The sequence below is a fragment of the Marmota flaviventris genome, chromosome 4, assembly GCF_047511675.1.
Source record: "Marmota flaviventris isolate mMarFla1 chromosome 4, mMarFla1.hap1, whole genome shotgun sequence".
Taxonomy (NCBI): domain Eukaryota; kingdom Metazoa; phylum Chordata; class Mammalia; order Rodentia; family Sciuridae; genus Marmota; species Marmota flaviventris.
Window position 1 is genome coordinate 141,918,477 of NC_092501.1, and position 144,179 is coordinate 142,062,655.

Consider the following 144,179-nt stretch of genomic DNA (forward strand, 5'->3'; position numbering starts at 1 on the left):
GTAGACATGATAATGCTAGTGTCATCCCAAATTACTGGCCATTGGTGAGCATCCCAAGCTTCAGACCTCTTCCTTCCTAGAAGTCAAAGGTAGGGGAGGGAGGTTAAAAGTTCTGATCCCCAAGCCCAGTGTGGTGGTGCATGCTTATAATCCCAGTTGCTCAGGAGTCTGAGGCAGGAGGATTGAGAGTTCAAAACCAGCCTCAGCAACTTAGAGAGGCCCTAAGTAACTTAGTGAGACCTTGTCTCAAAATAAAAAATAAAAATGGGCTGGGATGTGGCTCAGTGGTTAAGCAGCCCTGGATTCAATCCATGGTACCCAAAACAAAAAAATTTCCAACCCTCTAATCAAAAGGTTGGTTCCCCTGGTTAGCCAGCTCCCATTGTGAGGCTAACTAGGAGCCCCCAATCGACCAGTCATCTCATTAGTGTATATAAAGACACATCACTTCAGGAAGAGTGCAGGAACTGTGTGCCAGGAAACAGGACAAAAACTGTTATTTCTCATCATAAATCACAATGCCACAATGTTGCTTTAATTTTTAAATTTTTTTAAGAAATGGATTCTGAGCCCTTAAGTTGATTTCAGATGCTCCAAAGGACGGGGATGCTGTTAGAGGAACAGTGCCAAAACAGATACACAGAGCATCCCTCCCCAACACATGATTCATTCCCTTTTTGAAAACGAAGGGCAGAGAGTATTAAAGAATGTTTTCATATTCTGTCCTGCGTTTCCTTAAATTTGCTCCCTGACTCTCATTGCTTTTACATCCTGATTTTTTTTTTCTGCCTTTGGGTAGAAGAGCTAATAGAAATGTATATGAAATCATGTCAATCCGCCCCTCACCCCCAGGCCTTCTCTCTTTATTCTGTTCTGCTTCCCCGCCTTTACCTGCCTTGCAGGGTCACAGTATGACACAGTGAGAATCAGGACAGTCATTGCAGCCGAGAGGGAGGTGCTATCTAATCACAAGCTGGCCTTTTATTTTACCCCTCCTCCTCCTGCTCCTGGGAGGAACCACTGCCGTGCAGACAGCAACTTAACTCATCTGTACTCCCTGCAGGCACAGAACAGCCTAATGGCAGTGCTGTCCTCCCCAGCTGGCCAGAGGGCAGTAGGTCTGCCCCACATTTGCCTAATAACTGACATTCCACTGGCACTGCCCACTTGCTGACCAATGAGTTCTCACGTCCCAGCGTGACAAGCAGCATAGTTTACCTAAAGGAAGACAGGGCAGAAAGGGCACGAGGTAGTTGCCCATGAAAACACTGGGATGGGAATTGCCAGGAAAGAGAAAGCAATTTATTTCAACTACTGGGAAAAGAAGCCAGAGGCAGGAGCTAGATGGTCTAGTGCCAAGCATTTTGGGTAAGAAACATTCAACCTGTGCTAAAAATCAGGATTGTTAGTAATAATTCATCTTGGTAATAATTCATCTTGAAAGAGCTCATTATAGGAAAAATAAGAAAATAGTTTCATAGTAATGCTAGTGTCATCCCATGAAAAAGGACAGATTATTGAAATGATTTATTTGAAAAGTTCATTACAAAAGCTTTATTCATGTCTGATGGAGATAAATTTAACCTTTAAAACAAAAAACTTCGTAAAGACTGAGAAGTTGAAAGATGTATTGTTAATAGTAATGCTAATGTGCTTTGAAAGTGAGAAAAACTAGATGGGAAAAGCAAGAGATACAGACAGGAGGCAATGGTTAAGGGGTACATAGTCTGAGCCCACTGGTTAGGGGGTAAGGGAGGAGAAGAGAAATTTAATGAATGTCTACAATTTGTAGATTCTGTGATGCACCTGATCTCATTTAATCCACGATACCCCTTTGAGATAGTGGCATTCTACCCACTGTATGGATAAATAAATTGAGGCATGTTTATTGCAGTGGACTGAATGTGACCCCACCCCCAACACATTCAAATATTGATATCCTAATCCCCAAAGTGATGGTATTAGGAAGTGGAGACTTTAGGAGGTGATAAAGTCACTAGGGTGGGGCTTTTCTGAATGGATCAGAGCCCTTATTAAAGAGGCCCCAGAAAGACCCTCTCCCCTCTTCTAGCAAAGACAGCTATCTATGAATAGAATAGAAGAGAATTCTTACAAGGTACAGAATTTGACAAGACCTTATTCTTGGACTTTCTAGTCTCCAGAACTGTGGAGAATAAATTTCTGTTGTTTATAAGCCTAGGATTTTGCTATAGAGCCTGAACTGACCGAGATATTCATATGGAAGACTGTGACCAAGTGACCCAGCTAATAAAAGTAACTATCTAATTGTGATGTTCATGCTCCTTCCACTCTCGAAGGTAAGTGACCCTCTCACCAAAATAGTCACAGTCTCCACCCTGACTCTTTATTTCCAACACTCTTTTCACAGATTACCAGGGGGCCTGGACCAAGGAAGTGGTAATTTACTAAAGAATAAGGCAAGCTCTGATATTTGGAAAACAAGAGCTAAACTTGTGTTGCTCAGGATACTCAAATGCATGTTATTCCAGCCATTCAGGCCAAAGAGGATTTCCTGAACCCCGGAAGTTCACTATACTCCCAAACATCCCAAGGGATTCTGGTTCCCCACAAAGAGAATTGAGAGTCCTGATCAAGGGTTCCTAGAGCATGGTATGAAGCATTCCCTATCCACTCAGAGGGTACCCCAGAAGGTAGAGTAAGTTCCTTTTCCAAGATTTCTCCCAGATTTCCAAACCAAATTGTGTCTCACAGAAACGTGAGGCCTTACACCTTTCAGTAGAATTTCCAAAGTAAACCAAGACTCAAAAATTCCTCCATTTTCCAGGATTCCCCAGCACATTCCTTTGGCACAGTCTTGACGACATTAACTTGTTTGATGATTTGGGATCCAGATTTTGATTCAGCTAACACTTATTAAGGCCTCTTAGGTGCTGAATGTACTCACATTGATTACTCATATCATCTTTGCAATAAACTTGGAAAAACCATTATCCTCATTTTGCAGAAGAGAAGTAAGGGAGGTGAAGTCATCTGTCTAATATGGTACCACGCCTAACGGGCAGCACCGGCACTGAAGTCTCTAGCCTCTAGCCATGTGTTCCAAGCCCATTCCATGCTATTGCTTGGCTTCACATGGATGGTGACCAGTTGAGAGAACTTCACTACCTAGTTATCATACTAACCTTAGCTGGCATTGAAAAGCTCATGACAGCACCATGCAGGAAGGATAAGATACACTCACCTCAATATGAATTCAAGCATGAATACAGATGGCAATGGCCACAGAGTGTAATCAGTGGGCACTCATTCTGTGCATGGTGCTCAGCCCACATAGTAAGCCTCTGATACAGTTATCAGAGATAACTGTTCAGCTTCATGATAAAAATACAGTGGTTATATACATAAAGTTCACCCCAGGTTACCCCTTAATCTTTTGATATCAGCCCAACAGAACCTGTAATATTAAAGGGTTATGTTAAGAATCACTTCATTCCTGGTGATTGTCATAGGGCTCCAAGAAACAACATCTTGAATAGTATCACAGTCCCCTAAATTGAAAGATGTTGTATTTTAATAAACTTCTGAACAGGGAGTCAGAAAAAAATACATATAAGTGTGTGTATATGCTTGATCCCTATCTGAGAAAGCTTTGTAAAATAATAAAACCCAAATTATTAAAGTATTAACTGAACTTCAGTGTTTTCATCTCAATTTTCTCTAGAGCATCCAGCAACCAGATGACACAATTTTCCAGTTTCAGTCAAGCATGTAGGAGGTAGATTATTAACCAGTTAACAAATTCAATCTGTGCCAGCAGCACTATTGTCCAGGTAGTGTGGTTAAGCTTGACCATCCCTGAAACACATTGAAATATGGTGAATGCCTCTTTTGTAAAACCTCATTGATTCCGACAGGACCTAAGTTATCATATTCAGGTCATTGGTGATCCTGAGATAGAATAATTAATGAAGTTTGATCTGGACACAGTGGCTCACATCTGTAATCCCCAAAATTTGGGAGGCTGAGGCAGGAGGATCACAAGTTCAAGGTCAGCCTCAGCAATTTAGTGAAATCCTATCTCAAAATAAAAAATAAAATATAAATGGCTGGGGATGTAGCTCAGTGGTAAAGCACCCCTTGGTTCAATTCCCAGTACCAAAAGGAAAAAAAATTAAATGATTAAATTTGGAGTAAATGCAAACATTATTCCTTCCTAGCCAACAAGTAATTATTTCAAAAGACTGAATAATAAACATTTCCTTCATCACACTGGAGGAGAAGTATTTAATGATTTTTCTACTTATATATACTTATGAATAGATAATAGATTAATTTTATTTCTAAACATGTATACTTAAATATACAAATTTTTATTACACATTGCATATATTAATATATTAACAACTTATTTTAAGAACAGCAATCCTTTAATGTGCACAATGAGTTACCATGGGACCTTCTAATAGCTTCGTTAAGATAAAACTCTTGGTCTATATATGGTAAGGTCTATTAATCCATGCAGAACCAATCAAAGTTAAGTAATATAAGGAAAACAAGCAAAAAAAAAGTTTAATATTTTCTCTTTAAAAATTCAATTAATAAAACTTAACATACAAAATGTTAGCAGTAGCTCTTAATGGTGTTTGCCATTTATATAGTAAGGATATTTTGGTTAAAATCCTTTAAGAGATACAGCCCCAAAAGCTGTCACCTTAGGGTGAAAGTTCTTGGTTTCCACCATTGGTTTGCTTAGATTTTCGATTACGTTGCTGATACTGCCCGTTCATAGTGACATTTGTGGCACACGTGGGGAGTGAGGAGAGAAGGAGGGTAACGAACTTGAACAAACAAGGCATCAGTGATAACTGTAGACCTTAGGAACATGTGTCCTTTGCCAAGAGAAGGGGAGCTATTAAACTGTGAACAGAAATCACATAGAGTGTTGAAAATGAACACGAAGTGGGGCAGCAATGCCACAATCAATGGGGACGCCAGGGCAGTTGCTAGGGCCTCCTGTGGCTACTAATGAGAACAGTGTGGCTACTAATGAGAACAGCGTGGCTCAGAGTCAGTGTGAGCAATATGCCATTAGCCAGGACCAAGGTCACAGTCACAGGCAGCCTTAGGCCCTCAAAGCAGAAAAAGAACAATGGCAAGATCTTCTGAAATCCATATTCAGCAGAGGATCAGAGCCTGATTTTGAAGAGCTGCTTCCATTACTCACGGGGCTTAGCAAAATCAGGAGCACCCTGCTCCGATCTAAACTCCTTTTTCATCAGTTCAGAAGGGAAACAAATGCCTCGCAATTCCCAACATTACCGAAGTGACATTGGCAAGAGGTGTGTTTGCAATTAATACTGCATCCCTTTCTTTTGACCTTCTCAAAGGTTCAGTGAAGCCTTTGCCTTTCAAGGATGGAAAAAGAGCTTCTCAAAAATTAAAGATTTTAAAAAATTCATGTGAAGGTGAAGGATGAAGTGAGATAAGGAAGTTCTTGGCAAATGTCACAGACTATGCCTACACAAGACAAACTAAATGGGGGGAAACAAATGAAGTCTTCCAGATGTATTATCTGCGTAACAGGGAAAACTTCTGTGCATTTTTCATTTTTGTTCACGTTTGATGTTTTAGACAAAGTCACAGACACAACAGTATGAGAAGAAAAGGAAAGGTGTGCAGAAATACATCATCAAAAATGCCTTTTGATGATAATAAAGTTCTCCTTTAATATTTTAGAGTTTTCTCCCAAGCAAGATCTGATGGGTTTCATGTTTATATAGGACATATATTAGCATGTCTTTGGCCTTTGGAAACAGCTGATCTCAATATTTAAAATCAAAAAGGAACAAGCTACAGACTGAATTTTGAAATGTCTTCATTATTAGAAAGCTTATTCCTGGTGGTTATTTTAGAAAATGAATAGTTAAACCAAAGTGAAAGCTAATGCAGAAAAACTGAGATTAAGGAGGAAAAATCATGAAGTCAGAGGAAATGCACATACCAGAGTAAACAGAAATGGAAACAGGAAACAGAAAAACACAAATACAGTAGTAGCCTTAAAAGGTCTTCTTATGGAGAAATGTGGATGCCAGGCTGGGGAATAAGTATTTATCTCATGAGACACTGAGAAGCTATTCAATATTCCTGTTGTTGTTGTTGTTGTTGTTATTTGCTAACAACAGAAATCACTCCACATGATTTAAAGAGAAAGAAATTTTATCAAATAATACCTTATAAAATCTTCAGCAAACAGCCAAGCTCTGAAGCTAGGTAACAAGAACTGCTGTCCTGAGAACACATACCACTAACACTGTTGATGTTCTAGAAACTTCCAACACCCCATACAATGGAAGAATGAACCCCTGCATATAGCCACCTCTTCACATTACTCACCATTGGTTCCTCATCTCTTGCAAGGATCTGAAGTTGCCTATGATTCACAGAACTGGAATCATATGTCTGAATTTTAGCTGCAAGGGAGTCTGGGAATATGAAACTTCTGCTTTAGGAAGGTATAACCCAAAATATGAGAGGATGTTCAATGATATTGGCAGCCACAGAGGACACATGTCTACTACAGAAATCATATGACTGTAATTGGGCTTTAGGAAAAGTCATTTGGCATGATTTATGTTGAAAGAATTGGGATGGGAAAAGGCCAGATGACAAAAAGTTAGGACTTTTCATAGTTGTCAAGGGAAGAGGTAAAAAAGATCTCATCTTGGAGGAGAATACAAGGGAGAAAGAAGATTCATAAAAGAAATAGAATGGCCACCTCTCATGATGATGATTGATGCTATTAGCAGAGATAGGGAAGTTTGGAGGAGGTATCAGACTAAAAGCTGAGTTTAGTCTGGGCCACATTCAGTTGGAGGGGACAGTCAGATACACAGGTGGACAAATCTAGCACACCATTGGAAAGGTAGATCTGTAGCTCCAGAGAGCAGTTTCTAGAACTGCAGGAATTAGAGTCACCTACAGAGAAATGAAAATTGAAAGAACAGGATGAGAAGTGGGAATCCCAAGTTTGATTTTTATTCTCTCAGAAAGATGGTTTCATTTTGTGTCGGTGTTCCCGATTACCAGCTACAGCGATTTAAGGAAAGCTTCATCCAGAACCTGTGTCTCCCCAGCCAAAATGGACCAGTTGAAGTTTTATTCTTGTCCAAGTAACACATTCTTTTCTGTTTTGAGTAACTTATCACCTGCTTTGAAATGACTCCCCTTTTCTTTTTATAACTATGTCTTGGGGGTTTGAAGATCTCATTGTTTGGTTTGGGTGAAGGGAAGAATCATAAATAAGGAAAGGCAAGCCTTGTTTTTATTGCAGTCATTTTTCACCTGGTCTGAGACGACACTAAAGAAACAGTTGGTGTGTCAAAAGAGTCTTCGTCACAATGGGGAAGTTTCTTCAGCCTCCCATCTGACAAATCTGTCCACAAAGAGAGGCTGGGGCTTTCTTCCAATTATTTAAGTGCCATAAAGCTTGGGGCATAGCTGTCCCCACTCCATCCCGTGTCAGTGTTCTCTAGTCCCCAGAGAAAGAGAATCAATCCCACCACCCACCACCCACCAGAAAGTGAATGGGAGGTTCATTGTCCACAAAGAGAAACCAAAGTTGGAATCAGCATTTTCTCTGACAACAACGGGCACTTTTGTTCTAAAGGACAAATCTACATCAGAGCAGCCCAAACTGTTCCATAGGGAAGGGGCCTAAGCTTTGTCCTGCCCTCTGATCAGGACGGCAGAATTCATGGGGACTGACCAGGGCGGTGGTCATCAATACCCCTGGGGGAATCCCCAAGCCAGCACCTCTCTGGAAAATGGAAGCAACAAGTTATTCCAGACCACTGATGTGAGCACGATGTCACCGGTGCCCTCCTTCCTTTGAGAACTCACTTCCTGAGTTCTTCTAAGAAGCCTCTTAGAAGATGCGAGAGAGATGGGTATGTACACACCAATGTGTGCAGGACTTAGTTCCTGCTACAGAACCAGCTCTCACCACACGTCACCTTTGTTTTTTGAAAAGTGAGAGTAGGGGTAGTTGTTCAGCAGAGAGGAAACCACCAACACCTGGTCACTGAGGCAGCCGGGACCTACTTCCCTACAGGAGCAACTAGCCCTGTCATGGGAAGTAGTAAAGTCCCAGAGAGCAACAGGAGAAGCAGGCATTATCTGTCATTTAATCTCCTGGAACACCACAGGCATGCTTTACTCTGAACCCTGACTGACATTGTTCCTGAGACAGAGAGTCCTTCACCCACCCCCAAAGACAACAGAAGAACTGGAGCAGGACAGGGCAGGGCAGAGATTAGGGTCTCCTTCAGGATATCAGATGACTCCTCTTAGGCTTCGGGGTCAGGACTGGCCTCTTGAAATTGGCTAATGTCTGGACACACCTGGACATAAATTCCTTAAATAGCAAAGCGCTTAAGTTGTTTTCTCAGAATCCACTCAAGGACGGTTGGAAACCGGCTTTTTAAGAACAGACATGTGCAGAGGCAGCAGAAGCCAGTACCTCCGGTCAATGACCTTTTGATGTCACAAGCTCAAAATCCCCCACGCAGAAATTGATATCTCCTGTCAAAAGAAAAAATAAATGAAATCTGTAAAGAGGTCTGATGGCTGTTTATACCCGAGCAAATGAACCCTCCAACCCTGCTTCTCCCTTCCAATGAACAGGTAGTATTGCCTCTCCTGTCCTCAAAACTCCCTTGCTACCAACCTATCAGGGCAGCAAATCTTATCTTAGCACTCCTGGCCTCCTTGCCAGTTTACCATGCAATAAAACTCTTTCTTTTTTGCAACGATTGATACCACACATAGTTTTGGCCTGTACAGCCATGGGGCAGTCAGACCTGGCTCAGTATCAGACTCTGCCTTGCTCAAAATCAAATTTTACACTTCCCTCAATAAGGGGGGCATTTTGCTATCAAAGGTTGTCATGGGTGGTTCTGGACGTGGCAACAGATTACGAAATGGAAAAGCAGCAGCTTGCTCCGCAGAGCTTATGCTTCTCAAGTGTTGGTCTGGGTTTTAGATTTTGCAACTGTAATTTCAGAGGATGGGGAGCATTTGCAGAATCTGTTTTGGAATAGCAGGAAGATGAAGACAGACACGCTGTGTACTGTCCTCAAGGCTGAAGACCAGTGGTCACAGAGTGCCAGAAACGTGGCAGAGCATGAGGAAGAAATCAGTGGTGTCAGAATCAGCATGGATTCTTTTCCTTCCAAACTGGGACATCTGTTCAGACCTTCCTGGGGTCCCCTAGGAGTCCTCAGCAGTGGCTGCAATTTACATGTAGGCCCTGACAGGGCACTTAGGGCTGATGTACACAGAACATCTGTCTGGGAATGCCATAGTAGGGAAAAAAATATGATATTTGCTGCAGACACCTGCAAACTCCCTAGGTAGCAGTAGTTATGTCCATAGTAAGCTTTTCTGTCCCCTAGGTACTAAGTGAGCCACAGGGACAATCTCATGGTCCTACAGATAATGAAATGAATCCCAAATATACCTGGCTGCATCCTCAGGGAAACTCAAGATTACAAAGGGGCTCTAGTTTTCAGAAGAGAGAAGTCTGAATTAACAGTTTGTTTTAGGATTGCCCAGGACCAAAAAAGCCAGCGGGAAATCTGGGGGTGGGAGTGGGGCACTGGCGAACAAGCTCCAGTGTGGTAAACACGTGCTGGGATTATACAAAGTTGTCATTTACACACCATCCACTAAGCAGACCTCTCTTCTTGTGTGGTCCATGACAGTCCCTAGGTGGAGGTGGAGAGAATAATACAAAGGACAGGATGACATAAGCCACTGACCTTTCACCTTACCATACATTTCAGGGTGGTCTGATTCTCACTGGGCTTCAGAAAAAACCTAGGTGGTCCAAGCATCTCAGCACTTCCCCCTCCTATGGTGTGTGTGTGGGGGGGGGGGGCTTCCTTCTCTAGGGGCCAGCTGCAAGCCTGGCCTTCACACCTGCCCTTCTTGCTCTGACAGGTGGTTGATAACAGCGTCCTCATAACAGGAGAGACTTTACAGACCACACAACACATACCTGTTAATCCTCACTAGTAATCATTGTTCTTGCTGTGGAACCTGAGGTCCAGAGAGGATAAGAGACTTGTCCAACATCATACTATCTATAGAAAAAAAGTAGTGGCGACTAACGTGATTTCAGTACTTACTACCCCCCAATGTAACATTTTATTTGGATTTATTAGTTCATCCTCACGACAACCCAATGTTACAGGTGATTTCTTTCCCCTGGTGTACAGAGGAGGAAGCTGAGAGTATGCATGCACCTTGCCCAGGGGCTTGGCATTTGTGGGAAATCAATAACATGCGAACCAGGCAGTCCAAATTCACGGCCTCCCTATTGGTCCCAGGGGTCTGTCTCTGCCACAGCTGGAAACAGATAAAGGCAGAATTTGAATGAAGGTCCAACAGCACTTTTCCCACCAGACTAGTGTCTGGTGTTTCTTGAACTTCAGTTTATACGTGAATCACCAAGGATCTTGATGAGATGCAGATATTCATCCCACAGGATGTGGTCCAAGGTTCTGCAGTGTGTGTGTGTGTGTGTGTGTGTGTGTGTGTGTGTGTGTTGTGGAATACAAGGCCATGCTCATGCTCAGCACCAACTCTATCCCTGAGCTATACCCACAGCTGGGTTCTGCGTTTTTTTAACAAGCTCCCAGATGACGCTGATGCAGACGGTCCACAGACCTCACTGTGAGTAATGATGTTCTATACCACGGCTTCTTTTGATTGTTACCTCTAACTGCCAAGATCATCCTCACCCACTTCCTATCTCTATATACATTGCTACTGTACCTACTCCTAAAGGTACCTTTCTCTTCAAACCTGACCTATTCCATGGTTGCATCCATTAAGGCAATGACCCTTTACCAGCAATGAATCTATTAATCATTTGGGGAGCTCTTTCAACACATCAACAACCTCACCTCAATTGCAGCAATTCTGATTCACTATTTTGGGAGCAGGTCTAAAAGATGGCACAGTGAGTCTCTGCCCTTTTTGCTATAAATCATTCCATCCTATCTATCATCCTTTCAATTCACCTATAACTGAACTGATCCGTATAACAAGACCCAAGAAATGGGCTAGCGAAATCAGAGTTCTTTTGGGTGAATACTTATCCTGAAATTTTTTTCCCCCATCATACCTGGTTAGGTTGACTTCTCTGTCAATCACAATGTGCATGCACGAAATTGGCTCTCTTGTTTCCACCCATCCCCAACTACACAACTTAAGGTCTTCTGCTGCCACATGAAGAAGTAGCCAATAGACATAAATCTGAGTCTTTCTAGGAAGAACTGAAATCATTTCTGATCTAACAAAAGTGAGTGAAGTAGCATAAATGTTTTTATGTCCCCAAGTCCTGAGCTCTGGTAATCTAGCGGTTCTGAGCCTTGGCTGAGAAATAATAATTCTTCAAGAAGCCTCCTTTTGCTTTAAGGATTTCCAAAGACCAGCTCCCTATATAGTTGCATTTTCCCCTGAGGCTTTTTTTTTTTTAATTCAAAAGACAGCCTCACATTGAGGAAAATTAGAAAGACATGATTCAGTGATGTCAAACGCTCACAGGATCCCTCCTTCCAAAGTCTTGGTTAATTGTACCCAAGTATCTATAGTGATAAATTTAAAGACACACGAAGCAGCGGGGTCCCAAAGACACTAGACTATTGTATGGTCCCATTAAGTTGGAACAATGAGCAGAGTCTTGAGCCTGTCTCCAGGGCAACAGAAAATGCCAGTCACAGTCAGGTGGGACTTTCTGATGAATTTTTTAAAATACAGTTTCACATGCTTTGTTACTTTACAGACGGGAAATTCAAATCAAAAGTATTCAGATAAAATTTTAAATCCTTTGGACTGAAAAAAATATATCTCTTTGACTTAATCACAAGTTTGTTGATTTCCACCCCCCCTTAGGCATTTTCATTAATTTCTGGAAAATAAATTTTCTCATATCAGAAAAGACCTCATGGAGAAAACAAAAACAATGTGCAGTCAGCCTTCCAGTATCTGTGGGTTCTACATCCATGAATTCAATGGACAGATTGAAAACAAAAATTTAATTGTGTCTGTATCAAATATATATGGACTTTTTTTTTCTAGTTCTTATTCCTGACACAATACAGTACTCAACTATTTACATATCATTTACATAGAATTAGGTACTAATTATGGAAACAGTACACCATTTTATATAAGGAACTTGAGCATCCACAGATTTTGGTAACCTTGGGGTTGGGGGGAAAAGGAAATTCTTGTAACTAATCTCCTGTGGATACCTAGGGACAACTATATTAGCAAAGAAAAATTATTTAAACATCGATTTTTAGTATTTAAATATCAACAGATCAGCTGACAACATAGTAGAACCTATTGAGCATTCTGACATGTGGTCATAAAATCTCTCTCATCCAACGACTTCATTTTGCTTTCTAAAGAGCTCGAGGCAATCAAATATAATGTCAGGAGCTCTTAAAGACAGAGCTGTAGGCAAAAGAAACTTCCAGTGTGTCCCATTGGGACTCTGCCAGTCACCTCTCTCTGACCCTACTGGTCTTCTACACTCTACTTTCAATCCTTGCAGTCACCCCCATGCATGACCATCTACCTTGGCTAATTTTTCATGGGTGACTTGGCATCCTCCTTTGGATAGGATTTTATGTGCTTGCTCTTCAGGTACATTTTTGATGACCCAAAACGTCTATTTCTAGAGCTATGCTCTCTGTATATAGTCACTAGCCACATATGATTATTTACATTATTTAAAATTCAACAAAATGAAAAATTCCAGTTCCTGGGTCATTGTAGCCATATTTCAAGTGCTAAATAGCCACACATAATGGACAGTACAGACATAGGACATTCCCTTCATTGAAAAAAGTTCTGTGGATCAACACTGATTTAAAGACACTCCGGATCCCACCCCCAAGGGGCTGACCATATTGATTTTAGCATCTTTACAAAATTCCTCCATTTCAAGTGATGTGAAACGGAAATCAATGACGTCTTTAGTAATCCTATTAGGATTCTTTGGAGATAATTCCAGCAGTGGTTCAAAATTCTTTCAGATGACTGGAGAATGCCTATAGTACCGCTCTGACTATCTAGATCTCCAAAACCAGAGAGGATAGATCATTAGTAAAGAAGATTTAGGTTCAGGAACTCAGTGACGCATGGAAAAGAGACCCTAGTGATACCAAGCAAGGGCTTCCCACCTGCTGCACAGAGAAGCCACTACAAAGGCACATGTGTGTTCAGAAAGGAAAAGCTTTGTTGCCTACGGTTGACCTGCGAAGGGCCCAGGAGCTAAAAGATCAGATCTGTCTACCCGATTGGATGGTAGCAGGGAGAATGTATAGGTGAGGAGAAGGGAGAAGCTGTTTGTCAATTGGATGGTGAGAAGGGGGGTTAGGGTTCTTCTGCACAAGCATAGCTGCCTCTGTGCTTCTTCACAGATTGCATATTTCTTTTGGGGAAAGATATCGTGTTCTGGGTGGGGGGTTTTGAGTTTAGGACGTCAAAGGATCGTTGACTGGACAAACTGGCTTCTGCTGCTTCTGAGCATGTTCATTCTTAAAAAGCTGGCTTCAAACTGTCCTTGAGTGAATCCTGGAAAAACAATTAAAGTCCTTTGTTATCTGAGGAATTTATGTCCAGGTATGTCTAGGCCTTAACTTGATTTTTGTAGGAGCAGTTGAATACCACCTGCATTCCAACACACTTAGGCAGAGCCAGACCACATTAGTTGGCTGCTTACGTGCCTCTTGATCAAAATGCCTAATATTCCACTATAAGAGATTCATTTCTTTGGGTTTTAGAGTATCCTCTTTATTCTCCACACTAGAAGAGGATACATGGACTATACCGGTTGGGACAGAGAGAAAGAAAGATAACTATTAGGTATGGAGGTGCATATTACCAGTTGACTTGCTGCCCCCCTCCCCAAATAGCACCATAGGAAAGACAGAGCAAGAAGAAATCTCAGCAGCCCCCAACCACACATACCATAAATGAGAAACAATTTTTAAATGTTACCCATTACATACCTAACATAGTGTTGTGTCCATAGGTGTCATCACGTGCCTAATGAATTAATTAGATATCCAGTTTTAAGCATGGTTTCAAAAATATTTTAGCATCAGAATTGGAATTTAATACATTCAAATCACTCTGAATTGTGTTCATCTATCATACACCTAAAATTAACTTTTGGACTGGGGATGTAGTTCAGTGGTAGAGCACTTGCCTGTTATGCATGAAGCCTGGGTCTCATCCCCAGCATCACATATAATGATACTAACAGTAACAATAATTTTGAAGGTACTCAAAGCAAATTTTCTCAAGCGTTTTTGGCTTAATAAACAAAAATAAATCATTCCATTCACACCCACCAGCCCGTCAACTTTTTTTTTTTGGATGAGGTCTCCCTCTATTGCCCAGCCTGGCCTCAAACTTTTGGGTTCCACTCTACCACTCTACTATCTCTCAGCCTCTGAATTTGCTAGGGCTATTGACACTCATCACTATGCCCAGCTAACTTCATTTTATTCACTCGGGTTTTGAAATTTCATTCAACAACAACTTTTATATACCTACTTAAGGATGGTCCAGTCTCTACAGAGGTTACAAAGTTGAATAATATCCCTTGGTCTAGAAACTTGACAGGTAACTATACAAAACCAATATAGTCCTGCAATTTCTAGAATAGAAGACTCCCGACCCTTGTGATCTCTGATTTGCCTGCACTATCTTCAGTTCCAGATCCCCAGCCTATCAGTTAGATTTCATCTTGGGGTTCTGCCACGATCTGGATGTCCCCTCTGAACTCATGTGGAAATGTAACTGCCTTTGAGACAGTATTTAGAGGTGGGACCTTTAAGAAGTGATCAGTTCAAGAGAGCTCATGAATGGATTAATGCCATTATCATGGAGTGGGTTAGTTATCACAAGTATGGACTCCTGATAAATGGATAAATTCATCCCCCACCTCCCTTCCCACATGTCCCCACCTCGTGTGCACAGGCATAACACTTGGGGGCTTAGCTTTGTTGTGATAAAGCATGAAGCCAGTGCCATGCTTGGACTTCCCAGCCTCCAGAACCATGAACCAAATAAATCTTTCTTCTTTACAAACTATCCAGCCCCAGGTATTCTTTTATAACAGCCGAAAAAGAGGTTAAGACAGTGCCTAATTTAGGAAAACCTAAAAATAGTGCCCTACACAGATAGAACTTCATTTCTCTCTCAGGAGAAGAAGACAATGTTGACCTCTAGACCAAATTTGGAGGCTACCTGTCCTCAGAAATCCAAGTTCTTTCAGTCTTGTTTTACCAGTCGTGGTACATCCCTTCAAAGATCTGCATTCTAGATGACGGAAAGAAGGAAAAGGAGAGAAGAGCATTCTCTTGCCCTTTTAGGAGGCTTCCTGATCCTTTCATTGGGCAGAACTTCGTCCTATGGCTGCAACAGAGATTGGGAGATTTCACCGTTTTCCCACCAGGCTTCTGATACAAAAGTAAAAGTCTAGAATAGACAATAGGGCAGACATCTAGCAGTGTCTGCCACCTACCACATGCTGGGCCTGAGGGATTGTCCTACTCTAAATACGCTACCTACAGAGGCAAAAGTAATAATCCATGCCCTCTGATAATGGGAACAAAAGCCATTAAGCTTGAATGATTTTATTCACATCACCAACATTCTTTTCACAGTGTCTATTGCAAAGTGCTAATCTCATCTTTTGAATGCTTTTTTTTCCCTGTAAAGTAGGAGTGAAATTGATATCAGTAGGCATGACTATTATAAATGTTCATGTATATTAAGACAAAAACGCTTGCCAAAGCAATAACAAAGCCATAAAGCACTAGAAGCAGTGGAATTAGAACATCTAAGTTTTTATATATATATAAAAAAAATAAATTGTTCATGTGGACCATGGTGCTTTACATTTCCAATTATCCTGCTAATTGCAAAATCTTAGACCAAGATGTGGAAAATGAAGAAATAAATTAATGTTACCATGAGAACCCTAACTTTTTAGAGCATAACTGTGAAATAATTCCATGTCTTTGGTTTTATGCATAAAGGGAAGAAAGAGAGCAGAGTAGAAAATCTAGTATGTGTGACACTCACAATGAGTCCATGGAGGCTAGGATGTTAATACCCACCCGAGTCAAGAAAGGACCTGTTCAGTCCTCACCTGCTCCTAATATTCAACTACTGGGCATAATTAGCCCACCTTTGAGCTTTTCAGCCAGGGAACAGACATATTTTCTCATGAGAAGTAAAATATTTCTCTGTGTTCTGCCCAAATAATATCCTAAATTCACATAAAGAACTTCACTTTAAATTGAAATTTTATTGACGTTTACCATTTGTAGCCAGTGCTTCATTTGCTTTCACCCTAACAACTCATGTTGATGCCTGAGTCCCCATCCCTGTACCCATGCGTTTCTGAGTTCCCATGGTATTTCATGTGTGCATCAAAAAGCCTGGTCACATTTCAGAGGTGGCCACCATGTTGTTTCTTTTCCCAGGCTCCCTCCTCCCCTGTGGACTGCCAGGCTTGTCTTGGCTCTCAGCACCTATCAGTTCTGCTGGTCACTCAAGTCTCCCGGGTCCCATCCCTCATTGACAGAAATCATACACTGCTGTCTAGTACTTGCTATACGATCAGTGGAAATGCTGAGGTGTAACTTAACCCCAACAGTGGGACCAACTTGGGAGTTGTAATCCTGTGGTAGAGACTCATGACTCCCAGGATGCTTACTCCCCTTATTCTGTAATAATAGAACCCATAATTTTAGCTGTGCACATGGCTACCCAAATTAAGAACACAGCTTCCAGCTTTTCCTGCAGTTAAATGCAAGAGCACATGTCTAAGTTTGGCCAGTAAGATATAAATGGAAATGGAAGCAAAGGGTTAGACCCATTTTTCCCTTTCCCTTTTTCTACTGGGGAAAATGTAAATTAAATGGCTGGAGCTCCAGTTGTTAGCTGGAACCATGTAATGACCTGGGAACCACAAATTATCCATGAGGTAGAGCAAAATTAATTAATTAGTTAATTAATTAATTTGGGGTTCTCCTGACACTATGGAGAACAATCTAGCAGAGAACTAATCAGTCTTCTGGACTTACCAAAGTAAGAAACCATTTTCTTTCTTATTTAAGTCACTGTTCCCTACATGTGAGTTACAGTCAAATTTAATCCTAACTATACACTAAAAATATAGTCAAAATAGTGGCTAGGTAAAATGATTTGTCATCTTCTGGATCCTCCTTAGTTATCCTTCTGATGCCCTCTGTCTCTGCATTGATGCCCTCCTCCAAATGCAGCTACTATGCTTTGCAATTTTTTAATTTTTTTTTGTGTGTGTGCTGGGTATCAAACCCAGATCATCCACATATTAGCCACATAGTCTACCATTGAGCTATCCCCCAGCCCTCTGCAATTTTTTAATCACCTGTCTTGTATCCAGATTTATTGATGAATGAAAAATAATGGATGATCTTATTCCAATATAGCATTCTGACAAGGACTTGGGTGACTAGATTCAAGGAATGACTAACATGAGCACCTGGAAGGTAATTATGGTGGGAAATTTCAGGCAGGCAAGCTTTTTGACATTTGATATAAGAAATACAGTTCGGCAGACTGTCAGACAGCTCCAAGTTTACATACATAACATGCCAGATTCAATTAGGATTTCCAGATACTTATCTCAACTTTCTCCTTATATTGCTTACTAGAGCAAAACCATACCAATGTTGTTCAAAATAGGTATGTGGTGTCTGATAAGAGAATGTATGGAAGTTGACAGTTAGGGAAACTTTTTAAATTTCCAGAAATTATATTTTTCTGATTTTCCTAACACAAATTAGAAACAGCAATCGTAAAAAGCTCCCAGTTCCAACACAACATTGCATGTTGGAGAGTCTTTGGCTCCCTGTTATCTCCACCGGCTAGCCCTCAATCACTCCAAATGAACTTGCAATCTAAGTAGAACCAGTGCTCCACGTGGACATGCTGTTTCCAGACAAGTCCCCTGATTCCAGTCTCTCCAAGAAAACTGTGACCCCCCAAGACCTTCCATTTAAAAATTGTAGGCAACCACTGATTGACACAATATAGTATTTCTTACTTCTTCAAATCCTGATATATCCAGATATACCAATAATTGGTGAAATGTGAGAGTTTGCTGTTATTTTGGCAGCTTATTTTTTTAATATTTATTTTTAGTTTTCGGTGGACACAACATCTTTATTTTATTTTATGTGGTGCTGAGAATCGAACCCAGCACCCCGTACATGCCAGGCGAGCGCGCTACTGCTTGAGCCACATCCCCAGCCCCTTGGCAGCTTATTTTAATGGACTTTTCTCCAACATCATAACTCATAATTAGCTAAGAAAAAAAGAAGGAATAAGGAAATAGTGGATATCTCTTGGGTCATCAAATACTGCCTGAATAAACATCTACTTTTCCTTAGCCTCCATTGGCATCCCCTCCAGTAGAAATACAGTAATTTGAGTCTGTGTCCCAGACCCCCACAGCAGCAGCTTAGGAAAGACGTGTAATTGTAAACCAACTTCCTTAAAGATAGCAGTGCCCTGAAATACGGGCTGGTCTTGAACACCAGAGAAGCAAGTAACCTCATGCTAAACCTTTTATCCTTCCTTTCAATGCCTGGATCCTCCTCTTCTTTTTCCCTCTTTTATCCCATTGCTATTTACAAAAAGGGACTTCTGGCAGGACATGCATTTAAAAAGCCTATCAAAGTATGTTGTTACTTACTATATATACATATACAATACACACACATACATACACACACATATATATATACATATATATTTATATATAGTTACATATATTTATATATACACACATACATGCATATACATATATACACATATATGTATATATATGCAAACACACACATATATACAAAAGATCACTTGTCATATCAAGATTCACACACACATACACACAAATACAGAGGATATATATATATATATATATATATATATATATATCCATAAATATTACCTATGCATAATATATATTATATATTACATATATAGAGAGAGATCATTTATATGGTATAGATATGTATACACATATGTATTCTCCTTTATGTACTTTGCAGTTTATATTTTAAGGTATGCTTCCTCTGCTAAACATCCCTTACTGTATAATATTGGTTGTTTTTCTGTCCTTATCTCCTAAGCTCAGCAAGTTAGAATGAACCTTTCTTGAGATCAAAGTCCCTGGACACACAGTGGAGAGCTGGAACACACTTGCTGATAGTCAGCACTCTCCTAGGCGTTGTGGGGGATGATAAGGCATCTTGTGCCATGACTGTCACAATTAACTGGTCGTCTTGTGGGAGAGGAGACAGATGGGTGAAGCAACAACACAACAATGCCAATTGAAGATAATTAGCCATGATGTCATGCTGTAAATCGGTCTTTGCAATCATGACCTACATGCCTAAAATTAGATTTCACATGAGTAAGGACCTCAGTGGGCAAAGAGATATAAGAACAGGCCTGGTTCTGTGGGGCAGATGTGAGCCAGGTAACCTTAGGGAGAGTTTTCAAAACTGCCAATAGGGAGTTGCTTAGTTCACAATGTAATCCCCTTTCAGTTTTGTGGGTTGGGCACATTGGTTAAAAGGACTCTGACGTGGAACCCTTCTTTCTTCTTCAGGAGTGGGAAAAGCACTCAGGTAACAGCGTAGGAACGACCCTCAACGGTCTTCTGTACCCACCTGAAAAGATTCTGGGGTGTTCTTCTTGTGCTAAATCCTTTGAGATTCAAGGAAAGGAAGGAAGGAAACACTTCCATCAAAAGCTGTTAGAGGAAAATAAGCGAAAACAAAATGAGTTTTAATCTTACTTCCAAGGCATATTATGCATAATAATGTCTAATTCTAATATTTTTGTAAAATGAGCAATAATTTAGATACACTAAAGCCAATATTTAATTAACCATGAGTTCAAAATAATTTGTCCCTTTGCAAATGTAAAATTCTTGCCATAAGAAGAAAAATCCAGTCTAAGATTTGGCCTCTAATTCTAATTTTAAATTTAAATAAAGGTTGTTTCAAAATATGCCTTAAATTGTTGGGCTCATCCATTCATGGTTTTATATTAAATAAGATAGAAGGAAAATGCCCAGCCCACTGGCAGCCATAGAGGATGGGACTCAGAAAATATTAATTTATTATTTTTAACAAATCTGTACAATTAAACTATAATCTGCTGTGATACATGTTTATTGTGTGTTCTTAATTTTTCGTTAACTCACTCATCCTTTGTTTTCCCATTTGTATAAATTTGACATGCACAATGGGAACTATTTGAAAATGTTTAATTTTTAAATTCTACAGGACCCTTCCTAGAACTCTCACTTAGCTCAAGACCTGGTGTTAGAAGTCATTTTCCTTTATGTTCTTTAACAACCGTGTTATCTCACTCAAGATCACAGATTTGCAACTTGTAATTATCTCACCATGTCAAACAGGTCTTCATTGACTGACAAACTATTCTACTTCCCCAAAGAGGAAGCATCATAGTGCATATGTAGTGGACATCTGTTTGTCATTCATTTTTAAAGAAACTGCTGCTGATCCAGTTGATCTCTATAGTGGTTATAATAGCCTCTTTCAGACTTTCTGTAGTAAGTGGTGAGTGTCTTCAGTATCTTTTGGTCATTTGTAGGACATTTCAGGCTTTGCCTAATAGAAGGGCTTTTGGTACATGTAGGAAAACCAAATTATTTAAATGCAATACAGCTTTCAGATAAATCCTCTAGTTGCTCCTTTGCAAAGTGAAGGATTCTCTTACAAAGCCAATAATTACTTCCTAATGCAAGGGTTTTGCAGATCTGGAATCCAATCCATCAAGTTTGCTTAAAACAGGTAGACCCTTCTTTATTTGCTAATCTAAGGATTGGCCTTTGGGCTTAAATTCAATTTAAAGAAGAAGAAAAAAAAGAATAATCAGAGAAGATGGCTCTTGTTGCACTCTTGTTTTGATGAAGTTGATTGTTGCTGTAAGAGTAACGTGGTCCATACACAAGGAAGGAAATGTGGGTCTGGAGAGGGACTGAACTGCTTAGAAGCAGAATAGTCAAGATTGCAGCACAGCCAGGATCTGAAGACCTTGGATTTTTCTCTTCACATTTATTAGGGTGTGTGGGAGACTACTCCCTATCAAAAGCAAACAAACAAAATCTCACTTATTCCACATCCCCCAAAAGGGAGGATCTATGTGTAACTGATTTTATACAGAATGGTAGCAATAGGGTGGATGGATCTACCACAAAGAGATAAGGACCCCCAGCAAGCATATTTGTAAGTTGACGTTGTAAATCAAAACCACTAGGGTGAAAAAGGACACAGCTAGTTGGAGAGGCATGTTTTTCTAACCTGGAGAATTTAAAACTGAAAATCAGGCCTCCTTCCTATCCAGAAAGGCTGCACGGTGCCCTTTAAATTTATCCTTTGTGTTCCTCATTCACATGCCTCTATCTTGTATTGCTGCCATCTGATCCTCAGGGAGGAAAAGAATCTTGCTTTGTCTCTGCCAGACCTTCAAAGCAAACGTAGTGCTTTGTTTCAGAGCTCTTTCTCCTTCACAAAATGCTGATACAGTTTCTACAAATGGCAGGAAATCTGATGGTGGGAGCGGGGGCAGGTTGTGCAAGAAAAAGAATTTTCCTTTCTGCAACCGAGACAGGATGCTTTCGAGTCCTGTCCCCAGGGATAAGGAACACGTTCAATTGGTGGCCTAGACGCTAGATGCTTAAGAGTTTCTTTCTGGGACTCTGTGCCAAGCAGTGTAGGCATGGGTGGTGGGAGTGGGGGTGGGGAATCTATGCCACCTAAATGTTCAGCCCAATCTTTCTTTGTTTAAATTTGTCTCGAGATTTTTAACTGAATGTTCTTTAAGGTGACGCTTTTTCAAAAGGAAACCTCCAATGCTGACTGCTCAGCTTAATCAACCTCTTTGAACTTTCCTTTCGGGTTTTCTAAATCCTCAGTGTGCTTGACTGCTTGAAGTTGAGCAAGAGGGCATTTCAGGAGATCAATCAGAGATAATAGGAGGCTTCTGAGCTTTCTTAGGGTAAAAGAATGCTGTTTCCAGAAATCATGAACAAGAGTACTATTATGAGCATTTAATTATTTCTATGAATACATTACAAACTCCTCCATCACTAGAATATAATAACTAAAAACTGCCTTATAATGAGATTTAAATGAATTTCGTTCCATGAAAATGAGACTTAAAAATAAAACAGGCAAACAATGGCGTCCCCCATTCCAGCCCACCCCCATTGGTTTCTCAAAAAGTTGTTCCATCAAAACAGAAGAGGAATGTTGTCCCTGACATGTAAGACATGATATCAACATAACTTTCATCATCATTTCAAGAACCTATTTATATAATATTCCAGGGCAACTCCAACTCCTTCAAGGATATTGTGAAATGCCTTTTTACAAGTCTAGGTAAAGTTTAATGCCAGGTGTGGTGGTGTTCACCTGTAATCCCAGCAACTCAGGAGGCTGAAGCAGAAAGATGAAAAGTTGGAGGTCAGCCTCAGAAACTTGAGGAGACCCTGTCTTAAAATAAAAATAAATAAATAAATAAAAAGGATTAGAGATGAAGCTCAGTGCTAAAGTGCCTCTGGGTTCAATCCCCAGTACCCTAAATAAATAAATAAAGTTTAATAATAAGTTAGTTGGAAAGGTAGATACATGTCATTAAGGATTTTTAGAGATAGAAGCATATATCACCAATTATATAAATATATTTGTTCTATTATGTACACACACAAAATATAAATCTTTGTCAAGAAGCCAAAGACCTGAGGTCTAAATAATATTAGATTGAGTTTAAATTCCAAAAGTAAGAAAGTAAATAAAATACATTTAACTTTGACTATTTAAGCATTATTTATGCAATTTATGGAGCTTTTCTTTTTATTCCTGATTATACTTGGATTCTGGTCCATTGAGTCTTAGGAATGTCCCAAGATGGTTGTTTTGGTAGGAGAGCAGATTTCAAAGTCATATTGAAGTATCTGTTCCAGCTCAGATCAAAATGTTAAACAGGGGGTGGGGAGAGCCATATTTTTTAAAATATACTTATGTTGTAACCTAGTATTATAGTGGAACAATAGGCTGTCATTTATCAGGCTGTTTACAAGGAGTTGTGATGCTGGCAACATGCCTGTGGTATGTAAAAAAAGGTAAGATTCTAAACTGTACATAAAATATGAGTTCAAATATGTAAGAGAAATATGGAAACCAAGAATACCATGATAGGGGCTAAGGTTCCTGGCTTCCTGTTCCTGGCTTTTTCTGGCTTCCTGTTCTTTCATGTTTTTCTAATAAGGATGTATTATTTTGCTATTTGTGATTTTTAAAGCAAATTTTAAAAGCTAAATCTACTTTTATGCCTTCTCTGGACTCCATGATTCTTAACCAATCCTTGCATTATTTTTGCAAAGTTTGGGGTTAGAGAAGCTCTTTAGGCATCTCCATAGACATTACCAAGGACTATGGATTCCCAAGAATTATGGTCACAATCCAGTTTTACAAAGTGTAGGTCAAAAGGCTGACTTAAGCCCAGTTACGTCTACATGTAGTGCATCACATACCCTCCAATGATGTTTTGGTCAATAACAGACTGCATTTGTGATGGTCATCCCTTAAGATTGTATGATCTTAAAGAAGAATGAAATTATGGCATTTGCTGGTAAATGGATGGAGCTGAAGAATATCATGCTAAGCAAAATAAGCCAATCCCCCCAAAACCAAAGGCCAAATGTTCATTTTATATGCAGATGCTAATAAACAATGGGGGAGAGGTGCTAAGGAAGAATAGGGGTACTTTAGGTAGAGGGGAGTGAAGGAAGTGGGGGGATATGGGGTAGTAAAAATAGTAGAATGAAACAGACATTATTACCTTATGTATATATATGCATGACTGATGTGATTCTACAACATGCACAGTCAGAAAAATGAGAAGTTATATCCCATTTATGTATGATATATCAAAGTGTATAAATGCTTCCTATTATCATGTATAACTAATTAAAACAAGTTTTAAAAATTTAAAAAAAATTATATGCCCTAGTGACATCATAGCCATCTTAGTTGTGTTAAGTACACTCTATGATATTTGCACAATGATGAAATCACCTGATGATGCACTTCTCCGAACACGTCCTGTTGTTAAGCAACACATGACTATACATCGCATATGTATTAAATGACTATAATTGATTACCAAAGCTTACATTTTAATGAGTATTAAATTTAATTTTTTTAAATTCCTCCAGGAAAAAGCAGATGGTTTACAGTCTAGTGAACAACAACTTAAAAGGAAATACAGGCAGAAAACAGAAGACAGTTCCAAAAGAAAGACTCAATTGTTATTTCATAGAGATTAAGCATTAGAAGAGACCTCTTTTTTTTGGGTCAGAGACGTTTAACTGGGAGATTTGCCAGAACTGGGACTAGAATCGAGGGCCCAGCAGAAACAGTGCTCTGATAATCAGGAAGACTAGCTCCGTCTGAAGTTAGAACAAGAAGAGTAGGAGTCAAGAATTCAGAGTTTGAGGGAGTCTTGCTGAAGTCAGGGTGACACTTGATAAAAGCAGCCCTGACTCATGTGGCTGGACAGAGCCATCCTCACCTTGGGATCCTAGTCACTGAACCAAACTGACTCTGTTTTATTACTTATAACCACCTGCCTGAGGCCAGACTGCACCCTGGTTGATTACCATCAGGAGGAAAGTTGTTTCCATCAGCACACTTGCAAGGATTGGTAAGCATGTGTGCTGCTCTCCCCGTGGTGGCCTCCAAGGGAGAGAAGTACAGAGATCTTAGCCAAGGATAGGAGCAAGAATTCAAAGCAAAAGTTTGGGGCTTGGGGCTGCTGCTGCTGCTGCATGGGCCTCATCCTACCTGCTCAAAGCAGTGATGCTAATTAATGCGAATATTCACATTTCAATCTGTAGTTTGTCTCTGTGATATCATCATTGTCTCTTCTGTAATCCTTTCCCTTATGTGACCTCCTGTCATGGCTGCTGTAGGGGGACAATTTGGTTGGTCCTGTCACTTCTACCTTAAACAAATCCAAAAATCGACCCCCAGTTCTCCTCTGCTCCCTCCCACCCAGATAGTCTAAGTCAGCATCATTTTTAAAAAAGCATTTAAATGACAAAGATTGAATATATTCAAGATGTACAATGTAATGACTTGACATAAATATACAACCTGTGTTGTGATTATCACAAAGTAATAACATCATCGCCTCTCCTGCCCTTAGATCCTTAGAATTTCTTCATCTTGTAACCAAAGTGTTAATTGTTATACCTTTTGGCTAGTGTCTCCCCATTTCCCTGTCCCCTGTCCCCTATCAACAACAATTCTATTCTCTTTTTCTGTCAGTTCACCAACTATCATTTCTTTCCTAGATTATGATAAAAATCTCCGGATGATCTCCTTGCTTCTTGGAACATCCCTCTATGTTTATAGAAGCCAGAGCAATTTACATAAAATGTGACTCATTTGTTGATACTGCCCTGCTGCTATAGGAGTGTCTCCCCAAAGCCCATGTGGTAAGAGCTTGGACCCAGAATAGCACTATTGGGAGGTTTTGGAAACTTTAAGAGGTGGGGCTTCAGGGGAGGTTTCAGGTCACTGCGGGCATGCCTTTGAAGGGTTAATGGGACTTCAGTTCCCATTATCCTTCCTTGCTTTCTTTTTTCACTTCCTGGCCACGAGGTGAGCAGCTTGACTCCAGCATGAGCTCCCTTCCATGATGTGCTGCTTCGCCACAGGCTCAAACCAATAGGTCGTGAACTAATAGCATGAGCCAAAATAAACCTTCCATCTTTCTATGTTGATTATCTCAGGTATTTGTTACAATAATGGAAAGCTGACTAACACACCTGCCTATTAAAACCTGCATGCTTTTCCTGTGCATGAACTTCAACCCAAAGCATTTGCTGGGCCTCTGAGGCATGACCTGTTCATCTCTGACTTCTCTGAGGTCATTCCATGTCATTCCCTCCCACAGCTATCAAGCTCAGGCTATCCCAGTTTTCTACCTCTCTCTGGAACCCAACAATTCTGCTTCCATCTTGGGGTCTTAGCACTTGCTAATGGCTTTGCTGAGAAAACTCTTACTCCCCACTCTTTTTTTTTAAAGTTTGATTTTGTTATAGATTTTTTAAAAACTATAGTTTTCAAAACAATGACCATACCTAATTATTTTCCAAAATACTTACATTTTGTTTAGCAAAGCATTTTGCAACCATTTGAAGTCGGACAGCGTGTATAATGAAGGGCCAAGGGTCTTGTGTGGGGAAAAACACCTCATGGCCCCCCACTATGCCTTTTGGGTGACATCTCTTCAGTAACTTTACCAAAATCTGGACCTCAGTTTTCAGCCTATTCTTTCTACAGCTCATATGCTTGCTGCTCGGCATAAACATCCTCCCTCACAGAAAACTTCCCAACCGCTCAACCTGAGTAACCTTGTCCCATCACTTTGTCTTTCTTTGGTCATTTTATTCACAGCACTTAGCACAATCTGAAGTGACCTTATTTATTTTAGATATTTATTTGCTTGTTGGCTTACCTGTTTGTTTTTCATTTCTCCATATTAGGATTCCAGGTTCACTAGAGCAGGGATTTTGTGTCTTCTGCTCGCTGATGTCTCCCAGATGCCCAATGCTATGTCTATTCATAGATAGTGCCAAGGGTTTGTACTAAAGCAATCCACAGTCAGTGACTTTGCATAATTTTTATTACATTTCTCCAAGTGTACCCCATTTTCCAAAAGACTTCTATTTCCTGAACTGCATCGATAAAGTTTTTACTGATAGATTTTCCCATGAGATGGGTATCTGAGTATGCCCCAGCCAAAATCCAAGGAATCTGTTATTTGAGTTCCCTGAATAGCTGTATCTGTCATAAACACAGAATTCCTTTTAACTTTTTTAAAGTTTTGAAAGTATCTCAAGGATTCCTCCCTCTGCTCTTCCCGATCACCATATTTTCAGATCCCTTGTGCCAAAAAACCCAAGCAGGAAACCTACTGGATTAACCTTGAAGGATTTTGCCACTTTAAGATTCTATGATTCTGTGGGGCACTAGAACCAGTCAGCTGATTAAAAACTAAAAAAAAATTTCACCCTCTATCCGAGAACATTCTTTTTTTTATTAGTCTCTGTGGGTAAAATGAATTTAAGATCCACAGCCAGCTGGGTTATCTGAGCTAAAAACAAACAAACAAAAACAAAAAGAAGAGGAAAAATAAAGGTGAGCATACGCTTTAACTAAGGAATCCCTGGTAAATCATCCCGTAAAAAATGATCCATTCCCCAAATGGTAGGTCCCTGTCCTTGATAGGAAAGCTCGGTCATATCTTGCAGTCAGCAAAAATAAATAAATAAATTTTTACAAGAATGAAAATAAACACACCCATGGTGCTATAAATAGTGAAAAAGAGAGACCTCTCAAAGGCATACCAACACTACCAAAGCACAGAAGATCACAAGCAGCTGTTTAGAGAATTGCTGCACGCCCTTGACAATGGAGGTACCAATGGTTTATAATTAAGAATTTTAATTTGAAACTCAGCCTCAAAAGAATCATTACTAATATGATTTATTCGTCAACTCGAGCTTTCACACATCTGATTTATCGCAGGAACTGGAACAAAATAGCACGTGCCCGTACTCAAACATAATTGGAGTTGTATTTTTTTGAAAAGATGAAAACTTTGCAAGAAAACCCTTCCCAAAGTATTTTTATAACTGTTATTTGGCGTATTCCAAAGGAATGACCTTATTAAGTGTCTGTTAATTGAATTGCTATGCAGTTGAAGCCCAGTGGAACCACCAGGTGGGAGGGAAGCTCAATCAGCCTTCCAACAAGATCATCATTCATTTTGTTCAATGGGCAGCCTGGAAGGAAATTTGTATTTGAAATTTGACAAGCACTTCTTTAGAGCACTTGAAAACAGAAAAAGAGCTTTGAGCCACTTGCTTGTGTCCTAATGGGAGGGAGCTGGCGAGAAGGAGGATAAAAAGTCACTGGATCCATTCAGTCTGCCAAACATTTCATAGTGTGAGGAGATGGGTCTGAACTTGTCACTTTTGTTTCTGTTTTTGATTTTTGGGGTGCTGAAGAATCAAAGTTAGGGCTTTGCAGGTGAGTACCCTACCACTGAGTAGAGTATCTCCTGCTTGCCATTATTTTATACTAACAAATGTTAATGGTTTTAAAATAAAATAAAATTTGATTTCAAATTCTTTTTTTTTTTTTTTTTTTTACTACTTAGAGATGCAGAACGGCCTGTAATCACATTTGTGTGAAAGGTAAGAACACCTCTTCAGGAATAAGATAAACCCAAGAGTGGATACATCATATCCTTTAAGAACATAAACCAAAAGACCAGCATTTTATTAAGCTATATCTTATCTCTGGGTCCTGGAAGCTCCTTACCTGTTATTGTTTTCTGTCTTGGAAGAAAAGTGCACACACATGAGCTAGAAACAGAAGCTCATGTTCTGGATTTTAATTCAGCTCTGTATTAGTTAGGGCAAATTGTCACATGACACCTTTTCTACTTGTCCCTTTCCCTTGTCCTTAATCTTTCTCAGAGTGAAACAGGCCTGGATTTGAATCCCAGGACCATGTTACAAGTATTTAATTTCTGACTCTCCTTTCTGCATCTATAAAAATGGGCACAATGATGTGACTTCATGGGGTTGATGAAACGGTCACATGAAAAAAAAAAAAAAAAGCTGGTGAAGCCCACATGGTGTGCGACGTAGGGAGGCCACCTAGAGAGGGTTGCTGTCATCTACTGCCCCCCCCTTCCCTTCTCCTCTTGTCTTATCCTCATTTGGTTCTCTTTCTACATCCTTAATACAGCATTTGTGTGGTAGAGTCCCACAAGGTTGGTGGGGCACATTCCATGTTCTTTCCCTCTTTTCTGCTGCCTGATCAAAAACCCACGAAAAATGGGAAATTTTAAGTTAAAGAGCTTCACCAATCAATTCATCTTCATGCCTTTTCAATTGGTGTAACTCCCCCTGAACGAGGTACTTATGCTCAGGTATAACGTGCAATGCAGGAACTGAGGACTACAAGGGGTGGAGAGGGTCACCTGCCCTGAGCTCCTGGAGGAATAGCAGGACAACCTCAGGGAGTTAGCATCCTCCTCTGCCTCTTGCCCTGAGCAGGGCATATATTTATTGCTGCTGTTTTTCAGTGAGCTTAATCTTTTGCAACTTTATGTGTGGGTATACTGCTTCTCAATCTTCCATTTCCCTGCTGTTAATGATCAACCTGTATTCTATGCAGCACCCAGGGTTTCTGGAGTCAAGTATGCTCTGAGCTCCCTAAGATTCAGGACAAAGATAACTTTGTTAAAAGATAACCAACAATGGAGATTGCAATCAATCATAATGAAAACTGCTGGGGTCAACTATTCAAACCTGAGGCTGACATGGAACATCATCTAGTGTATCTTTGATTGCAGTGTTTTGAACTCTTTATAAAATAAAGTGTTTGGGGAAATTCCTCATATTAGATTTCTATGAATAGGAACTCACAGAAAATCATGAAGCTGATTTGGAACTTATGTGTGTTTTTACTTTCAAGCTAAATAGGAGAGTTTGCTATTTCCATTCTGTTTAAAGAGGGCAGAAAAGCATTCCACTAAATCATTATGAAATGTACTTGGGGGCTTAAAAATTTAACAATTCTCTCCTATGAGAAGCTGGGCTCAGTGAAGTCCTTCTAGTCTCACTTTGAATCAGGGGTATAAGATCAGGGACAGGCAAGTGAAAACAGAGCAGTTAAGCTGGATCCAAAATCACTCTGTGAGCCACTGTCTGGGGCTCAGTTTCTTTATCTGTAAAGTGGATATAAGAATAGAATCCACCCCAGAATGTGTTATCAAGATTCACACCTGCAGAGTCATTTAGCCCTGTTCTAGGTACATAGAAGTGTGCAGTTTTTAGTTTTGATGGTCGATATTGGGATTAGCATGGTTAGTTTACATTTAGAAAGAGCCCTCTAGCATAATTGAAAAGCAGATATTGACAGGTAGGTTTTATGAACAGAAAAAAAAGTTAAAAAAAACTTTATTGAAGTATAACTTACGCACAAAAAGGTGCACCTGTTTATGTATACAATTGGATAAAATGTTTTCGAGAAAATTTGGAGACCAATGCAGGAAAGTCAACTTAAAACATCTATTTTTATGTCTTTGTGTATCTACTTATATCCTCTCCATCAGACGAGACCACTGCCATGCCACCACTGCGGACGTGAGCCACGTGTAGCCCATCAACTGGACAGGGTCACCAAGGCATTGGGCAGGACTCACTACAAGAACAGTGTGCACAAGTGTGTGTGGAATTTCTGGGTGACACAAACTACTCCATTTTTCACAGTGTGAAAGGCCTTGTGTGGGAAGGTGACGTACTCCCCTTGTTGGAGTCAGAGAGAGAGGTAAGAGGCTGGGTCTTGGACATCACCATTTGGCCCATAGACTGATCTGTGACTACTAAAGAATGCATTTGTATTGTGTGTAAAGAGTAAATATATGTATACTTACATAGGCATATGTATTAAAGATGATGTACTCTTGACCATTTCCTAAGATATCATTTTAACATCAAAGTAGGAAGAACGTTCTCTTTAAACAAGGTGAATGTTGAAAAGTTTAAATTGAAAAGTTATACTTTATGAAATGCACATTGCATGATTTTCAACACTTCCCCTTAGATTCATGAGCATTCTATCCTAGTTTGGTGTTTGGTAATCTCTGATATTCAGACTTGATTAGAGAGTGTGGGCCTGGTGTGGAGAGGCAATATAAAAAACAATTGGTTCCAGAGAGAACTTGTGAAGAAATGAATAAGAGTGTGAAAATGTGAGTGTTCAACTGACGATATATAAAGAAGGAGGATTCAGCAGGACATGGATGAGTGATGGGAAAAGGTCAAGGTCGGACAATGGGAAGATGGGGGAGATTTGATGGACTAGCATGGGATGCTTTAGTTTATAATACATTGGCTTTGGAGTTCCAGCTGGACGATCGCATAGAAAGGTCTAATGGGAAGCAGAGATGTATGATCTGGAGCCCAGAGAAGCAGCCCATGCCTAAGGATGCAAAATTGGACCTCATTGAAATGTTGGAAGTCTCTGGAGTGAAGGGCGTGCGGAGAAGGAAAAAGGCAAGGAAGGGGAGGAGATGAAAAAGAGGCCAAACTTAGCAACTTGGGGAACATCTACATTTAAAGATCAGACACGATATAGAAATTAGAGAAGGAAATAGAGATGGAGCAAAGAGATGGTCAGAAAATCTGGAAAGGGCTGGGATTGTGGCTCAGTGGTAGAGCACTGGCCTAGCATGTGTGAGGCCCTGGGTTCGATTCTCAGCACTGCATATAAATAAATAAAATAAAGGTCCATGGACAATTAAAAAAATATTTTAAAAAAAATCTGGAAAGGGTAATCTCATAGAAAACCCCGTCATTTTTGAAAGGACAATGACTTCAATCCTTTCTAGGGCCTCACAACAGCCCTAAAGTAGATACTGCTGTTGGTCATATTTGATACTTGAGACGCTCTCATTTTACCCAGATTCAGTGAACCTGTCCACAGTGCTAGTGAGTGGCAGAGCTAGAATCCAGCCTGACTTCAGAGCCCATCAAGGGCAAGGGAGTGGCCTGTGGTATCAAGGACTCAGAGCACTGGCCAAGGGTGACAAGTTCTGGCAGGTGTCTATGGCATTTGGCAGTTGAAAATCTTAGCTTGAGAGTCAGGTGAAGTGCGAGGGAACAGAGAAGGAGGATGCCACATTGGAGTGGGTAGTGTCCCTAGGTATGGCCTTCACATATGTGCCTTGCTGAGCTCCAGAGGCAAGAATTCATGTCTATTTCAACATGGACCACTCCTGGAGCTGTGTGACATGGAATCCATGGGTTATACTCCCAGAAACAGTCATCCACAGGATTCCCCAGGGATTGTTCCCAGGACCTCTCCAGAGAACTCACATCCCCAGGTTTTCAAATGCCTTACATAAAATGTCATAGAATTCAGAACTTACACACGTCCTCCTGTGCTCTTTAAAGCATCTCTTGTTCAATTGTAATGACAAATACTATGTAAACAGTAGTCATTTTCTTTAGGGAATAATGAAAAGGAAAAAAAAGTCTGTATATGTACAGTACAGATGTAATTTTTTTTTCCAAATATTTTCTATTGAAAGTGTCAAGGAACCAGAGCGTTGGCTATGGTGGTTGATTGAACCAGAGAATACAGAGAGAGGGTCCCTGAATGAGTAAGAAGTCTGACATTAAGGAAAGGAACAGAGAGGGAGGAGTTGGAGAAGAGCACTGAGAAATGAATAGGCTGGGTTTTTAAGAGGGGAGAGCACAGCACACACCTGTAATCCGGCTAAGGCAGGAGATTGAGAATTCAAAGCCAGCCTCAGCAAATTTAACGAGGCCCTAAAAATCCAGTGAGACCCTGTCTCTAAATAAAATACAGTAAAGGGCTGTGGATGTGGCTCAGTGGTTAAAGTGCCCCTAGGTTCAATCCCCAGTACCAAAAAAGAAAAGAAGAAAGAGGGGAGAGATTGCTTCTATGGAGAAGTAGATGGGAATAGTCTCAGCTTACCTGTTTCTCCCTGCTTATGTATTAGTAATGTCACCTTTCCTCTACCATTGACTATAAGGTCTAGGTAGAAGAACCATGAGAGAGAGAGAGAGAGAGGGAGAAGCACGCAGATGAATGAGAGAAGGATCATTTGTTGGAATGAGTTTCCAGAGACAGAGAAGGAGCTTACAGGGCAGGTAGAAGGCTGACCCTGGAAGGGAGGGCTTCCAGGCAGGGCTTCCCCTGAAACAGAGGGTGATAAAGTTAAGTGTGGGTATCAAGAGGTAATAGGATGAATACAAATCTGTGAGATTCCTTAATTGACTCCTTTTCTCTATGAAGTAAATAAACATGAGGTCACTGTTTGGGGTTCAAATTCCTAGGCCCAGTGGCCACCTTCTGTTAGTCAGGGGCAAGCCTTTTGGTAAATGTAATTCCCCTGGTCTCTATGAGAAAAGGCAGATGCTGTGGATAGAAACCTGTGCTGAGCATGAACAAATAACTGAAAGCACATTCTCTAAGAATAACTAGCACAGTAATGCTCCTGTCCCAGGCAAATAGTGACATCTCATTTCATGAGGATCATTGCAACAGGAGCTTATTGAGAGCTTCTGCTAGAAAATGTTCTAAGTTTTAAATTTGTATGTTTTGATATAACATTCTAAATGGATGCACTTTTCTACTTTTAATGTTATCATTTCCTTTTTAAATTTTTTAATAGATGAGGAAAATGAGAAACTTACTCAAAGCTTCCAAATCTAGTAAATGTCAGAGCCAGGATTTGAATTTAGGGCCATATTCACCCAATATATTCTTTCTCTCTTTCTCTCACTTTCCAATCTATTTAAATTCATTTCAGGCCATCTCTTTTCTCAATGGCATTAAGTCAAAGGTTGTCATTGTGATAAATTAATCCTGTCTGAAACTTACAAAAAAGATGAGCTGGTAATCTGACATGAAGGCTCCTGACGTTCTAGACTTAAGGCCAAGTTAAATGGGGTAATTGGTTCTTTTTATTATTGCTACCACTGTAAGACACGGAGGGCCCAGCTCTTTCCTGAAGTCTCTAGTCGGTGTTCTAGAAGATGTAATCTTAACTGCATTATTCATCTTAGGACGCATGGCCATGAAATCCAACCATGTGGGTGCTTGCGGAATAAGGCCTGACCCAAGAACTGAATCAGGAGTGACAGAGGCATGTCTCTGGCGACACTCATTCTCCAACAGTGGTAACCTCCCTGCCAATGCAGATGCCTTCGAGGGCAAACTTGAGGCTTTGGAGAAACTTCTTGATTCTGCTTGTTTGTTGTTTGTTTTGGTACCAGGGATTGAATCCAGGGGTGTTTAGCCGAGCGACATCCCCAGCCCTTTTTTAAATTTTTTTTTTTTTTTAAGACAGGATCTCACTTAGTCCTTAGGCCTTGCTAAGTTGATGAGGCTGGCTCTGAACTTGCGATCCTCCCACCTCCATCTCCCAAGCCACTGGGATCACAGGCTTCTTGATTCTTTATGTTGCTCTCTTAAATATTAATATAATGTTCAATATGTTTATTGGTAATGCCACTATCTTTCTTGATGAATACAGAGAAACACAACTTGAACTTGTAGAGTAATTATGGATCTATCAAAATCAGAAATCAAAACCCAAAAATATATACCACGACAATGCTAAAAGTTATTGGGGTACAAAATAAATAGGATTTAGAACTCACAGCATGAGATTAGTGTTAAGGAAAATTAACTTGCTCTGATGAACTATTATGCTTAAATAGATTTTGAAAAATTCTGGATATTTGATTACTTTCGTCATTAATTTTTTAAAAAATTGTGGGCTGATTTCTGTGGCAATGAAAACCGAGAATAATAACTGTGCTTTATGATACCAATTTGGTCATAAGTTCTATATTTTTTGGCATAGTTATCATGATTTATCATACATTATATAATAATTCAATAATTACATAGTGCTGTTAGGAATGATTCTTTTTGTTTCTTGGAACATCTTAGAGGAAACTCATTCTCATGTACATTTCAAAATTACAAAGAAAATGTGGCTGCTTCTCAAGAAGTCTTTATTTCCTCATTTATTAAAAAGAAAAAGAAGGAGATGATATTATTTCTAAGCTTCCTTCTCGTTCCAGCCTTGGATGATTCAATGACCCCATCATATGGGCAAGAGAGGTCAGGTTGGTCATGGTCGCACACATTTGCAATCCCTGATACTCAGGAGGCTAATTCAGGAAGATTGAAAGTTGAAGGCAGCATGGGCAACTTAAGGAGACCCTATCTCAAAATAGAATAAAAAGGGCTAGGGGATGTATCTCTTTGGGTTCAGAGTCACTGGGTTTAATTCCCAGTAGTCCCTCCACTTTCCAAATTTGGGATCAGGTCAGGAAGAAAGGTATTGTGGGCCATTAGCAGGAGACAAACATAACAATTACTTTTCTGGCGCTCTATGAATTTTTAGACTGGCCAGTTCACATCATAGTTTGTTTGTAAAGGTGACCTGTGGCCACAGTCTCGGTGGCTTATGGAATAATCATATCACATTTCCTCCCCTGCCACCATTACATTCATTTAGTAACTAAAACATTCACCTGTCCTTGATGTGGTCTGAGTTCGTCCCAAGATGCCCTTCTCCTTTGCTCAGAGGCAGTAAGAAATTAGGTGAAAATTAAAAAACCAAGTGATGAATTAATAAACCCTACCGTTGGAATAAACACCAGGCACTTTGACGGCTCCTTCTCCTGCATGGGAAATAAAACCAACTCAGCCTTAAGGTGTGTGGAGTTTAAGCAGGTTAAATCCAGGTGAACAGGTGGGTGTCAGGAAGGGAACTTATGGACCAAGACTCCAGGTTGGAGGGGTTGAGGGAGGGCAAGTATCTGAAGTTCAGGTGGCAGCTTGAGAGAGAGGGTAGGACTGGGGTCAGAAGAGGGAAACTGGAGGCAAATCACCCAGGGCTTTGTGATCTAGGATGAGTTGTTTGATTTCCTCTGATAGCAACGAGGGCCACCGAGAAGTTTTGAGCTAGGCAAAGCCCTGATAATTTTTTTTTTTTTTTAATGACAGGATGGAAAAAGACTTCTGAACTCCAATAGTACCTTTTGTACCACAGCCGAGTCAGAATGGCCCCTGGCATTTTGCCAGAAGTAATGGTTGCGAGGGGAGCCATTAAGATGATGCTGGATTGATTCAATTGTATATTAGACCTTTACACTAGTAATAGGGCGGCTCGTGCTGCCTCGTCAACCGCTACTTTGGAGTTCCGGTTGAGTTCTAACGGGTTCCAAGAGTGAATGGACGCGCACCCCAGGGGAGGGAATTCCGGTTGGTGTGTGGTGTTCCTGGGGGCCGCGTGGGTGGCGTTTGGGAGAGTTCCCCGGCGAGCGTGTGTGGTGTGCTGGTGGAGTTCGGAAATAAAGTTTGTTCCTGCTTGAGTGGCTCGTGATTTGTGCCCGGCCAGACTGCGGCAGTATAGTGTGATTTTTACACAGTAAACCTTTGAAGTGACTTTCTGGCTGCAACCAAAGGAGACACTTAGTGTTTAAGAACTTTAGGTGTGGCTAGGGTCCTGCTTATCATCACATTGGGGTCTTGTCCCTGGGACACAGAGGATCCCCACTGCCAGCTGCTCTTTGTTAAGAAATCCCAGACTGTACCTGGGATTATGGGCACCTGAAGGCCAGACAACCTTGGGCAAAATCAGATGGATGTAGCCAAGGCCATCTTCATGGCCTTGTCTCTGTCTCCACAGTGCATGGGGTGTCCTTGAGGTCCCCCACCAGGCATTGTTGTATCCTTTCTCTGCCTCTTGTAGCATTTTTGTACACCCTGATTCTTTGTAAATGACAATAGATGGCATAAAGAGATAATTCGCTAAGGAAATGCCTGGTAAAGGTTACTGGTTTCACACAGAAAGCAATGTTTCCATCTACTTTAAATTCACAAGTTTTCTTGAGAAGACACTTAAGGAATGACCCTAAGATGGAAATCCTTATAGAACCTTTCCAGGGCAGATGGGGAGACATTTTCTGAAACAGCTTTATTTGAAATACAACTTATATATTATAAAAATCTATCCACTAGCCATAAGATTTTGAAAGCAACCAGGTGTCTAATCACGGATATGAATACTTTGGAACATTATTCTGCCTTTAAAAAGAAGGGAATTTTGTTACAAGCAACAACATGGATGAACCTCGAAGACATTTTGCTAAGTGAAATAAGCCAGTCACAAAAAGACAAAGACTGTATGATTCCTCTTGTATGAGGCACCTAACATAGTGAATAAATTTAGAAACAGAAAGTAGAATGGTGGTTGCCGGGTGGGGGAAGGAAAGGGAGATGTTTAGTGAGTACAGTTTTACTTTTGCAAGATTAAAAGAGTTCTGGATGGTGATGATAGCTCCATAACATTATACTGAACTGTATACCTAAAAAAGGTTAAGATGATTTTTTTTTTATATACTGAAGATCAAATCCAAGGCTCTTTACCACTGAACCACATCCCCATCTTTTTTTTAATTTTTTATTTTGAGACAGGTTTTTTCTTGCTTAGGGTCTTGCTAAATTGCTGAGGCTTTCCTCAAACTTGTGATCCTGCTTCAGCCTCCTGAATTGCTGAGATTACTGGTGTGCAAGACCATGCCCAGCAAGATGCTAAACTTTTATCATGTATTTTGCCACAATTTAAAACATCAGATATTTTCCCATTTAAAGCACACAATTCAGTAGTTTCTAGAATATTTATGGTTATGTAACGACCACCGTAATCTAATTTTATAATATTTTCATCATCCCCTTAATCCCACCCTCCCAAAACCTTTTGTACCCAGAGTGGTCACTTGGGGGATCTATTTTTTAACAGGCCATGGGTGTCATGCTGTTTTTTAGGACTTGACACTCACAGATTCTTTCAAGGGTCTGTAGAGATTTAGTTCAAGCTCCTTAGATGAAGAAATCCAGGCTCAGAGGAGCAAAGTGTTTTGGCGAAGGTCACACAACTAATTCGTAGTAGAGCCAGGTTTTCGATTTCTTGTGAAGTTATTTTTCCATAACAAAAATGCTGTGTCATTCACTTCCTTCCTACTGATGCTGACAATAGGTTCTTGGTATGGAGGAGATGTTACCCTCCCCTGCTGTGGACAGCTGGGCTTCTTTCTGCAGCCTCCCCATCTCATCCTCCTGAGCCAGGAAGCAGAGAGTAAAGGGAACAGAGTAGAAAAATCTGCAGTTGTGTTCAATAATGTTCCTTCATGCTTTAACTGTGTCAGAGAGAAGTTATAATGAGTTTTATTGAGAATAATGTCTCAACCTCTCCTAGAAGAGTAATTGGAAACACAGGTGCAGTGTCTTTACTTCTGAAAGATGTGGCCTTTTTGTAGAGGTGACAGTGGTAACTGGTAGCAAACAGCAATTCCAAGTGGCAGAAATGCCAAGGTCTTAGGCTGGCAGTGGGTGGTCATTTTGTCCCTGGTGGACTGGTGGCAAGCATCAAGAATGGGCTTTGAATTTGATCTTTGATATGTCCTGCCAGCTTATGCGTCTCCTTTCTACTTACAATAGTATTTAGGTCCAGCAGAGCCATGGCCAGGGCAGGCAAAAAGTTATGGTCCAGGGGTGGGGAGGAGGACTGATGTTAAATGAGTGCTTGCAAAATTTGTTCCAATGTTTATGGTTAACTGAAGCATCCTCATCTGCCATGATTTCCTGGAGGACTGGTGGAGGGATAGAGAGGCTTGTGGTTGTTGAATATGGAGAGGCCCTGGAAAATCACGTAACTACAGACTCAAAGTTCTGAAGCCTAATCATGGCAAGACTGGCCCCTTGTTTCCTCTACCATTGGGAAATTCTTTAGGAATTTGATCTATCCTTCTCAGGGTGATGTAGGCCTCTAGGAGTGCTTGGAATTTATCCAGCCAGGCCACTCAAGAGGCAGGTACCCTTGTGAGTTTCCATGGGATGAGACAATCCTGACTGGAGAGACTGCATAGGAGAATGACAGAGGCTCTTAGACAATGATCTCCCTAAGTGCAGTCACAGGATGGTTCATTCTAAAACTCCCAGTGCCTAGAACAGTGCTTGGCACATTTGTTTGCTGAATGAGAGAGTGAGTAGTAACATTTCACGTCAAATGATGCATTGTTATTTACAGTGATTTATTTCCCGTGTATGAATTCATCCTCACAAGTGGCCCTACTTTACTCCTGAAAGATGGGCAAGACTGCTTTACAGATGAGGTCACACAGCTGTAGGCTGGACAGGTAGTTTCCAGATTCTAAATCCCTTGGCATTTTTTAATACAGGTGCCTTTATGAGACTACACTTCCTAAAGGACTAAGAAAGATATGAATAAAGATTCAGATAGACAATTGTAGCTCCTATATTCCAGTCCTAAATCTGGGGTAGACATATTTTCCACCTAAATCTCTCGATAATGACATTATTCAATTACACATCATGAGTTATAACAGAAGTTAGAGGTCAGCTTAGTAAACCGGTGAATCCACATACAGTTTGTAGTAGCTATTTCCTGATATAGATTTGGCATGATAACACTATTGTATCTAATACAGTTTTTGGTAATTTTCAATTATCTAGATTGTAGCTTTATGGCCCTGCTCTTCAAGAAACATATGTTCGAAATTCTCACTGCTTAATGAGATCCTTGTTCCTGTTGAACTTCTATGACCTTATTGGAAATCAATGATTGCTTCTGCTCTTCAAAATGCAATGTTGAAGAGACCTAGATGAAATCACTCTACAAAATGGTTTGAGATTGCAGGATGTGGAGAGAGTGCTGTAATTAAAATGAATGCTTCTCTTTGGAGATAACACCCTGTTTTAACTCTGAGTGCATATTGTGCAAAAGGGGATTTCTCCGTGCAGAATTATATTCCCCCAACAATTCGCACGATCACAGTGACAGCAGGTATCTCCTAACTCTGAGCAGTAGATGAGCTCAAGCAAGGAAAGGGAGCTTTCCTTTTCTAGCAACTGTTGCTAGGGGGCGTGGTTTTGGAGCCAGCGAGGCCGCGTAGGGGGCCCCTTCCCCCCACCCGCGTAGACTACACTTCCCATGATGCTCGAGGGTGGTCTCCGTAGTGACGCACTTGGTGTCCGCGGTGGAAGGGAGTGTAGGTGGGGGCGGCGGCTGCGGGCTCCGGGGGGGTGGTGGGGGGCGCTCTCCCCGTGTCCCCTACTCGCGCTTAGGCAACCGCCGCCGCCGCCGCCGCCGCCGCTGCCGCCATGTTGGTTTGAGAGGCGATGACAGGCGGCTGCGGCGTGTGGAACTGAAAAGTGGAGGAGGAGACAGAAAGCTCTGAGAGGGAACCATTCCTGGGCTGAGAAGAGGGAGGACCCGGCCGCTTCCGGGGACCCGCCGAAGTCGGCGTCGCGGGAGCTCGCGAGGGGAGGGGAAGGCGGAGACGGGGGAGGCGGTGGCGGGGGAGGCGGAGGCAGCGGAGGAGCCCCGAGGAGCCGGAGACGATGCGCCCCGATCTCCGCTGCTGTCCGGAGGTGCCTGCGGCCTGAGCCCGGAGGGGCCGTGGGGGGTCCTGCTCGCTTCCAGCGTCCGGCGATCGTCGCCCCGCGCCCCGGGTCACCGCCCCCGGCTTTCGCTTTGGCTTCCAACTAGTTAAATGCCCTTGAGCGCGGGTTTCCGCGGTCCGGCTCTCCGCCCCGGCGGCGCGAGTTGAGCCGTCTCCTGCGCGCGGCTCTGGGCGAGGGTGCGCTGCCTGCGCCCGACCACAGCTCCGGGCACTCGCTGCTCACGCGTCGATGTGTAGCCACATAGTTATCTATGAACACTCGAGCCGGGGCATTTTTCTCCTGCTTAATGAGGACTTGACTCGGGAGCGAGTGTGAATCATTGCTGGGGCTGGAAAGGAGGAAGGAGGATTTAACCCCCTCCCACCCCGCTCCATGTCCGTGTGTCACTCGGCTCGGTCCACCTGGCGCGGCCGGTCCTGGGGTTGCTGCTGCTGCTGCTGCTGACGACGGAGACGACGACGACGACGGGGGCTGCCGCTGTTGCCCTGAGAGTTTCCTCTGGCTCTGGCCACACAGCTCCTGGGGATTGTTCCTCTTCGCTCCAGAACCTTGGCCAGGCCGGCACTTTGGCTCCAAAATAACTTCTTTTTAATACTTTTTGTTTGTTTTTTGGAAAGCACATCACGAACCAAGCAAAATTGTGAAGGTTTATTTCTGTAGCTTGAAGACTTGTGTTCTTTTGTGTTTGTTTTCTGCGTAAATATCTGGGTATATCTCGAACGGCAAGATGTCCAGTAATGTCCCGGCGGATATGGTAAGTGAACGATGTTATGACACTCTGATTTAATTGTGGTTGCCAATCTTATTTAATCAGAAAGGACGCAGGCGTGGGGCAGAGGTTTGCTGGGGACTGTCGAAAAGCCGGTTTGGAGAAGTTGCAGTTTCTGGTTTCCTCCTTTTAGAAAGTACTGTTTTTAATATAGGTTTTCTCATTTTGGCTCTTTTCTAAGTCATTGAGGACAGCGGAGAAATAGGGAAATGTAGCAGGGGCTTGAAGTGGAGAATACATCTCCCTGTTTGCTAGAAGCCTCTGAACACTTGTATTTTAACGCTTCTGCAAACGTCAGTGACAGTGGGCAGAGCTGAGGACGGGCGTCCGCACTGGAAACCCAGGTAGACAAGGAAACGGAAATCTTGCTCAGTGACACACATGATAATGTGTAGGGACATAACTGATATTTTTCAACAGCAGGGATCTCTTGAAAAAAGTGTACTAGTATATTGCTGTGAGCTTTTTTGAGGGTCGTGGTGAACAAAAACATTTTAAGTTGTTTGGGAATTTTCTCAAATCTCGGCTGACCGTGTATCGGTACTTTTAAATGAGTATTCTAGAGCTTTATAGTGACGGATATTTTAAAACATGTTCTTGAGCCTTGGCTACTGAGTATTGAGAACTTGAAACAAAAGTACTCTTGTTTATTGCGCTTTTGTTTTTGGTTTATAAAGGTGAAGGTTTTGAGTCTTGACTACAGTTACTGTGTAGCTTTTCCGGGCTGCGAGGTGGGTTTGTGGGAGTGTGAAATTACGCTTTGCAGTGCTAAGGACAGACCTAATGCAATCAACAGGAAGACGAATAATCCTATTGATGAAAGAATTGAAGTTAATGTAATGGTGTTCACATGTGTTAAGTTGACATGTGAGTGTTCGTGCATTCCAGTGAAAAAAACAAAATTAAACTTTGCTGATGATTAAATTTTAAAATGCTAAATATTTCTGTAGGACGACACCACCTTTATAAATTTTAAAATAAGAAAAATTGTACTCTAAATGATGTATTTTGACCTTGGTTTAAAGACATTTTACTTATGTTTGATTTCACTTCTAATATGCTTTATAAATGCAAAGCAACCACCAGGGTTCTGTCTCTGGGGTGGCCATAGGGCAGCCTTACACTTTCCTTCCTGAGTCTTAAAACTCATGCATTGTCCTTTTATTTTTGCCTTCCCTCCTGGTGTGCACACTTGAGAATAGTCTCTTGCCTGGTAAGAGTGGCTGATATGGTTTGCTCTACACTGCTCTTGAAGTTGCCTAGGGAGGTCTCTAGACAGTGCTTGGAAGTGCTGTTTCCCCTGTTTGATGAGTGATTCTGTGGGCTCATCGCCTCTGGCAAAGATTTGCTCTCTCTAAAGACTCCATTTTATATCTTCATGTACTAGGCAAGATATGTTCACCTAAGTACCTTTTATTCTGTCACAGAAGTTGTAATGAAATAAATTTGTGTCATTAAACAGAGCCACTACTTTCTTTAGGCCCAATGATAATGAAAAGCTGGAATGTGCGTAGCATCAGTGACAAATTGAGATGATTTGGGGAATGGTGTTTCTAAGTCAGAGAGAGGGATTGGAAGATAATGTTAGGATCAGGGGCCTTGGGAATAGGGGCAAGGTTTTACTAATAGCTTCGATTATAAAATATAACTACTTATCTGTTTTAGACTGTATGTTAAGGCCTTGATGATTCTGTGGTGCTTTGAGATCACTTGATTAAAGGTGATATGCAAGGGCAAAGCAGTATTATGTAATAAACATATAATGCCCCAGTGATGCTCTGATGTACTGAGGTATGAACAGGTTAGATTGTTAGGTATTTTTTGTATCTCAGGTTCAACTTGTTGGAAATTAAGATGTTTTTCTTTGTGAAAGTCTTTTAAACCTTCATTTGATGTTACTTATTTTCATCTTTGCTTAAGAAGTGCCTTCATTGGATATATGCTTAGAATTCCCAACTTTTTGAAATATAATAAAATTGGTTAGAAATTGTTGATTAAATGCTTCATATTTGTTCAATTCTTCATACCAATAATTGACAATTGAATACACATTCATGACTTAAAGTGAGAACAGTTAACCACTCTGAATTTGAAAAGCTGGTCTCACCACTCCTACATCTTTCCACAAACTAATATTTCCCTTACAATATAACTAAATCGATTAGGATCTGTGTGCTGTTGCAATCCTCTAACCTTGCAAGTATGAATATATACATTTTTTGCTTGGTGCAGTAAAATGTTATGCTTTCCATGAGTTGACAGCTCAAATGTGTTATTTCAAAGCAAATGTTATGCTCTTTTATATTTTAATGGTGTTCATCAGCTCCATAGGAAATCCTATCCAGGAGCTGGGGTGGGGCAGTGAAATTATAACCCCTGTCCTGTTTTCATTAGCGTTAATTCTTTTTTTGAGCTACAGTAATTTCAATTGATATTTTGTTTTTCTTTTCTGACTGTGGTTATTACTTTAAAATCGATTTTTTTTAGCATCTGTTTTTGTTTTGTAAATGGAGCTCATGTTTAAAAAATTTTAAGCATTTACTTTTTGTGTTTATCATTAGGAGTCTCACTTTTTATAATTCATACTAAGTCAGTTGTTTGAAGAGGATAGTGGCCCTGTAGTAAGTGGATTTGTAGTACTACTAAAAAAATAATTTGCATTGGTACTCTTCCAATCAACATTCTGTTATGTCCTATAAATATTATAAGTGTGTTTACATGAAGTGCTGGTTTTTCTTTTTCTAAGAATGTTTGAGTTTGAACTACATTTCCTAACATTTTAATGTGGTAACGTGTAAGAAATTTGAAAATATCTGAATAGTATCATTACAATATTTTATATTTAAATGATTCGTTTCCTTTATTTTTTTCCAACCAATGTCATAATATATGATGGGCATTATTCATTGTTTATAAGTACATCATGATTTATGTTAGGGGTTGTAGGTTTTCTGTAAGAAGACAGTGATCATTGGTGTTAGTAGTAAGGCCTAAGAATGGGTAGATAAGGCAGTAATTTTGCTTTCTGGAGTGGGAAAGTTATCAATAGATACATTCTTGTATTTAGAAAAGTGGCTTATAAAACATTTGGGGTACTGTTGAAGGCTTTGGACTAAAATTATACTTTATAATATCTATTTCATTAAAAACTCTACCTAGGAAAGAAACTGTGAGGACAATAGCAAAGCATTGCTTGTATTTGAAACACTGTAGTTGATAAAACAGTTAAAAGCCCTGATTCTTTAAAAATAATTAATGCAGATGTAACAATTTGTAGTCTGGGGTTAAATGAGATAATGACAATTCAAAAAAATTTTTTTAGTATGTTTTATGTGCTTTAATTAGACTATTTTCATTGTAATTTTAATTCTATTTCATTCATGGAAGAAATATTGGAGCCCTCTTGTGGACAGGAAATTACTAAAATGAATTTCCTTTCAAAGTGAACTTCTGTCACTTTTCTGGGTTAAAGTAATATGTCCTGGGCTGGGCATGTGGCTCAAGTGGTAGCGTGCTCGCCTAGTATGCGGGAGGCCCCGGGTTCGATTCTCAGCACCACATAAAAATAAAATAAAGATATTGTGTCCACCTAAAAAACTAAAAAACAAATATTAAAAAAATAAAGTAATATGTTCTGCATACCAGGGGAGAATGCCATGCTGCATAAAATCCAGAGAAAATAAAAATTCTAACATTGAGAGAAGTACATTGAGATCTGATGACAAATGATTTTTCTCTTACAGCTCCTTTTTATTTTTCTTCTGCTGTACTCTTTATTTTCAAGTCTTAAGTTGGAAGATTTTATGAAGCTAATGGGTAGTTTAAGCACTGTTTGCAAATGTGTGTGTGACTAGATGAACGTCTTAATCAATAATATATTTCTAATTGAATGCTTCTCTAAGTTGCTTTACTTGAATATGCCTTACAGTTGATGTTTTGAATTAGAAGTTTTTTTTTTTGGGGGGGGGTGCAGAGTACTGGTGATTGAACTGAGGGGCATTTGACCACTGAGCCACATCCCCAGTCCTATTTTGTATTTTATTTATAGAGACAGGGTCTCAGTGAGTTGCTAAGGCCCTCAATTTTGCTGTGGCTGCCTTTGAACTCATGATCATCCTGCCTCAGCCTCCCCAGCCACTGGGATTACAGGCATTCGCCATCACAGCTAGATTATTATTTTTTAATTCAAAAAACAAATTATTTCCTTCAGCTCTTCTCCTTTCCAGTTCTGAATTCTAACCCAGCTCATGTCCTCTCATCTGTGAAATAGTTTAGTTTATTCTAGCCCATAGTGAACTTTCCTTCCTGTGAATCATTTTACTTCGATGTTTTTGGCATTCTTCTTACATTGGCATCAAATTTATGTGGACATAAGTATCTTTTGTTATATTTTCCATTTTTTTTCTAAAACAGTAAACATTTAAAAACTATTGAGTGACTCTGTTGACTCATAAGTGTTATTGTCTTTGTTATGGAAGAAGAAATATTGTTCTGTGTTGTTAGAAACTATCAAGTATATGATGACTGCTTCTATTATCAATTTGAATGTGAAAAATATTTTTAATATTAGAGCTTGAAGTTATTTTAAGTTAGTGATAAAATACTGATGACTCTCCTAGTTTTCATAATATGAAACAGTGTGTTTAGGTGACTGATGTATCCACTCTTAAATATCCTCTTTGATTTTTAATTTCTCTTATTCTGGGGGTAAAATGAAGTGGAATGGATAGTGATGTGGACACCTTGGGTAATAAGTCATTCTGAATCAGTGAATTTTCTGAACACATGAAGATTATGTTTTGAAATAGCTTTACCTTAACAATTTCAGATTACTATCTAAATTGTTTAAATAGAATGTGCCATGTATGGTTTAGCTCTTTTTTGGTGACTGAGAGCCATCGTTTGAATAATATTTAATTCTGCTCAATTAGTGTTTATTGCATACCTGTCTATTTAATGTAGTATTCATTAAGTTATAACTGATGCTCTCAGCACTCAGAGAGGAGGCATGTTAATTGAGGTATGAGAATAAAAATATCAGAACTTCTGTTTATTTATTTTGTGCCCCTATGGCCAAGGGTGAAGGTAAACTTTTGAATTAATATGGAGGCTCTGAGATTTTCCTAGATCCACATTCAGGTGGTCACAGTGAGTGTGGTTTGCTGAGAGAAGAGTGGGAATTCTGTAATGTAGGGTTCAATAGCAGCACCATGAGTTTAAGTTTTTGCAAGTTTTCTATTATGTAGTTATTTAAAAAATATTTTTAAAAGGAAGAATCTATAATATTTAGTATTGAGATGGCAAAGAGAAGTTTTCTGTCAAAGAACTTGAGTTGTAGAACTCAAATATGAATTAGACATTTTTATGACAAAAATTATAATTCTTAAAAAAAAAAGGATAGTTCTACACGTTGATCTGTTCTGTCATAAGAAGAGGCTATAATTAGTGTGTTTTCCAAGCAGCTATTTTTGAGAAAACAAATGCCAAGTTGTCTCTTTAAAGGCAATACTGATACTTTAACCCTAAGTGAGAAAGTGCCTGCTTTTCAGAAGAAAGTAATGTTTTGGAGAGGACATTTTGACAGCATGTTTGGTTATTTCCAATTTATTGAAAATCCTCCTTGAAGAGGATTTGGACCCATTTATTGGAATTGCACACACAAAAAGTGAAACATTTATTTAGTTCACAAAAAAAATAGACAATCTGTACAAACAAAATTTTAGTAACGTATCAGATAGATGACTTTGATAGAATGGAAAAGTAGTATGATTTAGTAAGCTAGTAAACAATTCTTTTATATGGATCTGTACATCTTTGTGAGCTAGGATTTTCATTTATGACTTAGGATAACAGCTCTTAAAACCAGTGTCAAAATAGAACTTCACAAACTAGGAAAAACAAGTTTTTTTTTGTTTTTTGTTTTTGTTTTAAATAAAGAGGCATATTCAATAATAATGCTTTCATTTAATACATTAATAGTAATAATTTTTTTGATGGCAAGATTTAAACAAATTTATATTTAAAATAGTTAATTTAAATAATATGATGAAATTAAAACTTCTTTTGTTTTAGTATAAGTTTTATAGTATGCATATGAAATATATGATTTATAAATGAATACACATATGGTGGAGGTATGCACTCATTTATTTTATAAGTGGGATAGTCAATTTAAAAATGTGGCTTCTAAATTTAGTGACTTCCAGATTTCTGAGCATTTTAACTTTTTGTTTGATATTTGTAGCTTTTGCCTTGAGCAGTTATTTGTTTCTGTGGTCAGTATGCCTGCCTATCCTTCTCTATTTATAGTTGTTGATCCTAATTTGCAATGGGTGTAGAAACTAGTGTTCTCTAAAGTATGTGTTAAAAAAGTAAATGATGTCTGAGTAGGATTTTTAGGAGTACTAAAGTAAAAGGCCCTATAGCATAGTAGCAGGGTCTCTATTTTATGGACTTGCTCATATTTATTTTGGTTGCTTAGAGTTCTTTTTATGTGGGGGCTTTATTTTCTGGCTCTTAGCAGAGTTTTGCAGAGATAAGGTGTTATTGTTTTTTTTTTTTTGTTTGTTTGTTTGTTTGTGTGTTTGATGCTAGAGTTTGAACCCTGGGCCTTGTGCATACTAAGCACAGGCTCTACCAGTTCCTCAGATTGTCTTTTTTTATTTTGAGACAGGATCTCACTATGTTGCTCAAACTGGCCTTCAACTGCTGGCCTCTAGCCATCATGATCCGCCCTAACCCTGAATAGCTGAGACTACAGAAATATGTCACTATGCCCAGGGAAATATAAGATTCTAGACAGTGAACGACTAGGTAGATGATTCAAAATATAAAATTGCCTTTTGATAGCTTTACTTTGATCTAATAAAGGAGAGAATTAATGTTTCTTGTGTACTTGCTATTTACCAGGTAAGTGTTTGGCATTTTCTAAATGATAGTATTTTATTTAATTCTCAGAGTGACCCTGCATAAGTATAGAAACTGCTAATACCCACCTGGTGAAGACCACCAGCTTAGGTGTAGTGATTCTAGTGATTTCCAGCTAGGGAGAGCCCTTACCCGGGGAACCCTGCAGAGTCTCAGAGGAGAGGGGAAGAGTTCTAGAGTTTGGTCCTTGCTGAATGCTTTAAATTAGAGACTAGGGAAAGTGGAGTCCTGGATTGAAGTAAAGGTGGGTTAGTAATTTAGTCTCTCAACAGTCTTTGTTTAGGAGACAGGAGAAATTATGGGAACTGGGTAAATCAATGTTGAAAAGTGGTAATCAGTCAGAAAAGAAGAAGATTGTTAGTTATTTTGAAGTTGTAGTGTGACCTTAGGAGTAACTTTTGTTACCCGTTGGTCTTTTGTTGGCCTTTTTTGTATCTATCAGACATTATATTCTGATTTGTATCAAGAGTATATATATATATATATATATATATATATATATATGTTTTTTTATTTTCTCCCAACTAGGTTCAGAGAGGGTAAGGAACTTATTTGAGGCTACATAACTAGGAAAAAGTTTAGTTAGGGTAGGAGTTTGGTTCTCATAACATAGTGATAAACATTCTGCCCACCCTTCCCTGCTGGTATACCTGACAACAAACATTGCTAAATCCCTCAAGCACATTTTCCTGTGTAGAATGCTTCTGATTCCCTCCAAACGCCTTACTGCAGGCAGTCATTGCTGATTACTTTGAGCTAGCAGTAGTAGAGAAGAAACTCATTTTATGTACCTTATAATATACCATGTCACCTCTGGATGGTAATTTTAGTAAAGGTTGGTTTTCTTACTAATTGCTAAAATTAAAGGGAGATTCCTTTAAACTTGCTGGAACTTTTTGTACATATTCGGTACATAATAGATTTTTCCTGTAACCTGGGCTCTTTGAATGTTTTATATATGTAACAATGTGTAATAAATGGACTTTGCAAAGGAGTTCATACTTTGGGGAATTTTATTTTTTCTTCATACTTAACTGCTTATATCATGCAGATTATCTATTGATTGATTCAAATTGATAGTTTTTTTAATGGTCTGTTGTCTACAGGTGATTTTCTGACTAGATTTTTTTTTATGACTAGAGTTTGAGAAAATTATTGAAGTCTGGCATTCTATCTTGTACTTAAATTAAAATGGCAGTTCCTTGTGTCTGTACAAAATGTTCTCACAATATATGTTTAGTTTTCTTTAGTATAAATGTATTGGTTTTGCCATAGAAATATTCATGCTTCTTTCATTTAATAAATGAAAAGATTGTAAAAAAAAAGTCACCCATACAAACAAGTACAGAACCACCTTATAATTTTGAAATGATTCTGGTAGAAATATATATGCTAATTCTATATTCATGAGCATTGTCTTAGTCCCTTTTCTGATGCTATAACAGAGAACCACCCACAGGGTAAAGGAAACAAGAGGGAGGGAAAAGAGTAGGAAGCTGAGTGAGAGGAATAGGGAGCTGTAACTTACCTACTCCTTGATAATGACCTTGGTTCATTAGTGCCTCCATGACCTATTGCTTCTAGAAGGTCCTGCCGCATTAGGGATTGAGTTTCCAACATGTGAATTTTGGGACACAGATTTAAACAATAGCAACCATTTAAAAGCTGTTACAAACAATTGTATAATGGATATACTTAGACATATCCCTGTGCCTTGTCGGATTATTCTCTCAGGATAAAATTCTTAGGAGTATAGTTGCTGTGCCAAAAATATATATGTTAATTTTTGGTGATGAGGTGGGTGGAGGGAGGCTATATGTTTCCTAATTTTAAAGCATCCTGGACTTTCTGGATAAACCTGGCCTTTTCATTATGCATTATCCTTTTACTATGCTAGATTATGCTTCATTTAAAATATTTGCATTTTTGTTCATGGAAAAGATTGACTAGCAATGTAATTTCTTGTAAAATCTTTGGCAGATTAAGGTATTAAGGTTACACTGACCTCTTAAAAGGAGCTGGGGAATGTTTAATTCTCTGGAAGAGTTTGAACATTGATTTTATTACCCATAAGTGCTTAAAAAATTTTACTGGTGGAGCCATCTGGGATTTTCTTGTGGAAACCATTGATTCTATTTCTTTAATATAAACAGGACTATTCACATTTTCTATTTCTTTGTCAGATTTGACAAAATTTTACTTTTTAAAGGGTTTTCCCATTTCATATAATTTTTCTGAGTTGACTTAAGTTTTCCACAATATCCTTTTATCATTTTTATCTCAGAGTCTCTATGACACCTGCTGTTTTGTTTCAAACTCTGCTTGCTGGTAATTTGTGCATCTTTTTTTCCCATCTTTTCAAAGAGCCAATTTTTAGATTTAAAAGTTACTTTCTTTTGGTTTCTGCCTTTACCTTTATGTCTTCTTTTTAAAATTTAATTTGCTGTTCTTTTTCAAGTTTGTTGAGATGGGTACTTCAGTCATTAATTATCAGCCTTTTTTTCCCCCTTTCCCTCTTCTTTCTTTCTTACTTTACTCACTGCTCCCTGTCCCCTTTCCCCATCTCACCCTGATGCCCAGGCTGGCTCTGAATTGCCTCCCAGTACCTGGGACTACAAGCATGTGCCTTGAAATACTGGCTTCTTTTATTTTCTTAATGATTACATTTAGGTATATGAAATTTCCTTCTAAATGAAACTTTACCTAGATCTCATGCGTCCAACAATATGTATTATTTTTATTATCATTTAATTCAAAGTTTTAAAAATTTCTGTGTGGTTTCTTTTTTGACCCATGGGTTATTTAGAAATATACTGCTTAATATTTAAGCACTTGGGGATTTGTAGCTATACTTTTATTATTGATATCTAGATGAATGTTATTGTCTGGGACCATTCATCCTGTGATATAAATTATGAGTACATTTGCTGACTCCTCCCTGTATGGTCATTTTTAGAAAATTGAGTGTGATTTGCTATATACATAAATTACATCAAGTTTATTATGTTCAGTCTACTATATGGTTACTGACTATAAAAGCATCCTTTGCAGTGCTGTGTGTCAACCTAAGGCCTTATGCCCAGGAGGCAAGCCCTCTACCCTGAGCTGAGCTATGCCTTTAGCCTGCTGCTGACTTTGTCTTTTTCTTCACTCAGCTGAGAGACTACATTAAAATCTCCAGCTGTGAGGACTTGTCTACATGTTCTTTTAGTTCTCTCAAATTTTGTGTGACATCCTTTGAGGGTAAGCTGCAAATAAATTTATTATTGTTGTATCTTCCTACTAGAGTGGTCCTTTCATTATTTTTATCACCTTTTCTCTTTCTACCCTTTTCCTTTAAATCTTTCTTTGGTCTTAAGAAGAGTCTCTTTAAGCATCACATAGTTGGTGTTTTTTTTTTTTAAACTAAATCTGATAATCTCTGTTGTTTTACATTAAAATACTATTATTTGGGTTTACATGAATGTATTACAGTATTTGGGTTTAATTAATGGTCTTACTATTTTTTCTACTTCCACCTCCGTCCTTTTTAACTTTTCCTTTCCATTAATCATTTTTAATCAATTAAAAAGTATATTAAAGTATATCTGAAAAGTGTATCCACTTTTCTTTATCTCTAGTACCGCCTATTCCAGCGCAAGCACCTTGTCTTTCCTGGACTACTGCGTTAGTCTTGGAACTAATACTTCTACTTCCATCCATGTTCCTCTGTAATACTTTTTCCAGAAGTATCTTGAGTGTTGCCATTGAAGAATAAATTCCCATGAATGAAATCGCAGATCCTTACCATGACTCTTCAGACTTCTGCATAATCTGGCTCTTACCTATCTCTATGATCTCATCCCTTTTGACTTATTATGCTTCTGTTATACTAAGTTCCTCTCATATCCTCAGACAAGCTGCAGGCTCTTCCCCACAGCTGGACTGAGCCTTTGAACACACCAGCCCCTTGGCCTAGGGCACTTATCAGTGTGCTTATATACCCTTTGTGTATGGACACTGCCTTCTTAGCTTTTCTGTGCAACTACTTTTCCTGACCATATCTAAAGTTGATTGACCTAATTTCCTTGGTTTCTGTCTCAGGACCTTATTGGCCTCCGTAGCACTTATTACACTTTGTAATTCATTCCTCCTTTGCAGGAGGGTAGATGTATATTTTCCTTTGGCCTCTTTGGAAGGTGATTTTTGTATAGTAGGCTCTTATAAATGTTTGTGGATTAAAGGCGTAAATGACTAATAGGCACTATGCTAAGCTCATTACTTAAAACAGACTTAATCCTCCAAAAAACTCTCAGAATAAGCCTATGAGGTACGTAGGTGCTAGTTTGTTAACTGCTTACTGATGAGGTAAGTGAAACTTAATGATGTTGTTAATTTTCCTGAAGCCAGCTAACTAGGTGGGCATTTCTGTGCTTCTTTATTTTTACTTTTCTAATCTTTCAACCGTTCTTCACTTTCTTTGTCAGATCCTCATTATTACATCTTGAAGCAAATGATTATGCTTATAGTAATATTCTGATATTTCAACTTTAGCTTCTTGCCTTTGTTTAATCTTTAATAATACCCCGAAGAAAAGAAACTAGAAATTTGTAATGGAAGTTAAGAAAGTGTTATCTGAGATTTGGTGCTTTTAATAAGACTTAAATCCTTGAAGTGGTGATTTCTTGTGTGATTGTCAAGTATTGTGAGTGATTAATCAAGCTATTGATCTTTATTATTATTATTATTATTATTATTTTGTGGTGCTGGAGATTGAACTCAGGGCCTTGTGCATGCAAGGTTAGCATGTACCAACTGAGCTATATCCTCAGCCCTCTCTCATTACTTTTTGACTGTAAGCAGAAAGACCTGTTATAATTAATTTTATGTGTTCAAATATATTATTTGTGTTTGAAGAAAACATCTTTTGAGCCTTTTATATTTAAAGAATTGTTTAGTTATGCACATTTTAAATTTTAGATCTCAAAAAATTTAAAATAATTTCCATGTTAGATATAATTTATATCTATATGTATTAGTCTACATATAATAATTCTACTTTTCATTTTTCTCCATTTTTGACTCAGTCACCAAGTGTGTGTTGAGCACCTCCCACACGCAAAGCACTTTTTTAGCCTTTGTTGTATGGTGATGAATGAAAGAGGACCCTCCCCCAATACCTCTTATCTTTAAATAATAGGGATACAGACATTAAACAAAGTAAACAAGATAAATATGTATTATATTAGATGATGGTAAGTGCTGCAGAGGGAGTCTAAGAGTATGCCTGTGTCGTGTAGCTTTAAATGGTGCAACCAGGGAAGAGCCTACTAAGATGTTCACATTTGTGCAAAGATTTGAAGGAAATGGGGAGCAAGCCTGCAGCTGGTCTTGGAATAGTATTCTAGATAGTAGTGACTGTTGTCTCATTTCACTCTTTGTTTCTATTCAATTTCTGTTTATTCTACCAATCCTTAACATTTTTGTGTTGCTAGTGGTTTTTGCTTTCTGTCCTTTTGTGTGATCTAAAGTAGTCTCATCTTCCTCACTGAATTTGGGCAACAAACATTTTTTGGGTGCCAGTGTGCTGGACAGATTGTGTCAATAATTGGACCACTTATTTTCCTCTTATTTCCCCATCTTTTTTTCTACTACCTTCGATAGGTTTCCTTCTAGATTTCTTTCCTCTTTATTCATCTACTATTATGTACCTTCGTTCCTTTTCCCACATTTGTCTTTTGGAAACAGATCTCATTATCTGACTTTTCTACTTAATAATGACTGCATATCACTCACAGGCCACTCTAGACCAAGCTGGTTTACCTTGGAGGCATGAAAGCTCTTGGCAGTTGGGCCACAATCCCACTTTATTTCCTCCTGTTGTAGGAAGTGTTTGACTTGTAGTGAACCCCTACCATCCGCAAATCTTTCTGTTTACTTTTATGCTTCTCTCTTTCATCCTTGCAGTGCCTTTCCTTTAGGTTTAGAAAGTTCCTCTCCTCTCCTCTCCTCCTTCCATTTGTGCTTGAGATTTGTCCTCAACTTCAGTGTTAATTCCTTGGTATTGTCTTGTGACTTGCACATGCTGGGAGCTCTAAACCAAGAGTAATGGTTCAGGCAAAGGTATTTTCCTGGGAGGGACCAGGGAATAATAGCCAGAGTGGCAGGATGGCTTTTTCCTTCAGGAGTTGTCAGCAGTGTAGAGCACCAACTTCAGAGGGACAGAAATCTTGTTCGGGTGTCAGCATCTTTGGTTCTGATGGTCCGGGATTTCTAGGTAGTAGTTGAGTCTCTGCATCAGTTGCTATATCATCACAGTGCTAAATGAAATGAATACAGCCAAGTCTGCAGAAAGGGAGGTTTTAGAAGCTAGATAAAGGAACTAAAATCTTAGCTAAGTGATCTGGAATTCAGTGTAGGGATGCAGAATCAATTGTTGTCTCATAAATATTATCTCTATCTTAGCAATTGTAAATTATTCTTATCTGTTTTTTCCACTTTACTAGCTATGTGCTCTTTGAGGGCAGAGAGAAGCCTCATCTGTACCTCGCACAGTACTTGATACATAGGGAATATTCAAAGGATGGTAAATTAGCCTTGTAACACTGTCCATAAAACTGTGTGCAGTGATTGAAGTGTTCTTGTGTATTGTGCAGTAAGGTAGCCACAAGCTGCCAATGGCTTCAAAGACTTGTAATATGACTAGTGTGACTGAGGAACTGAATTAGTGATATTTAATTTTAATGAAAATAACTACATGGCAATTATGTGATTTATATAATCATTCTCTCAACTTTTCTCTTTTTCGTTCTTTTTTTGGGGGGGGAGTGGGACAGAGAGGGGACTTGTATTACAAATGATCCCAGATTGCTAAACTTTGGGTTTTACTTCTAGTGATTTTTCTGCTTTTTTTCCCCTTTTGATGTCTCACCCATTTTTTGTTTCTGTCATTATGCTGTCATTAGCTTTTCTTTTAACTTTTCTGATTTTAGTTTACTATGAAATAGAAAGACACATAATCAAGCCCGTAATTACTAAAAGAGTGAGTAGTAGAAGAATCCGGGTCGGCTTTGACCTCTCCTTGATTTCAGTAAGAATGTGAACTTAGTCATCAGGAAGGGAGAAAGAGCTGATAGGAGTATGGTTGTTCAATTGAAGAAAAAAAATATCAGTATGACGTAGATGAATTCACTAAGGAAGAGAGTACAGCCCAAAAGTACAGTGGCTCTGTTTGGGACAGAGGGATTAAAAAAAAAAAAAAGAAAGAAAAGTGAGAAAAGGAAAGTTATAGCAACACAGGAAAAAAGGTTGACTTGTCAGAGAAAGCCATACAAGGAGGAACTTAAGGAAGCAGGGTGGTCAGCAACCGCAGATGGTTCAGGGAAAAGAAAAGGACTAAAATCCATTTTGTGTATAATTTCATTGAAGGCTATATGGCTTTTAAAACATTGCCAAATATTTCAATTTGGTCAAAAGAGTGTTGTAAATATAATTCTTCATTGTCCATGTTGGGCTCCTAGATATAGAAAGATTTAGTGTGTCTACTTTTTTGAAGTATTAATTTTTCAATTTTTGTGTCTCTGTGTACCTTCGTCACTTTTTAATTGTCAAACTATTTTGCTTAGCTACTATATATAATCTAGATAAGCATTAGTAGTACTTTTTGTTTTGAAATTGATCCTTTTTAACTTAACACAGGTGTATTTCTCTTTTACCTAATAGTAATGTTATTGGTTCAGTAGTGACCATTCAGTTCATGCTTATATGCAGGGTTTACTTAGGGACATTATTTCTTATTAAATTCTCCATACCAAGAGAAGTACAGTTTTACTAAAAATTGGAACAGCTTGCCTTTCAGAGGTGCTGTTTGATTCCCATGTGGCATAGGAAGCAAGCAAAAGGCTCTTTTATTCCCCAAAGTATTATCAGCCTTACTCCTTTGGGACTGGACAGATAGCCAAGAAAAATAAAGAACTGGAAAGATATTTTTCTAACGAATCTTTATTCTGTGTTCACTTGTAGGGTTGTATATAATACAGAGTGAAGATGTAAGCTTATTATTGTATTTTTGTTTTGTGAATTATGCCAACATTGAGTCATTTCTGAAAGAAATGCTTATGTATCTAATTTCTTAGAACCACTAAAACAGTTTCCTACTTCTGAAGTAATTCAAGTGGCCATCCCAAGATGGACAAAAGGGACAACAGTCTACCCTGAAATTGCAAGACCCTTTTCTTGCTTCCCAAGTGAAAGTTGTATAACTCTCACAAGATACAATTACCTGAGAAATACATCAGAGAGAACCACAGGTATAAAATGAAGGTGTTCCCAATTGATACATTGGCATTATAGACAAGAACAGTAGTAATCCACTTCTACTCTACTTGAAAAGATAGCTAGTATGTGTATGGCTATATATTATACATATATATATATATATATATATATATATATATGTATATATATATATATAATAGAGAGAATATGAGAATTTTAATATTTATTTTTTAGTTTTCAGCGGACACAACTTCTTTGTTTGTATGTGGTGCTGAGGATCGAACCCGGGCCGCATGCATGCCAGGCAAGCGCGCTACCACTTGAGCCACATCCCCAGCCCCAAATATATATTATATTTTTAATTTTAGCTAGAAGAGTAACTTTCCTAATTTGACCCTCCTTGTCTTAAAATTTATTATTTTTAAAATAATACAAAATAACAGTACATTACTTATTTATAATAATTTATATAGATTTGATAAATAATAAAATACACTTTAAAATTTTAATATTTTTAAAATTGAACTATTTAAAGGGAAACATAATCAAATTATGCATTATGAAGTAGTTTAGATATATGAACTTATCCTCCATAGTAAAATGCATGTTTATCCTTTCTGTGATCTCTCAGTATACTTGATCAGTTAGTTCCTATTTTTCCTTATTTTGTTGTCCTGGGAATTGAACCAGTCCGTTCCAGGCAAGCACTCTCTACTTCTTACCTACACCCCCTTGCCTGGGTAGTTCCTAAAGGAAAGTGTTTATGTGTCTTGTCCCATTTTGCCTTTTTTTTTTTTTGCCATACTGTATTCATTTTATCTGTCTGCATTTAAAAATCTAAATTTATTGTCTTATTTTATTCTGGTTTTATAACTAATTAGGAAAACAATAGGATTATTAAAAACAAAACATTTTTTTAAAAAGTACTAATGTGTGTGTGTGAGTGTATATATATATATATATATATATATATATAAAATATATATGTACATATATGTATGTATGTATATACACACACTATTAATGTTTTCCTCTCTACACTTTGGACCTTTTCTGTGTGATGTATATGTGAGTATATTTGTGTATAGTTGGATGGTTTATTTTGAAATATTCTAACTTGGGGAAGTCTTAAAAATCAAATTTAACTGTCCTTTTATAGGACAGTTTATCTTCATTCATTAAACAAACAAACAAAAGCTTTTAGTCTTCATTCTTTTCCTAAAAGATGAAGCTGGATTCTTTTTCACATACTTTATCTGTACCATGTCTCTTTTTAAAAATGCAGCATTCTTCCTGGGGATTCTGTAGTCTAATGAGTGTTTCAGTGACTACAAATATTTTCTGTAATTTTAGTTCAGTAATTCTACTAAAATGAAAGTATAATAAAATAACACTCACCTAAACCAGACTACTCTAATTCTGTAGAATAAAAAGCAGTTTGAATTTATATATATTTGACGTTTATAGGAGCACTTTATATCTGTTTGATTTCACAAAAGCATTTACCTTTTGTAATCTTTCTCCCCTCCAGATAGTGCTTGGCATTATCTTGATGCTAGCTTTGAAAATACATGTGTGGTAGCTATATAAAAATCTATAGAACACAAGATTTTTTTCAAAGACCTTATGCTTTAAATTATATATGTATGTTATTTATTCCCCTTCCACCTGCCAAAAAGTAAATATTAAGAAAAAACATTTTTTAAATATATGATTTACAAATTTTATACCTACAGTTTATTTTTCGAAAATCACATTTGTGTAAAATTTATTTACTGAGCTTAGTATTTGACAGTTTATAACCTACTTTGCCTGCTAGGTATCTTTAACCAAGATAATATTTTATTGATGGTATTGTATTGTTAATTATACCAGAATTATGAACATCAATGCTTTCTCAAAAGCCTTGAAAGAGAGCATGTTTCTGTATCTTCTAGTTCAAATAATTTAACTGAATGCATGAAAAGGCCCGTTGAAATCACCGGGTAACTACTTATAAAATAATTCTTAATTTCGTCTGACTTCCTTGAGAAACACTATTCATCATCATTTCTATTTTAGGGATTTATATGCAATTAGATCATTCAGATTATGTATCGGTGGAACACCATAAACCTTATAAGATTAAAGCAAAAAGTTTTATATGACCTTGTATTACAAGTAAAAGGTTTTTATTGGCATGCTAAATGTTGCTATCTGTGGAATAAATGGTACACACAGAGAATGTTAGAAAACTCAACTGAGAAAGTTAGAATATTATTTTGGAAAGGAGAGTATCTTCATGGCCAGATAGACCTTAGTGTCTGCAAAGCAGTGTATAGCTCAGTCTGACTTCAGAGGTTTTAAAGTTAGAGCTACCAATTAACTTTTGCAGAATGGCTGCAAAAGACATTGCATCTGGTTTCATGAGCAATTTGATTAGTTACTTAAGAACTGTGATTATTATGAGATGACATAGTAGAGTTATAAACAGTAAATACAAATTTAGTCCTGTGTACTGCTTTGATAAGTCACAAGGAAGGTATTTCATTTTTTCTCTATGATGCATTTAGTTTAATAAAACAAACACATACAATGTCATAAGGATGAATTTTCGCTGATGGATTTAGTGTAATCCAACAGATATATAGTCTGCAAATAAATTAAAGAAATGTTGTTGTTGTCTTTGTGGTGCTAAGGGTTAGAATCCATAGCCTTGAACATGCTTGGCAAGCGCGCTATGACGGAGCCACATGCCCAGACCCAAGTTAAATTATAAATACATGAAAACACTGTTCAGATTTCATAGTCTTTTATAATGGATCCTTTTGGTACCTTAGTTAGTAAGCCTTCTTGTTTTGTGTTATTTTCAATAATTAAATATGATTTAGTTAGCATGTATTCATTGCCCAAGTGAGCCCTGTTCTAAGTGCTTCACACATAGTAATAAAATTTCCCTGCAATGCTATGAGCTAGATATTATCATCCCCATTTTACAGATAAGAAAGCTGAAACTTGAAGATTCTTAAGCAATTTGCTGGCAATTGGCAGAGCATTCTATTTCCAGAGCGTATTGTATGACAGTGCAACATCTCTAGAATTCTAGGAAGGTGTAGCGTGCTCTTAAATACTCATGTATTAGAAATGAGGCAATTCATTTTATATATGCATGCTGTAAACTTAGAGAGCAAAAGACATCATTCATTTAATAATTGTAAATAAGCTAAAGGATCAACTGAAATATCTTTAGTGTTTGGTTCAGAACGTTTAATGTTGTGTATAATGGGCAGAAATTGATTTATTGATTTGAACAATGTTCATAGTTCTTTAGAATGAAGGAACAAAAGTAGAATGGAAAATAATTCATGTTGGGGGGGTCTTGATATAATATTTTAAAATGTTTAATACTATTTCAAATTATAGGACCCATGAGTACCCATGAGTGAAAAACTCCCTAATCACAAGGAATTTGAGGCTTATTCTAAACCTAGAGTTCACATTACTGTAAAGCGGCTGAGGACCTCTCACTGAGATTCTGCTCATCTCTGGTACATGTCTTTTTCAGGTCACTAACATACTACTGTCACTAGGGACTTGATTTGAAAAGCTTCTTTCCAGAAAAGCAATAAAATGCCATGCGTTGGAATTACTGTGAGTTAAGAGACATTATTAAGCTTATCTAAGCATTATAAATTATTCTGTAAAATTTATTTGTAGAACCTTTCTGAAGTATTTCTGAAGTGATTTTATCCTTAGAATTGTCTATAAAAAAGTAGAGGGAGTAGGGAAAAAAAAGAAAAGAAGAGGGAGTAGAGAGTAGCAAAAGAGATTAATAGCCTTGAGTTATCCTTCGAACAAAGTTCTCAGGTCTTTTAACCCACTCTTTGACATTAATGAATGTTGTTATTAATTCTTTAGGGGAGAGGGAGCATCCTTGGATTCTTTCTAAATTGCTAATCTGGTTCTCTTCTAATTTTTCCTTTTTTTTTAAAAAAAAAGGTGGCCTTTATGGTGCAAGAATACTTTTTTTTTTTTTTAAATACTCATAAAAAGGAAATCTACTACACATGTTGCAGTGTTCTAGTATTTTAATTCACTATGAATAATTAGTAATTATCAGGATACAGATAGTTACAGAAAATAACTGCTTTATTATATCAAGTCTTCAGACCCCATGGATTGGTAGAAGAATCATTTGTAACAACTTCCTTATTTTATGGACTTGGCCAAATCTTGGATTCACAGGTGGCTGTTGCCTTTGAACTCTGTGACCTTGTTTCTGTATTCAAGACATCTGGTATGTTTATATCAGCAAAGTCTTACTTGGCCTTTCACCTCCATCTTACATTGCGTATTTATCATTTTCTAACCCAAAGCTAAATGACCATCTTTGCATGAGATTTGATTCCATCTTTGAGACTTTACCATTCAAAAAGTCACTGAGGGGATTTTGTAAACAGTTAATTTTTATGAAAAATATCAAACATATAGAAGTAGAGAGAATATTATAATGGAACCCCCATGTGTCCATGTCCCAGCTTCAGAAGCTGTCAGCTCATAGCCAATAGTGTTTTATCTGTATCCCTGTCTGCCATGTGTGTTCCTCCTAAATTATACTGAAATAAATTTCACTAATCATATTTTATTCATAAATATTTCTAGATATATATTCTAAGATAAAATATAGTGGTTGATCTTAAAAAGAACCATAGTGTTCTTATTGCACCTAAAATTAGCAATAATTATCTAATATTATCAAACATAGAGATATAAAACATATAAAGACAGATTTTTATGCTGTCCTTTAGCAATTGGAAATGAAGGCTTTGAAAATTCAGCATTTCAAATATGTTTGTTTTGTGAACATTGAAAAGGAAGAAGCATAGGAACATTCTCTTAATTCTGAGGTAAGATTATCTTAGAGGTCTCCAGTGTTCATTTTTACACTAAAAGAGGTAAAAAGTCTTTTTTAGCTATCAAAGTGTTGTACATTGGCCACCAGTGTTGAGCACGCACACATATGTAGCATACATTTCATGTGAAATAAGAACTTTTTAAATGCCGTATAAATTTTTTTTAAACTCTAAAAAAGGGGCATCTACACTTTAGAAATAGTTCTTGAACAAAGAAATCTCCTTCAGGTGATTGATTGGCTTTATTTCATTAGTTTTCTGTCTTCCTTTTTTTATTAAAGGAAAAGGAAGAAAATAAAATAGTATTTATACCTCTGGTCAAGTGATCTAAACAGTTCTCTTTTTCCTTTGCTCTCTAAGAGATTAGGAGTTATTTAAATAATTGATGTTAAGTGTTTCTGAATTCCTGTGGTTTGAAGGCTTTACAGATATTAACTTTCTCATCCTGACTGAAAAGGATGTGTGTGATAGTATCTTTTTTTTCCCTCAGTCTAAATTTAGACTTGTTGATCATGAATTAAAAAGCTTGTGAGTGGTAGTATATGACTTTTCTTATTTTTAACTTTTTTTTTTTTTTTGCTTCTGAACTTCTTGTTTTTGCTCCTTGATGTAGTTAAAGGTGAACACAGAGCTAAATGTGATGCAGCTTCTAGGCCAGAGTATTTGCACATAATATGTTTTGTTCTAGGGATGTGAGATACAGACCTAAAATAAAATTTCTGAATGAGCTGCACCAATTTGATAAACTGGCAGTTAAGTTGCATTCAATCTTAAAATAGACTTCTGCCAATAGTTCAAGCTAGAATGAGTTATTTTCCATAACTGAACTGAATTTTAAAAAAGTTTGAAACATCAAATCTTTTGAATCCTTGGCTTGTAGAGAAAACATTTGTTTGTATCTGGTTGCCATTCACTCCGCTCTGTACTCTCCATCTATCAGAACCCTGCCTCAGTTTGGGATTGGAGTAGATAGGAGTTGACTCTATGCACAATTTTATATGTGCCTGTGCACATGTGCATATGAGTTTATATGTATATATTTGGTTCAGCAAACTTGATTTTAGCATTGATTTTCCACTGATTGGAAGGTTTTTTTAAAAAAAATTATCTATGATAACATTCTGCTTTTAGAGTCGAATTACAGATTACCCCTCAGACAATAACAGCAAAGCAGCACTGCCATGGTTTTTGTCTTTAAGGGATGGTTGGATACAGCCAAGATACCTTATGTTCCACATCTTGGATCAAGATATGAGGGATAACTCTCAATTTACCTAGTGCTTATTCATACAGTAATCTCTGCCCTGTACAGTTTAGCCAAGACAAGGGAAATAACAAAGTTCTCCAAACAGCAAAAATATTACATAAATTCTTAAAACCAAATTTATAAACTTAACTACTAGATGGTTTCCAGAGTTCAATATATAGAGTATATTTTCTCTTATTTTAGACACATTTGCTGGTATTTTAGATAAAGAATTTAAATAGTCTCAGCTTATAGTTAGAGATTTGCTTTGGATAATCACAATAGTAAATTTCTATGAACTGTTGATTCCAAAAGTAAATATTCTAAGCTCCTTGGTTATATTATGTAATCTAGTCAATTTGTTCAATTGCTTTCTCAAATTGCTTTGAGAGGAAATAAGGGACTTTGCACAAAGTAACGTAATAATAATAATAATAACAAATACTTTTCAAAATACTAATGCAATTGTAGTGTATTACAGATTACCCCACAGTAAGCATACTTTCATTTATATATCATTTCTTCGAAGTCAGGGTCTGCTGACAGTGGGGGTAGGGGTGGGAGAAGGATCCAACAAAGCTGGCAGATTCCTGAAAGTTTAGGGAAAAGTATCAATGTCCCTGAGCAGGTACCTAATAGATGCTAAAGGCATTATGTATGATAAATGATGTTTATGATGGTTCCATGTAGAAAGTCATTATTTGGCAGATATTGAAGGGTAAGAAATTTATCTACTTTGGAAATGTATAGATTATTAAACTGTTCGTAAATTGACATAGTCCCAGAAAATAAAACTAAGATAAGAATGCATGAGTTCAGTTCCTTCATTGCAATAAGAGTGTTCTCCTAGACATGCGCATTGCATGTTTTTCTCTTGAGATTAGAATCTGTTCATTCCCCCTGTAAATGACATTGGGTATGGAAATTCATCTAGTAACTCAAGGTAGATTTTTTTTTTGTAGCCAATTTGGTAAGCATGCCGAAAATTTTCCGCAAGTCTCAGTAACGTTGTCTGAAGTTTTGTTCTGTGATTCTGGACTGGAAAAATAGTATATATTTGCACATAAAGTGGCATCAGAAATAGCAAAAGTAAAATAAGGATTTTAAACAAAAATAAGTTTTTTTTAAAAAATGGGTTCATATTCTGTATCTTCTGCCCTTCATGAAGTTAATTAACAAATGTCTACCTTGGGTTAAGTAATTTTGGTGTGACTATTTTTGATACATGGGTAAATTGGTAATTCATGGCCATTTATTTTCATTCATTCATTCATTCGTTTGTTTGTTTGTTTTGTGATGCTGGGGATTGAACCCAGAGCCTTGTGTATGCAAGGAAAGCACTCCACCAACTGAGCTATATCCCCAGCCCCATTTATTATTTTGTAGCATCCAGACTTAGAGGAACTGAGAAATTTGAAGTAGATTTATTATAAGAGCTAATTCCTCCTATTTCCTGCTTGACTAACTCCTATTTGAAGTCTCAGTTTAGGAGTCCCTTTCATAAGGGATTTCTTAGGATATGATGTGCCCCAGTGACATAGGAGTTCTGTTGTAGTAAGTACTTAGTCATACTGGATTGACAGGGTTAGGCTAAATCATGTCCACTGGGAATCTAATGATGATATTCTTTGAATGTTTACTCAACATGTTTTTAATGGAAAAGGAGTAAACTGATTTTCTTTTCAGAGCATTTCCATAGAGAAACAGATGCCTTACTAATTCATTTCTACTTGCAGCTATGTATTCTAAAAATAATTAGACAAAACATTTCCCCAGTTTTGGAATTATAATTCCTCTTACTTTATGATTTTTCTGAAGCAGAAGACGTTTAAATTTAGATAATAAGATTTATTGATTCTGGTTAAAATCTCTATACTGTTCAGTTTTGGAACTCCAATTGCCTGCTACCACACAGAGTATTCTAGTGGTACTTTAGTGTCCCTTACATATCTATTTCTAGACAACAGCTCACCTGAGCCACATTTTATAACATTCTAGTCTCTCCCACTGGCCCATGTGCTAAACGAGTGTGGAACATGTGTATCTTATTCAGCCTTATATTTTGAGCCTGTTAAAGCTCTTGGAAAAGAGTGTGCATGCATCTGTATTTATAATTATTGGAAGAGTATTAGTCTATCTTCCCTCATATGCAAAATTTGGCCTAGAGCCTCAAAACCAAAATTTTGTCATTGTTTTTCATTGCAAAGCTGGTGTATATCTCTGTATATTATATGGTTTCTTTGTTTGAATAATAGGAGTTTTTATCAGGCTTTCATGTTGTTACCATGATTTTCTTTCCTTGATAACATCTGGGAGCTAGCATACAGACTTAGTTAACAATTAAAAAGTAAAATATGTAATTGCTGAATGACCTTGTTGCTTATGATTATTGAGAGGTAATTAAAACAGTTGGTATTTATTCATATTGCCTGTAAAGTAAATGAGGTAATGTCACAAAATTTATAACAAAATAATATTACGTACTTTTTATCTTTAAAAAGTTTCTAAAATTACTGTTTTCTCTTAGGTTAGACCTAATCACTCAGAATGGGAATTAATTCTCTTGAATAAATTGAGGAAGCCTTATTTGCATTTCTTCTTTTGTGATTCTGAACATTATTTCATTAGCTAATCAGAATAGTGCCACTAATATTCACTAATGACATCTTTTTCTTCTGAGGATTTTCATCTTATTTCAAAAAATGACTTTGATTCTCCTTCCCCAAAGCATGTGAGCATTGTGCAGTGTTTGAAGTTTGCTTTTATGTTCATTGAAAAGAATGAATTAAGCTGAGTGAATTTAAAGATAGCAATTTGAGGAATTGAATACAACTTTTTATATTTTACTTAAATAAGTTTGCCTTTGCCTTAAATTGTTTTTTAGTGTTTATCCAAACTCTGATTCTTATGGAAGATAATTTTCTTCTTTGTTTCAAAGAAAAGATTTATGACTTTGGAAAAGGTAGTTCTTTGTCCTTAATTGTTTGCCTTCTCTTCCTCAAATATGCCAGGTTTTTTTTTTTTTTTCTTCCTTTTCTGTCTTGAAGTATCTGTACATATTGTTTTTTCTACTGCTTAGAACATTCTACCTCCTATTCTGCATTTCTGGCTTAAGGTCTCAGTGCAGGTGAGACCTCTGAGGGCTTTGCAGAGGGCTTGCTTGCTCCTGTTGCCTCCTCCAGGTTCCCTACTTTGGAGAGCTGCTGTTTTCCCACAGGGTGTCTTTGCTGGTTTGTTTGCCTTCCTCTTGGAGCATAAGCTTCATATTGTCAGAGACCTATCTGTTCTTTAGCCAGTATGTCCATAGTACGTGCTCCAAAAATATTTTTTTCTGAATGCATGATTAATACCATGGACAGATGCTTAACAGTATTTAGAAAAGTTAATATCTCTTGAGTATTATCTCACTACGTTAAAAGAGTTAATATTCTTAAGGTGTTTGGAATCCAAATTTTTTTTTTGGTACCCAGGATTGAACCCAGGGGACACTTAACCACCAAACCACATCCCCAGCCCTTTTTTAAAAAAGTGTATATTTTATTAGAGACAGGGTCTTGCTAAGTTGCAGAAGCTGGGTTTAACTCGAGATCCTTCTGCCTCAGCCTCCAGTCACAGGTGTGCGCTAGTGCACACGGCTGGAGTACAGTTTTTTGAAATTAACTTTTATAGTAACAAAACACAACCCTTCTATTTGCATTGTATCTATACATAACTTTGGAGATTGAACGCAACCAATGACTCCCTTAATAAGGGGATTGATAATGTGCACTTTACGGTTTTTACAAAAAACTTTTGAGTTTACATAATACTTTTATGTAATATTGCTTCATTTGAGCCACAGTCAAAATAATCTTCTGAGTGTAGAGGATAGGTAAGTTATCTGCAAATGAGAAATGAGAGTGTTGTGGCTATTCAGCGAATTAATATACATGAAAATATTTTACAAACTCTACAGTACAAAACAGATAATTCATACATGTTAAATATCCCTTATTGGAAATGCTTGGGATCAGAAAAAAAATGTTTTGAATTTTTTTTCAGATTTTAGAATATTTGCATATACATAGTGAGATATATTGGGGATGGGACCCAAGTCTAAACAAGAAATTTATTTATGTTTCATATATGCTTTGCACACATAGCCTGAATGTTGGATTAAAGAAAAATTAGTGTGCCTGCGTCTTGACTGAGACCTGTTACATGAAGTTGGATATGGAATTTTCCATTTGTTGCTTCATGTTGGTGCTCAGAAAAGGTTCCAGTGTTTGGGATTTTAGATTTTTGGATTATAGATATTCAACTTGTAGTAATGGTATTACAACTGAGAAACATAACTACTGGAACAATGTCTCCGGTATCACGGCTGTTAAATGGTATGGTTGATAACCAAACCCAGGCTGTATATAGCAAAATGAAAAACATTAAGAGTTGGTGTAGTAACATAATATAATGTCTATTGGATGTGTATTTAGGTAGGTAAGCCCTACTTTTTTACCATGTACTTTCCTAGGAACCATACAATAAATTAGAAGTTTCTTCACTTTGATAATGTCATATTGTATCCCCAATTAAGGACTTAGAATTAAGTAAATAAAAATATGGCCAGCATTGTATCTATAAAGATGCATCTACAATAATTGAAATTCTGTAATTATTTAAAATAATGAAATCATGCTTTAAGTTTATTACATATGTACATATTTGCAGTTTGTGCATTGAGTATCCATAGTGAAAAAGCATATTATGACATCTTTTCATAAATTTGATACAAAATTAAATTGCTTAAATTGTTAATATTTAAATTTTTCTATCTTAAAAATTATAAGGGCTTTTGGAAGATGATTTTAGTGATTTAAAGTAGATCATTATAAAAGCTACCCAAAATGTTTCCCTCATTTTTTTCCCTTTTGTAAACAAGCATTGAGAATTTTATCATAGACCTGATTCTTCCTAGAAGTACTATGAAAGCTGTTTGATGTGTGTTTATAATGATGATTGTGGTTTTCACCCACTTCAGAAAATAGATTGTTACATAATAATCTGTAAAATGGTAACAGATAATTCAAAATTTTGGAAAATATAGACAGTATTAAATGGCATTACCCAGAAATAATCATCAGAGTTATTTTGGTTTATTTCTTGCCAATTTTTCAAATAAGCTTTAAAGATAAATCTTGAATGAACTTTTTCCTTCTCCAAAGTGCTTCAGTGGGTATTTTTTTGTTTTGTTTGTTTTTCCAGACAAATAAGCATATCTGATGGTTGTTAGATCAAATAAAGCCTTCCAAGAAGAAATTATGCTATGTGGAGTCTCCATTAGATATTATGTTTGCAATTATTAGACTAATTCATACTTCATTGAACAGTAGTAAAAGCAGTTACTGGGAAAAATAACAGCCAAATGAAAAAGCTTCAAAAATTCATAGAATTGATAAGACCCAAGGACAAGCTGTATGTACAATTATGATCAAAACCAACAGTGTGGTAGAGGTAGTAAACAAAGGGATAAAAGCAATGAGATTTGAAGAGTGGGGAACTAGAATCATAAGATAAGCAATAAGGAAGCTAGATTGGTAATCCAGATTCTTGTCCAACTCTCCATTTTGTAGGCCAGGGAATTGGGACTTCAGCAGAAAATGATGTTTCTAGCTTGTATAGCCAGCTAGTGTAAAAGCCAGGCATAAGGGAATCCAAGGCTTCCAGTTTACTCTGCTGTCTTTGTATACACAAAGCAGCAAAAAGTGGGTCTGACTTTATAGAAAATAAATTATACATGATTTCTGTGGTAAGGGAGTGAAACATATTAACTTTCAGATTCAAACACTTAAATTCAGATTCTGACCACTTCTTTGTGACTTCATCATTTTAAGATATATTGCATGTTAGAATCATTGATAATTACAATTGAAATAATATGGTATATATTAAATATTATTTTGGAAATACAACCCCACAGAAGGGAGAAAAAAGGTAGAGATTGTTTTATAAGGCCTAAAAACTTTACCTTTAACACATAATCTGCTAAGTAAAGCAGTGCTGATTATGAAAAACAATAAAGTGAATTATAAGCATGTGGACACATCACTGGATCAAGATAGATAATAAAACCAAGACCAATATATCCCTTTAGGCCACATGAAGGAAATTTTGGACTGAATAAAAAATTTTTCAGTACAATCTGTATTTAAGCCAAAGAACTCATTACTTAGTCTATATAATGAAGCAAAGATCTGGTTTAATTAAAAAAAAAAAAAAAAGCATTAGACTGGATTCCTTGCACATATGACCCCCTTACAGATTGGCATTGTACCCATCCTCACCCCTCCCCCACCCTCACTCCCCGTGCTGTCCTTTGCTCATGGCAGACATGGATAAGAACAACTTATTTTACGCTGAGCCTAGAATGGCTTCAGAATCCTTAATGGAGCATTTGTTTGTCAGCCACTATAAATCAATAGGATTTTGCAGCCTTACATTAGATATTTTCTGATTATTTTCTTTTCTAAAGTAGATTAACATAAAGGTTAGTCATCAATCAATCTTCATATAACAGAAGATAACTACCACTAGTTGAGCAAAAAACTTTTTCTCCATGGCATAATTTTATCTAATTGGATGATTTGTTTATAATTTGTTGATATAGAATGCAAGATGCTGCTTTGGATGTGTAGTAGTTTATTGTAGAATGGCATTTCTAATGATTTTTTTAGAAATCCTTTTTTAAAAAAATGATAGATTGCTTAAGAATTTATTTTTAAATGTAGTCTGGATGATTTTATGTTGGTAATTGCATGAAATTACTGTATAATGAATATTTAAAACTGTGTCTGTCATCTCAGTTTCTTGAATGTTGTGATATTTGTTTCAACCATTCATTCAATAAAAAATATGTAAGGACAAATTTTCTTTTTTTTTTAATTTGTTTTAATTAGTTACACATGACAGTACAATGATCTTGACATATCATACATTTAAGGACACATTTTCTGAAGATATAAGAGCAATGTGCCAGGTGCAGTGGCGCAAACCTTTAATCCTAGCAACTGGGGAGACTGAGAAAGGAGGATCATGAGTTCAGAGTCAGTCTCAGCAAAAGTGAGGCACTAAGCAACTAGGTGAGACCTTGTCTCTAAATAATATACAAAATAGGACTGGAGATGTGACTCAGTGGTTGAGTACCCCTGAGTTCAATCCCTGGCACCCCTACAAAAAAGGAGCAATGAAGTTCATAATTGTTCTTCCAGTTATACTAAGGAACGATATACCTTACCCAAGCAAAAGGAGACTATTTCTTATGAAAAGATGAAGATAGCCATGTTTCTCAAAGAGAAGGTGGTGTTGATGACATAAGGCCCTTTTCTAAGCGGAGTTACCCAAGGATTTTAAATACTTTTTAATCATTGAGTAGCCTCTTTAAGAGTTTTGGGGGTTTTGTTTGTTTTAAATAGTTGGTTTCACTTAGGTGGCCCCATGTTTCTGAATCAGAAGGCAGTTTTGAAATTTAATTTTCTGGTTCTTTAAAGCTATTTCCGATGCCTGAAATACAGTATTACATGTAACTAGTTGTGTGTGCTTGTGCACGTATATGTGAGGCAACATACCATGTATTGAGTATCATTGTAATATGGGGTGGCTGTACCAGGAAAATTCTGTTTTTGTGACTTCATAGATATGAAAATAAATCATGCTCATTGTAGAAATTTGGGAAAGTATAGAAAAAGATAAAGCCGAAATTTTAAATCTCTCGTCCTCTTATCCAGAAATAATAGCTATTAATATTCTACATATTCCCTGATTTTTTTCTGTCATACTGTGAATAGTTTTATGTTTTGCACTGGTATTGTGGAACAGGTATTTTCTCAGTGTATTAAATACTTTTTAAAAGCAACTTCTTGAGACTTATTATCTTAAGAAAATGTGTATAAGATGTTTAGCATAGTGCCTGACACAGTAATAAACATTCAACAAACAGACGTTCCTGTAGAGTTGGAAAGGTCTTATAAGTTACCCTGAGTCCAGTCTAAGTCTTCATGAAACAAATAGTATTCTGGGTCTGCAAAATATTTATTGGGCTGAGGAACTGATTTCTTCATCACCCAGCCTGTTTCTTGTATTTCTAGTTTTGATGATTTGTTTTTCTGTAGGCCTCCCATTGGCCCTTGGTATGCCTTGACAAGTACCAAGGTTAGTGTGACAGTCTTTCAGCTGTCTGTGAAGGTAGCTTTACTGTGTTCATTCTTTGCCTCTGGATTTTCCCTCACTCTTTTAACATTTATTAATTGAATGAACATAATTTTTAAAAAAAAGTAGTCATAACTCATAGTCTCCACTTTACCATAGCACTTTTTTTTTTTCTGTTGTAGGTTTTAATTCTTATTTTAAAGACTTTTAATCATAGCAGAATGTTCTGTTTTACCTCAATCTGGTAGGTTATAAGGTTAATACCCTTCTTTCATTGTAGAATACATCTTTCTTAAAATTTTAACTAACTTTTACTTTAAGAAGTTTTGAGTTTTTAGAGTATCTATAGCTGTTTGTTGGTTTTAAAGAATTAAAAAAATAAAACTACAAAATTCCTCCAATTTTTTTTTCCAGTGCTTATGCTCAAACCCAAGGCTCTCCTCATGCTAGGCAAGCACTCTCCTTCTAGCCCCAAAATGCAGCTTTTAATAGCAATTCCAGTTTGAACATTGTCCTCTTAAGTAGTAAATGAATCTGATGTAGACTTTTCATTCATGAAAAGTGAAAAACAAAGACTTTACATTGGAATAATTCATCACAGCAAACTAGTTACTGAATTTGTATGTTTAAATTTTAAAAATCTTTCCACTTCAACATATACACATGACAGCCATTGAGTTGAAGTTTCCATGTTAACTGGTCCAGTCAGGCTGCTTTGGTCAACAGGTTTAGGTTGATTGTCTGCCTCCTCATCGGTTCCAGTTTCTAACACAGGCTCACTAACAGATTGTTAAGTATAAATTAACCCTTATCGTACACTGAAGGAAAAAACTAAAAATATTTTTTAAAACACTGAGACTATACAATAATCTTTTTTTAAAGCAGTGGGTCTTTAGTATCTGTCCAGAAATTAATAATGAATTTTTCCTAAGCCTTTTAGTGTGATTGTTGCTCTTTGAAAGAACATTGTTTATTTGAATATAAACATGTCATTTAGGGTGGTGCTGCTCTGACAGTTCCATAGATGAACACATTCCATCCCACCAAAAGGTTGACTTGACTTCTTCCATCCATATTTTTCCACATTTTGCAAATTTTTGCAGCTACATTAATATTCTATCAAGTTGGTCTGCCATAACCTTTTCCTGTTTTCTGAATGTATCAAACCCATTCACATGTTCTTTATCATTGTTAGGTTTTAGGAGAAAACACTTGTCATAACTTTCTTTTTTATTTTGAATTATTTTTATCAAATCAATTTCTATGAATGGAATCTGTTAAAGAGAGGACATTTTTGACAGCTGATGATATTGACAGTAACATTTCAAGCTCACCTCTCTCCTGAAATCTGTCTACCCCCTGGCCATCAGAACTCATTAGTTCATGCAATCAGGGTTAGAAGGTGAAACAAGAGACTGAAATTTAAACCCAGAGGCTGAAATTAAACCCCATCAGTCTTAATACTTTGTTGGTATCTCTTATATATTGGTCAAAACTAGTATTTCAAAATATATTTTTAAATTATATATGAAAGTCAATGATTTCTTGATTTAAATTGACTATAGAGTATTTCCTGAAATAAAATTTATATATAATGATAAATATAAAAGGAACAACTCTTCAGCAATTAGGTTTTAAAAATTAATTCCTGAAGCCTTTGGATAGTAGTGTAGTCATTCCTACCTTTCTGCCCCCAACCTGTAGTCAGCTTAGGGATTTTGTCCTCAGTCCATTGATTCTGCTATTGCATAAAATGCTTCCACTTTTTGGACTTTTATTTTTTTCAGTGGTAAACTTTGTCCTTTTAGAGTTGGACTTCTTTTGAAAACAGGCAAAAATCATTCAAAACTAAGTCTGAAACAATGTGGTTGTAAAAAATGCATATTATTCTAGGGTTAGAAAAAGCCAAATGTGATTTATTAGAAGGTATGATTTACATGTGGTTAAAACATGGAAAGGAGGCGATGGAGAACCAAAGAGGAAAGTAGTTCTAAACTGAGTTTGAAAATACTTCCAAAACATAGAATTCGACTCTTTCCCACCTGCAGTGGTAGCAGTTTTGTACATCTTCCAAAGGGAAGTATTGAACCATATTCATGCATGTAAAAAGACTCATGATTTTATGGTCTTTATGGAAACAAAATGATATATGCACCAATGTAATTATTGAGTTTGGATACCATTAGGACACTTTTACTTAACCATATGATGTCTTCAGTTAGTTGTATTTTTTTAATAATTTTTTTAGTAGTCAGTGGACCTTTATTTTTATTTATTTATTTATATGTGGTGCTGAGGATTAAACCCAGTGCCTCACACATGCTAGGCAAGTGCTCTACCACTGGGCTACAACCCCAGCCCCTTGCAATATCCTTTTCTGCTTAGTTTAAAATGCAAAATCATTGTATTGCCCTAGATTTCTCCAAGAAATATCTTGATGGTTCAACAAGTTAAAGGGCTTAACTAACTCTTGAGCCTCAACCAAAGTGATTTTGCTCCTTAGGAGACACTTGGCAATGTGTGCAAACATTGTTTTAATTGCCATGGGTGGGGGTAAAGTGATACTTGTATCTACTTCCTTGAGATAAGGGATGATAGTAGGCATCCTACAAGGCAGGACTCCCACCTCCCTACCCCCATGAATTACCCAATTTAGAATATTAGTCATGCTGAGATTGAGAAACCTTGTCTTGGGTTCAGAAATAGAGCTATATTAAATTTTTCACTTTAGTAAACTGTAACCTTAGTTAAGCCTTAGTTTCTTCATGGAAAATAAAGATAATACCTATCTTGTATAATTGTAGTTAACGCAATTTCAAACACATGGTAAGCAGTCAATACATATTATTGTTCTTCTTATCACCACCAATAATAATATCACACATTACAAAAACTGGTGAGTACTTATACCCATCTTAAAATTTGGGGATTTCTTTGCTAATTTCCCTCAATAGTTATACTGTAATAAGTAAACCAGTTAGAAGTTTTTGTCTTCTACATATTTTCTATTTATATATTTTTCAGTCTACCTTATTCACATTTAAATCACCAAAATGATTTTAAATACTGGGAAAAATTTTAAACGGTGATTGCAGACACTTAGAGGACCTTGCATCTTTGGAATAAGAACTGATAGTAAGCATATGGACTGTAGCCTCTTTGGGGGCTTACCTCTTCAGTAGTTGCAGTGGCTTGGTTAGAGATCTTATCTGTGAAAATGGTAATCTTGATTTTCTCTTCCTTTCTAATGGCCCCCTGATGATTTAGGGAGGATGATTAGCTGGTTCAGTCCTTGTACATGCCTTCATTAAGGATCTTTAATGTGCTACCACAGATATCCACTCTGAAAAACTGGCTAATGGTGGGGAAAAAAAGAATGAAGCAAAGAAAGACACAGAAGGAACAGAAGGCATTGTGATTCTGCCCTTGAGGAGTTTGCAGTCTACTTGAAGAGATTTACCTGTATATGTTTAATACTCAGAGGATTTGTAGGTCCAGTTTCCTGTTACATGTATATTACTGAAATAGTTTAGAACGTTGACTATAGTCCAGCATACTCTGTTACATTATTCATGCATCCTTCCAGTATATTATATTCCAGTATAACTTTGTATGTAAGGTGGAAAGTAATTGTGAAGGTTAGGTAAAGGACAAGTCAAGGACAGCCATTTTCTAAAGCTAATTATTCCTCACATGTAAATCTAAGACTAACAACGGGTCTTTGGACTTAGAATTTACATCAAATGTTCATATTTATTTTCTTTGATCTTTACAGTGATCATAAAAGGTAAATTAACAGTTATGTAAAGTGCATCCCAAGTTCATTATGAGTATATAAACTGTTTATTCCATGGCATTGTAATTGATATGTCACTGATTAATGTCATTAACTTATACATTTGGAAATGCTGAGGTTGTGAAACTATTTGGAGGAATGTTAGTGTGGAATTAGAAATGTTCTCTCTCCAGTGCTGTTTTAGCTAGTGGAAGTAAATGTATTGGGAGGCCTTAGGATTAGGGGGACCACCAAGTAGTTGCATCAGTATGAAAATATTCTGTAGATATTAAATTCCTTTAATTTTAAATCCTGTCTGTACTATTCAGAACACATTTCATTCATCCAAGAAAGTCTTTTTCCCTAACCATGACATCACATCTTTTTCACAAGGTAGCCAAGTGCCCAGCTCATAATTTTCTTTCTTATTTTCCTTTTCTGCTCCAAAGAAATGTAGTTTTGATATGAGGCAGAAAATAAACAAACCAACAGAAAATAGGCAATAAAATAAGAAAAATACATTTTAAAAAGTTTTTTTTTACAACCGGTTTGATAAGGTTGTGTTTTCATAAAACATTTCTACCAATTTTGTGTGTGTATATATATGTGTGTGTGTGTGTGTGTGTATTTATGTATAGATATATGTGTGTATATATTAATTTATGAATATATAAACTGTTTATTCCATGGCATTGTAATTGATATGTCACTGATTAAAGATTGAGGAGACATTTTATAAACCATGTTCTCTTTGTACACCATGTACTTCTTTTTAAAAATATATTTTTTTTAGTTATAGATGGACACAGTACCTTTATTTTATTTATTTTTATGTGATACTGAGGATTGAACCCAGTGCCTTATGCGTGCAAGGCAAATGCTCTACCACTGAGCCACAACCCCAGTCACCACCATGTACTTCTTTATATAAAATTTTTCCCCAAAGTCTTCCTGTAATTTCTCTAAATCTAGAATATGAAGCCTTTGAGGATTAACAGCTGAATTTACAATAATATCTAGTGAAACATTAAAAGAATCTGCAAATAATACCTTTTAGTAGAATGACCAATCTGTTGTCTGAATTCAGACCAACTAATGAAAGAGAGCAGATTAAATCATTTATTATCACCTAAAAGAATTGAGGCCCTAAAAGATAATAAAATGAAAAGATATATATTCTAGCATATTCAAAGTTCTTGTGTAGATATATGAGAAGACATTCTTTATCTTAAGATTCAGAAAAATATGAAATCGAATTGGTGGCATAACCACTAGAGTAAGGGTTATAGATTTCTTTAAGTCAGTAGAAAAATTAGGTAACATATACAGAGTTCGAACACCGTTATTCGGGTTGTCCTCTTCACAGTGAGGACACCATTCTTATCAGAGGGATCTTCAGCCTTTTGGTAAACGCTTAATTTTTATTATCTATTATTTCTATTAGGCCAGCTTTAACCTTCCTTTTTTGCAATGAATCTTCTGTTTGGGGAGCCGGGTTGTGGTTTCTTTGGGGGGCGGAGAAGTGGCTTTCTATAAAAGGAAACAAACAACAGAACCTTTTTAAAAATAAAAACTTTGAGGGCTTGAGTTGTAACTCAGTGGTAGAGCTCTTGATCAGCATGTGCAAGGTTCTGGGTTTGAGCCCTAGTACCACCGAATAATAATAATAATGATAAACCTTTAAAATTACTCCTTCCTAAAAAACAAAACACTTCTCACTACTATCAATACTCATTTTTTTAAATGACCCCAGATATTGATTTTTCATATAATTGGAAGTTTTGACTTGCTAGAGATCTTGGTATTTTAGTTTAACTTGTTCTTAGACCAGTTGAATTGGAGCAATCTTGGGCAAGTTACTTACTTAAAAGAAGTGTAGTTTGAAGAATACCAGTATGATTCTCAAGGAGTTAATTTTTTAGAGAGACTAAAACTTTTAGTTTTCATTATAGAAAGTTTTAAACTCTTATCAAAGTAGAAATCTTAATGGGCCACTATCTATATTTCTCTTATTGATAATCCCCTTTTTGAAACCATCTGCTTTCTGTATTACAATACAATTTGTTTTGCTTTCTATATTATAATTATTATAATACTAAATGTTTTGATGCTGCTGGATTTATATTTATAGTCTGTAACAACTATAGTTTATGAGCATTCGGGGTTTTTTTTTTTTTAAATAATGGTCTGAAGCATTCATCTCCAATGACTAGTGATTATGCTAATCTTAGTTTAGAAAGTATGCATAGATGCAGAGCTTTATGCTCTATTTTGCTGATGCTTGTATTTAATATGACACAGCAACACTGATGCATTTATCACTTTCACTTGTCTCTTTGCCTGCTTGTTGTTATGCAGAGCTGTCCTGCTAAGTAATTTGTTATGTAATCCAAAGTACGTTGATAAATATTCGGATTTAAAATTTTAATAATATAATTAATAAAACACCATTGTATTTAAGTAAGAACTCATGAGTATTCAAGAGACATTAATTTATAAATAAGAACCTCAATTTAAGAGCACATGAGGTCATGGTTATCTGGGGCACCACTAAGTGACAGTATCACTAGTCACAGGTTGAAGCAAATTGTCTCTGCAAGCTGAATAGGACTGCAGAGCACAGACAGCATGAGACAATCGTTTTCCTCATAGGCAGACAGAGTGTATTATTCCTAAACAGGAGAGCTTGCTCTCACTTTTGAATAATGAGTTGACTGATAAACATATTGTAAAGAATAGGAGGATTTTTAAACTGTTTTTTTCTTCCCCATTCTTCAGGCAACTGTGCGTGTCTTGTTTTTTTTTTTTTTTTTTTTGTGTGTGTGTGTGTTGTCATCACTGTGGTCTGTTTTAGAGCCTATATTCCATGGTAGTTGTACGTAGAAAAATATCCTGTTATCACCTAACTACATAAAAATAGTAGAAAGCATTTTGTTTTTTGGTCATTTTTGGTAGATCTATTTCCTGGTTGTATCTAGTATCCTGTTACATGTATATTACTGAAATAGTCTAGAACGTTGACTATAGTCCAGCATACTCCGGTACATTATTCATGCATCCTTCCAGTACACTAAATATCTACTTTTTCTAGAGTCATTCTGTATGAATTAATTTAAAATACACTTTTTTTTAAACCTAAAAGCAAGATTTAATTGAAACAAACACAAAAGTAATTTATCTTTAAAATTGTTCTGTAGCCACATAGGTAAGACATCAGGCTTGGTGCTAAACGTGAAATAAGAAAGTTTTAAGGTTACTTTTTCTGCTCTCAGACACTGTGACTTAACTGGTGAGTTAAGATTTATAAAACTATATCCTGCTACATAAAATAATTAATGTCATATACGTAGCATGATCTTACAATTTATCGTCTACATTGAGGTACTTTGGGGAGTAAAAGGAGATATTGTTCATAATAATAGTGACATAATAAGCATAAATTAGAATTGTCCCAGGCAAGCATGTTGAACAGAGATTGAATATGCCATTGATTAGATGGAAATTCTCAGTAAGGAATAAGTAGTGTAGGCTTGATTGAGACTTAAGTTTGAATGGTGGCCTTAGAACTAACCATGAGCAATCAGGAAGATATTCTGGTGATTCTTGTTAGGAGGGAATTTTTAATAAATGTACTGATTTGGTGGGGAAATAATAGTAGTTGGACTGAAGAGTTTGAATTATGAACTGGCTAATCTTAAGAGTTACTTTACCTCATTGTCCTGGTTTCCCATCACCTATAGAGATAATAACTCCTGTCTCACACTGTTGGTTGTATGATGCTTAACTGTGTACTTTATACAAAATACTGTGCATAGGCAATCAATAAATGTTAGCTGTTTAGAATATACTGACAAAATATTAGGACTGCATTTTTTTTAGAGTGTTTGAGAATGTACAAGGTGGATTAGGCTGAGAAATTGACAACATGCAGAATCTGAGAGCTAAAGACTGGGTAAAGGACATGTGAGAAAGAGGGATGAAAGTAAATGATGCCTCTAATCTTTTAAGCCTGTGTGACTGGGAAGACAGGAGAATTCAGCAGAAAGATACCTGTTGTTTATGAAAAGTGAGTTCAATTTTAAATATATCAATTTTGAGGGGACACCAGGATACCTATTTAGAAATGATCACCTGGCAATTGGAGAAATTAAAATGGTACTCCATGGAGAATTAAGTTGGGATTATAGTCATATTGCTAAACAATGGGAGCATGTTCTGAGAAGTGTGATATTAGGCAACTTTGTCATACATGAACACTATAGAATGTTCTTAAAAATCTGTCACACACCTAGCTCTATATGATGTGTGTGTGTGTGTGTGTGTGTGTGTGTGTGTATGTGTTACGGCTTTAGGATGTATACATACTGTATGGTAAAGCCCATTGCTCCTAAGACCATGATAAACAAAGCAGTATGAGATAAGTCAAGCACAGAAGAAAATGATGCAGTTCAGAGATGGTGAGCACAGGGTGTAGGAGGGCGCTGTTGGGGTAACACAGTGCAGTGTTTATAGTCAACATTTTTAAAAGTAGGAACACACTCTAAAATAATGATCAAAGGTATAGTCTAGTAAATACATAAACTATAAACCAGTAGCATAGTCATTTAAGATCATTATTGAGTTATGTAGTGTACATAATTGTGCTATGCTTATGCGTGACTTGTAGTGCAGTAGGTTTGTTTATACAAGTGTCACAACAAACATGTGACTAATGCTTTTGCTGTGATCTAATTCTATGATGTGATGATGGCTCCAACATCACTAGGTCATAGGAATTTTTCAGCTCCATTATAATCTTATGGGGCCACCATGGTATATGGGCCCATTGTTACTACACAGTGCATGACTATTCTATGTAGGTGGCATTTGAAGCCTTGGGAGTGGGTAAGATCCCTCAGAGATAGGGGACAGGGCACAAGAGAGATTGGTGAGGGAATTTTGGAAAAGCACATGTTTAATTTATAAGAGGGAAAGAAAAGAGGATCCAAGAATTAAAGCAGGAACAGTCTTCCCAAAGTAGGTTTTACCAAATGGTATAGCTATGAGGTGATAACAGGGAAAGAAAATGGTTCTGTGGCTAAATACTGCAGTTGTGTTAAAGACTAAACGGATGAATTCACTATTTTCTGAGTTTTTAGTTTGTTAAACATACAGGAAAAATCTCCAGAAGTGAAATAAATGAAGTCACGTTTCACAGATATATCTGATTGCCGAAGTCTTTTCTCCCTGGAATACCTTATAGGGATTAGTATTCCAGAAGACACGTTTTGGAATTGTATAAACCCAATGAAGAAAAATTTTCAAAAAGGAAGGAGTTAGATGTGTAGAATGTTGTGGAGAGACAAAGGAAGATGAGAAACGAGAAGCAGCTTTTCTATGTTTGTAGTAGATGATCATAGTGACCTGTAAGACTGCAGTTCAGTAGTGGAATCACAGACAGTGATAAGGAACTAAAAAGGTAGTGGTTTACATCATTCCACTTATGTTAACTCAAGTATAAAGGCAACTGATAGGGATGACTTGTTCATTACTGAACATCTGTATGTGCCATGTATATTATTTTATTATATATAATAAAGTTGTTATTTTTCTAAATAATTTGCCTTTTTTTGTAATGCATTCTGCTGTCATATATAATGAATTAGAATAAATAATTTAAAAAATATTATTTTCATGAAAAAAATAATTTTCCTTTTTTTTAATGTTAATCCTATGATATTTATACTGGAAAGGACTTTAACAGTCATCTAGAACAATTCCTCTGAGGATCACTAGTTTTCCTTTTCATAGGGTAAAGGTACACATTAAAATTATCTTCTTTCCAGGTCATAGTTACAGTTATCAACTCTAAACCTTTTTTTTTTTTTCCCATGTTTTCTTTAAAATGTATGAAAAAGAAAGAAAAAAGTATATGAGAAAGATAAGCCTAATCAATTGTGTTTGTATTGTGTCCATCTTATGTGAATCTTGGTTTAATATTAAAGACCATCTTTGGTAGCCTGGTGAGATAGTGCATGCCTGTAATCCCAGCAGCTGGGGAAGCTGAGGCAGGAGGATCACAAGTTCAAAGCTAGCCTCAGCAACTTAGCAAGGCCCTAAGCAACTCAGTGAGACCCTGTCTCTAAATAAAATACAAAAAGGGCTGGGAATGTGGCTCAGTGGATAAGCACCCCTGGGTTTAATCCCTGATACCAAAAAAAAAAAGAAAAAGAAAAAACACCATCTTTGTGTATATTCTGCTCTTTTATAAAACAGAGATAGAAATATTGAATTCACAATTATGCTGCTATAAAAGGTAAAAAGTCACTTTAACATTCTCTAACAATAGGTCTAAGCAGATTATTTTAATTATAGCTATTTCAACATTTTCTAAAAAATATAATACCATAGAACTGATGGTTTACTTTCTATTACAACTAATTTTTTTTTTCTCACATCAGTATATAATACACAACAAATTTTAAAATCTCTAAACAAACTTGAATTTCAGTGACCTATTTGCGCCTGTCTCCTGAGATTGTGGAATGCCTTATAGCCAACCCAGAGTACTGTGGAATTAGTGACTGTGTTTGAATCATTTTTGTTACAGCATCTAGCCTAGTGTCTTTACACACATTAATGTTTTCAGTCTTATGAAGAGTAAGCCTAAAGTAGAACAGTCTTTCTTGACCACCCTAGGCCTCCTTGCCCCTTGAAAATTTTGACATGTGAAAGATTCTGAGAGGTTTCTGCAGTTGAAGAAACTGGTTTTAATTTTTAAAAATTATTATTATTATTTTTGAGAAAAAGGAAAAGAAGTTTTATTACTTTGCTAGTAAAGGAGAAGCACAGGGGACTCCAGTATCAAAGGCTGTGATTCTGCCCATCAGCATGGATGGTTCTTTTATAGAGGTTATTCAAAGGCTATATTCCACTGTTCTCTGGAGTTGTAATTCACTTGTTAATTTTGGAGATAGTTATTTCTGAGATCTTCTAGTATTTTCCCCAAAGTCCGGATTATTTCATTCCCATGGTGGGTGTGTATTCAAGAACAGATAAATCTGCATAAAATGGGGAAGACAGGTGATTCTGTTTCCTCTGAGATTAGGGAGGAAGAGAGATTAAGGAGGAGCATGGAGAGAGGAAGAGAAACATTTCCCTTTAAAAAATAAGTTGCAGTGGCAAAACAGCAAGAGCTCTATATTCATAGCATAAAGTGGACCACTGTTACATTTCCTCACTGTCAATTTCTATTTCTACATTCCATTTTTATGGAAAAATGAGCAACAATATCTCCAAACTGCTTCCTGTTGAAATACAGTGAAGTTGGGGGGAAGTAATAAGTCCTTCTTCTCTGTCAGTGGGCCTGGACAGTTAAAGCATTCAGCATCAGAGCAGTCCTGAGGTCCACAGTGGCAGATGTCAAGTGACTAGCCAGGTATACATAGGGCAGGGATCATGCTAAGGCAACAATATACAAGATAGCAAAGCATTACATTTTTATGAACAATTAGCACAAAAGCAATTCATATTTCAGCCAGACTCTGAAAACCATGAAGACATAAGTAACATATCTTATGAGTGAAAAACAGATCAAATTTATCAATGTAGGAGTAAGAAAATTTGTAGGTCTATGAGATCAGACTCAAATTAACTCAGGACAAACTTGCAACTCTAACATACTTTGTGATCATTATTATTAGGCACTCCCACATAAGGCCCCTTCCTTTATAGCTTCCAGCTTTATTTAACTTTTGGTATGGCTGACACAGTGTACATCTTGAGTTACATTTTAAAAAGAGTATTTTTCCTTTTAAATGTTCATATAGGACTGTGCTCAGGCTATACTCTCTTGCCAGATGTTTAGGATCAAGTTGGTCAAAACTGACCTTGGTCCTATCTACTCTGAAGAGTCAGCTGAGATTCCTCAGAGATCACTCTTAGGGATGTGTGCAAAGCCTCTTGGCTCCTTTAGCTTTCCTCTACCAGTAGTGCCATCTTCCAGGATGGGTCAGGGTCCTGCTGACCATATGAGGCTTCTCTTGGAAGAATCAGGGACATTTCTGTCTCCAATGACCCTCCTCTTTGCAGGATGTGCACTGATTGGCTTCCTGTTCTCTAGGCTCCTCTCTCTCTCCCTGATCAGCAGATCTGGTGACTCACTGGAGTTGCAGGGACCAGAGAGGTGTCCTGTTGTTCTCTGGGTCCTGGCTGACCTTAAAGGGCAAGGGCCAAAATGTTGGCTGCTTTTTCCTTGGTCTTTTTACTTCCTTGACTTTGGTCTCCCAAGTTTTAAACACCCAGCAAGCCAGTTTCCCAGTCTTATAGAGGGAGTAACAAGTTATAACTTGAATATCTATTACTTTACAGTTACCCTTTTCCTTTAATTGGGGTCAGTATTAGTACTGGTAGTCAGCTGTATATATACTGTAGGAGATGGCTTATTATCTCAAATTAACCCAGTTTTGTTTGTTTGTTTGTTTGTTTTTAGAAGTACCTATACAAAACACTAACATGCAGTAGTTAAAAGGTTTACAAGGAAAATACAAAATGAAATAAACAGAGGAAAAACATTCAGTTATTTTAATTTTTATATTGTAAAATGCATATAAAATTTGCTGTTAACCATTTAATAATTATAGTTTATTGGTATTAAATATATTCATAATGTTTTGTAGCCATCACCACCACCCATCTCCAGAACTCCTTTCATCTTGCAAAACTGAAATTTTATACCCATTAAGCAATCACTTCCCATTATTCCCTCCCCCTAGCCTCTGGCACCATGTTACTTGAAATTTTAAGATTTTTTTTTTTTTTTTTTTAGTTTTCAGCGGACACAACATCTTTGTTTGTATGTGGTGCTGAGGATCGAACCCGGGCCGCACGCATGCCAGGCGAGCGTGCTACCGCTTGAGCCACATCCCCAGCCCTTGAAATTTTAAATACATTTCCAAACTTATTTCACAGTAAATAAAAACCCTTTTTCTCATAGTAACTATTTCTCAGGAGTTTCCTGGCTCAGAAGGACACAGGATTAGTTTTCAGTTTGTATGTAGCAGATTAAGGAGTTTTTTTGTCTGAAAAGTTATTTGAATCCTAAGAGAAAATCAAATCCTTCTAGAGTAGCTATTTGGAAAAGACTGGAATCAGATATTTAGAAGGATCTCAAGGGAGTGTTGAGAGGGTATTGTTGAGGATATGCTAGAAAAAACTCTAACCTAAGAGAAAACTAGGATTTTCTAATTGTTCTTTGCCACTAACTGGCCTCTTGGGCTCTCTTCCCTGGTCCATTCTCTAGCTGTGAACTAGATGAATTCTGGGCTCCTTTCAGCTTTAAAAGTTTATTGTGTTGAAGGGTTGAGGAGTTTGTGAAGGCATAACATTTAAAGTAGTATTGAGAAATTGATAATAGTATAAAATAAGTAGAAGGAAGAGAATCTGGGAATGGACACAAAGGAGCAAACCCTTAGCTCAAAAGGAATATTGTGGAAGGTTAAATAATGGTACGAAGCCAAGACAGATTTAAGTACAGACATTTGAAAAACTCATCCTATGTCATATCTGGATTTACTGGTGTAATTAAGTGATTAGAAAAAATAGAAAGTACTGAACTAGGTGTTGAAATATGACACAAGCAAGAACTATTCCAATTAAATAATATATGTGAGGAAACCTTCCTGGCACCTTATTGATAGTTAACATTACCTTCCTTCCCTATAATTTCAGGCTGCCTCGCCCCAAAAATCTACCATCCATCATGTTTCCACTAATGGGAGATGGGCAGAGTAAAGACAATTGTCATCTCCCTGAAATACATAAAAATGTATCATGAATATGGGAAAAATTTACTCTCCCCCCAGGGTCCCCTATATTGTTATTTTCTTTGCCAGCTCCTTTTCTTCTATCTTTAGTTTAATATCTTTAGCATTTAGTTCTCAGAACAATTGTGCTGTATCCAGTAGTTCTTACTTTAGTGAGCCAGGAGACCTGAAAATCCCTCAAAACAAAGATTTCCCTAGACACAAAGCCAGTGCCCCGCAGTGGGTGCTTTGGCTTCATTCAGATTTGTTACTTAGTTGATAGTGTATATAGGAAATTAGACTATCATTAGCATGTTTAAATCCAGTTAAAGCAGCTAGTTTGTATCCTATCTGCAGGTCTTAAAAGGATATAGTCAGGTTTTAAAGTGATACAAAACTGTAGCTTGATTTCAGAGCCACATATTTTATAGGAAGTTTTATAGGATTTGGAACTTGAAAAAAATTAATAATTTTAGGAATAATTTACAAGAATTGCCATGAATTGTCCGTCTTTTCATGGAAGTTTAATTTTATCTGCTTCCCAAACTTATTCTAAATTAAATGTATATTATAAAGGACTAAGAAAATACATTATAAAGTACTATATAAAATGTTATATAGTAGTATTATGTAATTTAGTAAACTCTTACTGTGATGGTAGATAATTTGTGATAATAGCTAATTAGGCACTTACTGTGTACCAAACACTAAATGCTTCATAAATTTTGAACTACATACTTTGATTCTAAAATGTACTTACAAAAACCCCAAGTTTTCTTTGTTTCTTCTCTGATGAGGAGTAAAAAATCAATCTGCATAGAAAGCATGTAGGCTAATTCACTATTATTCATTCATCTTTATAACCCATCAAACTTCTTCATGTTGTGTTCAAAGTGTTTTTAAAATAAGTAGTCAAATGACTCTTAATTTCAAAAATATTAAATATTGCTTTGGAATATAGCTTCAGAAATTCACATCCCTAGTAAATGAGGAGATAGAAAAGTTTACTTAGGAACTTAAGTTAGAGACCTCTCTGCTTTTCTTAGAACAGGTAAAAGTTTCTACATTTTCAAATATGGTATTCCACTGAATTTCCCACCTACAACAGTTTTTAGTATGTAATATGTTAGAATGTACAACATGTTAAGTGCTAAAGGAATGTAGAAAAAGATCCCATGGCTTTGGTGGATTTAGCAGATCTCAGTGTACCTTAGTTTGTAATTCCATGCCTTTGTCCACTGAGTATGAGTGAATTCCTAGATAGGAATTCAGATGTATTTTCTTATGGGTTAAAATCTGTTTTCACAGCTGTCTTATATTAAAATTTCTTCAAAAATATAGATTTGCTTGCAACAACCCCATTTGGTGGTAGGGTGGATACCAATATTTTCTTGGCTTCTCCAATTCTCCTTTAAATTATTTTCCAACTCTTTTTCTCAAAAAATTAAATTCATGATTTCATCTAGGATGATTAAATTGAGGAGGATTGATTTATGCCATCCTTTTCAAGCATATGTAAACCATTGAGGGTGTTCAGCGGACTAAGACACTGAGTAGTAAAGTATATTGAGATTTGGAAGTGTGGCTTGGGATGGGGAATGCAGAGCACAGAGTATTCCAGGCAGAAGGAACAAGTTAGGTAAAGACCTTAAGGCAGGAAGAATTGGTAGTTTTAAGAACCAAATGTAGGCATCTATGTTTTTGGAGCATAAGGAAGGCAAGAGTGTTCTAGAGGTTGTTGGAGGATAAATAGGACTGTGGGGGTCCCAGTAAGAATTTGCTGAGTGTCATTAGCAGAGTGGTCAGGTAGGTAGATACTAAAACCCCGGCCTTTCCCACAGCTCTCAAATGGAGGTAGTAATGCCTGTTTGAGAGATGGCTGGGTGGCCTTAGTAAATGCTGTACCTGAAATATAATAAGTAAGCCACTCAGTAAATGCAAGCTGTTGGTTTTACTTTTTAAATTCACTCTTCTACATCTTACTCTGGACATCTCAGCCCCTCAGATACTTCCTTTTTTGTTATTTTTGAATTTCATTCGGCAGACATTTATTGAGCATTGTAAATAATTTTATATCCTCTCTACCCCTCTTTTTCATAGTTCTTTCTTTGTCTGAATTAGCTTCAAGGTTATAAAATCCTCGAGCTTTTGTGCCAAATCTTTATAATCCAGACATCAAGCAGAGTGTGTATCAGAAAATGCTTGAATAAATGAATGAATAAAGGAAATATTATGAAATATATCATCACTATATTAAGACTACAGATACTTGAATAATTTCTATTTAAAATCAATCTTATTTAGAAAAATAAAATAGTTTCTCCATCATTTTTTTCAGTAGAGTTAATAAAAATTTGAAATACGCCATTTACAAATCTATAACTGTAGAATAAAGAAAATGTTCATCTATTTTCAAATTTGTTTATTTTTTTCTAGAAAAAATATAGCTATTTTAATACAATATTTTTTTTAAAAAAATGTTCATCTTCAAGTGGAAATAAAAATAACTACAGACAGATACATACTAAATACCATGTAAGTTTTTAGGAAGCTAAGGGCTTTTAAAAAATTTATTTTGAAATAATTATAAATTTCTTTCCAGTTGGAAGGCATAATGCAAAGAAATCCCATATATTCTTCACCCAGTTTTCCCTAATGGAAGTGTCTTCCCTGACCACAATTATCACAACACAAATCTGATATTGAAAAAATCCGCAGACTTTACCCAGATTTGCCCAGTTTTACAAAGCCCATGTGTGTATGTGTGTTTAGTTCTGTGCAGTTTTATCACATGTAGTTCTTGTGAGCATTACCACATCAAGGTTCAGAACAGTGCCATCACAAGGATCCCTCATGCCAGGCTTTTATGGACACAGCATTTCCTCCTCCCTTCCCTCTCCTAACACGTGGCCACCCCTGATCTGTTCTCCATCACTATAATTTTGTTATTTCAAGAATCTTATCATTTAAGTGGAATCATACTGTGTATAACCTTTTGGGATTGGCTTTTTTTTCACTCAGCCTGATTCCCCTGGCATAAGTTAAGGGCTTTTAAAAAGTGATTTGCAAATAGGGTCTAACACCTTTCCCATTTGCCATTTAGCGAAAAGGCAGATATGAGGTCAAATGTTTTTCTGCTGATAGTTTTCTAAAAATTCAACCATAAAGTAGAGAACCCCGGTAATCACTCTCTCTCAGACTCCCAGAGAAGTGGGGATATTTTTATCAACATGTTAGTTTCTTGGTAGAAAACAGTCATATTTCTTTTTAAAGGACGTTGTCCATCTTGATTTTTTTTTTGTTTTTGTGGTGCTGGGGATTGAACCCAGGGCCTTGTGCATGCGAGGCAAGCACTCTACCAACTGAGCTATATCCCCAGCCCAGGACATTGTCCATCTCTATAATTGTCTTTTATTTTCAAAACTGTTCCAGTCAGTTCTGTTCTCCATTTTCCCTCTTTCTCTCCCCTCATTTTTCCATACTGACCAATTAAAAAAATTATTGTATGAATTAAATTCTAGATTAAATTCCAAATTGATTTAATCTAGCAAGTAGAAATGGCAGTTTGAAAACTTTTTAAAACTTGAATTACATGCACTGAAGAGTTCTTGTTGTTCCATTGGCCTTACAGGAAATGATCATGGCAGTTTTTCCTTACTAATAGTCTTTGTTTTGCCTCAAAAGTAATTATAAAATGTATAATTCATTTAGATGGTCTAAATGCTATCCCCTGGGAATTCATTACATAATGGGAACTCCATCTCATACCAAGTCATTCAGAGTCTTAATAACAGTTTTCTTTTTAGACAAGTATGTACACAAAAGTATATCACATTTTAAACTGTAAATAAAAGTCTTATTTTAAAATTATCCTTATCTGCCCACAAGCAAAGATTTTTATTAAAAGTATTTTATAGATTGACTTAACTTGCCTTCGAAGAAGTAAAAATGTCTTTCATTAGTAAATATTTAGATAAGTGCATAGTATTTTAAAGCTTGCTCACATTTATAGAAGTTGCCATGCATTAACTGAGAGGAAATATGATTAACATTATTTATCTTGAGTAAGTCTGAGAAGATTCTGTTAATATTGGAAAAATAACTGCTGACCATCCTGGGTATGTAGGTGTTTATCTGGGTGATTGCTTTCAAAATTTCCTCTAAAAAAAAAATTAGGAAATTTAGGGTTTTCCTCCATTAATGTTACAGCCTAAAATATACAGCCTAGTAGCAAGTTTATTTCATACACAGAAGCATAGAACCAAGTTGAGACCAGTCTCTTCATCTTCTATATCAATAACCCAATCTTTATCATTATTTGAAAACCAGGCCCAACATGTAGGTTAATATGTAGTCCAGAATTAATTTTACTTCTCAAAGTGTCTTACTGAATGATAGTGTTTAAATTAACTGTGCCATGGTGCTGACAAATAAAGATCCCCTTCTCAGAAAATTAAAGATTGAGGCGCTTACCTGTTTGAATTACCCACCTGTCCAAAGCACACTAACTCCCATTCTACATATTGAGCTATTCATTCAAAACAAAGCTCAGTGTACTGATCAGGCTTTGATTTTAGCCTCTGCCTTTCCAGTCTGCACTTCCACTTGCTTCTTAACACTGAGGAAGCTCAAATATGAATCAGTGACCAAAAACTGGTTAAAAACCTATTACATGCCTGGCACTGTTCCAGGCACTGCAGGTGTTTCAGGCAATGGGTTCCTTTGCCCTGGAACTTAATGTTTGGATAGACTGCTACTGTTTTTAATTTTGAACATAAGCTGTTTCCATTGGAGAGCCTTTAACTCTTCAGTTTAGGATACTTCTAACTATAAGATTTGATAGAAATTTTTAGTCTTAAAACTATTATATTCTCTCCTTTCTTCACCCAGAGGGATGATTAAAGTTCCTTCTGAGTAGAAGACTGTAATAAAATCTTACCCTGCTGTTTGTTCTCATTTTGTAGCTCAGAGCCACATTCAAACTCTACCATGAGTTAAAAATTTGAATGTTTACTGGAGTTGGGCAGGGGTACTAAGCATATGCAGCAGGGCAGTGTCCATGAGGAAGGCTTAGTCAGCTCTGTTTCAAACGGAAAATTCATACCCATTTATAAACATGAAAAAATATTTAATTCTTTTAAAACCTGCATCTAAAGACTAAAAGTTTCTAATATTCTGAATATATAAATCATAAACTGTTTTAGACCATTGATCTTTGAAATATAAAAATATATTATCAGTTTCTTTGTGATATTGATATATGTTAGCTTAAAAATAGGAAATGCTGAGAACTTAGATGAGAGTCCTCATTTTTTTAATATAGAAAGATAGGAAAACAAAAATAGAAAATTTTGACTTTTCAGTTAAAACTACAGTATAAATTTAACCTTACTTTATACCTTTTCTTAGCCTTACCAATAAACAGGTTATTTGCTTAGCAACCCATGGATATTTTTTTAATAAACAAAATGTTTTTCCTTTCTAATAATTTGGTTTTAGTTTCTATCTTATCCAATGTTGCTTTCCTTCCTAAAGGTAGTCTCAAATTTCTTATATCTTTCTTAAAGTATTTGGCTGCCATAACAAACAGACTGGACAGCTTAAAAAATATTTCTTTCTCACAGTTCTGGAGTCTGGAAGTCCAAGATAAGGATGCCAGCATGGTTGGGTTCTGGTGTGGGCCCCTTCTCTCTGTCCTCACTGTAGCTGTGGGGCAGTGGGCAATGAGAAAGTGAGAGAGGGGCTTGCAGGCCAGTGAGTACACAGTGCTCTTTCTCTTCTCTTTCTCCTCTTCTGAGACCGTAGTGGTAGGAATCAGAGCCCCATCCTAGCACCTCTCTTAACCCCTATTTCCTCCTAAAGACAGTTGCTTTGGGAGTTAGGTCTTCAACATAGGAGTGGGCACTAGGAGTGACATTAATCCTGAGTGTGATTAAGTAGTAAATCTGTGACCCTGGTGTCTTCATGGTACTGCAGTAGCTACCAATTTACTCATTGTAGGCTTAAGTATCTTACAGATTATCTGGTATTTTTAATAATAAAAATACATATTTTGGTAACTGAAGAGTACTAGGATAACCTGGGACTTGGCACAGCTTGAACAGGAACATATGCCATTCTTTGTTCTTTATATATAACAGCACTAGGCTAGACTGCCTAGTTCCAGGGCTCAGCTCTCAACCAGACCCAACTTATAGTGAAGTTTTTCTGATTCTTTACAGAAGCCCAGAGCTGTAGAAAAGTACGCTTATATTTCCATGACTTATGTGGAAATGAATAGATATGGTTATTTTTTTAAATAACATTGTTAATTATGGCAAAAAATATTAAAAAGTGAACATTGTGAAAAAAGATGTTTAGAATGCTATAAGCAAATATATATTGTCTTGGAAATGTGAGTCCAGTGGACCTCAGACTATTGTCTCTGCCCTGTTTAAGTAATAAGATCCACATGGTCTACACTTTTATTAGTTTCTCAATAGAAAAATGTGTATTCTATAGGAGTAGTGATAACTTTGCAAAAGTCCGATTCTGAACATTGTCAAAGTAGTTAAATTTAAAAGCATAATTAAATTTGGTTTGCCTTGTCATTTTTCCTATACAAGTCATTTTTTGGTAAGTTTTCAAATTTTAAGACTTTTATTAAGAGGATACTTGTCTTCTTTCAGATAAATTTGCGCCTCATCTTGGTGAGTGGAAAAACAAAAGAGTTCCTGTTTTCTCCCAACGATTCTGCGTCTGACATTGCAAAGCATGTGTATGACAATTGGCCAATGGGTAAGTGGCGTTTTTCTCCTGAGGATGAACACTGTTAACTGTTGATGCTATCCCTTTTTTTACAGACATTTTGTCAACATTATATATGCATCGAATGAAAAAGAAAAAAAATAATTGAGGACTTGTATCCTTCCCTAGATTTGTGCCATTTAGTTTTCTCATTCCAAAATTGTATAAGGAGCTCAGTATGCAGAGTTCTCCTTTTTCGGTGGAATTGTTTTAGTGTAAATGAAAAATATTTTTTAAATAGAAAAACACAAAATAATTAATACACAGATTGCTATTTATAACAAAAACAAAGTAAAAGGAAAAAAACTATCATTAACAGATTATAATACATTCTCTTTATCTACTCCATACAAAGTCTATTTAAAATTAAGTTTGAAACAAAGTTGACTTCTCATTTATGCCAGTTCATGTGTTTCCTGAACAAGGTTAAAAAAGGGGAAAATTTGTTTATGCTTTGCATTTTCAAGCCAGTGTCTATAACGAGCAATTTTGGAGAGTGTGTGGTGTTCCTTCTTTCTCTGCTTCTTTCCCATCTAAGAAAGACTCTGTCTTGCCTCCCTTAAATGAATCTTTAGTTTATGTTCTTCCTTTGAACTTCCCCAAGTGTCGTCATGACCCTTTTATGGCATGTACCATAGGGATAAGTCTGTTTCAGCTGATTTCATTTAATTTTATTAGCAAAGCATTTTGAACTTTTAAAGGACAAGGCTTGTTTCAACAAAGACCACAGTGTATACAAAATGAATCAATTAGGTCAGTGTTTCTCAACTTTAAATAACATAAGGAACCTTTTTTAGAGAAAGAAAATTCTTACAGATTCCCTAGTACTGACTTATTTTTATTATAATGGATGTTTTAAAATATAGAAGCATAAAACCCAATTATAATTCTTTATTAAGCCATAAAAAAGCACAGAACTAAAATGCATCTACAAAGAAAATGCAAATATAACTCTAAATCCAATAATGATCAAATTAAGAACATGAATGTGCCAGATGATGTATTTTTGCTAAAGCCAACTCATTGTTTGCACCATGAATACTGTTGAATTTGGCATGCCTGTGTTCCTGCATGGTGTATGATGACCCGTTTATCTGCAGGCTCACCACAAAACCTTTATTCATACTCTGTACCAAATTGTCATTCAGTCTTCTACAAAGAATGCATCATTTAAGTATTAAGTCACCCTCTCTTCTTTTTTCATTAATCACTTGACAATTAAAGAAGTACTGACTGCTTGGCACCAGTTCAACCATAAACCCAAAGCATATATGGTACTAAAATCCCAAGGGTGCACCTGTTATCAAGTGATTATTTGAATCATCTAGAGAACTCTTCCAGATTATCATTAAAATTTATACAATTTGAAAATTCTTAAAGAGGACCTTTAGACCATATGGAGATATCTTTGTGGGTTTATAGGCCCGAGTTTAAGAAACTGATTTAAGCAAAGACTGTGGAACTACTAGAATTTTCTTCACATTGGTAACCCAGGGGCTAGTTCCTAAATCAGGAAGGAAGAGAAGCTAAAGGTTCAAGGAATTTGACAAAAGCTTGGGACTTCAAGAATATTGTATTTTTTTTTACAGCCAGACAGGATAGACAACTATCAGTATGAAGAACATTTTTTAAGTACCTAAGAGTGATATTGTGTTAGGTATGATACAAAAAATTAATTTATCTGTTTTGTTTGTTTGTTTTTTGTGGGGGTGGGGTGGGGTGGGGAAACAAAGATGGCTTCTGATATAGATATTGTAGAAAAGGTAATGAGACAAAATAGGTAATCCCACTCAAATTTATTTTATTTGGACAATATTATAAATTGAGGTAAAAGAAATACTTTGACTTTCATAAGTATTTGACTTAGATAATAAAATTAATTTCAATGTCTTAAAATATTCTAATTCAAGGGAAAAAATCAAGTGTAGGTCTTTGCTATTAAATCATATCCGAAATGAACAAACTATCTACCAATATTAAAAATTGATTGTATCAGTTGAATGCTACTTGCATGGGCTTCATACTGCTAGGCAGGTGCTCTACCACTGAGAAAAAATTATTTTATTTCATATAAAATACTTAAATTAAAATTTTAAGTATGTATATATTATGTAATATCTTTAAATTTAGTAAATACAAATATTTGATGCCCATAACCAAGGTATGATAAATATCAGATCAATAGAAAATAATTTGTGTTCCATATACTTCTAGAAGGAATTAGTTTTCTTTGGTATACTCTATGCAATTTTGTGGAAATATTGCTAATAAGTAAAACAGACGTGTTAGGTTAGTAATACCTGAAATCTGAAATTCCAGTTTGTTTTTAGGTCTCTTTAAATGTTAGATCCTTGGAGAGGGAAGGGGAAATACCTTATTAAATACATGGAAGTGATGAGACTCTGTATAAGATAATGAACCATGTGGCTTTAATTTTTTGCATTTTAAAAAAGTTTTTAAAAGATTTTTAGAATACCAGCCTTCCCTCCTTCCCCTTGTGATTTAGACAGGTCCTGTCATTTGCCTTCTTATCTATGGAACACTTAAATCTTGACCAGAAATATTCTATAAAAGAATGATTTTAGAAGTGATAAATTCAGAGTCATATTAATGCAGCTTATTTGATCTGTCTTCTAGAAAAGGAAGTCCCTAGAATCAGTGGAGTCAGAAGGCAGCAAAGGCTGTTACCAGAGGAAGGGAGAAAAGGCAGGAGGCAGGGGTACAGGAAATGACAGATTCATTTCTCCTCTGCTGATTTCTGCTATGCCTGAGTCACTTTGAGGCAGTGATTTTTCTCACATTCATAGTAATCATTTTGAAAACTTTTTCAAAAAGTCAAAAGGGAAAGTCTATGTTTACCTTATCTCCTGTTTTTGGAGTATTTAAATTATTTTTGAGTCAACAGTTATCTCCTGACCACAGGAACTTCCATAGGAAACAAACACATCATACTAGAATTGCTGACAAAGATGAAAAAGGAATTCTTAAATTGTTATCAAAACCAGAGCTTAAATTGTTCATCTACAACTCAATAAAAATTACTAACACCATACCTGCCATAATACCAGTGTCTTTAAACCATTATTTTCATGAACTGATATTCCATATTTTACTATTAACATAAGTTATAGGCTAAAATTAAATATTCTGTCACCCATTTTATAAATTGTTACCAGTTTGCTATTGATTTTCTTTGTGTACTTTCCTAGCTTTCATATTTATATAGTATCTTCTATACATATTATTTGGGGAGTTTGTTCTAAGTATTTATCATGGAAAAGGTGAGCTAAAGTTGTGTCATTAATAATTTTTGCCTGTTGGCCTCAAAAAGATGATAAATAATATGTGTCCATTATTTACTATCTTAAGTTCTTTAACAAGTCTTTTTTAAGTGGGTTGTTTCAAGCCTTGAATATATATTTTTTAACAGATACAGATATTGCAACATTATAATATTGCCTGTTATTTACTGGTAATTGAAATTAATTTTCAAATGATATACCTCTACGCAGGGATTAGATTTTTTTCAAGCTGTTTTTTTTTTTAATTGTTAAAACTTCAGGTCTACAATTTGACATACTTTAGTATTCTTTAAAAAGCAAAAACTGTATACTCTTGCATATCTTGCTATTTAATGGGAAGAGTCAGAAAGAATAAAGGCTGCAGCAAATGCATGAATAGTATCTATTTCAATTATTTGGAAGCTCCAAGTGTCTTCTTTGATATACTCCAACTGACTTGAATCTGAAATTTTAAAACAACGCAATAGCAGCACCTCAGGTATGTGTTGAAATGCACTTAACCTTTGCCTTGCATTCTTTTCAGACTGGGAAGAAGAACAGGTCAGCAGTCCAAATATTCTACGACTTATTTATCAAGGACGATTTCTACATGGAAATGTCACCTTAGGAGGTAATAGTCACCTTTGTAATGAGACTTCATGTCTGTCTCATGGTAGCATTGTTCATTTATTTTAAATGCTTAAGTCTTGGATTTTACTAAAAAACATTACAAATTCAACTCTGAATTCTGTTTTCAGTATGCCTACTCCTTTACGCTTTGCATTCTGTTAAATTAGTTTTAGCTCTATTTTATAAAATAAACTCTATCCCAGTATAGTTAGAAGTTTATACTGTTACATAATAGATGTAATTTTATTGTACTTCTGGATAATATAATTTAGATGTAATTTTTAAAGTTAAAATTGGACAAACGAAAAAAAGTCTGATAATTGGTTTTCAAATGTAATGAAGCGTTCTTAATTTGACTGCAGCTGATCATCGTTGTGATCATATGAGAATAAAAGTAAATGACAGCCATGAGTCTAATATAGTAGTTAAAAGAACAGATTTTGGAACCAAACTGTCCACATTGTACCCTGATTTCTCTGTATAACCATGAATAAATGACAGCTAAGATCTGTGTCCCAGTAACTTCATCAGTAATAGGGAATTCAATAGTGCCAATTTCATAGGTTAGGAGGGGTGTTAGTGTATATATTCAAACACCTTAAAATGGTGCTTGACATGTAGTAGACACTTTAATAATTAGCTAATAATTGTTCTTTATGTGTGATTAGGAAAATGGTAGCTCAATAGTGCCCCCTTATGGGGTGCATTTTCTATCATAAATAGGGTTTGTTTTATTTTTAGTATAGAATTTCAGATATATTCAGATAATTGGAAATTTGTAGGCAGACAAAATATAAATATATCTTTTTCATTATTGTCAGATTTTTTTTCCCTTAAATCTAACAGTGAAGTATTTAATGTATTTTTCCTTAAAGGTAGAACAGTTTTATTCACTTATTTAGCAAAGTTTATTGAACTCTTCTTATGTGTCAAGACAGTAATAAAATCTTGGGAATTCTGGGATGAAAGATAAAATCTCCTTTTAAGGTGCTCCAGTACATAGGACAGATACTCTGCTGTAAAAGTTGTGTGTTATAAGGACTAAAGCAGATGCATGCAACGCTTTAGACAGTGTCAAGTTGGTACATTGTATATAATCTTTCATATAACTCAGTTTTGGTGTTATAACTGGCCTAAAAATATGCTGTGGCCTCCAAGAAATAGCTGTTATTTAAAACTAAAGCTGTTTTTGTTTGTAGCTCTTTTTACAGTTTTTATATAATTAGATAAACCAGCCTTCATGTAAAGATTGACTAGGAGTGCGTTGGATGTATTGTACATTCATTAAGAATGGAGCCATTTTTAGTCTTTTTTATTTTAATTCTGTATGGCTCAAACAAGATGTTATATTAATTAAACAAGATGTTATGTAAATTGGTAAATGTTGGTTGAAATTTAAGCTTTTAACTATATGAGTTAATTTTGAGATTCTCCATCTCCTCTGAGTATTGATCTATATGTGCGGTTTCCCATCAACTCCCATTTCTTAATTATTTTTCTGCAGTGACCAAATGATCCAGTGTTATATTAAAGATCATAGAATTTGTGTTCAGATCAAAATTATTGACTTATTCCCATTTAATCGCAAATTTTTTATTGTAAATTTTTACCTATAGTTTTTTGGAATTTATTTTAGAATAATTAACAGGTTGACTCATATTTTTATTATTGTCATTCTGTGTTGTTTTTAATCTTTTCAGAAGCAAAATAAGCCATCTCTGGCCTTAGTGATTTAGACAATGTGTAGGAGCATAGCCAGACCTGTGCAACTCGGTGTTTGACCAGAATTTTAAAATGCCATTCAGCTGTTTGCCTTTTTGGTTTCAGTTTTTCTTTTTTGTCCCCCTTTATATTCTTGGATGTCCGCAATAAAGGAGAACAGCATACAGGGCAATAGCAGGTTTTTCAAATATTTAAATGGCTAGTATGGAAGAAGTCTTAGGTCTGTTTTATATGGCCCTAGACTTGTTCTTTGTAGCCCTTTGATTGGAAGTGTATAACCAGTAACTGCAAATCAAAGGCAAGCATTTTATATATATATATATATATATATATATATATGTTGTTGATGAACCTTTATTTTATTTATTTGTATGTGGTTCTGAGAATCGAACTCAGTATCTCACGCATACTAGGCAAGCGTGCTACCATGGAGCCACAACCCCAGCCCCTATTTTTTTAAATTAGATATAAGGGAAAATGTTTGAATACATTGAGCTCATGAAAGAATGAGCCACCTTGCAAGAACTGAGATGCTTCCTTATAGGTGATATTCAAGCAGTGAAATGAATATAAAATAGTGGGGCTACTGCCCAGGGTGGGGTTCAGTTATGTAGGTGATTCAATAGGAGACCTAGGCATTCTCAGCAAATTTATTTTTCTTTTGGGTCTTGCTATGTTGCTTAGGCCTACCTCCTTCTCTGGGCGCCAATAGTCCTCCTGTCTTAGCCTCCCAAGTAGCTGGGACTACAGCAGCGTACCACTGAGCCCAGTTTTCTGCCATTCTTGAAATTTTGTGGCTCAATAAATGTCAAGCTTAAATTTTTGATTATAAGTCTCTTAAAACATATCCCTATATCCTTTCTGCCTGCCCCCTGCCTTAGCCCTACACTGAGAAATGAATCTAGGGTGCTCTACCACTGTGCTACATCCCCTGTCTCTTTATTTATTTATTTTTTGTAGTTGTGTATGGACAGAATGCCTATATTTGTTTATTTTTATGTGGCGCTAAGGATTGAACCTGAGCCTCACACATGCTGTGCAAATGCTCTACCACTGAGCCATAGACCCAGCCCTGTCCTCTGTATTTATTTATTTGAGATAGAGTCTTTCTAAGTTACTCAGGCTGGCCTCTAACTGATGAACTTTCTGCCTCAGTCTGCTGAACAGCTGGAATCACAGGCTTGCTGAATCCTCTTTTTTGAGGTGTAGCCTTAAAATTACATGGAATTTCAGGTCACTAAAAGAAAGATGTGGTGACAGCCTTACTAATTAAAGGATGAAGAAGATGGTGGTGACCAGTCAAATCTTTGGTGGTCAATGAATTCTGGCTCAGTGTTTCTCCAAGGGTGGTTCTGAGACAGTGGACATAAGAATCACCTTGGGGATTATTTTTCAGAACATTTTCATCTGTTTATGATATGTGCGTGTGCGTGTGTGTGTTGCTAGGAATGGCACCCAGAGGCTTGTGCACACTAGGCAAGTGCTCTATTACTGAGCTATGCCTCTGGTCCTCAGGGATACTCATTTTGCATATTTCTGCCTGCACCACCCTCCGCCATCTCCCAGTTTTACTCCCCATTGATTTTTATGTAGGCTAAAGGTTGAAAACCTTTGTTCTGGTTATTGTCCAGTCATAGTGGGAAGCCAAGCATCTACAGTGAAGAAAGGAGAAAGCGTTTTTAGTTCTATTCCTCTTCCTTCACCTTTACTATTGTGTTAATGTCCAGTGTTTCTGGCTAAAATTCATGTATGGAGAAGAAAAATAATAGTACCTACCAATTAAATTTATAGCTTCTAAGGGTGAGTTACTCAGGAGCACTTTGGAAATTCACCTTGCTTCTATGGATTAGTACTTAGTATTGAAGACAACTGGGATTTTTAAAATTCTACAGCAGCATACCACTGAGCCCAGCCTAGCCTATGCAATGGCACTCGACTGTAATCCCAGCAATTCAGGAGTCTGAAGCAGGAGAATCACAAGTTCAAGGCCAGCCTCAGCTAGAAGTTAGATATACTGGCTGCTTCTGATTTTATATATAGAATAATAAAGTGATTTACCATGAAAGCTTGATGTTTGTATTTGCTCCATTAGGTTCATCAGTATATAGGTATGTGGATTATTCTGTGTCTGAAATATTTTATATTACAATTTTTATTATGAGTGAAAAATACCTTTTAAAGGCTTAATTAGAAAACAATGATTATTAATAATACTGAGTGAATTTGACCTTTTAAAGATTATTTTCTAAGTAAAGAGTACAAGGTTGAGAATAAATGTCTAAAAGTAAGTTTGTCATTTTTTTGTCTTGAGTCTATTCGGTGTAGTAATTTTACTACACCGAATACTATTACTATATTATATTATATTACTATTATATTAATATAACATTATATTACTATATAATGAATTACTATTAGATTTAAAAGCATATATCTCTTTTTTAAAATAATTTTTTAAGTTGTAGATGGACACAATACCTTTATTTTATTTATTTTTATGTGGTGCTGAAGATCAAACCCAGTGCCTTACACATGCTAGTCAAGTGACCCACCACTGAGCCACAACCCCAGCCCAGAAGCACATCTCTTTATCTGAACATTTTTCTAATCTAGGAAAAAGTATGTTTAAAATAAATTTTATATTTCTTTTTATTGTTTTCTCTAGAGGTGATCACTGATATTAACCAATTGTGTATTTTCTTTTATCTCCTTCCTTCCGATGTATGTTTAATAAATTGTCTTCTACTTTTTATGTAGCATTAAAACTTCCTTTTGGCAAAACAACAGTGATGCATTTGGTGGCCAGAGAGACATTACCAGAGCCCAACTCTCAAGGTAAGCCTAGCACTGAAGGAACATCTCACTTTAGCCACAAAGACAGGCATTCAAAAATGGCTGGGTTTTTCTTGGAATTCCAGAGGAAAGGAAGTGTTTATAGTTTATGAATAGATTGTCAAGCAAATAACCAGACATTTTTGAAGTGTGCTAAAATTAAAGAAACTTTTTTATAGCCTTTTAATGTAAAAAAAGATGCAAACTTTAAAAAAAAATGTGTTTCTTATACTTAGGTGCCATTTCTTTCCTCCCTGCAGCTCTAGCGGCTCTTATAAACCAGCTGTTTCTTCCTTTTCCCTAGGTCAGAGGAATCGTGAAAAGACTGGAGAGAGTAATTGTTGTGTAATCCTGTAAACACTGTCTGCCTAGTGTGGTGTGACACAGTCTTTGTCTTTCATGCTGCTGGGACAGAGGAGACCCAACATAGCTTCAGAGACCTTTAGGAACAGTCTGCCTGCAAATCCACGGATCTGAATTATCACATGAACACTGTCATCTTTTCTCATGAAAGTAAAACAAAACAAGAACATTTTTCTCTATGATTTTTTCTTTCTTATATTTTTGTTTATGTTGAGCAGTTTTAAATTGTATTGGTTTTCAAATGCAGTCAATCTCCAGGGGAAAAGCTAACAAGTTATCTTTCATAGCAGAACCATTTTGCTGCCACAAAAATTTTCATCATCAGAACTAATAAATCAAGTGTTCCAAATACAATTTGCACTAAAAAAGATTGACATTATTTTCCTCATCAGCAGAATTTATAACAGTTTATTGTACCTAGAAATACTCATGTATACAATTCCACACTGGAAGATTCTCAGCAATCAATCAAGTTAATTACAGAGCCAACTAAAGAGGAAAAAAATGGAAAAGAAACTAAAATGTTGGGTGAATTCTACCAAAGTCAGCCATGGTGGCTGTACTGGCACAGAATATTAAACTGAGTGTGACTATTTTCACTGCAACAAATGAAAAAAACAAAAACAAAATGTGCCTGTTGTTTAAAGCACTCAGTAGAGGGCTGATGAAACTATTTTTTTTCCTTTAATACATGCACTCTTGAGTCCTAGTCACTGAGTGCTTGTTCAGACAGCACACGAGGGGTGAGAGTGCGTCTCCTAGCCTTAAAGTGGGAGGTATGCCAGGCGCTCAGAGGCTTTCGTTAGCGAGCAGAAATATTAGAAAACCTCATTGACTGATCAATTTTATGTATTTGAATATCAGAAAATTGAAATTTTCCATAATTATTGCTCATCCCTAATCATGTTCAGCATCATACTTACTCATTAGAGATTTCAGATGAATTCTTAAAATTAAAAAAAAATCTTCATAGTACTAATTTTGTTTCTTTATACAGTTTGCATTTGGTGTTAGTGCTTGCAATTATATTAAAATCAAAAGCTGATTTTTAAGGCATATATAATTAAGGATGCCACTCTCTTGTTTTATACCAATAATTTAAAGATTGATATGCTAAAAAAATCAATGCACAGCACTAAAGCATGAGCTAGTTTCACCTAAATCTGTAAAAAAATATTAAAGATTTTATATTTTTTTCACTGGGAAGAAATTCTTCCTGGATGAAATTACAAATATGTGTAGAATATATTTAATAAAAGACTTATAAAATAGCTAAATATAGAACTTCAATATAGATTGGCGTGTAGTATATAGAACAAGATTCCATATAAATAACTTTAGCCTTTTTAAAAATGAAGTTGCAGGCTGACATTATGTTCTATACTCAGTAAGTGTTCACAGCCCTTACAGACATTAAGTGTAAATTGTTTCAGATGTTCAGCTTTGTTTAAATGCAATCAGGTTGTTTGTTCGTTGTTAATGCTTTGATGAAAAGGCTTTATATGCAGTAGATCTACAAAAATATTGTTCCTACTGATCAGAATTAAATTTGTATAGAGCAGAGTTTTAAAATGAATGTAAATAGCACTAAACATTTTCTTTCTGCAACCTGTACTTATAGATTCCTTCTGTAAACTAAATTAAAAAAAATATATTGTAGTACATTTTGGTGGTAATTTTAAAGGTGTTGATTAGGTCAATAATTGTTTAAGCACTGTCTCATCCATGTTAAAATTGTTTTCTACTTTTATTTCTGAATCTTTTAAAATTCATTTCAATTAATATTTTGTTGTTGGTTTGGGAGTAATCCCAATGTATCTTTGATATTTAACCTGGTTAATTTGTGCACAGTCACAACAGTGGATAGAATTATGTAGTCTCTGTTATACTAAAATGTTATATTCAAGAGGTGTTAAATATTTATATGCTTTGTTGACTTGCTCAAATGTGAATCCTGTTAGTGTTGACTGAAGAAGAATCTGGTAGTTTCTTAATTGGGCAATTAACCATTTATGGCTCTATTTTTCTTTTGGAAAACAAACTACTGGTAATTATTTTTAGGACTTATTTTGATTCTAATTACTCCTATTTTTCCAAAGTTAAAGACTATCAGTTAATCATGATTACATTTTTCTGGTGGTTAAAAATTCTCTTTGTTTTCAATATAGTTTTTTGTGTGTTTCCACATTATATATTTTTCCCTTTTGCAAGACTTCAATTTAGAGTTTCCTAAGTGGGATAAAATGATTCATTAGTAGAGAAAGAATTGTGTCACTTAATATCTAATATTATAGTTGTACAAAATGGAAAAAGAATAAAAAGTAGCAGTAAAATTATATACTGAAAACACCAAAAATTTAGATGCCTTAATAGTATATACATGAAAATACTCAACTATCGTTTAAAAACAATTCCTCAGACTGCCTGATGGTTAAAATATAATTGATCCATATCCAAGGCTACTATTGAAGATCCTCTGCCAAAAATAGCCCCTCACTTAACCTGAAGGTGAGAGCTGCATAGACCCAGTCATGTAAATAAAGCCTGAACTGCAGGCCTGTGCCACTGCCCAGCGCTTGGCATCTGACTCATCTCTTACCTGAAGTGTCCTGGACTTAAGTATTCTGGACAAAGCAATGCGTTTCTTTTATTAAAACCTCAGCATGTCTCCCTGATCTGAAATATTTGCTTTCTTTTCAAAATAAGTTGTATCTTATCATGAAAAATATAGTATCTAACATCATCATTCACATTGAGGTTTTCTCATAACAAACATCTTTAGTTTTATGAAGTCATCTTGACCAATGTTACAGTAATTTCTGTTAACTGATTGTGGTAAGCAATGTTAATGTGAAAAGAAATTAAAACTTTCTTTATCTGTTGTAGAATATTTCTCTTCTTTAAAATGACTTCAAGTCAGAATTTTGGTGTATTTTCCTGTTCTTTATCACACTACTCTTTTTATCTTTGCTCAATTTATTTTATGACATTCTTCAGTAAAATTCAACATGGTGCCAATGTTCACTCTGTTCTGCTTAACCAAAAATCAAAGAGAAGTGGCCCACCAAAATTTAATGTGTCATACCATCCTCAGTGACTGTTACAGGCATTCCACCTTTTTTCCACTGTCATTTGGTAATATAGTCACATGTTAGATTGGATGGGATCGGAGGGGTGAGGGCTTGAGAGGAGACATGTAATTTATAATGCAGTTGAAACAAGACCACAGACTGCTAGTGGTTCCTGGTACCATTTCCGTGGCCGGGGTGACGTGACATTCTTACTCTTGGGCAGCCTGTGATTGGCTGTGACTCCTTGTGTACCAGGTCCCCAGCCCACTTTCCTCAGAAGGCTGTCACACATATGCAGCTCTTTTATACATAAAAAGAGCTTCTGAAAGAGTTTGTAGATAAAATTGAGAAACATCTAATACTTTGATATCAAACTTTGTGGTCTTTGACAGTGATGTAAAATGTCCTTTAAGCTATTTTTTAAATAATCTGCCACTTTTTAAAAAATGACAGCTTTCAAGAAATACAAAGTAGACATAATAAATCAACATTTGGGAACGTGGAATGTCACACTCTTTTCTATGAATCAACCAATGAAAAAGGAATTGAGTAAATACGTAAACACACATTTCCAAAAAATGGTTCCGCGAGGCTCTAACTGGTTTTCTAATGTAAAATTCAAGCATGCAATGTCTGGGTTTTGTTGTCTACAAACATTTCTTTCTCAAAGCTTATTTGGCTGGGGAAGTCTGGAAGAAACTGCTGTAAACCTGCAGGGAAGTCGCGGGATTCAGAGGGGAAGGGTGGAATGAACCATCAGCAGACCTGGGAACTCGGGTTCAGGCCGTCAGTCAGACATTACATACAGGAATATAATTTTTTTTTTTTTTTAATTCTCAGGCAAGAGTTCCCAGATAAGCTAGACAAGATGGCTGTTTTTCCTCTGCATTCCTGAGCCTGGCTCCCCTCACATTCCCTTTATCACATGGTTTTCCCTGGGGACATCACTTAACTGTGTTCCACTAATTAGTGTGCCATTCGCCCTCACTGCTTCTCAGAAGCATTTTTTGAGATCTGATAATTATCTACAATTCAACATATTATTCAGTCCTCAGATAATACCACAAGAATAGCTGAGCTTTAGAGTCAGGCCTGCCTTTGAGCCAGTTGACTTTGAACAAGTTACTTAAGATTTGAGCTTCAGTTTTTTCATGTGTAACGTTTAAAATAATACCTCTTGTCAGTGTGGTGTAAGGATTATTCTTAAATGTTTAGAGCACCACTTTGCCTAAGAACTTAATGTGACAAACCTGTCAAAATACAAGTTGAAAATCAAGTACTGGGCATCAACATGTTCTCAAAGCTTTATGAAAGTCGCTTATAAAAAGATCAGAGAAAAATAATGTGGATGATTCTGTATTCAAAGAATGGGGGGAAAATGTAAAAAATAAGTCTATGTTAGAATCCAGCAATCCGCCAAATAGACATGACCTCAGCTGAGCGCTAACCAGGGCGTAAAGCCTGGACAGTTAGTAGAACTGGATGTGCTACCAAGAAGACACAAATCCGACTGGCAGGTAACTTGAGGTGGGATTGCACATCTGCATTGCTCAAAAGGAAGAGGAATAAGCAAGGAGAAACAGCACCGTACGTCAACAAGACGTTAACTTGGTCCTCCTGGGAGGGAAGTGAGGAGTGTCTGCGTGATGATGAACACAGGATGGTGATCATGGGCTACACTATATATTTCTTCACTAGACAGTAGCTGTCAATGTTTGTCTCCCTACAGAGGACTCTGAGGCAGGATACTGTGGCGATGCTGCAGATGGATGACAAATCTTACTTGACCTTACTTGCCAAGGGTCTGATTAACTCTTCCTGCTGATAATGCCCTCCCGTGGGGGTGAGAGAAGTGTCAAAACTGCTATTCATTTTGACCCAGCAGAAAGTGATCCTAGTGGAAATGTTAGAAACCTCCAGAGAAACATGGTAGTACCCTCAGATTTGGGTGACGCTTAATCGAATAAAAAAAGATGCTTGGGGCTGGGGTTGTGGCTCAGGGACAGAGCACCTGCCTCGCACATGTGAGGCACTGGGTTCAATCCTCAGCTCCACATAAAAATAAAATAAAGATATTGCATCCATCTATAACTAAAAAATATTTTTTAAAAAGATGGGATGCTCCTCCAATTGCGTTTGCTTCTTCAGCCTGCCCATTTCTTCCTAGTGGGCTAAGTTCTGATTTTCTGGAGGGGAGGGGTCTATTAACCCTTCCCCCACTTGTCTCAGGGGAGTAAGACCTTATCCCACCTCCAGGGGTGAAACCACTTCCCTTTGTTGTGTTTGGTTTAGCACTGGGAAGGACCCCGCCCCCTACACACACACACACACACACACACACACACACACACTTGCACACGCACACCTAGCAGTGGGACTTGAGGGGAACTCTGCTGATGGAGTTTCTGGGGGAAAGCTCCTTCACTTCGTAGGAGACCTTGCAAGAGACTTTTTCTTTTTGCTTCTGGTGAGGTTTTCTTTGGATGTGATGATTGAAACTGCTATAGCCACCTTGCGCTGGCCTGGGAGGGGCGCTGGCCTGGGAGCAGAGCCCGCCCCGACCCCAGCATTAAGTTGCAGGATGGAAGATAGAAGACCTGGCCCCTGGGGACTGCTGCTTATTTTGCCCAGGAGGAAGCCCCAGGGCTCTGGACTTCTTGATAGATAATCTAATAATATATGATTTTTTTTCCAACTTCCAGTCAAAAAAAGTGTCTCTAATGATACAAAGGAGAATTTAGGCATCAATCTATGCGTCTATGATAATAGCTTACAAAAAGATCAGAAAATTTGAAGATGCCCCTCTGTTCACATCTTTCAAAAATAAATGTCTTGACTATATATTCCCAAGTTATCCTGATGATAAAAAGAAGGCATCTAGAGAGACCAAGACCGTGGCTTCAAGGCAGAGTACATTGTTCTCAATTTTTTAAAAGGAAAATGGGAGTTTGGATAGATAAGTCAAGGACAAAAATGTCAAGTGTCAAACTGCTCTGCGAATAATGTTGGGAAGGCCTGGGATAAGCGAGTTAGAAAGCGATAAAAAGGCACAGGTTTGAAAACAAAAAGCACAAGGCAAGGCTACACCACTGGTTCTCAACCCTGACTCCAACAGCGACACCCCCAGAGCTCTCATTTCTAAACGTCGTGCTTCGTAGTACTTACCTGGGCGTCCCATGGTCTGGATTGAACCTGAACATGTGTGAATTGGAACAACTGCCTCATTTTTTTGCAGATGACTGAAAGCGAAGCCACTTCAATAACAGGAGTACAGAGAAGGACGGTGACACTGATGGAAACCAAGTGAGAAAGAAGGCAGGAAGGAAGCAGGCAACCAGCCACCTTGGGTCCAAGTCACTAGAGGAGATCTAGCTCGGGATGCTCAAGGGACTAATACTCAGGGGCTCTGGCCCCCTGCCCACTCTCTGTCCCCACCCTGAGACCTCAAGAAACCACACACAACTAGGCGACCTCTCAATGTCCTCTGGAATCCCCTCGAGGTCCTGGGATGTCCACTCTTCTGTTCCCATTTCCCTCCACACCCTCACTCCAGAGCCCCCTTCCCTGTGCCACCAGGAACCTGACAGAGTGCCCCAGCCTCTTCTCCGGAAGTTCCCTTCACTTTCTCACCCTCATCCCTAACTCTCCCTGAGGCCACTACCTCCTCCACAGTGCAGGAAGTAGTACATTTTAAAAGCCATCACTTCTCCTTGTTGGTTGTGACATAGGCCCATTGTACAGACGAAAGACAGGCCCAGAAGAGAACATAGAAGGTTGAATTTCCCAAAGACTATTTTTTTTAAATGACTAATGTTTTTTCCTGCTTTCAAAGTTGATATTCATCCATTGTAGATCATTTCATGATTACATGAAAGTGTGAACAGAAAAAGTGATTCAGTGGATTACTTCTAGTCCTCAATATCTTGGTGAATTACTTCAAGTCCTCTTTATTAATATGCATATATTAAAATAAAAATGTACAGTTTATATATTAGTTTTTATCTTTACATATCACAAGTATGTCCCAGAATACTAAATCTTCTTTGAAAATATTTGTTTATAGCTATGTAATACTCCATTTTGTAGGCATATGGTTTTAATTTAGTCATTTAAGGTTTAATGTTGAAACCATTCCATCCCTGCCAGAATGCCTAAATGACAAGGATTAACAATACCAAGTGTTAGCAAAGATGCAGAGCAACAGAAACATACTTCTAGAAGGAAGGTAAATTAGAGCAATCATTCTGCAGAAGAATATTTTTCTGCCAAAGCTAAAAATATGTCCACTCTCTGATCCAACAATTCTACTCCCATACAAACAGCCAACAGAGAAAAAAGCATGTCTCTCCACCAAGGATTACACAAGAGTCTTCGTGTCTTCATAGCTGCTTTACTCATACACAATCCAATGTTCATCAATAACCAAACGGATTTTTATTATTTATTTATTTACTTTTATTTATATATGACAGTGGAATACTTTACAATTCTTATTACACATATAGAGCACAATTTTTCATATCTCTGGTTCTATACAAAGTATATTCACACCAATTCATGTCTTCATACGTGTACTTTGGATAATAATGATCATCACATTCCACCATCATTTCTAACCCCATGCTCCCTCCCTTCCCCTCCAACCCCTCTGCCCTATAGAGAGTTTGTCTATTCCTCCCATGCTCCCTCTCCCTATTTCATATGAATCAGCCCCCTTATATCAGAGAAAACATTTGGCATTTGTTTTGGGGGGATTGGCTAACTTCACTTAACATTATCTTCTCCAATACCATCCATTTACCTGCAAATGTCATGATTTTATTCTCTTCAAATGGATTTTTAAACCATAGAGTATTCATATGATGCAATATCACAAAACAAGTTAACACACATGATACATGCAACAGTATCAAGGAAAAAAGCCAGATATCAAAAAAACATGTACTATATGAGCTCATTTCCATAAAACTAATAAACCTTGTCTATGATTATAGAAATTAAAATAGTGGCCAAACTTTTCGGGAGCTGTACTATTAACTAGGAGAGAGAATAAGAGGCTTTCTGGGATGCTGAAAATGTTCTAAATACTGAAATAAATTAGAGTTACATGGGAATATTATTTAATATGGGTATGTTAAATTTATATTTAATATGGGTATATTAAATTAATAAAATTAAATTATAATTTCTGTGTAAAAATCAATTGAGTTGTATGATTGATAGTCACAGATTTTGTGTGATTTCTACACATAAGTTAGATCTCAGCAAAACCAAAACAAAAAGAACATTTAATGAGCACCTACCATGTGTCAGGAAAAATACAAGGCACTAGGAATACAGTGACAGTCGTTCAGGCTGACTCGGCAATAACTAGATTTCAACCATTTGCCTAACTTTGAACATTTGGGCTATTTCACATATTTCTACATGTGAATCAATAGAAGAGACTGTTAAAGAGAATATCAAATGCTTGATTACATGAACAATGTAAATTTTAAAAATTTCCCTCACTTCGTACTTCAAAAACTCCAAACCTAAACAGAAGTTGTGAAAATTAGCCCAATGAAAACCTACAGAGTCTTTGTGTTAGATCTTCCTCTCTGTGACCAAAATACCTGACACCAACAGCTTAAAAGGAGGAAAGATTTGGTTTTGGCTCATGGTTTTAGAGAATTGAGTCCATGGTCAATTGGCTCCATTGCTATGGACCTGTGGTGGGGCAGAGCATCATGGCGGCAGGGAGTGGCAGAGGAAGGCTGCTCATCTGGTGGCAACCAGAAAGCAGAGAGAAGAGGCCTGGTTAAATATTTATCTCTTCCCCTGTTTCCCTTCCTCTTTCTCCCTCTCTTCACCACTCACCATCTCTGTCTTTGTCTGTCGCCTCCCCCCCCCCCCCCCCCCCCCCGCAAATCCTCACCTTTGTCTCTTTCTCTCCATTAGCTTGACGCTGGTTGATTCTATCACTCTGAAAGCAACAACATTTTGTTTTGTTGTTTTTGTTTTCTGTTAGTTACCCATTTTCCATTTCATGGCTCTCTACTTTTACTTTGATTATCTCTTTGTGTCTTCCTATGATTTTCCTGTGTTCTTTCTCATGTCTTAAGGTGAAAATTCAGATTGATATTTTCTCCTTGCATTTTAAACAGAATTTAATTTCCCCCTAGGTATATTAAGTTGCATCCCACAAACTTTGCCATGTTGTGTTCTTGCCTTCCTTCAGTTAAAAAAAATTATATTTTTGCTTGTGATTTCTATCCAAAGATTATTTAAAGATAGGTAGTTTATTTCTAAGTAGAAATTTTACAGATGTCCAAATTCCAATTTAATTCCATTTGAGTCTGAAAATCTCCTCAGTAAAAAATTAAACTCATTATGATTTTTAATTCTTTCAAATGTGTTAAGTCTTGCCTCATGGTCTAGCCCAGGGTCATGAAAATTCTGTGTGCCTTGAATAGAATGTGCTTTTTTTTTAGGTATATATGGAGTGTTACCCTATTTTTCTTCTAGGAGTTACCTAATTTCTGCTCTAATTTCCAGGTCTTTGATCCATTGAGTTGATTTTTGTGCAGGGTGAGAGGTAAGGGTCTAGTTTCATTCTTCTGTATATGGATAACTAGTTTTCCCAGGAATGCAAATTTTTTTATCTTTCTGCTGTGGAGTTCAAAAGTCTGAAGTGGGTCTCACTGGACCAGAATGTGGGTGACAGCAATGCTGCATTTCTCTCTGAGCCTCAAAGGAGAATATGTTGTCCTGCCTTCTCCATCTTAAGAGGCTGCTCACATTCCTTGGCTGCTGGCTCCTTCTTTGTCTTCAGAGCCAGAAAAGAAGTTGAGTCCTCATGTTGCTTCTCTCTGACCCCATCTTGTTCCTCTTTTTTTCTCCTTTTAAAGACCCTGATATTACACTGAGCCACTGGATAGTGCAGGAGTCACCCTATTTAATATATTCCGATTAGCCACCTTAATTCCAACTGCAGCCATTGCTCCTCTTTGCAGTGGGTTCCAGGAATTAGAAGGTGGACATCTTTGAGAAGCCATTACTGCCTGGATCAAACCTTGCAATTCTTGACATTTATGAAAATAATATAGATTCCAACAGGTTCTGTTGGACAGCTTTTTTGTCACTGTAACAAATACCCGAGGTGGGCGGGGAGAGAGATTTATTTTGGTTCAGTTTCAGAGGTTTCAGTCCACGGCCAGATGGCTGCATTGGAATGGGCTCATGGTGAGGTAGGAAATCAAGATGGAAAGGATGTGGTAGGGAAGAGCTTCTCACCTCATGGCAGCTGGGAAGCACAGCAGGGGATTGGAGTGGAGAGGAGGGGGAGAGAAAGGGAGAGAGCATCAGGGGGTGAGAAATGCCCCTAGGGACCCACTTGCTCTAACTATGCTCCGCCACTGAGAGTCTCCATTCAGCTATCAATGCCTCATCTACTGATGAGATCAAAGCCCTCATGGTCCATCACTTCCCAAAGGCCCTACCTCTGGATATTGCTGCATTGAGGACCAAGCCTTTAACCATGATCCTTTGGGGGACATTCCAGGTCCAAACCATAACACAGTCTTATTGCATATCAGAAGACAGCAGGAAAGAACTCGACGCATGCCTACCTTGAATCCTGGCTTCCCCACCAACCAACAAGGTAAACTCGGGTAAGTAATGTAGACTACCCCCTCCACTTACAAAATAAGAAAGGTGATACCTGTATTACGAGACTGTTGGAGAAGGTGGCACCCACAGAATGTATAGTTCTGTTATGTGCCTAGTGAATGCATGTTCCTTCTAGTAGCTTCTAGGGGTCCAGTTTCACAAAAACTTGCTTCCCCATGGAGTAATATTTTTTTCTTCATGCCGCAGTCTGGCTGGGCACAAACCACGAGCCACTGAAGCAGGAACAAACTTTATTTTTAAACTGCAGGAAAACACTTCACACAGCTCCTGGGTAATCCTCCCGAACGCCAGGAGGCTTGTCCAGGAAACGCCCCCCCCCCCCCCCCCCCGCCGGAAATATATCTCCCGGAAATCCCTCCTCCTGCACTTCCCCAACCAATGGGAACTCTCGGGGAATCCTCGGGAATCCCTGGAAATCCCCACGAGAACTCCAAAATAGTGCGAGAACTCAAAAGTTGCGGCAGAGGTGGATAGTAATGCCTCGCCTGTCAATCAATACTGTTGGCAAAATGCCAGGGGCCATACAGATTCAGCCGTGGCTCTCAGCATCTTCATTGATTTCTCCTACATTCTTTAATCTCTATTTTATTCATGTATTTTCCCCCAGTATAGCTCACAATATTTCTTATCCTTCATGTCTAATTATTTTTAACTTGTCTCTTGGTCACTTTCCATCCCTACCGTGAAGTAGCTAAGACAACATAGAAGAGGAAAGGTTTATTTTGGCTTACTGTTCAGAGTGTTCTGGGTCATGATCAAGTTGACCTCTTTGCTTTGGACCTCGAGTGAAGCAGCCGCTCGTGGCAGGAGCAAAACCGCGTGTATCATGAGCCAGGGAGCAAAGAGAGAGAGAGGATGGGTCAATGCCCCCCCAATCCTCTTTGGAAACACACCCCCAGTGACCTCAGGACCGTCCATCAGGCCCCACACTCTAAAGGTTCCACCACCTCCTGTAGCACCAAGCTGGGGACAAAGCCTCTAGCCCATGAACCTCCGAGGGACACTTATCCAGCTTCAGCAACTTCCAGTTCATTTATTTGGATCACATTTACCTCCTTCTCTCCCAGATTTTTCTCCTTTTCCTTTTTCAAAGAAAACGTTAATGGCCTTTCAAATTCTTAGGAGAAAGAGTAAAATTTTAAACTTCTCCTGCTCACTCTTTCTCTTTTTATTTAATTATAAGACAGAAATATAAACACTTTGTCAAATGAGAAAGCCTTAGTTTTGTATATTCAAATTTTTTTTTTCTCTAAGGGACAAATAAATGAATTCTTCCACTCAACACAGATGCTCCACATCTAGTTACCAGGAGTCAGCCACAGAGAAACGTTCTGCAAAGAAAATGTCTATGATCTTGGCTCCATGTAGAAGGTCAGCTGCATTATACCCCATGGCTTTGCTTTATTCTCACTTTTCTCCAGTTCTGCTTAACTACCGAGCATAATTTTCTCAAAATAAGGTTTGAAGGCAAGAGTGAGGTTTGGGGCCCTTTGTTTGCTATGTTGGACATGTTTTCTTGGTCAGCCATACTCGTCAGCCCCCAGCCCTGGAGTCGGATGGTGGCTGGTGCTCATGGGCTGTGAAAAGAGACAGTAGTGAGGACACACCGAGGGTCCATGTCTCAGGGAGCAGCACTGTCCCCTTCCCTAAGCCATGGGCTAGTTCCCTCTTACCATTATATCCTCATTGAACCCTCATGTTGGATCCAAAAACTGACCATATTTGTGACATGGGAAGCTACGTGGGATGGGTCATTTTATATGTCCACTGGACTAAGCAACAGGGTGATCGAATATTCAGTCAAACATCATTTTGGGTTTCTGTGAGGGTGCCTTTGGATGAGTTGAAACTTACACCAGTAGACTGAGTGAAGGAGATCCCCCTCCCCATGATGGATGGGCCTCCTCCAATTTGTTGAAGGCCCAAAGACAATAAAAAGACAAGGCAGAATTCTTCCTGCCTGATCATCTTCAAAGTGGAACATTGGCTTTTTCCTCCCTTTGGACTCAAACTGAAACATCAGCTATTCCTGGCTCTGGAGCCTGAGGACTGGAATGGTACCATCAGCCCTCCTGGGGCTTCAGCATGCTGACCGCAGACCTCGGGACCTGCCAGGCTCTGCAAACTCGTGAGCCAATTCCAGTAACAAACCTCTTTCCTCTGTATACACACCCTATTTGTTTTGTTTCTCAGGAGAACCCTGCTAATCCACTACCACTAAGAGATCTCAAGAAGTTTTAAAGACTCAGCAATGCACAGGAGCGACTCCTAAATGATGGCTCCCTGTGGGTAGGTCATCTTCCGAGACCCTGTCTCACTGTTTTTGTTTGTTTGTTTGTTTTGCTGTGCTAGAGATGGAACCCAGGACGGCGTGCACGCCAAGCAAGTGCTCAATCACTGAGCGACATTCCCAGCCCTATTTCTTATTTGTATGGTTTTTGGTTTTGTTTTCCCTCTCCCCACTGCCCTGCCCTGAGCTTTGGATTCTGACAAGTCTGCATATTCGAACGTCTGGGGTTCTCGTGTTCTCTGACATCAGTGGTCTGGCTGTATTACTAGCATATGCTGTGACCCTGGCCAATAAATCCCCTTCCAAAATCTTACTGAGTGCTGCCTATGTTCCAAGCAATAGGAGAGCCACTAGGGATTCTGAATCAAATGAAGTCATTCCTGATCCCAAGGAGTCTGTAGCCTAGTGGGGAAAATGGTAAACAGAACTCAGAAACCAGCAATTTATATAACCTGGTAAACAGTATATATGCAAGGTATCAGGAGAATACAAAAAAGCAATCCCCGATCCGCAATAAGGAAATCAGAAATGATCTTCAATGATGATGTCAGAGTGGAACCCTTAAAAAGTGGGGATGATATCTGGGTGTTCATAGCAGCATTATTCACAATAGTCAAAATGTAGAAATGACTCCCATGTCCATCAGTGCATGAATGCAGAAACCAAATGTGGTGCAGACACATGGTGGAACATTATTCAGCTTTGGTAGGGGAAGGAAAGTCTGATGCACGCCACACTGCACATGAACCTAGAAAACATTTTGCCAAGTGAAATAAACCAGGACTAACATTATGATTTCTCTTGTATAAAGCACCTGGAATAGACAAATTCAGAGACAGAAAGCACAATGATGGTTGCCAAGGAACCAGTGAAGGGAGAATGGGAGGTTAGGGGTCAATGGGGAGAATTTCAGTTTGAGAAGAGAAAAAAGTTCAGGACATTGACAGTGGAGATGATTGTATAACATTGTGAATGTACTTAATGATCCCCAAAAGGGTTAGAATGGTGAATTATGTGTTATATATATTTTAATATAATAGAAATTATGTACATATGTATTTTTATTTATTTATTTGTTTGTTTTTGCTGTACTGGAAAATGAACCCAGGGCCTCATGCATGCTAGGATAGAGCTCTACCACGGGGCTACATCGCAGCCCAATAATATTTTTTGTTCAAAAATAGGCACTAACCAGGAAATGGAGTCTGGTGGAGGGGCAGAGGGTGGTGCAAGCAGAGCAAAACAGAAATGCCAAAGCCCAGAATTGCAAGAAAGGGACCTGGGCAGGAAATGGCAAGCAGCTCCCACGGCTAGAGTATGGAATGCACGACTTTGAAGGGGAGAGGTTATGAAAGTGGAGGCTGAAAAAGCAAACTGAGAAGATGACAAGGAGACTCTCAGAAGCCCTGGCAATGACTTTGAAGTCTGGACCTTTTCTGAAGACCATGGCACAAGTAAGAATGGTCCCTATTTCAACCTCCCGGGATGAACTCCTGTTGTCATCTTGGCCGGCTTCCCTCCAATTGCAATAAATTATGAATTACTTTATTGTTCCTGTAAAAATACTTATTATAAAGAATTCAAAGAGTCCTAGGCATGAAGAGATGAAAGTGTCTCATATTACCGCAAGCGGGTCACTCATAAATAAGAACACCAACTGAATATTTTTAAATTCATATTGGTAGTAGAAATGGTAAACAAGCAAACTCACTTTTATAAACTTGGACTCATATAACAGCAGCTGCTTTTAATTTTTTCAGGCATTTAATTTTAGTTGAATTTATAAAAGAAACTCAAGTGAAGCTAAAGGCATCACTGGCGATCACATAAGGGCATCTTCACCGGAGAGGTTTGTTTCCTGAGGTCCCTCTAGGAGGAAGGAGAGAGTAATTTTGAGAATAAGAACGAGGGGAAGGGGGGAGACAGAAGCATTGAGGGCTGAGGTTATTGTTTGCTTTTGTAACTTATCAATTTCAAACAATACTGAGCAATTTTCTGCTCTGAAAGATGAAAATGTTACTACATCTTCCATCTGAAGCCTGTGAATTTTGTAGGTTCTGTAATTATTTTAATAATTTCCAGATGTTCAACACTTTCATGAGGCTTGATATGTGTTCTCAAAATTTTTTAGGGGTTTTTTTTACAGCATATACTTATAAAAGTATATATATATATTTTTTTTTTCATATTTTGTATTGGTACATTATAGCTGTACATTATAATGGTCAGATTTATTGTGACGTATTTGTACATACATTTAAGTGGACTCCCTATTCACGGGCCAGTCTTTTTTCGGGGCTCCCCAATCCCGATGAGTTTTGTCTGTCATTTTTTAAATCATGGTTTAATGTCAGTTGGTAAGGTTTAACTGTAAAACACTTTTTCAAGGAGACTTGCGTTATTGTCTGAAAATGCTGCCCGCTGTCCTTCCATTTCGATGACATCTTGACAGGGCATGATCATCTTCCGTCATGCCTTCCTTCCAATCTTTGCAGACATTACTCCATTGTTTTATGGCTTTGATTGTTGGAAGAAGACTGAAGTCAGCCTCATTTGTTTCTGTTGCAGCTAATTGGTATTTTTCTGGATGCCTGGAGAGTTCTTAGTTGGGTCTTGGCACCGAAACTTCAGTATCGAAACCTCTAAGAACATGGGGTATGCTTTTCATCTGCAGATTCAATTCTGTCTGGGAGATTTTATTTATTTATATTTTTCCCTTTCTTTTGCTTTTTTTTTGTTTCTTCTTCTTCTTCTTTTTCTTGAGCCAGGGTCTGGCTGTATTGCCCAGGCTGTTTTGAGACCCTGGGCTCAATTGATGTCCCACCTCCGCCTCCCAAGTGCTGGCAGACCTTCTAGTCCCCTTACTGACCCCCTACCCAGGGCCTCCCGTGACTCTTCTGTTGGATTATCTGCATCTCTGCACTATATCTTTTCTCTTCTCTGCTTGTTTTAACATCTCTTTTTTATTTGCTTTCTCTTAGTTTATTGCCAGTTTTTCTCTGTGTCAGCACTTTGATTTTCAGTTAGGTCTAGTCCTTTGGTTTTCTAAACTGGGCACCTTAGTTTTCTAATTACAATGGCCTGCAGTTCGAGGAAATGGGCTGGGGGAAGGGAAAGGGAGGAGGCTCAGCTGTGGCAGGTGCCCTCTCTGCTGGAGAAGACACACCTTGCTCTCCCCGCTGACGTGGGCTCCCTCCACCTGGCTGGTGGGGGTGGGGATTAAAGTTCCCGCATGGAGTCACCTCCAGGTTCAGATGGTTCTCCCAATTCAGGTGCAGTCCTAGATCCTCATTTCTGCTACCGAATCAACTCTTTTTTTTTTTTTTTACTTTCTCCCATTTCCCCCTTTCCTCTACCTCTCCATCTCTTCAGTCTCCCCCTTGACTCCTTATAAAGTGCTCTTTCTATTTCCGCCTTATGCTGCTGGTTGTAAAGAGGGAGAAACAGCAAACCCTTTGACTCTTGTTGCTTTACATAGTTATTAAAGGACTTGCCATTGGATGATTACTGTCATCTTGACTTGTCCTTTTCACTCTCTTGCTAAGCATGTGCCACATGGTGGTAGAGGTGCTAGAAATCAGGGACAAGTGACATAGTCTCTGCTCAGAGTTTATGGCTCATCCCCATATTCGATGGTCCAGGCATTGAATGTTCTCCACCTGCTGCCTGCTCCTGCCACCCTGCTCCAAGCCTTCATTACCACTTACACATATTACAGCCACAGTCCCCTATGTATTCCTTTTTCCCTGGGACTTCCTGATGACAAATCTTGCCAGCCTAACACGTTAAGAGAAACCTTCACAATCACTTGTCTCTGCACTAGAAATTATTAGTCACGACTTCTGACCACACAAACCAAGCTCCTGAGCACAGGTTTCCATCCAGCGACTGGCTCCAAGGTCTCCAGGTATAATCAACACTCTGGATCACTCGGTTTAACATCCACTGGAAACCCTTCTAGCACTCCTTCCTGAGCACACACGAAAGCTCAGAGTCATGTTTTCCTGGACCTTAAGTTCCTCCCATCAGATGCTCCCAAGTAATATTTTGATTTGTAGCTGAGACTAAGTGTACAGAATGAGAAAGTGGGCATGAGGTGTCCATGTTGCTGGTACAGGCTGAGCAAGGGCAGAGGGCTCTGGTTTGGAAGTGGTGACTTCCTGGTTTGTGGGCAGTTTCTTAAAGGGCCAGCTTGCTGGTTATCATGGAACCCTCTTGGTCACCCATCTCAGCAATGTGTCTAGGGAGTCTATCTTGGAAGTTCAGTTAAGAAACTGTTTACCTTTCCCATTATCTGAGTAGTATATACCACCATGTTCCTTCTGCTTGACCTAGCTATCATGATGCCTGGCTTCTGCAATTACCATTGGTTGAGTCTATCTTTAGATTTCATACTCGCAGATTCGACCAAGGACAGAATGGGAAAAATACGTCTGTACCAAACATGGCAGACTTCTTTTTTTCTTGTCATTATTCACTAAATAATATAATCTATTTACATAGCATTTACATTGTATTAGGTTTTATAAGTAATCTAGAGATGATTTATAATATATAGGAGGTTGTGCATGGGTTATATGCAGACATTATACCATTTTATATAACAACTTGAGCATCTGTAGATTTGATATCTGTTGGGCATCCTGGAATCCATCCCTCAAAGATGTCAAGGAAGAAGTCACTGCGTTAATGCTGACTGACATACTATCCAATTTTAATCCCCACTTTTCCCCAAAACCCATCTGGCTAGAGTTCTTGCTGGCCCTCTGCATCTTAGCTTCCATCCACTTTCCCCCTGACCCATTTCCACTGGGTCCTCTCGTTCCAGATCTAGAGCTAGATCTCTGTTCCCAGAGTCTCCCTGTGGTTCCCACTGAGCGTCCCCAAAGGGAAGCATAGTACAGAGAGTGGGGCTATCGTCTCTGCCCGTCCAACCACCAGTTGTGACACAGGGAAAACTCATCCTTAGTTCCCTCCGCTCTGATATGTGCAGGTTGGACCAATGAACACTATACTCTCTCTTCCGATTCTAAAGTTAAGACTCAAAACCTCCAAGAAAGCTACTTCCCAATTCAAGAGAGTCATGCTGCTCTTGAAGGTATTTCATTTTGAATTCTGTGACATCTTTATTTCCTGACACCTTTTTCTGCAAGGTTGACCGTGCACATGTGGAACTGTTTATTTTAATTGCTGGAAAGAACGTCTGTGCTGCTGGCAGAGGCAAGCACCGAGTGATGAGGAACAGAATCAGTTTTTTTTTAAAACAAGGCCATTCCTTCTCGGAGTGTGGTCACTGCTTTATAGACAAAGTAAACAACTTGCATATGTTCAATTACCCAGCTTGTCTACTGAGACCTCCTGGCTACAGTAAGGCCTGATTGGTGATGATCCAAAACAAGCTCTCAGTACATGTTCCAAGGAAGGCAGACGACCAAACTCAGAGGACGGACACGGGGCCACGCTGAGCTTCATTAGAAGCTCTGCCCGTCAGCGCCAAGGAGCAAATGCTTATGGAGCCTGGGGGATGATTGACTTGGCAGAACAACTAGACCATTATGTGAGATCAGACCCAGCCTTTCCCTTCAGAGTGGGAAATAAGATGTGCTCATCTCCACGCCACGGCAGAGGGTGTTGTGGTCGGGCAGTCAGGGTTCCATGGGGAGATGAACCCGGCACCCTCTAGGCAAGTTCAGCAGGTCTCCCAGGAGCAGGGGAACCTGGGAAAGGCTCAGCTATTTTTTAATGCTCATTTGTTCCAATGAAGCTTAGCCTGCTTTTCATTGAAAAGCAATGACCCTACATTGCACAAATTTAACCATAATTACAAAATCCCATAATTACAAAAGTTTTTTTATAGCAAATTTCTCTGATGGCATCCCTTTGTGGAACTAGATTGCAGTCTTACCTTTAATCAAAGGTAATGTGCACAAATGGCCGACTGAAACTGCTTCCACCTCTTTCTTTCCACAAACCTCACATGGACAACCCAGAAGCCATGGGTCCTACTTTAACCACTGCAGCAGGTGAGTAGTATAGCTGGCTCAGGGTGACTGCACTTACTGTGTACCCATCTACTTTGATCTCTCAAGCACTGATGCCTACTTTCACACACAAACACACATTCTGTCTTTGTCTCTCTATATCTCTGTCTCTGTCTCTGTCTCTCTCTCTCCTGGGCCCTGACCCCTGTAGCCTGGGGATCTGATGTTGGCTGGTTCATACCGACTCAGGCCTGGCCTCTCACTGGGGCCTTATTCCTAGTAATTGCCACTCAGCCTCCACCTCCCACAAATGGGGCAATTCATCTTGACCCCCACCTTCCAAAGGAGGGAGCTTAGGCAGTTCCTGAATAGTGCAGAGCATTGCCCATAACTATATGGGATCCCATAATTACAAAAGTTTTTTTATAGAAAATTTCTCAGAATGTTTATTTCTCTCAATAAATTGTGGTACTAGTCTAATTTTTTGGTTGTTATTGTTACCATAGTGAAATACTCAAAGTAGGGTGACTTTATGAAGAAAAGAAGTTCATTTAGCTCACAGTTCTGGAGATTCAAGGGCATGGTGCTGGCATCAGCTGGGCTTCATCAAGGACAATATAAGAAGGTTTAGAGGAGAAAAGATTGGGCCTTAACCCACTCTGTGAATTCATCCCCTGGTGTGATTAACTGAGTGGTAAAGGGTCCCTGGGCAAGTGCTTTTGGGGTATGTTTTGTATGTGGCAAGTGGAATCCCTCTCTGCTTACTGGTCATCAAGTGAGCTGCTTCTCTCTGACACACTCTTCCACCATATTGATCTGCTTCATCTTGAGCTCCAAGGAATGGAGCCTGCTGTCTAAAGACTGAGATCTCTTAGACGGTGAGCCCCTAAAAACTTTTACTCCCCTAAGGTTGTTCTGGTCAGGTCTTTTAGTCATAGCAGTGCAAAAGTTGATTAAAATACTAGTTAATCCCACAAACTAATTAAATGAATGTGGGCACATCATTTTACTTTTCCAGTGTCCATTTCTCCATTTGAGAATAGAGATATAATAACTAGTTTCCCAGTAGGTTTTTGTCACTCCTGTGATTCAATGAGCTAATATCTGTATAGAACCCAACATATGGTAAGCGTTCACAACATGTGAATTCCCTTTCCTTTTCCTTTTTATAACCCACAACTATTTTTTTTCTGATGTGTTCATAGGTGCATTTGGGAGGTGGATGGAGTATCTGTGCCAAACAAAGAAATATTAAAAAATAAAAAAAATGGGGCTTTGTGTTGCCTGACCCATTATTGCTCAGATGTCCAAAGTTGAAACAATGAGAGAGCCAGAAACTAACACTTGACAAATGGGTTAGCAGCATTAACTACAAATGCAAATGTGTCCTCTGCTCTCAGTTCCCCAAAATCATTATGGTGATCCCTCAACTTAGCATCCAAATACTAAATGCAACAGTAGCTGCATGGTCTGCAAGATCATAAACAAGTGTGAAAGCCAGAAACTAATGTTAGTGTACCACTTGCGCCCAGCCCAGGAACAGATGCTGAGCTGGGTAAAAATATGTGCCCACAATCAGGAACTTTCTGGTAAGCCTGAGGTACTTGGTCGTAAAGCTCACAATTTCTTGTTACTGGTGTTAACTTTCAGCGAATGACCATGTTAGCAGCACTTCAAAAAAATATTTGACCATCAGAGGTAGAGTAGGGCACTTTGCAGTATAAGAAGCAAGTTTTATTCCTATCACCCTTGATCCTATGCATTCTTGTCCCAAGGAACAATGGGAATGAAATTTAGCAAATATTCGTGCGAAGCACATTGTGTGTCCAGGCATGCCTGTTGTGTGGGGGAAGTCAACAGCGATCTGGCTTGCGCTCTGCATTGATACTGACTGCATTGGTTTGCTGGAGCTCAATAATAAAGTGCCTCCAACTGGCAGACTTCAATATAGGACTTGATCATCTCACCATACTAGGATCAGAGACTGAGTGGTCAGCAGGACTGGTTCCTTCTGAGAGCTGTGAGAAATAATTTGTACCAGGCCTCTCTCTGGCTTCTGATGATTCTGACAATCTTTGCTGTTCCTTGATTTGTAGATACATCACCCTTCATGTTTATTTTTGTGTATGTGTTTGTGTCCAGATCTTGCCTTTTTATAAGGACACCTGTCATATTGTATTAGGGCCCACCCTACCTCAGTGTGGTCTCTTCTTAACTAATTACATCTGCAATCATCCTACTTCCAAATAAGGTCACATCTATAGAAACTGCAGGTTAGGACTTCAATATGAACCTGGAGTGTGGGACATAGCACCCACTATGTGGCAAACTTGTGCTAGATGTTGAGAGTCAGAAAGATGAGTTGATAAATAGTCTTAACATGATTTACCTGCAATCCAGGGTGGGCCAAGTCCTGCAACCCAGAAGACAGTCAAGGAGCAAGACAATGGAAATATGAATGAAGTTTTATGGGAATATGAAGGAAAGAACCTCAGAGGAATGATATCTGAATCCTGAGTGAAGCACACCTTTCAACTGTATCCTAGTGAAGCTGAGGGGGATTTTGGTATCCAAGGCTTTGTTTACATGTTCTAAATCAGGTACCTAGCGATGTAATATAAAACTACTACATGATTATTGTTGAAACCAACAGGGTGTGGTATGTGAGTAATTTGATCTAGAACTGAAAATGGAAATGCAAGTTTATGGCCCAAATTCTATCTTTACAATTCATAGGAAATCCTAACTCCCTAGTATCTCTGATTATAAACAGTTTTATAGATAAGTCTATAAGGTGGGGCCTTAATCTGATATGACTGGTGTCCTCTAAGATGAGGAGATAAGAACATCCTAGGAGAGAGACACTGGAGATGCCCAGGCACAGAGGAAAAGCCATGTGAGGACACATTCAGAAGACAGACACTTGTGTGCCGAGGAGGGGCCTCAGGAGAAACCAGCCTGCCAGCACCTTGAACTTGGAAGTTGAGCTTTCCGACTGTGAGAAAATGGAACTCTGCAGTTTAGGCCACCCAGACTGTGGTATCTAGCTCTGGCAGCCGTAGCAGACTAAATGATGTTATTAGTTCAGAATTTTTTTTGCGGGGGAGGTGGGGGTGTTTGATGACTTTGGTGTTGCTTCCTAATGTTTAGCTTCAAAACAATACACGAATATATCCCCTCTGTTAACCTCACTTCCTCTTCCCAGTTTGGGGTTGTGTGTGTGTGTGTGTGTGTGTGTGTGTGTGTGTGTGTGTGTGTAGGCATGTTTCCACGCATCCATTTATATGATTTCTTTTCAGTAAATATGGTACTGCACGTTGCATTTGGCAACTTTGGTTTTTGCTTAGTAATGTCGCTCTGAGATCTTTCTATATTTTTAATATCCCCTTTATTGATGTACGTTTAGATGGTTTCCAGGGTTTGCTATTAAAGTCTTTATTTTAAAATCATAACTCTTGAGGTCCAGTTGACAATTGAAATAGTTCAGTGTTTCTTTAAACTGCCTGGAGAATAGAATGGTTATCTTGAATAAACTGTCCATGCCTCAGAAAATTGCAAAAATAACTGAAGTCCTGAGTTTCTTAGGAATTCAGTAAAACCATATTCCTTGATTTTATAGCATGAATTTTTTAAAAAAAAGAACCCTTCAATAGAACAGTGTTACTTTTTCCAACACATAGAACTTACATCCAAACCTAACTGGATTTCTAATTTATTAGTGTTTAACTTCCTAAAAGTGGATTGAATGTTTAGCAGACAGAGTTTGGTGGGTTTCTGTTTCTTTGGTCTGTGGCTATCGTCCTGGGGATGTAGAAGGCCTGGTAATCATTTGCATTTTATTGTAACCCAGTACAGGTCTGAATTCTTTTTAAATTAAAATCAATCTCTAAGCTAAGAAAGGCTGATATGATTTATTGTTGGCCTGAAGTGACATACCAGATGTGACAGCCCCTTGGATCTGCTATTACCTTTGAGAGACTAAATTCTAAGTGTTTTAAAATACTTTTGGAGCATACAATTGTTTTAAACTTCTTCCAAAGTAGTTTAACCATTCCATGAACGTTCAGTCAATTATCCCTTGTACATTTTACCTGCTCAATTTAGCAATAAACAACTTTTATTTGAAGTCTAAAACAAAAGTAAATATAATAATTGAATAGGATGTTTCTGAATACAATGAAAATCTAGAAATTGTATTTCAAAGTCAGTTTGGAAAAAAAAAAAAAGCAACAACATACAAAATGTCCTAATGCCATTTTGATACAATATGAAGTACCTATTAGATGGTGGTTAAAATATATAACTTTAACTAAAAATATTAGTAATTTAAAGATACTTCTTTCAAATATTTACAATATCAATTAAAAATGTGAACCTCGTGTTTCTGAACACAGTAAAAAATAAAAGCTTATATTTCACATCAACCTTCCCTTCTCTCCCTCCAGAGTTCCACCAGGTTCTCTGCAGATCCACACGAAGCTGCAAGTAAGGACTGTACAATTAGGACTCACAGGAGCAGCAATAGTAGCAGTATTATTGACAGAATAACAGGAGTGCTCACCCAGTTTAATAAATAAGACATCCACAATGAAAATTACATATAGATTTTTTGCTATTTTCAGGAATTTGAACTTATGGCAAAACTCCTTAGAGGCGCTCATAGATGAGATTTTTCTCTGTCCTCCTACTGGGCCAACCATCCTTGGAGACAAGAACAAGACAAAGAAGTCACTCTTCTCCTTTTGATGTTCAGCTGGGAGCTAGCACAGAAGGAAGGGCCCCTCTGAATGGTGACTCGTTCAAGGGTTGGGATCACAACTTAGCCTATGCAGCTGTGGCTTTGGTTTTGAAATTCCATATTAGTTCCAACATGGCCCCAAACCACTTTTCCTTCTTTTCTCTTAGAAAGGACGAAGCCAAGTTATTGCAAAAGTACAATGTCTGGTGGCTCCTTCTGTAGAAGGGAGGCACAGTGGAGAGGGCTTTGGTGTCATACAGGCCTGGGCTCAGCTATGTTCTCACGCCTGCTTGCTGTGAGACCTGGAGAATTACTTAACCTTTTTGAAGCCTGTGTCCTCAGCTGAAAAATAGTATGGATACTACCCACATCACAGGGCCACAGTGATGGTTAAAAGAGACACAAGTCATGTGCCCCATGTAGGTTCCTTTGTTTTTTCTGGATATGTGACAGTATGATCGGCATTTGGACCTGATACACCAGCCCCATCAAGATCAGAGGAGATGGAATGCAAACACCTATTATCATATCTTGATTAACATGGTGCATCACATAATCGACATCTCAGTCAGGACAGGGGTAGGAAGCAATCACAGTTCTGTAACAAAAGAGAAATGTTGTCATGTTGTCAACATCAATTTATATTTATAATGAAATGTGAGAATTAATACTAATAGCTTTACCAGTATGGAACTTATAAAACAAAACAAAACAGAAATCAGTGAAAGCGGATATTCAATATTTCAGAGAAATTGTAAGCATATTATAAATAACAAGAAACATAATTGTCACTTTTTCCTCATTCAAGCATGAAATTATTAAAGACAAATTTATTAGAAATGAAGTGCTTGAGAAAAGAAAAGCTGTATAAAATGAACACTTAATCATATTTAATTGAAAATAAAAAATTATATATTTTGAATTTTTTTCAGAGTTTAATCTTAAAAAACAAAGTGACTCAGTCATGTCATGGTTCAACAGTGAACGTATTTTTGTTGAAAAAATTGCAACCATTGAAAAAGCTTTCTTTCACCTTACACTGGGTAGAGAAATCACAAAGAGCTAGCTAACCCCAACTATCTCCTTAAACTCCATCTTTAAAGCATCTCATCTAGATTCCTAAAAAAAAAAAAAAACTAGGAATGGAACCACCATATGACTCAGGTATCCAACTTTTCAGTAATCACCCAAATGATTTAAAGGCAGCATACTATAGGGGTGCAGCCACTTCAGTGTTCACAGCAGCACGATTTACAGTAGCCAAATTATGGAGTCAGCCCAGAGGCCTGTCAAGAGAAGAATGGATTTAGAAAATGTGGTATATATACACCACGGAGTTTTACTCAGCCATAAATAAGAATGAAATAATGGTATTTGCCAGTAAATGAATGGAAATAGAGAAAATCATGCTAAGTGAAATAAGTCAGACTCAGAAAATATAAGGTCAAATGTTTGCTCTCAAGCTAGAGCAAAATAAAGGAGAGAAGGCAATGGGGAAAGGGATCAGATATCATAAAGATCTCCAGAACTGGGGGAAAAAGAAAAAAAGATAGCTTTGTTCTATTTGAAAACTAATGCAGGGTGGAATTCTCTAGGTGTTTCTTAAGGCAAAAATTATCCCACTCCCATATTATTTAAATCTTTCAAAAAAAGTTTCATCAACAGAAATATATATAGTTCAGTACTCAGAACCAGAGCTTGGAATGACATACTCTTGGTTATCAATGATACCTTTAAATATTCGTTCAAAAATCATTCCTTGAGCACATAATACCTGACAGATATTTTGCTAGTGTTAAGAGTAGATCAAGAACGTGCTATGTCATTGTCCTTGCCCTTGGGGTGCTTATCTAATGTGAGGCATTATAAACAAATAATTGCAAATGGGGATTTGTCCTTGGAGAGAAATAACTGAGTGGTAGAGCAAAGAATGGTGGGGTCAGCAATGGTCTTTCTGAGGAGGTGATATTTGGGTGGAGCTGAGGCATAAATGATAAGAAAAAAGATAACCATAACCAAGAAAATGGAGGTAAGCATTCCAGGCTGGAAAGGCCCCAGGGCAAGAAAGATTTTTGCATATTCCAGGAATTTATGGTTGACCCCGTGAGTGGTGCCGCGTGAGAGATCAGGAGACAGTCATGGGATGAGGTTGTAGTAGATTTAAAAGGGGTCAGAGCAGGAAGAACTTCCTGGGAATTTATCTTTAGGGCATTGAAACATCACTGAAGGATTTTAAGTTGGGAAGTGGCATAATCTGACTTTCAAAGGACAGTTTGTGGGAAAATGGAGAGAGGAGGCAAATGAGGGACAGTGAGACCAGTTAGGAGGACGTTTCCGCCAACCACAGGAGATAGGACAGTGGCCTGGCCCCCCGAAGGCTGCGGGGAGACTGAGGGCGGTAGGCTTACACCAGCTGCATTTTGAAGATTGGCCAGCAGAACTTGCTATTCAGTGAGAGAGGGAAGCACAGAAATGCGAGAAGTGCAGGGTGGCCCCCAGCAGGCAGGGACTTTGGTGACCAGGTGGGCGCTGGGGCCTCTTGCTGAGACAGAAACAAGTGCAGAGGATCAGCTTTGGACCCAGAGAGGCGCTTCATGGGTTCTGTTTCTACATCTTCATTTGAGATGCCAATGAGACACCTAAGAGGGAATATTGACGAACAAGTCTACTTAAAGAGAGAACAGAGGCAGAGACTTCAGAGGGTCCCGCATCCAGGGGGTCAAAGGAAGAGAATGAAAGACAGAGGTCAGGTAGCAGGAGCAAAACAGGTACTGTGTGGTACCTCAGAAGCCAAGAGAGATGCTCAGATGCTCCTTGGTCAAGTATGTCCATCCAAAAAAGCAACTCGAGGACCAAGATGTCCAGTGGAGTTGGCAATATGGAAATGACTGACTGGTGTCCAGCTGGCCTCCCAGTTTCAGTGCGGAGGTGGGTACACAGCGTGGGTGCAAGTGGGCTGCTGAGGAAGTGCAGAATGGCTTTTGCTGAAAGGCTCCTCGGAAAGCTTTTCATGTCTGCCAAGCAGGGCAGAGCAGGGCAGAGCAGGGCAGGCCCCACGCCACAGGGAATGAGGATCATTTCCCTCAATGAACCACTTTCTGCCTCTCAGCCTGGACACTTTCTCAAGCAGCAAAAGCATCTTTCACAATTCAACCCCTGTCTGCACGAGGGTGAACCAACTCTGTGACCCAGAACTTCTCTCCTTCTGCTGCTGACTCGCCCACCCCTGCCCCACGCCTCCTTTCACTCTGGCCAGTGCAAATTGAGTTCCCATCACTCACATCCCGGAGACCTTAACTAATTCACCCTTTCTTCTCAAACGGTTCAAAGCCGACTTTCACGGGCTTTCTCACTTAGCCAGCAAGGAGGTTAAGAGATGAAAAAAGTCTAAGGAACATCGGAGGGTAGGAAATTAGGGAGAACTTGTAAGAATGCAATTGTTCTCACAACGCTTTGATTTTTTCAGATTTTATTTGGTTAAACTAACCACATTATGGGAAATTGCCGATGGAGGAATATTGACTTTTCAAAGCAGAGCAGTGCTTTAGAAAGAGATTACATGGCTTTTATTGAAATCACAGAATAGCTTTATTTTGTACCTGCCCTCTGTAATGGCCTGAGGAGGGGGACGGATGTGTAGTAAATGTTAGAAAAAGAATAAGAGAAATTTCATTAAGGGCCTAGGAGGCTGGGAACGAAGATTGTAGCTCTCATGTAACTGAATAAGGGGAGAAATTGGAGATCGGGAACTGAAGGAAATAAATGAAATAAGATGAGCAGATGTAACTGATACATCACCAGCCAGTTAAACTCTGCGAATCAGACGTCTTCACTCTATTTGCCACAAGACTTCAAAGCCTCAGACTGGCATCAGACTGTCAGACTATCACTAACTATAGTGAAGACATTTCTAGAGAAGCCCCAAACATGAAAAAAAAAAGGTGAAAAAATACTGTTTCCTTTCCCCTTCAATAATCTCTCTACCTCTCGATAACACTTGTTCCTTGACTCTTGCAAAGTTTCCATGTCTGACGACTTACAGACAACTACAAGTCAGCAAGGTCTGGGCAGACCCAGGAGAGCACGTGCCTTGATCTTTACATTGCTGTGGGAAGTTCCCCCAGTTCTGTGGGGTAAAAACAATGTCTGTGAAGGCCAGCCTGTCTTTCCAGTGCCTGGCACGCAGCAGACGCTCAACGGCATTCCTTGAATGAATAAACAGATGAATGAAGGAAGGTCTCCAAGAGGATATATTCACATGCTAAGCACTTCACCTCTATGTCCATATGCTCCCATTACGGCTAAAGAGGTTTCTCCTGTTTGTGTCTTTATTCCTTGAAGAGGATTAAAAAAAAAATCAAAATAGCAAAGATGTGTTTGCTGGATCAGGAGACATGAAAGTAGAAGGATCAGAGCCTGAAGATCTGTGGAGCTCGTGGAAGCTTTGAGGCCGGACTTCCCTCCCCGGGTCTCATCTGACTCTCCACCTCTCTTTCCTCCCTCCTCTCCTGCTCTCCCACCCTGGTCCCCTGATCTCCAGGGCTTAGCCTTCATGTCAGCCGCCTAACGTGTAGTTCCTGAGGACTGGGCTCACAGAATCATTCGAGTTTTAGCAGAAGGTTCCAACTCAGGGGAATAACACCGAGTGGAGGACTTGATTTTCCCACCATCCCATACAGGCCGCTTTATATTCTGGTCTCTTATTAAGCTGTACCTGCCCACGGATCACTCTGATGGGCCAAACTGAATCAGGACCCAAAGTGGCAAGATCGCCTTTCATGAGAAACTGTCACGTCCATCTATTCACCCATCTATTTATTCTTTCACCAAGGACCAGTGGTGAGGTAGAGAACTGTGTATCTGTTCTCCAGTAGCTAACAGCTGGGGGGGGGGGGGGGGCAAGGGAAACCGTCACTGAATGGTCCAGCAAGTGGAGGAAACCCCTCTGGAGAAGGGAGCGAGGCTGTGGGAGTGCAGGCCAGAGGGCCCCAGGGAGGTCAAGCCAGGCTTCCCTCTGGAGGAGGAGGAAGAGAAAGAACATGGAGAGGGACGAGGACACTCAGTGGGGAGGAAGCATGAGGCCCACAGAGCAGGCTGGAGTTCAAGTGTCCAGAACAATTAGCCCAGAAGAAGGCGAACACCAAACCAGCTGGGTTGGCCTGGGTCACGCTTAAGATTTGATTTTTTAACCGTGTTAGTCAGTTTTTCCATCACTCTAACAAAATAATTAAGACCATCAACTTAATAAAGGAAAAGCTTTATTTTGGCTCATGGTTTCAGTCTGTGGTCTCTTGACCTCGTTGCTTTTGGGCCCGTGGTGAGGCAGAACATCTTGGTGGAAATATGTGGTGGAGAAAAACCGCTTACCTTGTGGCAGCCAGGAAAGGGAAAGAGAGGAGTGACCAGGTTCCTATTGTCTAACTCCCTTTCATGAGGTCCCCCTCCTAAGGGTTTCATCAGCTCTTTCTAATGCCAGAGGCCTGGGACCAAGTCCTCAACACATGGGCTTTTGAAGGCATTTAAGATCCAAACTCAACCATTATCTTTTTTTTTTCTTTTTAAATATTCTTTTTAGTTGTAGATGGACACACAATATCTTTGTTTATTAATTTATTTTCATGTGGTGCTGAGGATTGAACCCAGTGCCTCACACATGCCAGGCCAGTGCGCTACCACTGAGCCCCAGCCCCAGCCCCTCAAGCATTATCTTAAGAGCAGTAAGAAGCCATTCGCTAGTTTCAAAGGAAGAGGGGCAGTGACGCTATGATGCACGGAGATGTGTTAGGGTACAGTCACGCCTCGCTGTGCTTTTCTGTGTTTGCACTCCAAGGGCAGAGCTTCTATCCTGGGGAGAATTAAGACTGTGCTTTCCTGGAAAGCCAAGACAAACACAGGGTCAAGGTTCTGCCATTGACTTCCACTTCAGAGAGAATAGAAATAGAAAGCCAAACCTCTGATTTTTAAGAGCAGAGCTTTTAGTGAATCGAAAGGCAAAGCCCCAATAAAAGCCAGGTGATAAAGTGCTTCCAAAAGTGAGCAGAAAATAAACTCGAGCCTGTGGGGGAAGAAAGGAGTGAATTAGGGGAATGAATGCTGTGGCCAGAGGGCCTTCCTGACCCATCAGAACCACGTGGAGAACTGAGAAGAGACTGCCCGGAGAGCCGGCCTAGCCTCTGCCTCGGTGAGTGTCAGTGCCATGTGGGGTCCCAGCCAACACCCATGGACGGTCCACACCTGCTGGAGAGCCCCCAGCCAACACCTGCGAACTCTCTCCTCCTGCAGACAACACAGCACCTGAGACGGCCTGTGCTGAGGAGGGCCATCTTTCTGTGCCATCATCGTTTGCCCAGCAGGAGTGACATCACCTTGTGTTCAGCACACCCAAACTGTCCCCCTAATTCAATGCTCATAGAATACTCGATGAGAGATAATGGTAACAGTGACATACTCTAATGAGCAGCCATGCTGCTGCGGGGGTTGGGAGGGGAACCCCACCCCCACTGTCTGCACTCGGGTGAGAAGAGCATCCATTTGGGCTGAGACAGTGGAGAAACCAATCCCTGTGATTGGCTCTTTCCAAAGTTCACTCTGGCTGCTGGGTGGAGAGCTGAATGCCAAGTAGCCCGAGCAGAGGCTCTGAGAACAGACGGGGTTACTGCAGTGGCCTAGGCAAAGATGGCAATGGCTTGGGCTAAGATGATGGAGATGGAAGGTAGGGCTGGATTCCAAGATTTTACTGCAGTACAGTAACAGCACTCAACACCAGAGCAGATGTAAAAATACACCATATTTTGTTTCCACTCTAAATGAGGTCTCCATTCGAATGATGAATATCAACTTCAGATTTTCAGCGGCTGAAAGTAGTTATTTTTCTTGTTAGTAAGTCTGCAGGTTGACTGAGGTGTTTCTGCTTCAGTTTTCAGGGGAAGCTCAGGGTGTCTCCATGGGCCTCTTGTTCCATGATCTGCAGCCACGTGGGGACAAGGTCTCCCATGGTGGATGGCAGAAGAACCAGAGGCCAAGCCAAAACACACAGCACATTCCAAGCCTCCACCATGTATTCTTATATTCTCTTGGCCATCCATAGGACATCAAGTGGCAAAGCCCAGAGACAGGGAATTAACTCTACCCTCATGAAATCATGGCAAGAATGAACTGTGAAAAATCAGACATTTATATTAAGAATCAATGTTGGGCCAGGCGTGGTGGCTAACTCCTGTAATCCCAGCAGCTCAGGAGGCTGAGACAGGAGGATCGTGAGTTCAAAGTCAGCCTCACAAAAGCGAGGCACTAAGTAACTCAGTGAGAAGCTATCTCTAAATGAAATACAAAATAAGGCTGGGGATGTGGCTTTAGTGGCCAAGTTCTCCCTAGTTCAATACCTGGTACCCGCCCAAAAAAAGAATCAACATTGGTTCTTAGGATGGAATCGAAGTTGGCTCCTAGGATTGAATTGAAGTTGGCTCTTAGGGTTCTGGTTTGCACAGCTGGGTAGATTGTGGTGCCCACTGCTGAGGAAAGCAGCACCAGAAGTGGAACAGGGGTGGGAGAGATCATGAGCTCAGTACTGGACATTTGGATTCAGGACGCCTTTGGATACTAGAGCGCAAGAGCTTCCGAGAAGTCTGGCCTACTGGTATAGATTTGCATGTTGTAGCAAAGGCCGCCATTTTTATCTTCACATCCTTCTTCTTCTTCTTTAGTATCAGAACACGCGATTTATAGCTGGCCACCATATCTCCTGCTATGACTTAGACCTGCAGTGCCCCCCCAAAGCTCATGTGTAAGACAATGCAAGAAAACTTAAGAGGTGAAATGATTGGTTGTAAGAGCCTTAATCAGTGCATTAGTCCTCCTGATAGGAATTAACTGGGTGACAGGCAGGTAGGGTGTGGCTGGAGGAGGGGGGTCACTGGGGGACATGCATGGGGTGGTATATATTTTGTCCTTAGTGAGAGGAGAGGTCTCAATCTCTACTTCCTGGTACCATGTTCCCAGTTGCTTTCCTCTGCCACACACCTCCACCATGATGTTCTGCCCTTAGGAACGGAGACAGCCTTTCATGGCCTGAGACTTTTGAACCCATGAGCCCCCTCTTTTGGTCAATCAGGCCTTCTAATCTCTTGAGATATAACGTTCACTGTCGCCTCATATTTCTACATTATATCTCAGCACCATCCATATTGCTCTTGTCAGGTCTTTTGGTCACAGTTGCAAAAATGCTGACTGAAACATCTCCCTTGAGCTAAAGTGCTCACCTGACTAAATTTTAGTCAATGAAATATAAGAGATGTCATGTATGGTTTCCATTAAGTATCCCGAACCAAAGAAGAGCGTGGCCATTTTCCTGCCTTATTCCTTCTTTCTAGAAGAAATATGGCTGCAATGACCAGAGCCCAAGAAGACCAGAGCCCACGCAGACCAGAGCCCACGCAGACCATGAGGTAAAGGTCCTGTGTTAACAATGGTGGAACGACAAGAGAAAAGGGACTAGTTCCCTGTTGGTTCTGCCATAACTGGCTTTTTATGATTGCAAAAAAATACACTTTTATAATATTTAAGTTACTGACTGTGAGGTTATTTTGTCACCTGCAGTCAAATCCAGTCCTATCTATTACAAGAGTCATGGGAACAGAGACATATTGGAAGACACTGAGTTTAGAAGCAAGTTTCCAAGAAGAGAGTATGGAGTAAGACGTGAGGTGAGCTTAGGACTAAGCTCTGAGGAACTCAGGAAAAGTACTGCTTGGGAGTAGCACTACAGTTGAAGAAGGCCAGTACCAATAGGAAAAGTACCTGAGTCTCAGCCTCACTTTTTTCTTCTCTACCCAGTGCCTCTGCCTTCCAATCAGCCCCTGTCCCCCTGCTCTATCTCTTGTCCCTAACCCACAATGCTTCTTTTCATCTTTTGGATGAGCTGTTGATAACCTTACTTCCTTGCTCAACATTCTTCTAGAAATGTTTCCTATTGACTGTTATAAAATTCAAATTCATCAATCAGGCATTCTAATCTTTTAAGATATAACTTTCACTGTCACCTCATATCTCTACATTATATCTCAGCACCTTCCATACCTACCTGCAATCATATGAAAGACCCCAGGGAGTACCATTCAGCTGTGAACAGCCAACTCATAGAACAATAAGAGATAATGAAATACTGTTTTAAGGGGCTGGAGTGTATCTCGGTGATAGAGTGTGTGATTAGCATGCGTAAGGCCTTGGGTTCAATCTAACATAAAAGTTAATTAATTAATTAATTTAAAAATATTGTTTTAACACCCTTAAATGTTTATATGGTATCCTACACTCAAGAGATAATCAGAACAAAAATTGGTACCTGGAGTAGGTTATTGATATTAAAAAACTTCAACATCTGGGCTGGGGCTTTGGCTCAGTGGTGAGGCTTTGGCTCAGTAATAGAGCACTTGTTAAGCATGCACGAGGTCCTGGGTTCCACCCCTGACATACACACACACACACACACACACACACACACACAACTTACACATATAGTATTGCCTTACAACAGGCCATGGCCTATAGAGTCTTGTTTCCAGGGACTGTAAAAACAGTGAAGAAATTGTCACTGGAAGCTGGAGAAAAGGATTTGAATGATATATCTTTCAGATGTAGAAATGTGGAAAATTAAAAAAATACATTTGATAGAGAGTGGGTTCAGTTAATGAGATTTCAGCCAAATGTTGGAAATTTAAACTAATTTATTTTTTTTCATGTATTTGAAAGGAAAGGTAATAGAGAAATGCACTAAAATAGGCATCACTTTGTTTCAAACACAATTTAAAGAACATAAAAAGAAGCCAGAACTTTCTAGTTTCGAACTTTATCCGTTTCATGTTCTCAAACTTCCTACATAGCAAATTATTCTCCAAAGTCCTAAAGCCTGGAAGCAAAAGATTGTGATGGACATCATTATACAAAGTACACGTATGAAGACTTGAATTGGGTGTCAACATACTTTGTATACAAACAGAGATATGAAAAATTATAGTATATATGTATATTAAGAATTGTAATGCAAAAAAAGTACATGTACAAAGGCAAAAAAAAAATTCTCTTAAGGATGTGGCTCTATTTTAAGACTTCAGAAAGGCTTAAGGGTATAGCCCACAGACCTCTCAGCTAGTCAAAAGACTTCTAAGAATCTTAGGGCTATCCTTACTATCTTAACTTCTATCCAAGCCAGGCAGGATGCTGTCTCAAAAATACTTGTGTCTTCAGTAACTCCAAAATGATTCCTAGAAAATCCACAATGTTTGCATGAGATTTGAATTGATGGATACACTATTGCCTTGAACTAAATGTGACAGGGACAGTGCAAAAGTGGAACCCTCCAAATGTATATGGGCAGGAGGCAAACTAAGGAAGCTACCCAACAGCACATATGAGGTGTTTCTTACAAAAGCAGAGCCAAGAACCACGGGCAGTCACCCTGAGTGCAGGAGCGTGCCCTGACTTAGAACTGGAGACCAATAACCACCTGGGTTTCAGAATTACCATGATCGGTGACTACTGTGCCTCCTATTTCTCACCCTGAAGGGTGAAGAGGATTGTATGTTACAATAACACTGCACATATACCCCTCTGTAGGTTGGGCGCATGTGGCGGGAGGGGGAGCAGATGGCCTAATTCCCAGGTGCTCATATTGAGAGGAAACTCTTTAAAGACCTCACCTGAGGAATCTCATTTGAACCTTGTCCTGATTTAAATGACAAGAGCCTGGTCTTCCCAATCAGACTGTGATAAGGATATTAAAGTGTTGAGGAAGGATGTGAATTCTTGTGCTCAGAGGGTAGATTGTGACAGATTATATTTTCCAAAGATAGCCACAACAGCCTCTCCATCTTTCTGCTTTGTGAGTTTGCCCATTTTGTCATAAGGAGGTGAAGACTATTTCTCTGCTCCTTCAAGTTGGAAAGGTCCTTTGTGTGTTTTGACCAATGGAATATGGCAGAAATTATATGGTACCCATTTGGGACATTGTCCTTAACTGATCTCGCAGCTTCCATTTCCTGCTTTTTGGAACGTTTGTTCGTGAGACTCCTCGGAACATTCTTATGCTGTGAGAAGCCCAAGTCACATGGAGTGGCCTCAGCCAATAGCCAGCATCAACTGCCCCTCACATCATGCACTGTCTCGGATGTCCAACCCTGGTTGGCCCTTTAGATGATCACAACCCCAGCTGCCACCTTACCAAAACTGCATGGGACACCCCAGTGAGAACCACCCACTGAGCCCAGTCACAGAGATAGCAATACACTGTTGTTTTTATGCTACTGAGTTTTAGCAGTGATTTTTTTTAGATCCTTAGTACTTATTTGTTGAATTTGTGACCAAATTCACTACAGTTTAGAGATTCTCAAGGAAGCACTGAAAATTAAAGATCAAAGATGACCCATCAGCAAGCAAATGGTTTAAATTAAGAGATGGCAAAGCTTTTTTTTTTTTTTTAAGTCAGAAAATATATGAGGCTTTGCCTTGTAGATACACAACTCTGCTGTTGTGGCACAGAGGGACCTATAGCCAGTGTGTAAACATATGAGCCTGGCTGTGTATCAAAAAAATCATCTACAAAAACAGGCAGCAGCTTATTTGACTCATGGGTCATAGTTTCCTGGCTCTTAGCTTAAACAATAATGGGACCCATTATTTTGTTGACAGGAAGTCAGAGAGGCCAACTCAATGGATCAACAATGTCAGCATGAACATGGATTCTTTCCACTTTTTGCTCTGACATCCTCAGTCCTGCGGTTTCTGTCCTCAGGCCAGTGCCCTTATGATCAGGAGAAGGCTAATGCTGCTCCAATCCAAGCCATCACATCTTGACAACATGTCCCAGGCAGGGGGAGAAAAATTGTTCTCTTGCATTCTTTTTGAACTTTTCAAGAGGCCCTCCAGGAGACTTCTTATGCCCCCTTGGGCAGAGGTCCATCTCATGTCCATTCATAAACTGGGAGTTATCATGATTGGCTTAACCTTAGACTACTCAAGTTTTACCCCACTGGAACCTCTTGTTCCCAATACAGGAACAAGATGGGGGTTCTAGCCAGGAATTAAGCTATCAAGCAGGTAATCGATAGCAACTGCCACATATAGTTACCAGGTGTCGTGCTATGTCATTAACATGGACTAAACACATTAGTGTCTTTCCACAATGTCAGAATTTATTGAATAACAATAAATTCACAGGCTTCACCACTTTCATCAGTGACAGTTCACTGGATACTTGTGGTCACTGTTAGTCATCAGCCAGGCGATTACAGAGTCTTTTATTCCAATCTTAATTTCTAGTATCGGGAACCCTCAAGACACCCTCACTCTTTACACTATTATATACATATAGGTTATAGAAAGGCAGCCACAGGGGTTCAGAAGGCTGAACTGAGAGCAAAGGCAGACAGCAGATATGAAGAGTCACTCTAGGTGGTCAGGTAAGATTATGAACCAGCTGAAGAATCTGTTCAGGGCGTAGAGCTGTCAAAGCACAGAGACTTAATCTAGGCCAAGGTCTGGACAGCAGCAGTTTCACACTATTTGCTTGGAGTGATCTTGAGATGTCAGCTTGGAGTGGGTCTCCCCTGATTGTCAAGGGCGGAAGAAATTGTACTCTGCTAAAACTCAAGGACATAGAGTTGGAGGTTTGCCGCTAGAGTGATTTTCCTGAGTAAGGCTCATGATGAGTGACCAGGTAACAAGGTCACGGTGCCACCAAGTCCAATCGTGGGGTCTTGAGTGAGGGGGTTATGTAATCTGGTGGTCTGGTGTGTTCAATAAGCTCATGGGCCTGATTTTTCCAATATGAGTTGATACACTCATGTATTCTTATGCTTCTGCTTAATTGGGTAAGTTCACGAGAGGTCATTCTTATTAGCTGATTAATTTATCGGTTCATGCCTATGGTTGTGCCAGATAGACGATGGGGTTTTTTTACTTGAACAAACAAGGTGTGGAGTCATTCCACCTCAGCACTTAAACTGAGCAGCTTATAGCAAGCTACTGCTTTATAAAATACAGCAACGAAGGTTTAGGTGTGGCCTACAAACTGCTGTCCTGTACATCTTGGGGAGACTCAGAGAAGAGAACAGCCTGCTCTCCACACCAGGGAAGTAGAAAAGGAAATGAATGAGATGGGTATTCCACCTCAGGGCTACATACGCCCCAAGCACACTAGTTACTGATCCCAAAGAAAGAACTTGAAGGACCCAGTGGAGAGGTTTTGGATAATCTATTCTTCATGTAATCCTCAGAATAGCTGACTGGGTTACAATGGAGGGCAGCACTGTCCCTACAAGCAGGGAGCATATATGGGGTGGGTCACATGCCCTCTGTGCAGATGGGTTTCTTCAGATGTTTGATGAGTGCATTCTTTTACTTTACAACCAAGTTTGCTCTGCTTAGATCCCCACCTTAGCACTGGAGACAAGGGAAGCCAGTTTCCCCTCTCCATTTCCATTTCATTCTTTTTTAAAAATATATTTTTTAAAATTAATTTTATTTTTATTTTTTTACACAAATGGAGCACAACTTTTGATTGCTCTGCTTGTATATGACGTAGAGTCACACCATTCGTGCAATCGTACCCATACATAGGGTAATAATGTCCGTTTAATTCCACCACCTCCCACCCACACACCTCCTCCCCCTCCCTCCCTCCCTCCCCTCTACTCAATCCAAATTCCCTCCATTCATCCCTTGACCCCCCACCCCCCATTGTGGATCAGCATCCACTTATCAGAGAAAACATTCGGCCTTTGGTTTTTTGGGATTGGCTTACTTTGTTTAGCATGATATTCTCCAACTCTGTCCATTTATCTGTAATTGCCATAATTTCATTCTTCCTTAAAGCTGAGTAATATTCCATGGTGTATATATGCCATGGTTTCTTTATTCATTTATTTATTAGAGGGCATCTAGGTTATTTCCAGTTTAGCTATTGTGAATTGAGCTCACTAGCACATTCTTTAAAGCCCTTATCCCACTGCAAGCTTTCCTAGGCACTGGTTAGTGCTTACCCCAAAATAGGGTTTTGGTGAAGAATGGGGTCAGAAGTGGTGTCAGCCTCCAGACACAACAGAGGCTGGAAGAGATAAGTGCACTGTGTCTCAGCTGCACTTAAAGGGCAAGGGGCTGGTGGTGTGGCCCAGTGGTAGAGCCCTTACCTGGCATGCGTGAGGACTTGCGTTCAATCCCCAGCACTGCAATAAATCTAAAACAAAATAAAGGACAAAACAAAGACTCACCTCTTGTCAGGTGCCCAGAAAAGACATTGACCAGGGTGGAGTATAGGATTCCACTAACCGGAATCCTCCCTTACTTTACCAAGTAAAGGTAAAGAACCTGGTGAGATGTGGTTCCCAAAGTACTATCTCCTCGAGGCACCTCTGCCACCCTGTGGCTCTGAATGGGCCAGGTCAGCATCTGGGGAGCCACATGGTCTGACTATGGTGGCCAAATATTGAGGCCACCTTTATCTTCAACAGCCTCAGTTGGCTCTGACCTGTGCGGGCCTGTGTGTGGGGTGGAGCCACACCCAATGGATGTTTGAAGAGTTTCATTGCTTACTGATGATCAGGGGCGTGGGGACTTTTTTATGCAAGTGCCACCAGGAAGCTGCGTCTGCAGATCATAGTGACAGGAGGGCTATGGGCAGCACTGTGCTGCTGATCTGCTCCCTGGTGGCCTTTGGACCTCTGGAAACTCCAGGCAGCCAGGAGCAACCACGGCCTTGTATGTGGGAAGCTTCAGCACTGTGGTGATGGCAGTGACACCACATGTATTACTTGAGGTCACCTCCATGGAGATTCTTCTAAGCCCTCCAAAGGGGACACTGCCCACTCCCTGCTTTTGTGAACCCACCCTTCTCACTGAGCTTCACACAATGGGCTTTGGACACTTACCTGTCAACTACTACTGTACTAAGCTGCATCTTCCTCGTTTTGATGTCACTAGGAGCTCCTGCCATCCTGACCCACAGGAGGATCTAACTATGCGACGTGGGGGCGGTGTGGGGAACAGCGTCACCTCTACCCCCATTCCCCTGGGCGGTGCCACGGTGGACACTGTTCCTACAATACTCAGCTCACACGTGTGCCCTCGAGGCAGGATCCTACAAGTTGAGAAGTCCCAGCTGCTTGCTTTCCTATGAGTGTTGGCCAGGTAGGTAGGTGGGCTACAGACTGTTGGTATGTTGCCCACCAAGGTCCTGTCAATGGACCTTGCAGGATGGCTTCCTGTGAACATGACCTCAGACTGGGCTCCCTGGGACTGCTTCTGCACGACACTGGCCACCCTGTATAGGCTGTGTTTGGTTAGTCAGTCTCTCACTCTGAGAGGCTGGGAATGCTCTTGGAATCATTTATGAATCTGGTACCCGGAGAGCACAGAACCATGTTTGGTGAGCAGATGGATGTCAGCATGCGCACACACATGCACACAGCATTTGATGGCCCGGAACCAGTTGGTTGAAGAATGGTGGTGTCTATATTCTTTAACCCGGCATTCTGCTGAGCCTTCCTGGGCAGAGCGCTGAGGCGGCCCACCTGTCCTGGGAAAGCCTCAAACCTTTGCAGTAATGCTTATCTGCTCATCTTGGTGCCTGTGGGTCCTGCAGTTCCTGACTGATGCTCACCTGGCCGGGTTGGTACAGACTTGTGCCACCAGGGAGATGTGGTTACCAGTCACAAGTCTCCAGAAAGATGCTGACACACAGCTGGACTACTTCTTGCCCAGGTGTGACCTCCCACCATGGACCAACATACAGCAAAACCGGTAGGAGTGTGAGCCACAAGGCCACAGTCTGCCAGAATCCTGGAGTGGTCAAATCAAGTAAGAAGGGGCAACATCTGCAATCGCTTTTTTTAGAAGGGGGAAAAAATGTCTTTGTCCATATTATAACCACTGAGCTGGAACCCTGGGCCCTGCCTGGAGGCCAGCTTGAAAATCCTATTATTTCACTTAATACCACACCTAGAGTAGAGGCATTTCATTTAAGTCGTATCTGCATTTCTTTTTCTTTCTTTCTTTTCTTTTTTTTAACCCTTGTGATGAACAGTGTACTTCATTTCACAGAAGGGGAAGTCGAGTCTTGGGGAGGTTTGGCAATTTGTCAAAGATCATGCGGCTTGCAAGCAGTGGGGCCCAGACCAGAGCCAAGTGAGGCTTCACTTACTCCAAAGTCCACTTTCTTGATCTCTGAAGGGTATTGTTTGCAAATAATCAGTCTGTCCACGGTGTCTAAGTGCTTCTCCGTGGACACAACCTGGCTGAGGGGGTGACCCCCAACTCAGAGACACATCTCACACACAGCACCTTACTCAGGAGAGGAGCCAGCCCTGGTGGACACAGGCTCAGGAGGGCCCAGGCCCTTGGCCCTGGGGGCCTTGCAGTCTTAGAAACATCTGCTCTATGGCCTCAGCTGCCTCAAAGCTGAGGAGCTGGACTATCTAGAGGCCACACTCATGGCCTTGTTATGTCACATTGCCTCTTTCCCTTACCTGTTTGTAGACAAGGGCAGCCACAGGGCAACACCTTCTGGAAATGGGGCCAGGCCAGAGTCACAGACCAGTAATGTGGCCGTGCAGGGTGCCACTGCAGTCATTTTCTGGTCCACCTGGGAAGGCAGCATCTGTGCCATCCTGGGAAGTTTACAATGACCAGTCCGCACAGCAGGTTTCAGGGACCAGATCCCCACCATGTCCCAGCCATGAGAAGAGGAATGGCCAAGACAACACTCAGGGTCCTGGCAGGCCACTGCCAACCCTTGGGTCTCATTGCAGACCTCCTTGGGCCAAGATTTGAGGCACTGATTTTGACTGGAAATACATCCAATGAGCCTCATTGGTCAATCCATTCCTCAAGCTGTTGGTTCTACAGATGTTTTCCATGTTGGCAGAGCCTTTGTCATGGAGGCCCCATGTGACTTCATTATCAGGCACACCTGGACCAGCCAAGTGCCCTTGAGCTCTGTACTCTCTCCACCTCTCTTCAGGTGTCTGTGATGTAAAGAACAGCTCACAATTCCCCCAGGATGTGCATCTCTGCCCCTTCTCTGTAAGTGACCTTGGACAAGTTCTCCAACCTTTTGGAGGTCTATTTGAAAAGGGGGCTCAAATGACATCGTACATGGGAAGCACTTTGCGCACTGCCTGGTATATCACATGAGTGTCAGCCACCAGCATCCTTTCCACCCTCAAAGCCAACTCCGTGCTGGTGTGTGCTAGGCCACTCCCTTGGCTCTCATGACCCCAGCCTGTGCACCTGAAGAGCAGCAGTACCTGTTTTCCTATGTCAGCCTAGAAGTCAGGCCATGACATAGTTACTCACGTTCCTTTATCCCCAGCACCCGGGCTCCGTATCCCTTTGGAATCTGTATCTCTCTGGCAAATGCACACTTTCCTCCCTTCTACTCACTCAAAAGCCATCTTGGGAAAATGGTATTCCGCAGCATTTCTGCTTACCAGGCTCTGCTTATCTTGCAGATTTCGATGGTCACAGAAATCACAATATCTGGCCCCAGCCTGCATCATGACCTTCACGGGGTTGCTTATTCTTAGTGGAAGATTTCAGCAAAGCTGCTCCCACACAGCAGGACATCCACACAGTTGCCCTCTACTGTGTTTACATCCGTCTCCACCTCCCCATGCCCATGACAGGCACATCATGCCCAGCTGCCCGAAACACACACTCAAACACAGCTTCTCTCTTGGACATCACAGCGATTATCTTTCTGTGTTGTTGTGTTTGTTATTTGACTCCCCCCTCCACTGCAAGCCCCGTTAAGACAGCATCTTTGTGTTTCCAGAAACACAATACTCTGGGTATATTTGTTAAATGGGTTTCTATGAGGAAGCAGAGTGATATGGTAAAAAGAAAAAGAGAGAGAGAGAGAGAGAGAGAGAGAGAAAAGAAAAGAAAGCACAGGATATTTATTCAGATGATCTGAGCGCCACCTTTACTGTGTACCACCTCTGTGACATTAGGGAAATCTGTTTTCCCAACTATAAAATGAGACGAGTAATGTCCATCTTCTAAAAGTATTGTATGGAAGAGGCGAGACCTATGAAAAAGTTCTTTCCAAACTGTGAGGTCTGAATAAATAGGCACTATTGTAACAGCCCAAAGCTGGCAACCGCCCAGATAGATGGCCATCAAGGCGAGGATGGCTAATCGCTGTGTTATAGCCAGTCATGGGGTGCTACGCATGGTATATCACATGAGTGTGCACAAACGAACTGTTGATACAGGCAACAACATGGATGAATCTCAAGCAAATTATTCGGAGTAAAAAAAGCCAATCTGGAAAGGTAGCTACTGTATGATTCCATTGATTTAATATTGAAATGACAAGATTATGGAAACAGGAAGCAGATGAGTGGTTTCCAGGGGTTAATGGGAGGAGGGGGGGCTCCAAACGACAACAAAAAGGACCTAGAGTAAAATGCTTTGTTATTTTGACTGTGTCAATGTCACTATCCTGGTTGTGAAACTACAATAGTTTAGCAAGATTGTATCATTGGGAAAAACAGAATAATCCCTCTATGCTATTTCCTAAAACTATAGATGCAAACCTCACAATGAAAACTTTTACTTGAAAAGATGCACATGGTAATTTTGTTGAATGCCTTTGTAAAAATGCATTCCATTGATTGTGCCAATTGTGCCAGTTAATTTATCAGCTCTTGCTCATTTGCTCTTATATATTGTTGGTGTCCTATTTTACATTTTAGAAATGTTAAGGCCACAATGATAGTAGCAGAGCTGGGGATGGGTCCCTGAACCACTGCACCACAGACCCTTCTTACAAAGACGATGGGCACAGTCTGGATTTGCATCCAAACAATATTTAACTCTTCAGCCATATTTAGGTACAGTTTATTAAGTGCAAAGATCACCCACTATGACAAGACTAACTACAAAGTCATTGATCCTTTTAGGGATAAGGACACTGTTCTGAAATTAGATGGTGGTGATGGTTTCACAAATCTGCAAATATTCAGCCAGCCCTCTGTATCCGTGGGTTCCACATCCAAGTCTTCCATCAACTGTGGATCAAAAATATTTTTAATTTGCATTTATGCTGAACTGGTACAGACATATTTCTCGTCATTACTGCCTAAACAATACAGTGTCACATTTGTTGACATAGCATTTGCATTGTATTAGGTCATGGAAGTCACCTACAGATGGTTTAAAGTGTACAGGAGAGGGATATCGGTTCTGTGCGAATAACCACACTATTTTGAATAAGGAACTTGAGCACTGTTGGATTTTAGAATCTGCGAAGGGGGTTCTGCAACAAATCCCCTGAAAATAACAAAGGATGACTGTACAAAAACACTTGACAAGGGTAAATTTCATCCTATGTGACTTCTATCTCTATTTTAAAAAATCTACCGTCTTCCTTAAAAAAGTTATCGACATGGTCTGGAAGTAAGACATCGACCTGTGACGGTGGTATCAGTGGTAAGAAAACTCCCAAGGAAGAAGTAAGTCACTTATTAAATACAAGAAGGGGCGATGACAAAGCTGTTGCAGATGCCTGAGGTTTTGAGCCGAGTGACAAGAAGAAAGAGGAGGCGGCCAGGGAGAAGATTATAATCGATAGGCTGAATTTGAGATGTCAGCAGGCTCTCTGGGGACCTCCCGTAGGTATTTGGAAGAAGAAGTCTCAGAGCCTCGAAGCCGAGGAGGAGATGAACTATTTCAGGGTGGCAGGATGGAGACGGATCATTCATTAGTAGAAGATAAACTGGAAGGAATTTATCTTCACCAGAAAAATAGAGTTCAGCATGTGAAATCTCCCGTCTCCAACACACTGAAATCACAATTTTTCTTCTCTTCTCCGAAGGGTGAAACCAGATTTAGTAATGGAAGAACATGACTCAGAGGAGTGATGGAAGAAAAATCTCCCCTGGGGAACTACACTGCCTACTTTCCCTATCGACCTTGGTTAGTGTAAGGTTTTCTGTTGTCCCCAGAGCACAGAAAAGACAACTTTTAAATTTTTTTTTTTAAAGTCACATACTCTAAAACCCAGATTTTCTCATTTTGAAGTTAAACTCAACAAATCTTAGTATTTTACTTAGGAATCTATTTTAAATTCATGCAATCATTTATCAGAGGACTTTGGAACTTGGGTTAATTAACTTCCCTTGAACGTTTCCTAGTACATTTATAATTAAAATGCATTTACATTTCTTTTTAAACACTTTGGTTGGCTAATAAGCAAAAATTTCCCAAATGCTTACCAAAAGAATAAGTCAGACTTTACACATGTAGCAGGGATCAAATTCCTTTCAACAGGAGCCAATGGCTGCATTGGACAACCCCACAGCACCTGGCAGCCAAGGGTGTGGCCTGTCATTACATTTACGAGAGAGCAGGCCCAAGAGGGCAGTTGCTCCCCATAAAGAGCAGAGCAGGTCTGGGTAACAGAGGATGCAGTACAAACCTGACCACGAGAAAATTCCAGTGTTCCCTCCATTGGACCCTGATGTAGGCCCTATCTTCCACCAGGAAGACAAGCAGAATGGCATCCTTGTGTCCATTCACACATCCAAGTCAGAGCATCATTCTCTGCCCACCCCCACCACCGACTATCCAGATTTTGTCTACAACCCAAGACAAATTCAAGATCTCCCTACCTAGGGGTGTAGCTCAGTGGTAGAGCCCTTGCCTAGCATG

General features: G+C 38.5%; 1 protein-coding gene across 1 annotated transcript; it reads left to right on the forward strand.

The window, feature by feature from the left end:
• The first annotated feature begins 40,174 nt into the window (after positions 1-40,174).
• On the forward strand, positions 40,175-102,795 carry Ubl3 (ubiquitin like 3). Its single transcript, XM_027928880.3, has 5 exons — positions 40,175-41,037; positions 90,780-90,888; positions 94,723-94,809; positions 99,288-99,365; positions 99,667-102,795. Exons 1-5 carry the CDS (start codon positions 41,011-41,013, stop codon positions 99,717-99,719), a joined length of 354 nt encoding a protein of 117 aa, XP_027784681.1. The 5' UTR covers positions 40,175-41,010; the 3' UTR covers positions 99,720-102,795.
• The last annotated feature ends 41,384 nt before the right edge of the window (positions 102,796-144,179 follow it).

What these genes read in the sequence shown, in the direction of transcription:
- Ubl3 (XM_027928880.3), top strand. Translation starts at nt 41,011, where the DNA reads ATGTCCAGTAATGTCCCGGCGGATATG. An exon ending in TGGAAATGTCACCTTAGGAG is followed by an intron (nt 94,810 to 99,287) that starts GTAATAGTCACC and finishes CTTTTTATGTAG; the next exon opens with CATTAAAACTTCCTTTTGGC. An exon ending in ACCAGAGCCCAACTCTCAAG is followed by an intron (nt 99,366 to 99,666) that starts GTAAGCCTAGCA and finishes CCTTTTCCCTAG; the next exon opens with GTCAGAGGAATCGTGAAAAG.